A 113,311-nucleotide genomic window follows, 5' to 3' on the forward strand; every position below is an offset into this window, starting at 1 on the left:
TCTGGACTCTGGGGTGGTCAGTCCATCGTTCAGCTTCTTTGTTTGATGTGTCCGTCTCCTTTTCTCAGTGAGGTTCTTCTTGAACAGCTACACATCCTTTCAGACCCACAGCGCTGAGTCGTCTTCTCACAGTGGAAGGATGGACAGAAACACCTGTGGATGTTTTCAGATCTGAAGCAGCTTGATTTTCTCCTCTCTCTCAGAGATGAAAGCTTTCAGTGCTGTTTATCTGATGGGGGCAGTTTTGGTGGTCTAGTAGGTCCTCCAGGTGGTTGTTAGGAGCCCCATTTTCTGTGGAGCTTTGAATCAGTTTTTGAAAGTGGTGTTTTTCCACTTGTTTTCCTTTGACTTTCTCATTCCTTATGCAAGTGGATTATCTTATAATTAATCTCCTCACAAATGGTGGCCTCTGACTTCTGGACAGAACTGTACTTATTTTGGCTTTGTCTTGTTTTGTGTGTATCTCTATTTTGTATGTATGCTATATAGCTTATAGCTCCAAATCTTAGATCAAACCATAAAACCCACGTAAGCGAGAATAAGAGTGAAGTAGCCTGAAGGAGTTCCAGTTTAGTTTGGCCTGAAGCCCGACAGCTGTGCTGAGTTACTGCTGGACCATTACTGTAAGACCAAATTACTCCAGCAGCTGCGGCAGCCAAGCGTTTGCGTGCTGAGTGGAGATTACAAATGAGGAAAGACATAAAACTGACCACACATTGACTTCCTCTACACTCACACACTGCAGAGAGACATGCACCCACACACACGGCACTGTGCAAAAGTCAAAGACCCCCCTCATTTATTCAATTTCCAGTAAAAACAGCCATTAAGTAGAGGTTATTCATTTTTCAGGAGATATTTCCTAAGAGATTGGATACTAGATAATCTACTTGCATACGAAAATTGATGATTAAAACCTCCAGAGAAAATGAGACTCCTAACAACCACCTGGAGGACCTGGTAGACACCAACACTGCCCCCATCAGATAAACAGCACTTAAAGCTTTCATCTCTGAGAGAGAGGAGAAAATCAAGCTGCTTCAGATCTGAAAACATCCACAGGTGTTTCTGTCCATCCTTCCACTGTGAGAAGACGACTCAGCGCTGTGGGTCTGAAAGGATGTGTAGCTGATCAAGAAGAACCTCACTGAGAAAAGGAGACAGACACATCAAACAAAGAAGCTGAACAATGGACTGACCTCCCCAGAGTCCAGACCTCAACACCACTGAATGTGTTTGATCACTTCAGAAAATGATCAACCAACTTAGACTGAACTTTGGAGGTGTGTCGGCAGATTTACTTGAGGAACTGTAAGTAGGTCTCCTGAAAAGAATGGAAGCTGGAATAAACGTGATGAGTGACTCAAATACTGAAACATTCATATTATATTTAGCTCTTCAGACTTCTGGGTAATTTTCTGTTACATATGTGTTTCTGCTTTTTCTCTGATGCTGAAAATGAATAACTTGTGCTTAATGACTGTTTTGACTGGAAACTAAATGAATGAATGGGGGTCTCTGACTTCTGTACAGTGCTGTATACGAGCAAAACACACATATTCACATAAAAACATATGTATACACTCCAACACACACTCACTCTCGCTACACTTGGGCCAGACAAAAAAAGGCACAGTCACTCCCGTCCACACACACACAGCACTGTAATACGGTCTCATGTAAAGACGTTACAGAGCTGTAGTTTATGACTGTTTATATAAACTGAGGAGCTCTGAGCCTGTTTTGCTAATGACACACACACACACACACACACACACACACACACACACACACACCGAAAAGGTCATGGTGAATCAGCACAGTCACATCACACCATAATGTATTTGATCACACATCAAATACATCTCGAACAAGTCTTTCTATTTAAGTACCTTCTTTAATCACAGTAACACCACCGTCTTCTAAGGCTGAACGATTTGGGGAAACTATCTAAGTGTAATCTTTCTGACTAATATTAAACTACAATATCTTATTTTCTATGAATTACGGTTTAGGCCTGTTTGGTTTGGTTTAAGCCAACAAGACCACTTTTCTGGCTTGATGCTTGACCCCTGAATGGAATATGCCCATAGATATACGTACCTCAATGCCGCGTTGGGTCCAGTCAGGCACGTCAACAGCGCCGCCATTTTGGGGAGGTCAACATCGCTGCTGGACTGCATTCAGTACCATTACAGAGCAGCAGTTTGATAAAGATACTGTCCGAAATTACACTATTTCAAGAATATCACTCTCAGAAAGAGGGATAGGATTATATAACGGAGGGAACACAGCGATCCACCCTCATGTCTGTGTGATGCGTATTGTTTGTGTGATGTTTATGTAGATATGGCCGTGTGGTTAATGAGGCACAGAGAACCTGTTGATGTGATTGTTTTTCTTCTGGTTTTATATTTAGTTTATTTCATTTAATAGTCTATTCAGGGGATCTTAATTTATGTAGTAGTTATTTATTTACAGTGATGGTTAATGATTTGTAGCGTAAGTTATAGTATTCCTTAATCCGTGTAGATATTCATAATAGATGAATAATAATAATAATAGATTAACGTTAGAACCTTCATACATGAACCTGAAGTCAGCTTCTTATTTGCCAGCATCTTGAACAAATTTTCCCGTTCCACCTTAAGTGGTGCAGCAGTCACTTTCTGGTGCCTGAAGCTGCATCATTTAAGGTGGGACAGGAAAACCTGAACAAGAAGCTGGCGGATAGGAAGCCAACTTCAGCTTCGTCCTTCTTACTGTGTTTTGGGGTGTTTATTTTATTTTTATGTGTATTAAGACTAGAAGTGATTCACACATTGATGGATCTGCTGATGTGTCTGATTGTGTTTCTCACGCTAAACTCAGTTTTTAAGGTCAGGTTCAGACTGAATACTTTGTTGCTGGTCCAGTCGGCTAATTATCACAATCAGTTACTAAAAATATAAAAGCTACCGAGAGCAGATCCGTGCAGCCTGGATTAATCTGTGTCTGAGGATTATAGCTAAACAGATTTGGTGAAAATCGGTTGAGTAATAAGGAAGTTGTGGCTGATTTAATCCTGAGACTCTTCGTCTCTCACTACAAGTGAATTTGTTCACAGGCGGATCTTGACCTCTCCAAAATGGTGGACGCGCAGACGTATCGCCTCAATAGAGAACAGCAGACAACGCAGCATCTAGGTGTGTGTATCTATGAGTGAGCCAAACTGTCTGTTAATTGTGGTTGTGATGTCACAACACATGGAGGTTTGGTGGGATCTGATTGGTCTAACTATCTACAGGCAGTTCACAAGCTCTGTGTTATTAGGTTAACTTTCCCCATGTGAACCTTAAGACAACGTTTTTAAAAATGTAGGCTATAGTTTATATTATTAAAGCACCGAAAAGGGTTCTTCTACTGTTACGATGGAGGGCTTGTCAGCAGAACCCTTTTTGGTGCTATATAGAACACATATGTGCTGTATACAACACACTCTCCACATTCTTAAAAAAGATGGTTCTTCAAGGGATTTTTAGTAAAGAAAATGGTTCTATATAGAACCATGAACACTCAAAGAACCCTTGCATGATTCTTCGCATCATGAAATGATTCTTGAGACTGATGGAGAATATGCCTTTCTGAAAATGGTTATATATAGCACCCAAAAGGGTTCTTCTGCTGTTATGATGTCAAGCTTGTAACAATAGAAGAACCCTTTTGGGTGCTTTATAGAACCCTCTAAATAGAATCATGGATATCACATTCATGCATGAAGAACCCTTTCATGATGCAGAGAACTTTTTAATCATGCACAGGGTTCTTTGAGCGTTCATGGTTCTATTTAGAACCATTTTCTTTAGTAAAGAACTCTTGAAGAACGAAAGTGCATCAATCTGAAGAACCCTTTCGTGATGCAAAGATCCCTTTAATCATGCCAAAGCGTTCTTGGTTCTATATAGAAACATTTTCTTTATTAAAGAACCCTTAAAGAACCAGCTTTTTTTAAGAGTGCCTCAACCTGTTCGTGATACAGTGACCCCTTTATTCATGCAAAGGCTTCTTTGAGTGTTCACGGTTCCTTATAGAACCATTTTCTTTACTAAAGAACCCTTGAGGGACCATCTTTTTTAAGTGTGTACAGCGCAAATAATTATTTGCTACTTCATAGATTTACAAGAAATAGTAGTTCCACCTTAATGTCAACACGTCTGTAAGAAACTAGTGATGGGATGAGTTTATTACTTATAATAACTTTTGTGCAGATCTGCATGGTTTTGCAGAGAGGTGTATGAAGTGAACTTAGTACTGAGAAATCCTTGTTAGCAAAAATGTAAAGGATTATAAAATGAAAATCAATTAAAAATTCTAATTTCACTTTTAGATCCGATTATCACACATATGACCCCAAAATACAACCAGAAACATAAAAAAAAAGAATCCCTTCAGACGTTAGGAACGTTTTTTCCTTATTCTTTGAAGTTGTCAGCGTTTTCTACGTCAGTGATGAACTGTGACCATCATTTTATTCTGATTTATAGCTTCTTCTCACCGGACTGTGGGTGGCAGTAGGTGGAGTGCTGGTTGCACTGGCACGGCTGACAGCCTTTACTGCTGAAGTGGAAGAATCCCGGGTGGCAGTCGTCACACTTGGGTCCATACACTCCTGTCTTACACACACACGTCCCCGAACTGAGAGAGAGACAGTGAGAGAGAGAGAGAGAGAGAGAGAGACAGAGAGAGAGAGAGAGAGAGGACAGTCAAAATCAGCTGAATAAATATACTTCACTGGGTAGTGGGGCAGCTCCACACTAACCTTCCTTAAGAATCAAATAAAATCTTTCATTATAATGAAGCAGTCCGTCTGTCTGTCTGTCTGCCCTGCGATGGACTGGCGACCTGTCCAGGGTGTATCCTGCCTTCCGCCCAATGACAGCTGGGATAGGCTCCAGCACCCCACCGTGACCCAGAAGGTTAAGCGGTTTAGATGATGTATGTATGTATGTATAATGAAGCAAAGTAAATTAACAGTTCACACAAACTGAAGCGATGACCAAGTGTATCCGATCATCCTCTGTACTTCTTCCATTTGTTATAGCGCGCTACATTTGTTATAACACACCACTACAGCCTCTACACTGGGGACCTTCAACTACACACACACCCAGCCAGCTTCACACGCCTCACCACATATTCACGAATTCTCAATAAGTTCGCAAATCATTGATTGTGTTTACATGCACTTGAAAATCCAATAACTGCAGAAAATCTGATTTTGTCAGTAATCCAATCACCACGTTTATATGCACTTGAGTAATGAGATCATGTGAAATCAGGCAGTAATCAGATTTCTGCTCTGCAACCAGCCAATAAACTCACAGAAGAAGACGTGAAGTAAACGTAATGTAAAACTCAAACTTCATGCCGCGACTTTTTTTTAAAACATCGCATCACTTTACCTAAAATATGAACAAACATCATCTAGAAAATGAAGAATATTTAAATCCTTCATTTCGTCAAGCATGTAGTTGGTTTCAGAGTCAACGCTGCTCGCTTATTTCCGGTACCGCAGTCTGTTTTCGCACAAGCGAGTAAGAGCTCACATGCACTGAGAAATCTGATTACTGAGCTAAAATCCATCTCTCCTTGTCGGATTTCTTAATCGGATTTCTAGATTGGAGTATGGTGTTTACATGACCATTTGAAAAATCGGATAACTGCAGAAATCTGATTATGATTAGATTATTGAGTGCATGCAATACCTAAATGCCGCCTTGGGCTCAGCCAGGCAAGTCAATGGCGCTGCAATTTTGGGGTGGTCAACAACACTGCTGGACTGCATTCAATACTATTACAGATCTTAATTTATGTAGTTATTTATTTACATTGATGATTAATGATTTGTAGCTCGGTAAGCATAGCATTTCTTAATCCGTGTAGATATTCATAATAGATCCATGTTAGCACCTTCTTACACTAACCTGAAATTAGCTTCTTATTCGCCAGCTTTTTGTTTCAATTTTCCCATTCCACCTTAAATAGTGCATCAGCCAGCATCTTGTTCAAATTTTTCCCGTTCCACCTTAAATGGTGCAGCTTGAGGCACCAGACAGTGACAGCTGCTCCATTTAAGGTGGAACGGGAAAACTCGAACAAGAAGCTGGCGATTAGGAAGCCAACTTTAGCTTCATCCTTCTTACTGTGTTTTGGGTGTTTATTTTATTTTTATGTGTATTAAGATTAGAAGTGATTCACACATTGATGGATTTGCTAAAGTGTCTGATTGTGTTTCTATTCACACTAAACTCAGTTTTTAAGGTCAGGTGCAGACTGAATACTTTCCTGCTGGTCCGGACGGCTAATTATCATGATCAGTTATCAAAGAAATAAAAGCTACCGAGAGCAGATCCGTGCAGCCTAGCATTCCTTAATTCATGTAGATATTCATAATAGATTAACGTTAGCACCTTTTTACACAAACCTGTGCAGCCCGGATTAATCTGTGTCTGAGGATTATAACAAAATGAATTTGGTGAAAATCGGTTGAGTAATAAGGAAGTTGTGGCTGATTTAATCCTGAGACTCTTCGCCTCTCAATACAAGTGAATTTGTTCACAAGCGGATCTTGACCTCTCCAACATGGCGGACGTGTAGACGTGTCGCCTCAGATAGAGAACAACAGACAGCGCGGCGTCTAGGTATGTATATATCTATGATGTAACAACCATTTTGATTCATTTTTCTGCAGCTAGATGTTCAAACCTGATGGGTAGACACGCTTCACTCACTCACCATAGCCTCAGTAAATCAGTTTCGACTGATATCACGGCCCTAAAACACGGACATAAACGGAAATACAACACTCGGTTCAAAAGAATGATCCATTCGCTGTCTGACAGCAGTATTATCGTCCAATCAGCAGCTAGTGTTGATCAGAAAGACTAACAGCTGTTCTGTTTCACTCCACACAAAAACAAGTGTTTTACTTTAGTACTTCCGACACACTAAACCCCACAAACACACCCCAACACACTCAAACTGTCATCCCTCCCGACATCCTCACACAGACAGACAGTGTGCGTATGTGGGTCAGTCTTGGTCCAGACAGCTAACCGCCCTGCTTTACACCGCAGACATACGCGCTTCAGAGCCGTCTAGACCTCTCATCTCTAATTCAACCCTTCCTGTACAGTTCATCACACGTGTTCAACACGAGGAGCCACAGCTCCAAACCTCATCTGGAGACACTCAGACGGAGAGCTTTTCTCTGTTCCTCTTCTGCTCCACATGTTCAGAGTGAGGCTCTAAGACTGTAACACACTCAACAGCAACTACATTAGCATTAATAACAGCTGTATGCTTCTGTATAACATGCCATTTACACTGAATAGCTCAATACTAAAGCGTGATGGGTACTGAAAGCAGGGATGGGCTGTAAGTGTGATACATGGATTTGGTATATTTACATAACTCCTTAACCTGCAGGCTTATTATTCAGATATTAACATTAAAAATGATTATTCAGTATCTAATATTAATTATTCAGCATCGAATGTAAATTATTCAGTATTGAATATAAATAAATTATTTAGTATCTTCTACAAATTACTTAGAAATCACAACGAATTGTTCAGTATCAACTATGACTTATTCATTACTTATTTTTCAGTATTTTCTATGAAATATTCAGTAACAACTATGAATTATTCATTATTTATTATTCAGTATTTACTATTAATTATTCATGCCCTAGTATGTATTATTCAGTATCTACTTTGACTTATTCATTATTTATTATTCAGTATATCCTATTCATTATTCAGTATCTACTATGAATTATTCAGTAACTACTATGTATTATTCAGTATCTACAACAAATTATTCAGTATCTACTTTGAATTATTCAGTATTTACTATGTATTATTCAGTATTTACTATAAATTATTCAGTATCTACCTTGAATTATTTAGTATCTACTATGTATTATTCAGTATCTACTATAAATTATTCAGTATCTACTTTGAATTATTCAGTATCTACTATGTATTATTCAGTATCTACAACAAATTATTCAGTATCTACTTTGAATTATTCAGTATTTACTATGTATTATTCAGTATCTACTATAAATTATTCAGTATCTACTTTGAATTATTCAGTATCTACTATGTATTATTCAGTATCTACTATAAATTATTCAGTATCTACTTTGAATTATTCAGTATCTACTATGTATTATTCAGTATCTACTATAAATTATTCAGTATCTACTATGAATTATCTATTATTCATCCATCCATCCATCCATCCATCATCTAAACCGCTTATCCTTCTGGGTCGCGGTGGGGTGCTGGAGCCTATCCCAGCTGTCATCGGGCGGAAGGCAGGATACACCCTGGACAGGTCGCCAGTCCATCGCAGGGCAGACAAACAGACATATACATCCACACACACTCACACCTAGGGGCAATTTAGCATGTCCAATCAGCCTGACTGCATGTCTTTGGACTGTGGGAGGAAACCGGAGTACCCGGAGGAAACCCACGCAGACACGGGGAGAACAGGCAAACTCCACACAGAAATGACCCTGGTCACCCGGCCGGGAATCGAACCCAGGCCCTTCTTGCTGTGAGGCGACAGCGCTACCCACTGCGCCACCATGCCGCCATGTATTATTCAGTATTTACTAAATTTTTTTTAGTATTTTCTACAAATTACTCAGTAATCACAACAAATTATCCAGTATTTACTATTAAATATTCACTATTTATTATTCAGTATTTACTATGAATTATTCAATGTCTACTACTAATTATTAATGTCTACTATGAATTATTCAGAAAGCTTATTGAATTATTCAGTATCTGTTGCAAATCCTCATGCACTGTTTTACAGTAAAGAGGTCAAGCGACGTGAAAGCAACTTAACAGAGGTTTTGCTTTTCGTTCTGACACTTTTGTCACTGTGGAAAAGTAATGTGCCCTGTGTTTCACTGTTTTCACGGTTATGACTGCATTTCAGTGAAGTGAATTTGTTTAAGGTACACAGTGGAAAGCAATATAGTGGTGCATTCACTACACTTGAAGATGGACTGTATTCAATTCTGCCATGAATTCAGCATTTCGTTTGTAAAATCCTCATGCTTGCCTTTCAGTGAAGCGTTCAAGCGACATGAAAACAATACAGGGTTTGTATTAGTGACTGCTTTTCAATTTGCCACGAATTCCTCTCCATAAAGTACTACATCACTCATTCTTTCTGATGATCGTGGAAAAGGTAGGCAGTTCCTTTGAAATACTTTACTATTCAGATTTTTTGTATTTTTGAAGTTACTGAAAGGTTTTTTTTTCTGCCTAATGGTGCAAATATGCAAATATATGTGCGTGCTAAGTCAGTAAGTGTTTCACCCTTTCGTTATCAACAAAATATATGAATGTATTTATATTTATATTAATGTATTATTGTATTTTTGTAGACCTGACACTGTAATTTATCACAGTATATGATATATTTTGGTTGTAGTGTTTTTATCTCGCTACATTAAAACTGTGTGAATCTCGCATTTCATATCAAAACAGCCTACAGTGTGATGTACTATGGGGGGAGGGGGTGTGAAGGGGAGCCATAAATTCCGACAAGGTCGTGTTCTCCTGTCTCCCTCCAGCTGCGAGTCATCAGCCCAGCTGCTGAGTCTCCTGCTACTAACAACACTGACGCATGCAGAAAGGTCCAGTGCAGTCAGGCTGATCAGTCATTAACAGGGAAACGAGTGCGTATTAATGTCTGATGTAATGAATACAGAGTCAGATCACCTTCCTGAGAGGACACAGCACGATGGGCGCACACAAACACACAGAATGAACAGCACACGAGTCTGGAGCTGTAAATGCTGGGCTGAAGGTTACATTTTATGAGGTGTAGTGTTTTTTTTTCACAGTCCAGGCCTGGGAGAGACCCCAGTTTTTGCTTCCAGCTCCAAAAACACCACTGACCAATGCTCAGATACTGGGTTCAGATGTGTTTGGTGCCTGGATACAGCTTAACACCTTAAATAGCTGGGCCCACCAGCAGGCCTGAAGTTTTATTACACACTTCCATAACCTAAGAATAGCTCAGCCAGTTTGCACTTAAGTCCCTGTAGTTACTGGATAATAAGCTTTAGTATGTAATAAGCCTGGGATTATAAGCGGTTAAGCACGAGCATGAGGGGTCTCCAAAGGCCTGAGATGGGAAACACTGGGCTATAATTGGGTGTTTATGCATGTGGGTATATAAGGGGTTAACTGATTACCAGCTCAGCCAATAATCAGATCCGATTTTTAGTGTTTTATCATTTTTACGATGATTATTATTAGCTTTCAAACTAGGTTTCTTGCTGATAAAGGCTCTTCTGTATTGTGTGTGCTGGGATTGCACAGACTAGTCAACTAATCCACTGCTTTCAGACAAAACTGCACATTTAGGGTACAAACGCTGTCACTGTGATGGTGCTGTCAAGGGTACGTCTTCAGTACCCTGTCCTGACTCAAAGCTCTTTATTTTATATTTCTACTTAAAAACTGTAAGTTATGAAAAGACACAAATGTGCATCTTTCCCCTGGGAAAGTGAAGAAATTGTACCTTTACAACCTATTTAAGGTACACGAATGGACCTTAAAGTGGAACTGTAAAAGTGGAGATGTAAACAGAGTCATTCAGAGTGGTTTGGTGTGAAACGCTCTGTTCTAGAGAAACTTACAGAGTCAGAATTGTTCACAGTGGTGGTGATAGGAACCAGACATCCACCTCTAACAGCTCCTTCACCGAACTATTACATGAAATGGTTATAAATACACTGCTTGATACCTGAGACATTGTTTTGCGATGGCTTCATTATTTGCTTTTAACTATGTATTAAAGCCATTCATGGTGGAGGGGTACATGTAGGAAGGATACGAGGCAAAACAGTCCCCAAAGAAAACCTGTTTTCAGATTTATCACTATTTTACCACCATCAACACTACATATAAAAGCTCAGAAGGCAGATGTAGGTTCAGTGGTGGTTTTAGATAGTCAATAAAATGTCTATATTTGTGTTGTAGACATAGTGAGCCTTGGTTCCTATCACCACCACTGTAAAGAAAACTTCTGTAACAAACTCTCAAAGTCACAATGTTTACATCTTAATCATTTCATCATGCAAAACGTTTGGAAAATCACTGGAATTTTGGAATTTTGCTTTAAGGACAATGTTGTACGTTTGAGGGTACATTTACACTGTTTGTACCTGGGGGGCCTTAAATTTTCCCAGACAGTGCACTTCTTTCTGACAGTGTAGGGGGCGCTGTGGGCAGCAGTCCATTAATCGAGGACTGGGCCTGAGTTCAGTGATGAAATACAGCAGCAGACAAAAACAGTACTTTCTTGAATAAGACGGTTCTTCAAGGGTTCTTTAGTAAAGACAGTGGCTCTATATAGAACCATGAACACTCAAATAACAATTTGCATGCTTGAAGGGTTCTTCGCATCTGGTTCTTCAGATTGATGGAGAATGTGTTGTACATGATCCTATACAGAACCCTACTGAAAAGGGCTCTGTATAGCACCGAAAAGTGTTCTGCTAATTTTAACATTGTCAAGCTTGTAACAGTAGAAGAACCCTATACAGAACCATGTACAACACTTTCTTCATCAGTCTGAAGAACCATTTCACCATGCAAACAATCATTTAAGCATGAAGTGGTTCTATATAGAACTCATGGCTCTAAATACAAACATTCCCTTTACTAAAGAACCCTTAAAGAACCATCTTTTTCAAGACCATAGTGAACAAACAGGAGGAGAGGCCAAAAACCGGTTCTTCTGCTAAAAACAAAGCCCAAAATACTGGATTAGGACAGTGAGAAGCAGAAAATACCAACTTCTCAGACTGAACTTTGACTCTGGGGTGGTCAGTCCATTGCTCAGCCTCTTGTCTATCAGGTCTTTCAGGGGGTTTTTGTGTTTGATTACTTTAGAAAATGATCAACCAGCTTCTAAGACTGAACTTTGGAGGTGTGTCTGCAGATTTACTTGAGGAACTGAAAGTGAGTCTCTTGGAAAGAATGGAAGCTGTAATGATGGTGAAGAGAGACACAATAAATACTGAAAAATATTATATTTAGTTGTTGAGGTTCTGTGTAATTTGCTGTTAAGTATGTTTTCTGCTTTTTTTCCTGAAACTGAAAAATGTATAACTTGTACTTAATGACTGTTTTGACTGGAAATGAAATAAGTGAAGGGTCTCTGACTTTTGCACAGTACTATATATGCATGTGCATGTGGGTGTATGTGTATGTGGCATACGTGTGTGTGTGTGAGTGTGATTAATGATAGAGGTGGGCTGAGCAGACTCGGGGGACTGACTACTCACTCCCTGATAGGATTCCAGCCAACCCTGGAGAAACATCCAAAAACAACCCACACAGCAGCAGCTTAGAGAAAGAGAAGAGAGAATAAAGGGATGAGGTTGGAAAGAAGGGGATGTGCTGATGAGAGGGAGGGGCTTTCATGAAATAAAGCATGCCAATTTATTTCTGGGGTGCTTCATTCTCTTTGATTTGATAAGCTGCCTCATAAAATATGTATGATACACAGAAGCAAACACGGCCATTAAGCACAAGCTATTCATTTTTCAGCTTCAGGCGAAAAAGTAAAAAGCATATTTAACAGAAAATCACACAGAAGCCTCAACAACTAAATATAATATGAATTTTCATTGCATTTTATCTTCATTCCAGCTTCCATTCTTTTCAGGAGACTCACTTTCAGTTCCTCCAGTAAATCTGCAGACACGCCTCCAAAGTTCAGTCTAAGAAGCTGGTTGATCATTTTCTGAAGTAATCAAACACATTCAGTGATGTTGAGGTCTGGACTCTGGGGTGGTCAGTCCATTGTTCAGCTTCTTTGTTTGATGTGTCCGTCTCCTTTTCTCAGTGAGGTTCTTCTTGACAGCTACACATCCTTTCAGACCCACAGCGCTGAGTCGTCTTCTCACAGTGGAAGGATGGACAGAAACACCTGTGGATGTTTTCAGATCTGAAGCAGCTTGATTTTCTCCTCTCTCTCAGAGATGAGAGCTTGAAGTGCTGTTTATCTGATGGGGGCAGTTTTGGTGTCGACCAGGTCTTCCAGATGGTTGTTAGGAGCCCCATTTTCTTTCAATCTTCTATCTATTTAAGCCCTTTAACAAGCCAAGGCCCAAAGTTTTATTACACACTTCTATAATGTAAGAATAGCTCAGCCAGTTTGCATTGAAGTGCCTGTGGATACTGAATAATAAGACTTTAAGAGATTTTAAGGGTTACCTTTGTCAGTTTTGGAAAGTTTGACTTTCTCCTGCCTTATAAAAGTGGATTATCTTCTAATCTCCTCAGAAATATCTCTTGAAAAATGAATATGTTGTACTTAATGGTTACATTGACTAAAAATAAGGGTGGTCTACACACACGTACACATACACAGGCATACATACATTCAAATATATCCACTATGAAAGATCCAGCTGTGAAGAAAAGGACACTCAGCTTTTATACACTAAATACACTGAGACACAAACACACCACACAACATGAATTATACATTACTGACCTACTGCAGGGAGGGAGAGAGAGAGAGGGAGAGAGGGAGAGAGAGAGAGAGAGAGAGAGAGAGAGAGAGAGGAGAGAGAGAGAGAGAGAGAGAGAGAGAGAGAGAGAGAGAGAAACAGATAGCAATAGAGAATGTACATATGGGGGAGAGTGACCATAGACAGGGAGGGAGAGAAAGAGCAAGAAAGTGAGAAAAAGTGAAAGAAATAGAGAGAAAGAGAAGAGAAAAGGATAGACAGAGAGACAGCATTACAGAATGTATATATGGTGGGAGGGAGTGACCATAAAAAGAGAGAGAGAGAGAAAAGGAGGAAGAAGAAGAGGAAGAAAGTGAGAGAAAGAAAATAGAGATAGAGAGACGGATAGAGAGTGAGTGAATGGCAAGAAATAGAGAGGTATAAAGAAACAGAGGTGGGGAAGGAGAGAGAGAGAGAGAGACAGAGAGGGTAGAAAGAGAGAAAGAGAGAGAGAGAGAGAGAGAGACAAAGAGAGAGACAGTAAGAGAAAGAAAGAGAGAGGGGTAAGAAAGAGAAAGAGAGAAAAAGAAAGAGAAAGAGAGAAACCGACAGCAATAGAGAATGTATATACGGGGGGGAGAGTGACCATAGAAAGAGACGGGAGAGAGAGAAAGAGGTAAAAGGTGAGAGAAAGAAAAAGAAATAGAGAGAGAGAGAAAAAAAGAAGAAAAAACGAGAGATAGAGAGACAGATAGAGAGAGTGAATGGCAAGAAATAGAGAAAGAAATAGAGGTGGGGGTGCAGAGAGAAAGAGAGACAGAGAGAGAGAGAGAGAGAGAGAGAGAGAGTCTACATTAGTATTGAAACTGCTGCACTCTTCCATTCACAGAAAGAGGGAGCTCCTCCGTGCTGGGCGGTCTGCGGGGGATTACTGAGAGCATTAGCACTGATGTGTGAGCGTGAGTGTGTGTGTGTGTGTGTGTGTGTGTGTGTGTGTGTGTGTGTGTGTTAGTGCGCACAGGCGTGTGTGGGCGCATGTATATGTGGATGTGTGCAGGCCGATAGTCAGGTTACCATGGTGACAGCTCAGGAGCACAGAGCATGCTGGGGAATGAGAGTGAGGTGTGACATACGACCTGTCATCGAGAGAGAGACCGAAGGAGAGAGAGAGAAAGAGACCGAAGGAGACAGAGAGAGAGAGAGAGAGAGAGAAAGGCGGGGGGGTAAAATCACAGCTCTATTGCCAGACAGGCAATTTCTACTTTACACAAAAAGGGAGACACCAGCGCCCCCCCCCCCAAAAAAAAACAGTCATCGCTTTAGGCACATGAATAGTGTGGGGTGTTTCACACCAACACAGTGTCTGGACTATCAAGGTCAGATAATGATCAATTTATCTCTCACAACCACCCCGGCCCAACATCACACTCATTAATAACACTGAACTCTCTCTCTCTCTCTCTCCCTCTCTCTCTCGCCCTGCATTCATTTCAGTTCAGCAGGTTTTACTAGCACAACCATATTACTTATAGTTCTGCCATACAGCATCACTCTAATAACCAGAACCAGGGGTGGAAAACACTTAAAGGACCATATCCTACACTTTTCTTACATTTTCTTGCATTTTCCTCTTTATCCCTTTCTCTCAATTAGCCTGTTTTTGTTGCTGTCCCTTTAAGACTGGTGTATGTAAATGATATGATAATCTGAACATGCTGATTTGCTACTGTGACCTCTGCTTTAAAAAGCAGTCTAGACTGAAACACTCCTTATAACTTCATCAGGAATGGGCGGGGCTAAGCTGCTGTAGGCTGAATAGGTGGATACATGTTCCTGGGTCATTCTCCATCTGGAGGGGAAGCCATGTCAACAAAGGTTCCAGGGCTTAAAAAGATGCTTAAAATATCAGGCACAGCTCCAAAAGTCAGTATGTACATTTAAACTGTTGACCTAAGATTAAATAACACTTTTCCCTTATGATTCTCTGATTTTCTCTGATGTTTCATAGTCGCTCTTCATCTGTTAAACAGCACGTCACAAAACCAATTTTTAACACATGAGAAACTTTTTTAATATAAAACAATATTTTTAGAGGTTTTTTTTCGGAATTTGTATCAAACAGATTCCTGTTTACTTTTTATATCATTAATCTTAAATACATTTTAAAAATGATTTATTAAAAAAAACATTTTCAGCAGAGATGTTTGGTCACTGGTGTTATCAGGACTCTTATATTACATTTTAACACAGTATTTTCAGCTCTATTAAACTGCTTCTTTGGGTCGAGGCTCATCAGAGAGGAAGCGTCTCAAGGCATGAGAAGGCGAGTCACACTCGCTCACTATATTTCATTAATTATTAATAATTTTGTTTATCAGGCAGCTCAGAACTTCTATGTGTCACTGGTGTTTTGTGCTTTAGTGGCTGGGTAACTAAAATGTTGTCAAAATAATGCTGCATATCATTTTTATTACTGATTTTAAATACACAAGGTCACCTGACCAACAATGAGTCAGCCAGTTTACAAAATCCTCAGTTTGAACCAGAATGTCACTGGAGTCACCGTCACTGGTGTTACACCATATTCATACAATACCAGTGACTGTAAAATATGTTTGAATTAAGCTCTCCTTTTGGCATATATGATAATAGGAGATGTTAATGGACATATTAAGATTATTTAGTTTTGGGATGAAAGAAATATTTTTAAAACTGTATCCATCTGAATTCTCACTCCAAATGGAGAACGACCCTCCTATATCTATTCAAACAGGTATATATTGTCCTATTGATAAACAAGCATGTGCAATAAAATATTATATGTTTCATATGTGTTTGAAATACCAGCTGAAACACATCACTCGTTGTTTCACATTCAGTATTCAAAGTGCGAGGACTCCATATAAGCAACAGTGAATGACGTTTGGACACAGAAGACTGTGCTGCTTCTGAACGCTGAGTAGCGTGAAGCTCAATATGACACTGTCAGAAATCCCCCCGTCTTCTCCAAAAAGCCCCCCGCTAATGCCCCCACACCAAAATATTTAACAACACAAACCCCTCACTCAGCAGAGAGTCAAAAGGCCGCACTGATAAAGACCAAGCAAACTGGACACTATTCAATGCTGCCCATAATACAGCCCCTGTCCCATCTGGCGCACAAAAGACCACCAGGCCAAAATGCCTGGCAGCATTTCTGCATGGATAAGAGGGAGAAACTATGCGATGATTTTGTTTCCCTTAGATGACTGAACAGAAAAGATAGCTACATAATAAAACACAGGCACATCCTTCAGTGTACTATTCCATTTTATAGGAAGGGGGCTATAATGCTACCCTTTACATGTTTTAACAGCAAACAACTGGACAATTACATTCATAGTCATGCGTTTGTAGACGCTCTTATCCAGAGAAACTTGAATGCATAGGATGTAGGTAAATGTATAGTTAGGAGTCTTGGCCAAGGCCTCTTCGGCTTTGTTCACACAGCAGGTAAAAGTGGCCCAAATCTGATCTTTTTCTCCATAAGTGACACAGATGTGTGTCTGTATGTCAGTGTGAACAGATAAACACACTGAATCTGACATTTTTAATTCTGATTTGAGATGCTTTCATATGTGGAACTGAAATCCGATACGTATCTAAATGCGGCAATGCGACTCAGTCTGAACAGCCAGATCGGAACTCATGCGGCTTTCACGTCAATCCAACTCGACAATTGTCAGAACTTTGTGCTGCTGAGATCATAAACATTTGAGGTGATGTTTCTGTACAAAAAATTAGAAGAGACTCATCCAAACCGCTCAGTGGTCAAAGAGATTTCTAAAGAAATGGCCGAACGCAGCCGCAGGAGAGCGAGAAGTGACCGCGCCTTTTTACGACGAGCTGGAACACATTCTGGGTGATGAGCCATTGATGGCTCCTGTGATGCTGGTGAAGATGAAACTGATCCTCTGGGAGCGACTGGCGTTCGTTGGCAGTTGTGATTGTTTACAAAAAAATCAGATTTGGTGAGAATATCAGATTTGGGCCAGTGAACCAGCAGTGAACGTACCAGTTAATGTAGCCTTATTGGTGTGCTGTGGTGTGCTTGCCTTGGTGGGGAATCAAACCCCTGCCCGTCTGCTGCATGGAATACCCACTACACTATACTAGGGTTTCTCAACCTGTAGTCCGCGGACCACCAGTGGGCCGTAAAGCACCCTGTACTCATAGTGGGCCCGCAAATTTTTTAAACTACAAACTCATTGCAATAGCAATGGGCACAAAAGCTGCTTAGGTACACATGAGAGAGGGAGCGAACATACCAGAGGTTGCTAGAAACAGACGAAGCCAGCTAGCTTATACCAGTAGGGATAATACTAATGGTTATTACTATTATTATTATTATTGCTATTTTTATTACTAGTTGTAATAGTAATAATATAACATCAACATCAAGTTATGTATTCTATTTGTGTTAATTTGCATTTATTCTAATAATATATGGCTTTTGTTACACTTATTGCCAAGACACACACACACACACACACACACACACACACACACCAATCAGGCATAACATTATGACCACCTCCTTGTTTCTACCCTCATTGTCCATTTTATCAGCTCCACTTACTATATAGGTGCACTTTGTAGTTCTACAGTTACAGACTGTAGTCCATCTGTTTCTCTGCATACTTTGTTAGCCCCCTTTTACCTTGTTCTTCAGTGGTTAGGACCCCCATGGACCCTCACAGAGCAGGTACTATTTGGATGGTGGATCATTCTCAGAATGGACAATGAGTGTAGAAACAAGGAGGTGATCATAATGTTATGCCTGATCGGTGTGTGTACATAAACCATCTTGGCAATAAGTGTAAAAATGCCTTATATCATTAGAATAAATGCAAATAAACACAAACACAGTACAAAGTAAGACAATAAGAACTTCTTGGTTTAAAAAAAATAGCTGACATCTTGTGAGTCTGAAGAACGAAGAGCTGCCTCGAGGAGAGGTTTGGAAATGGTTAAACAAACACTGACATACATAAAATCACTATTACTGTATTATTGTTAGTGTTTTTCTGGGCAAATAAACAACACTTGCGTGATAAATGCCATGTGGCCAATGGCGTTCCAGCAAAACTAGTCTTGGTCATTTAAGCAAATATAATTTTGTTCAACATTTCATAAAGTAACATAAAGAACTTCATTAAAGTTTACCGACAGTTAGATAAGCGTCCAAAGACTTTTCAGGTATGGTATGCTAGCATAACTCCATGCTAACGTGTTTGCCGCCTGTGTGTGTGTGTGTGTGTGTGTGCGCTTCATGAATGTTTCAACAAGCCCGAGGCGGATCAGCTGCATGCTAACTAGGTCAGTGTTACACAACGACTGGAGCCCTGTCTCTCTCTCTCTCCCTCTCTCTTTCTCTCTCAGTTGCCATGGTGATGCGTGCCTCATCCTCCTCCCCTGATCCTGTACAGCCATGACAACCGTGGAATCAGGAAGTGTCCTTCTGGCTGGCTGATGGACGGTAAAGCGTTAGGTAAGCTTCTCTACAGCAGGAAGAGGAACATCACTCCCACTGAAATCACACAAAACCCATTCAGCAGAAAAATATATAAAATTAATCTCATACGCACTCCTACACAGCCTTCGCATAACGAGGAGGAAGCCGTTAAAAACGTTCAGAAAGACAAACTGAGCTGTGGACGAATCTAAAATGACCGAAGCAGCTGTAAAACATCGAGTATGAAGTTAATAAAATGTCCATGGAGAATGAAGATCGAATAATACTAGCATCCAAAATGATTTCCTTATGAAATTCATATTCAAACTGCAGCTCTAATTCCAGAATGCCTTAAAGGTGGTGAGTTTCAAGGCAGACTGATTACTGTAAATGGATCATTTCAGTATGTTATTTATCATCATAATAATGACAGGTCTGGTGTGTTTATTCTGATACGGGGCATTGAGTATAAAGCGAGTGAGTGACGGCAGCCAGCAGAGCGTATGAAGAGCTCTTATATAACTCTGACTCTTCCTGGTAGGTTACTGCAGTAATGACACAGTAATACAGTGGAAGCAGGACAGTGAAAGAATTCTCACTCTCGGCTTCTCTTTCAGTCACTTGTAGCATTTAAAACACAAAAGACGAGAGAGAGAGAGAGAGAGAGAGAGAGAGAGAGAGAGAGAGAGAGAGAGAGGAATGACAATTTACCTCCCACACATCAGGACAGTTTCATTTCTTTAGAACTCAATCCAACATAAACACACACATACACACACAACCATCACAACCATCACAAGCATCACACATCGCCGCCGTCATATCAACATTTGTATATATATCACAAATGCACTGACCATGAAGCTTAACGACTGATTCTGATTTCTTTATAGCCGACAGCAAATTTAGTGGCTGATTTTTATGAGCCTTTTTTTAAATACATATATATATATATATACACACATACATATGATAGTAAGTCTATATATTATATATATAGTAGTAAGTCATATATATATATATATATATATATATATATATATATATATATATATCACTGTTGTCAGAAGAAACCTTGTATCTCCAAAATGGTAACTTTACAGGAGAAGGAAAAAACCTACTTTACTTTTAATGTAAGTCAATGGAACCAGACTTCTTTCAGGTTCATTTTGGGCTGTTTCTTTTCATCCATTCATCATGAAATTTACAAACAATGTAAAGAGCAACAGGTATTTTCAAATTCTGTCAAAAACTGAAAAATGGCAAAAATGGAGATTTTCTTCCGACAGAAGCGATATATATGTATATAATCTTTTGCAATGTGTGAAAATGGCCAAAATTTGTATTTGTTAAAAAAAAACATTAATTTGTTATTTTGTTATTATATTTTTTCAGTTGTATGTAGTTTTAACAAAGCTTACAGATACTATAACTAAATATACATGAACTGAATGAACGGTACTGACTTTTGTGTTTTGCATTGTACTTTACATTAACCGTGCACGTACGCAGTAAGACCCTCACACACAATGTATTTCAAATAAACAGGATATCAAATCATAACTGCATTTTCACAGAGTATCAATACCTACAGCACTTGCCTTTGTCATGTTAAAGGCTGATAATGAAAATTAAGTTGCTGGAATACAAATTCATTTTAGTGTTTGGAATGTATTTTGGCATATTCACATACTTCAAATATATAAAAAAACATGTCCATATATGTTTTTTTACATATGGGAAAACCTAATTATATAATAAATATGTATATAAATTAAATAACCACAAATAATATAAATCAAACAAAGCACTACACTGTCAGTAGGAGGTGACTGGCTGTTTAACACAATGAGACAATGAATAATCATGTTACAACATTGTGGTTCAGCTGTAGCAGCAGAAGTGTTCAAATACAGCAGAAGTGAACTTCCCTGCCTCACCTTATTTAAATCATAAAACCACCCAATTCTGATCCTTTTTTACCTTACATTACATTTACACCCTGCACCAAAAAATGGGCCAGGGCCAAAATGACAAAACATTAAGCTTTTAATGGTGTTAACATCAAATCATTAACCAAATTCAGTAAATTAGTAGTGTGTAAACTTGCAGACAGTCCTTTACAGAAAGAAGAGTCAGTATTGATCCACTCAGCACTGACGGCTTCAAACAGCTGAAAAACATTGCCGAACTAGTCCGTGTTTAATGTGAGACCAAATATTCTCTACAGGGTTTAAATCTGGACTCTAACCAGCCAGAACCACCGGTAAAATCCAGTATATTTTGGGCTTGGCCTACTTTTTGCACGAGAGTGTATATATGTATTCTGTCCTATCGCTGGCTTTGTGGAATGTAGATACTCTATAATAAAGCAAGGCAAACGAAAGTTATCCGTCGTTTAAAGTTGTTTGGTTTTCTTTCCGCAAAACAAACCGAATTCAAATGTAACTAAAATAAATCAAATGAAATATCTCACAATATCATGATCTCCTTTTCTAAAAAAGACAGTAAAGTGAGTTAGAGTCTGACAGGTGGTGCATTCTAGCTTTAGGAGTTAGTGAATCATTGGTTAGCGTTTCCCTGCAGAGATCTTAAAGGCGCTCAGCAGGACTCAAGTCTCAGCAGGGGGGATTTAGCCTATTAGATAAACTGAACTTCCTCAGACACTCACTGAGCTTTTAAAGTGTTTATGAATAACTAATAACTGATCTAAAGTCTAACCCATACTTAGAGTATATTAAAGCAGTAGTAGTAATATGATCAACCTATAACATAATCTAATGATATGAGGGTGTAATAATGCACCAACGCTGTTATAGCAAAACATCTTTGCCATCTTTTGCATTTTTCTTCATAGAAAAACAGTTTGTGTGGTATGTTTCTCTGCATACTTTGTTAGCCCCCTTTTACCCTGTTCTTCAGTGGTCAGGACCCCCATGGACCCTCACAGAGCAGGTACTATTTGGGTGGTGGATCATTCTCAGCACTGCAGTAACACTGATGTGGTGGTGGTGTGTTAGTGTGTGTTGCGCTGGTCTGAGTGGATCAGACACAGCAGTGCTGCTGGAGTTTTTAAACACCTCAGTGTCGCTGCTGGACTCAGAATGGTCCACCAACCAAAAATATCCAGCCAACAGCGTCCAGTGGGCAAAGTCCTGTGACCACTGATGAAGGACTAGAGGATGACCAACACAAACTGTGCAGCAGCAGATGAGCTATCGTCTCTGACTTTACATCTACAAGGTGGACTGACAAGGTAGGAGTGCCTAATAGAGTGGACAGTGGTTTAAAAACTCCAGCAGCACTGCTGTGTCTGATCCACTCAGACCAGCGCAACACACACTAACACACCACCACCAAGTCAGTGTTACTGCAGTGCTGAGAATGATCCACCACCCAAATAGTACCTGCTCTGTGAGGGTCCATGGGGGTCCTGACCACTGAAGAACAGGGTAAAAGGGGGCTAACAAAGTATGCAGAGAAACAGATGGACTACAGTCTGTAACTGTAGAACTACAAAGTGCACCTATATAGTAAGTGGAGCTGATAAAATGGACAGTGAGCGTAGAAACAAGGAGGTGGTCATAATGTTATGCCTGATCAGTGTATACTCATACTAACGGTTAGGTTTGGGTACATTTTACGAGTTTTTGTGATGTGTTTGAGTTTAGATTCACCATGTGAACAAAAAAAAAGGATGTCAATATTGCTGAATATACTCAACCACTGATATACTGACTGGACCCCATTAGAAATGGACCCAATACTTGGTAGCCACTTTCTGCAGACCTCCTAGTAGCCCACTCCACCACAATAATGGAAATCGACTTATGTATTTTTAGCTACTTTCAGTCAAATAAAATATTTTTTACTGAAACTTTGCTACCAGATTAACTAGGACACTGTCTCTCTATATGTGAAATGTTGTGACTGTGTTGAGCTGCTAGCGAGCAACGAGGGGGGATAAGAACCCCCTGCTGTGAAAATATTTCACACTCACACCTGTTCACAAAGACCCCCGTGCCGAGATAAAACTGACAACTGCAGCTCTTTGTTGTCAAACAAAAAAACAAAAGCATTTAAACATAATAAAAGCCCTAAAAATGTTGACCTGCTTATGAAAATCACCCAAAAATCTGCCTGTCCTAAGTTAAATATGGAACCTTGACGTAAACTAGGAATCGATCGCAATGATGTGACCCCATCAAAGCCAATTAATTAGCGCTAATGTACCAAAACACGGCAGGATCACTGCGGCCTGCTGCTGCTTCCTGAGCTCTCTTAATCTGGACGCTGCACCCTGTGACCCCTTAAAGTGTCTCTCAATCAACAGACACATTCCCAAACACTCTACTCCATCACACAGCACAATAAACGAGAACCAGCTCTAAACTGCCTCAGCGGTGGAGGTTAAACACGCCACGTGTTCCCGAATAAAACCCCCAGAAATCACTTCAGGAATTCTCGGATTTCAGTCATTCCCCACTCGGATGTGGAATTAGTGTAGCGGGTGGCAGAGGGAGCAAAGCAGAGCTAATCTGTGTTAATTGGAAAGATCACTCGCTCTGTGTGTGTGTGTGTGTGTGTGTGTGTGTGTGTGTGTGTGTCTGACAGATAGGTAGGTTCAGACAGTCTAAGTAGGATCACATTAGGACGCAGACGTAATGGAATTTACCTCCATTAAATACAAATAAATGAAAAAAAATAATATGTAGAATTAAAAATCAGAACTTGCTTTTGGATTACTGATTTCTGAAATGGAAAGAATCTCAAACAACAAGATAACAGGGATGTACATATGTACTCGAGTACAGTTCAAAGCGCCAGTACTCAAATACTGAGATCACTATTCGGGAATTCGTCGCATTTCACCACGACGATGACGAAGAAAATTACAGACCAACAATTCAGAAGGCAGATTTTGTGCTTTGACAGAACTGAAAGTTCTGCTTATATCTGTTTGTAAGCATGTTACTGTAACGAAACCGGCTTTATTGTTTGTGAGGTTTGCCTAAACTCAATATCGGTGAACAGGAGACGGTCAAATCCAGAAAGATCAAAATACAAAGAAGGACAAACATATGAAACAAACCCAGGCAACCAGATCCAAAAGAGCACAGAATCCAAGAAAAGGTCAGAATATCACAAAAGGCGATCAGAAAAAAAACGATCAGTAGTTCTCACAGGAAAAAACATTGCCTGGCAAGGAAACTAGTCTAAAAGCCAACTAACTACCTCTAGTCATGTGACAACAAGAACAGGTGAACCAGATTAGTATTCGGCAGAGTGAGTGCTGTGGAGGGTCAGCAGGTACGTGATCTCCCACACAATTCTGGAGGATGGAGTTCACAGAAGCACTGGAGCTGGAGGGATGCATAACAGCTACGTTGTGCTTTGCTACTCCGAGTGCCTTAATGTTTAAAGTGTTTATGAATAACTAATAACTGATCTAAAGTCTAACCCATACTTATAGAGTATATTAAAGCAGTAGCAGTCTGATCAACCTATAACACAATCTAATGATATGAGGGTGTAATAATGCACCAATGCTGTTATAGCAAAACATCTTTGCAGTTTAGGTCGAATCAGTTCTCTTCATAGGAAAACAGTTTGTGTGGTATGACAATCAAAATATCGCAGTGGCCTCATACTAAAGGTTAGGTTTGGAGACATTTTATGTGGTGTTTTGTGTTTAGAGTCACCAATTCGGCCTGTACTGATGTCATGCAGTTAATCGGGGTAACTTGTATTGACCTTGTCGATTGACCTTGTATGTGACAACAAAAACAGGTGAACCAGATTGGTATTCGGGAGAGTGAGATGACTGGAGTGCTGTGGAGGGTCAGCAGGCACATGATCTCCCAGAGGATTCTGGGAGATGGAGTTCATAGAAGCATTAGAGCTGACGGGATGCGTGACAGTTACATTGTACTTTGCCACTCCGAGCGCCTTAACGTTGGCATGAAACACTGTTAATTAGGCTTGTCTGAAACCCTTAAAACAGATTTCTCTGACAAACAAGCTACCATGATTAGGAAAAAACCTCGACGAGACGACGAGACTTCCTTGACATCCAGTGCTACCAATTAGCTGTAATTTGAGCTTTCTGGCTCCTCTGTTGTCTCTGCCAACACGAAAACCTGTTCATTTCCCTCGGCTGTTTTTAATGAATAAACCATGTTTAAAAATGTTTTCCTCTGCGTGCTGCTAAATTTTTGTGCAACATTGACATTTATAGTTGATAATAATGTAGCGATACCCGGTCCGTTAAAACAGGCCTGGACTGGACATCAGGACATCCCAATTCGATTGTGTTTTTTTAAGCACTTCCTCCATCAACACACAGTTGAGCAGACTACATTACCCACAGTGCTCCTCACCTGTCACAGTGTGGGCTGACGGCGCCGAATGAATCGCAGCCGCAGGGCAGGCAGCCGTCCGTGCCGTTAGTGAAGTGGTCTTCTTCACACTCCTCACACTGCAGCCCCGTGTAGCCCACCATGCACACACACTGGCCCGTGTCACGGTCACACTCGTCTGGGTCTAAAGCCCCCTCGGCACTGCAGTTACACACCAGCTCTGTGGAGGAAAGAGAGAGACTGCAAGGGTTAGAGATGTCCAGTTTCCACCACGTCCACTATGTCCGTTTGTCCAAATACAGATGTAGCACAGCAGCGCTGTTAAAGCGATAGTTTGGGGAAAAGTCTTCCTATTACCCAGGAGTTAAACTTGGGGGAGCCTGTTGGAATAAATATATGGAGTTCTCAACACTTATACTGCAAAAATAAGATGTGAAACTAAAATAGCTTAATTAAATCAATACATTTATTAGGTTTGATGTTTTAAGTGTTCCTTGTTTGTCAGTTTTGGCATCAAAATTATACTTGATTGATTCATTTTTGACAATGAAGAAAGTCACACTAAAGCATGTAAAATACATAGAGAATGCATGTACAGGTTGGTATAGTGTAGTGGGTATCACCTCTACCTTCTACACTGTAGCCCAGGGTTCAGTGCCCCACCTGGGCAAGCACTCTACACTATACCAATAAGAGTCCTTGGGCAAGACTCCTAACACTACCTTCACCTACCTGTGTAAAATGATCACATTGTAAGTCGCTCTAGATAAAAGCATCTGCCAAATGCCATAAATGTAAAAAGCAAAATGAGCTGTATAAACCAAAATGCCACCCATCTGATGCCAAGAACTCTTCCGGTTTCAGTGAGCTGTATGCTAACACACTTTCAATATGAAGTCCAAATAGCCATCACTGCCAGTGAAACAGGGCATTATTAGGCTGGAAAATAAAACTAGTTATTTGGTACATTCTTAAAAACACCATTCTTAGGAAACACAAAACGGCCTGGAATACCATAAAAAACAACTGTGGTGAATGAAGGAATAATTCAGATCAAGGTCAGATCAAGAACACCTGCCAGGAAGAGTCAATAATCAAGAAGAGACTTCATCAGATTAAATACAGAACCAGAAGATGTAAACCACTGATGAGCCTCACAGACAGGAAGATCATGTTAAAGTTTGCCAAAAACATAAAAAGCCTGTACAGTTTCTTCTGGACAGGTAAGACAAAGATCCACCTGTATCAGTATGATGGGAAGGGAAGAGTATGGAGAAGGGTTAGGAGGTACTTATGATGTGGGCATGTATGGCTGCCAATGGAACTCACTCGTTTGTATTTACTGACTATGTAACTGCTAACAAAAGCAGCAGGACGACATCTGAACTATATAGCACTATATTATCTGCTCAGATTCAACCAAATGCATGAAAATGGTTGTAATTCCTACACAGTTCACTCGATTTGGGTGTAAATGGACCCAAAATAAAGCTAAAAGTCCAATGGTGGACTCCTTGAGACCACCATTGGTTTCAAAACGCACTTCGTCATATTCTTCATAACTTTCATATTTCATAAGCTACATTCTAAAGGTGGGGGTCGTATGAGAGCTGTAACTGTCTTCTTTCCAGTCAAATAGATGGGTGATGTAATTTTAAACCCTTATAATAAAAGAAGCTGAACTCATTTTTTTTATACTGAAAGTCGACCCATTTTCCCACAAATCTGGGCTATAAACTATAAACAGATGGCGTCTCTTCAGTGATCTGCTCTGTAAAAATTATTTTTATAAAAAAACACAAAGAGCGTCTAAGATTTTTGGCTTTCAGCAGTAAATTGTAAGCATATAGCAATATGTGCATGATCATAAAACACAGGTTAATTTGAGGGGAGCTTTAACAAAAAATAAATAAATAAATAAAATAAAAATGTACATTTATTTCATGCAGTTACTGAATAATTTGCCTTACGATTTGGTCACGTAATTCAGATGGAAAAACCAAAATATACCCTGGTGACTAAGAGGTTAAACACTGTCAAAGGATGCCACCTTTGCCACAAGCCAGCTTGTGAAATTCCTGCCCTGCTAGATCTGCCCCAGACAACTGTAAGTGCAATTATTGTTCAATGGAAATGTCTAGGAGCAACAAAAACTTAGCGACAAAGTGGTAGACCTCACAAACTCACAGTGCAGGGCTGCCAAGTGCTGAAGCACGTAGCGCATGAAAATTGTTTATCTTCTGTTGTTTCACTCAGTACAGAACGCCAAGCTGCCTCTGGAAGCAATGGCAGCACAAGAACTGTGCAATATGAGCTTCATGAAATGGGTTTTCATGGCTGAACAGCTGCCCGCAAACCTAAGATCACTGTGCGCAATGCCAGGTGTCGGCTGGAAAAGCATGTCGCCACTGGACGCTTTAGCAGTGGAAACCTGCTTCACTATCTGGCAGCCTGTTGAATCTGGGGTTAGTGTCGGCATCACAATGTAAGTTTGAATCTAAATTTCAAATGGAGTAGACAAACCAGCTTCTCTGCCTGATCTGGACAGAATGGACGTTTTTTCCGAGACATTTGCTGTTTAAACAAACCCACAGTAGAAAGCAGTAAACTTTCTTTCACTTTTTAAGCTTTTGTTTTCTGGCATCACTCGACATTTCATACAAAGTGATGAGAAATAGTGAGAAACTGAGCAGATAATATAGTGCTATATAGTTCAGAAGTCGTCCTGCTGCTTTACCTGTTGTCATTTTCATTTTGTGTGTAAATTCCATGATGAATGGACCAACAGAAATGACCCAAAATTACTAGGAAAAAAAGTCTGGCTCCATTGACCTACATTAAAAGTAGAGTATGTTTTTTCCTTCTCCTGTAAAGTTACCATTTTAGAGATACAAGGTTTTTCCAGGCAACAATGAACAGCTTGTTTAATTCTAAGAGATAAAGAATGGTTTGAAAATGTTCACGTAAAAATGACCGAATTAGTCGATGCATAAATCCAAATAAATATTATAAGGGAAAAAAAAGAAAATGTAGGAAATGGGCTCTGCAGATACCACACGTTTGCACTACTATGTCTGTCTGTTGTTTTCTTTAGTAAAAAAGTTAGCCTGAAATTTAAAGGAGCTTGAGTCATGTTTTTTGCTGTAGGGTAGCCAGTATTTGAGTAGTTTGAGGCTGGAGATATTAGGCAATTCATTTCGTCTCCTCAGTAACACCAGACTGACCTCACACTGATCAATAGGCAGGAATTAGAGCAACGTAATTAAAGATAAAAGGAATCCCGGAAATTCTTTTTCGATTTGTGTACAGTTGCTATAGATTTGTGATTACGAACGCTTCAGCCGAACCTCATTCCGCTGTTTCGTGATGTTTCCGCTATCTTGCTGAAATGGAGCTTTTTTACATAGAATTATGCTCAGATCTGCTATTCCAGCCAGCTGCCTTTTCATTTTCTTGTGGAAACAAACACAATCTCTCTGCCAGGCTGTTGTCACGTTCCTCCCCTTCCACATACTGAAGAGTCTCTCCCTCTCGCAGTGAAATTTGTCATGTTAAATTAATGAGGTATCAAAGAAGCAGCAGGATTTCATTCAGCATGGCTAGCACAGATCAGCACGGCGGAGAGGAGGGACAGCGAGATGGAGAAGAGCCTAAATATGCAGTGAAAATTAACAAAAACAAAACGGAGGAACAGTAACATACACCCAAAATAAAGCTAAAAGCTGAAAGTGCATATTGAGCTCATATTCATTATCAATTTCAACTCCAATATGCTGCAGAGGACAGCTAAAATAACATTAACTTCACTGAAGTCCAAATATTTATGGACCTGACTGGAAACTGAGCTGTGTGCTACCGTTTGTCATTATTTCACTAAAGAAAACAACAGACAGAAATAGTAGTGCAAACGTGTGGTATCTGCAACGCCCATTTCCTACATTTTCTTTTTTCCCTTATGATATTTATTTGGATTTATGCATCAACTCATTCGCTCATTCTTACGTGATCATTTTCAAACCATTCTTTATCCCTTAGAATTAAACAAGCTGTTCATTGTTGCCTGAACAAAACCTTGTATCTCCAAAATGGTAACTTTACAGGAGAAGGAAAAAACATACTCTACTTTTAATGTAAGTCAATGGAACCAGACATTCTTTCCTAGTGATTTTGGGTCATTTCTGTTCATCCATTCATCATGAAATTTACACACAATGTAAAGAGCAACAGGTATTTTCAAATTATGTCAAAAACTGAAAAACGACAAAAATGGAGATTAAAGGTTTTGTTCCGACAGCAGCCTGGTTGTTGTTACTGTACGTTTAAGACTAATACATGTAAATGAGCTCTGTTCTGATTTGCTGCCCTGTATTGCGCCTGGTTCAGAAAGCAATCCAGACTTAAACACTAATAGCTCCAGTGTGAGCGGGCGGGGCTAAACTGCTGTAGGCCGAATAGGTGGATTACATACATACATACATACATCATCTAAACCGCTTATCCTTCTGGGTCGCGGTGGGGTGCTGGAGCCTATCCCAGCTGTCATTGGGCGGAAGGCAGGATACACCCTGGACAGGTCGCCAGTCCATCGCAGGGCAGACAGACTGACATACACATTCACACTCACACCTAGGGGCAATTAACCATGTCCAATTGGCCTGACTGCATGTTTTTGGACCATGGGAGGAAACCGGACGGCTCGGTGGCACAGTGGGTAGCGCTGTTGCCTCACAGCGAGAATGGCCTGGGTTCGATTCCCGGCCGGGCGCCCAGGGTCATTTCTGTGTGGAGTTTGCATGTTCTCCCCGTGTCTGCGTGGGTTTCCTCCAGGTGGATATATGTGAATGATTTTTTTGATGTCAAAAAGTTTTATGACAACATCACAAATCAAAAAAAAAAAACAGTTTAAGTTTCCAACTACAGACTGTATGGGCTAAATGGTACATATTTAAACTTTTAACGGTGTTTACATACTATGTAAAACTCAGTCAGTAAAAGTCCATGATATGGGCTCTTTAAAATAAAGGAAGTGTTATTTAGATTTGTTAAAGTTGTTATAAAACTGTTATAATCAACGTTATTAGCACATTTTCCATAGTGCATGTCCTGAAAGGTCACCTGAAAGTGAACCTGCTGAAGAGAAAACATGATTTGTATGCGCCAGACACACCTAGCAGCACACACAGAGCGTCTGAATAAACACCTCCTGGCCCTAAGGGGGGTCACAGAGGGACCCGCTAAGCTGCTTATAGCTTATGCACAAATACACACTCCCATGTAAATGAGGTTACTGTCTGAGAACTGGGCTCCTCCTCTAGATATGACAATAATAATAACACAAAAACATAGCAGAAGCATTATGATGTGTGTGATGTAGTGGGCAAAGCTTAGGTCAGTGTTGTTGTTGTCCTGGCATACTGTCCTACTGTAACGTATCATATAGTATCACAGGGTACTGAATAATATTGTATTGTATTGCACTGCATCAAAGCAAGCATGTTAGCTTGGGGCTAATAGATTACCTTGTGGCTATAGCATGTAAGATAGATCAGATGTGCTGCTAAGAAAGCTGTCTAAATGGGTCGCTAAACTCCACTGTGCCATTCTAAAGTCTGTAATATTCTACATTTTAATATTTATGTATGTTTTAATAATCTGAAAAATGAAACATTAACAAATGGCACATTTTCAGGAAGGCCTGTTTAACTTTCAAACTGTCTATAAATATTACTGCATGACCAGAGAGGCATAAAAAGCAGTGCAAGTGACGTAAAAGCATGTCTCTTTTGTGCCGTCTGCGCATTTCAAAATAAAAAATGACCAGAAAGCTTAGTTCAATTACATTGTCACCAAATAAGTGAACAGAGTGAACAATTTCCAAGCCATCATTCAACAAATGTCAAACCATCCATCTGACAACTGCGAAACATCGAACAGTGCTGCTAACTAGAGGTGAGAGGCCCTGGTTAGCATTAGCTTAGCTAGCACAATAACAGCTCTGGCACTGAAGGCACAGAAAGGCTAAATTAAACCTGCAATGCTAGCTTAACTGCTGTCCTGCTGAATCAAGTGTAGTTGATAAATACTGTCTGACAGAGCAAGACTGTTCTGTGGTGTTTGGGGTTTTGGCTGAGCTAACAGTAGCTGAGTTAGGAGGCCAAAGTGCCAAACACCTCAGCACAGACTTGGTTCTAGCTTCTGGTGTTTGGCTGAAACAAGTTCAAACTAATGTCTGAGAGAGTAAAAGTGGAGTGACTGGTGTTGGAGTGACAGAAAGCTGGAAGAGAACCTGTTCTGTGGTGTTTGGGACTGTAGTGTTTTGGCTAAGCTAGCGAGAGCTTAGCTAGCAGGCCAAATGTGCCACACAGCACAGCACAGGCTCGGTTCCAGCTAACTGAAGCTAAAATTAGAGGATATCTGAGAGCGCCAAAGTCGAGTGACTGGTGTTAGACTAAAAGCTGAATGTGTTCAGTGGTGAGCTTAGCTCTACACCTTCTTTGTGTCTTTAACATGCTTAGTTTTCAGGGTTTTTCCTGAGCCGGTTTATGAGGAGCCTGGCCTCTTCCTATTTCCCTCATAATATCAAAAACATGACTGCAAAACGCCAGAGGGCGCCGACGAGCGATTCCTCAATGAATGGGGGTAAATGGAGCTAAACAGCTAAAAACGAAAAGTTAAAATAGTTTCTAATCACACATCCAGAACTTTCCTTTCATCCTTTCATCCGTAGAAGGATGTATTTCACTAAAAAAAACAAAGAAAAGTTACCTGTATTTTTCCTTTTTTCTATTGTAAACAGGTTTTGGGTAGTAACATTATGGCTACTGAGTGCTGATTGGTTGGTGAGCAGAGCAGCTCACTAGCTGTTCATACTCAGACATCATGAACATATATGAGGCGCCATTTTAAACACCTATAACTCGAGTTTAAAAGCTCTTAAAAATATAACAGCAGTGTTAAAATGTTTTATGCTGCTCTGTGTTCAGAATATGATTGTATTTTTTTATCTTTAAAATGTTTAAGCATTTATAAACTACAAAATGAATGGGTTATGTCGTAACCCATTCATTTTGAACTCGCTCGGGAGCGCCCTCTAGCGTTTGAGAAATCCGGAAAAGACATTACAGAGCGATAATTCTCCTCTCTACAAGTTCTCCGCGTTTTCCTGGCTCTGATTTTTCCTCTTTTTCTATGTATCAGTGTCATGTATCGGTGAGCTCCCACCCCACCGATCAGTGACCCCTCGAAAATATAAACACATACTTTTAAAATACAGTTTTTAAATACTGCAGTATACTGTATTTTCATTATATGGCTCAAGTCTAATCGAGACACTACCATAGTGTTTCGAATCAAATTATGAATCGTGAATCGTTGCACCTCCAGTATGACAGCACTAGTTATGCCCAGTGCTACAGGATGTGCTATTCACATGTGACTTTACACAAAAAGAAAAACAAGGTGCTTCATCAAACCGCAGGTGAGGAGCAACCAAAAATCAGAAAAGGCATTTTTTAGGTAAAAAGGTACAACCCTCACTCTATCACTGCACACCCTGCACATGGGCCAAAGCATCCTATGTTCAGCTGAACGTTGTTATGTGATGGAGTGAGTGCTGCACGTTCTTCCCAGTAGGCATTTTTACTGATGATTTTATGTGAGAGTGAGTCTGACCTATATATTCACAGCTGTGCTTTGAATGGTGTGATTCACCCCCCGTACTCTTTACTCTCCGTGTTTGTGTACACTCCTTCACTTATCTCCCTGATCTGATGAACAGATGGGGGTGCTCACCTTCTCATGCAAACAAAGGATTTTTGGAACATGTTCAGTGTTTCCCCTAGATTTGCTTTAAGGCCGGGTGGTAGATCCTTCGAAACTACCAGAGGTGATGTGCGTATGTGGTGCCATTAAGCTCAAACAGGGCTGGAGTAGTGTTATGATGTAAAATTATTGCAGTGAATTTAATATAAATGTGAGTATTGTACATGTAAGTTTTACATTCGCTGTGCATTTGTAGAATTGTGATTGATTAGGAACTTCATTTAGCCAGTTTATTTATATCATAAGAATAGAAGTGAGTGTTTTATAGCTGGCTCAAAGAATAATTTGCATACATTTCTATAGGGATGTATAAAAGACCGTAAATCATTTTTAAAGCAGCACTAATTACTGGGAATAAATATGAAGTTGATCTGTAATCACTTGGCAAGAAAAAGGTGTAGCGAATAGGATGATTTGAAAAAAGTAATTTTCATAATTTCAAATTTCATAATTAGATACTTGCAGAAGTCAGAGGATGTGTTTACTTAATTCCCAGCAAAAACAGATGTGAAGTTATGCAGCTTGCTGTACAATACTAGCTTGCTGTGCAATACGATGTGGTGCAATATGTTATGATACAATATGACACGTTACAGCTCAACACAGTACAATATGATATGACACAATATGATATGTTGCAATGATCCGATACGTTACGACACAATACGATTCATTACGATGATACAATTTGTTACATTACAGCACAATATGATACAAAAGAAAACATTACGACCCAATACGATGGGTTACGACACAAAACGATACAATATAATAAGATATTTTATGACACAATACAATAAAATACAATACAATACAACACAATGCGATGCAGTGTATTGTTACACCTGTAATGACTTAATTACTGCTAAATTGAGATTAATTAGACCTCACATAAGGTAAGAAATAGCATTCCAGCATATGTTACATATTAATCAAGATTAAAATTCGTTTAGGTTATCATATGCTTAGAAGTATTGGGGCTCATTTTCTCCTGAGCTCTGCTATTGTGCATTTAGTTCCATTTAATTGTATTCCTGGGAAAATAACTAAAATTAAAAAAATCTCTATAAAGAAAGATTTGTTAATATTGGTATTTTGTTGTTTTTGTTATTAATCTGAAGGAAAAGAGGTCTGAATTGAGGCTGTGAACAGGCTGGATATTTCCTTAGCTGTTTATAGTTGAAACCTGAAGTGGCACTGGATAGTAGAGCAGCCCCTATTTTGCATATTGGGGCTTGTTTCTCTTGACAACACTCATTGTTGATATTAAAATAGAAACATCTGAAAGTAAAATGGTCATGTAAGTTGATTTTCTTAGACAAATAAATTAATTTATTAGAGTTTGTTTCCTCCAGTAGTAATGCTGAACCACTGCACATTTGGCTACTGGACGTGCAATATTCCACTTCCATATGAAACCTCCTCAACTGTCCAGCAGAAGTTATGAGTTTGGACATCTGGAACGCCCTTTAAAGGCTCCCCAGGCTGGTAATAAAAGCAGGCTTAGTCTGAGTCCATGCTTAAGACTTTTACTGTCATTGTCTCCAGATTATGGCCTCATCCAATAGGAACAATAGCTGGTTCAGGTCAGGGGTCACGGTGGAGTTCAGCTGTACTGGTGAACGTGGCCTCTTTTGGGGCTGCTCCAAATCTGAGACAGTGAAGATCAGCTACCGTTTACGCGGAGCATGTTAAAGGAGTAGTCCAGCGTATTTCAACCTAATCACGGTTGGCTCGTTTCTATGATACGGTTGATTATCAAACACAATGATTAACGTGTTTCCGTGTACAAAGACAAAAAAGAAGAAAATGATGACTCAAAACATTTCTATAATAGAAGTAAATGGGCAGCTTCAGCGCCTGTACACTCGCTTCTATTATAATGACTTCTGAGTTAAAGGGGAATTCTACCAAATTAAAAAATTCTGCATAATTCAGTGTTTGGGATGTAAACAAAGTCATTTGCAAGAGTTTGGTGTGAAATGGTTCATTGTAGAGACTCTTCTTTACTCTTTTCTTTACAGTGGTGATGATAGGAACCTGGTGTCGCAATGTCAACAACACAAATATAGACATTTTATTTATTATCCAAAACCACCAGTGAACCTACACGAGTCTTCTGACGTTTTATATGTAATGTTGATGATGGTAACATAGTGGAAAATCAGAAAAACATAAGTTCACCACCAATCACCACCAATGTGAACAATTCTGCCTCTAAGCTTCTCTAAAACAGAGCATTTCACACCAAACCACTCTGAATGACTTCACAACTTAACAATTGAATTATGCAGAATTGTAATTCCCCTTTAATGGGGTTTCTATTCATTTCTATTAATCAACTAAATCCTACAGATGTGTCAGGTTGAAATTGCTCTAGTATTACTTTAAAGTCGCCTCTGAGCAGCTGATCAGGTTACAAAGGACAATACCACCTACTTCTGTTAGGAGCTCCACCAATGGGGTTGAGGACGTTGTGCCTTTAGTATCACAGTGACAACAGCTTTACAAACATTTGCAATAATCAAACATTATTTTATCTTCTTTTCTCTTATAAGCCTCCATTTCCTTCCTTAGTGATCTCTGGTTTCACTGTATCAACCTTTTTGTGTTTTTTAAGCTACTTTGTCTGCACTGAGTATTAAAATGTAACCGAATTGCATGAATTAAGTGTGTTGTTATTATTATTATTATTATTATTATTATTATTATTATTATTATTATGGCTGTTATTGTTATTATTATTGTTGTTATTACACAATGATAATCAGTTAACAATGTCCTACGCTAGAACCCAGAAACCTGTGGATGAACTCGAAGGAATACTCCAGCATTTCACAACCTAACCTTTATTTCTAGCTGCTTCAGCATCTGCCCATTGACTTCTATAGTAACTGTGCTTTGAGTCATTGTGTTTTCTGTCTTTTCACTAAGCGCAGAGGAACATGGTTAAGGCAATCAACCCTACGCTACAGACGGGGCAGATAGAGATTAGATCGACAAACACCTTTAAAGGAGAATCCCACCAATATTTCCAAATTTCTAAATGATGTAAAGTCATTCAGAGGGGCCTGAAGAACTGTTTATATTCTGGAGCCATAATTGTTCACAGAGGTGATGATAGAAACCAACATTTGAAGATGCTGAGACATTGTTTACAATACTTATGTGAGACAGTTTTTGGCCTAAAATGTCTTTTTAAAACATGTTCATGGTGGAGGGGTCATCATCATCATCATCATCATCAGTACATGTAAAAGCTCAGAAGACACATGTAGGCTCACTGGTGGTTTTGGATAGTAAAGAAAATGGCTATGTTTGTGTTGTAGTCATGGCGACTCCTGGTTCCTGTCACCACCACTGTAAAGACATCTGAACCATTTCACACCAAACCACTCTGAAGGATTGAAAGCACTCCTCAACGATTGAATTCTAGAGCAATTTTGGAAACTCGGTGGAATTCCCCTTTAAGTGGTGCAGCCTGCAGGTCATGAATTAGAAATAAATACAACCCGGCGATGGGACAGTGACAGGTTCATTAGCAGCACGGGCACGCTTTAGGCCAAAGTGAATAAAGACCTCCAGCAGGAGCCCAAACCTGAGAAACGTAATTGCTTCGTGATATAATCTACAGGTTATTTAGCCTATAAGGAATTTCAATTGGTGGGGAATTTCCTCAGGGTAGGCCAAACAAGGTGAATCCATTTACTACAGATGTCAAACCTACATCTAAGGAGAAACAGGCCTGATGGAAGCTAATATGAAGTGGCTGTTTTACTGGGTCATGAAAAGGCTACCAGAACAACAATGTAGTATCCATTAGTAACACATACAGTATACAGGCTGTAGGCCTGTGGGGGAATCTAGATGGATGATGATGATGATGATGATGATGGGGTGCAATGTCAATGAAAGGCTCTGCTCGTGCTGGTGGCATAATAAAAGCCACCTCATATTATGACTGTCAGGTCTAGCACAGGCCTGCCATTGTCCTAGCTGTGCAAAACGAGATGATGCATCCATCACAATACAAACGAGGAGATGCTGCTGGTGTGATGATTTGCGCTGGACATGCATGCAGACTCACCTTGGCCATTCTCCATGGCATGTGGCTGAGCTCTATCAGACATCAGGCTCTGCCCTGCCTTCTGACGCCCCAACGCCCCAGGGGTGGTGGGGTCTGTGGTGGGGAGCTCGATGGTGGTCACCCGGGAGGAGAAGGTGGCTGTGGCCGGGGTCAGTGGAGGCAGGGTGGGGGTGAAGCCTGGATTTGGTCCAGTGGCCGCTGCCTCGGACAAACCCAGGCACACAAACACGAGAACCGGGACAAACATGGTTGGGACGAGATCTCAACAAAGCTCCTCAGACCGGGGCTTCTCCAATCACCATCTGCCCTCCGATGTCCATCGAGGAGGTTTTCCTCCAGAAATCCAGCCGCTTTCAGCAGTTACTCCACCATGGTCAGGAGAAAAAAAAATAGCCCCCTTTTTCTCAATGGCTGTAAATCCACCGCAAGGTGCTCGATCCACCGCGACCAGGCGTCACAACAATACGCATTAAACAGGCAGCGGATCTGGCCAATCAGAGCGCAGGGAGGGCTCAACGCTGCAGCGCGTTTTCTCATCGCTGACGCCGCTGATTGGTCGGCAGACGATGCAGAGCGTAGCGCTGTGGATTCTTCTAATACACGAATTTAAATGCCTGCTTATGTTCTTTACTGCACAATTTTGAATTAAACAATGCTTCATTATAGCAGTGCTTCGTAATATAGGTGGCATATTTGCATTCGGAGGTTTGTAGTAGCTAAAATATGTGGGTTTAGATGTGTAACATTTCAGATTAGACTGAAACTGGTTCAAGTGGAGTATTATGGAAAAAACAGCGCTAAATCTAAACTTGTAATACTCAAATTTAGCACATTTTATCCTGTACATGTTTATATAAGGTTATAGTCTGATTGAGAGAATGCATCCTCAAGTAGCATTTGGAGTTGCATGATCTTTTCCTTTGACAAGCAATTTGGGCTGATTTTTTGTTTTATTTTGTTTATTTATTTATTTATTTGCATTATTAGGGGAGGACTGTACCTTAAATATCGCTTTTCGTTTAAATGGTTCATATATACAAACCTGTATTTGGTATATATGCACAGGATATAAAATAAAATGGATTGAATTTTTTTTAAACTGTGGTTTTGTAGGTGATGATTTAAGAGTGGGCTAAAGCTGGATGTTGTAACTGTTCTAAGTGGGTGTTTTAGTGGTTGTGGTTGTCACCCCGTGGTTTGAAAAGGCTTCAATAGAGCTGTTGGGTTTTGATAGTATTCAGGAATTTAGCGCCATCTGCTGGTCGGCTAATGTACCTACTGTACAATGCGTTGCATAGGCCAACCTCTGTTAGCAAGGGTACTACTAATAAAACATAAACATTATAATCATACCACTGACTTAATTCCCAGTTTCCCAGTCCTTATCCAGGAGTTCTCTTGCATTTTAATGTCTTCGTCCTTAAAACACAGCATTTTAACTCATGACTAAGCCCTTAGGTTTAGTATGCTAGGTCTCATACCTAGCTCCACTTTAAACATTGACAAGTAAAGCTGTCAAGAAATTTAGGTAATGTATTATTTACTTTGTATATTGCAATTTTACAGTGAATTCCTGAGTAAAGAATTCAGTTCAAAGCCCATCTCTGAACATGGAGGAGCCTGTTAGCCTGCTAGCTGTCTGCTGAGCTAGATAGCGTAGCTCTAGCTCTTAAGAAATATCCTGAAAGCCCCAAAAACCAGTGTGTTTAGTATGATTTTGGACCATTTGCTTCTATGTGTGATGTATACAAGTAACCTAAAGATCAAGGATTATTCCATAAACATCATAAATGTTTTAACAATGTTGCACATTAATGCGGAAGCACTATAAAACTGCAACCCTAGTACACTAGCTGGTTTATGGTGATCTGTTGCTGGTTTAGCTGGTCACCCAGCATGGTCACATTGGTTGCCCAGCATACCAGCATCCAATCCACAACACATCATCATATCATATCATATCATATCATAAAAAAGTAGAAACATATATCTTCAAAATAGTACCTTTACAGGATGAGGCAAAAGCATTTTCAACTCTTAGTGTACATTGATGTATTTTTTTTTATTCCAGTTCATTTTGGAGCATTTCTTTTGGCCCATTTATGATAAAATTTTCACTCAATTGATTTTTTTTATTATTTTTAATATGAAATGAGTGATGGTGATAGGAACCAGAGGTCTCCATATCCACAGTGCAAATAAAGCAACTATATTTTAGCCATTTTATTCACTATCCAAAGCCACCAGTTAACCTACACATGTCTTCTGAGTTTTTATATGTAAAGTTGATGATGGTAAAATAGTCATAAATCTGATAAATAAGTTTTCTATAGGGATATTTGGTCTTAGAACATCCTTCATGTATCCCTCCACAATGACTGGATTAAAATACATAGGTTAAAATACATTCATGATGAAATTGTCACACGGTTTAACAGACAGCTGCTGTGTTCAAATGATAAAAAAATTAATAATAAAAATTTTAAAAATAGAGATACGTCTTTTCTTGGACAGCGACAGCCATGCTGGTCCATGCAGGTTTTTCCAGCAGTGAAGAGGTCATAGGTGTGTGTTTATTAAGTGTTTTAACTGCTTTGTCAGATTTTACAACCACAACATCATAGAAATGAAGGTTTGGAGCAGAAGACTACAATAAAAATGCTAAAATGTGACGTCTGGAGCAGGATGAGAAACGCTGGCCTGAAAGGAGACGGCATGAAGCATTCAGAGCTGTTTTCTACTAAATCTGAAATAATAAACATCTGCTGGAGTCTAAATGCTCTGATTCCTTTTGTTTCCTGCAGGAACTGCTAGTAACCCTGATTTGCATCTGGTAATTGTGGGTAAACCCAGATTGACCGGATTCATCACTGTGGTTATCTGGCCTACACTGTCTTGGTGTGTTTGACCACTAGGGGGCGAGGCAGTGACTCCTCATGTCCTTGTTCATACTGCTGGGAAGAGAAGGCTCATAGACCACTGTAGTCGTGCGTCATTCTGTAGTCCTCATTATGCCCATATTAGGAACTCCGGGTCTGAGCTCCATTTCTCTTTTGGAAAAAATTATTTTTCGAAAAATCGCCTCTATCGCCCCCCTGTGTTAAATAAAAATGTTCAGAACCCGACACGTTTTGTCCTGTGAAACATTTTTCTCCCGAATACCACTGGATCCTCTGAATTACGAGGTTGTTAAGGAGCTATAATACTAATATTGCTACATGTGAGCTAAAGCTACTGCGCATCAATTTGATGTCACTAAGCTACACTAAACTAAGACGGGTGTGTCGGTGCTCTGATGAGCTGCGCTACCTTATTGAAATGTTCTACTGTAGCTCTTACTTACAGATATACCCGTAAATAAAACCTCTAGGTGGGATATTTTGATAGACTAAAACTCCTTATCAAAAACTCTAAACTAAACTACGAGGCTGAATTCAGCTTCTTTTGTCGCAGCTTCTTGTTTGAATGTTCCCTTTCCACCTTAAATGGTGCAGCAGCTGTGACTAGCTATCACAAACATCAGCAAACGAGACAAAATACTGACCTGTCGGTTCTGTGAAACAGCAAAAATAAGTAAATGTTACTCTGTTAAGTGAAAATAGAGAAAAGTCCTCATATCAGGCCTTTCAACCCTCCATGAAGATGAAGTCAGCTTCTTTATCGCCGGCTGCTTGTTCGAATTTCCCCATTCCACCTTAAATGGCGCAGCAGTTCAGAACATGACTGCTGCACCACTTAAGGTGGAGCGGGAAAAGTTGAACAAAAACCTGCCGAATGTCCTGAGAAAATGTCCTCAGATAAATGTTACCGGCATTAAAATAATACTTAGGATATTCTGAGAACTGAAATCAGTTTATCAGGGGTGATAACCTGATTAAGGAGGCTGCCAGTCTAATGACGTGAATTCAGTGCGCAGTAGCTTTCGCTCACATGTAGCAATATTCATTTCAACTCTTTAACAACCTTGTAATTCAGAGGATCCAGTGGTATTTAGGAGAAGAATGTTCTCAGGACGAAACGTATCGGGTTCTGAACATTTTTATTGAACACAGGGGGCGCTAGAGGCCATTTTTCAAAAACCCTGTTCATTCTGGCCATAGAGAAATGGAGTTTAGACCCGGAGTTCCTAATATGGGCATAAGAGCATGGCGCCGACTACAAAATGACGACACGACTACAGTGGTCTATTTCTGATGGATTGGTCAGCTGAATTCTCTTGTAGCTGTAAAGTTTATTTCATATCTTCTCACTGTTTTTATGCTCTTGCTTTGCTTAAAAGTTCTTTCTCATAGTTGAAACGTTCAGCTCCTCAGGGAAACATATAGGACTCAGTGACTCTTCTAAATAGGCCATAGTGCCCGGCTCATTAAACAGTCTAGAACCAGTTAAATGTTTCATACCCCTGTAGTGTGATGAATTATGCAGAATGTGAACTGTAACAGGATCAGGGCCCTGCAGCACTGCGGTGTAGACCAGCTCTAGAGTCAACAAGTACACATGACTGACAAGCAAGGCCATGTGCAAACACTCTGAGACATTACAAACCCACTCCGACTGGCTTTTTATGCTTTTGGCATAAAGAAAATATGAACATATATCACGTTATGCATGTAGGCAAATCAGCATGATGAAGAGACAAGCACTGACCAAGCAGCAGAGCACAGCGTGGCTCTGTTTCAAGTATATCTGTGTACTAGAGAGTTTAGTGTGTAGAATTCAGGATGTTTGGATGCTGGTATGCTGGTCAATCAACGTGACCATGCTGGGTGACCAGCTACACCAGCACCAGATCAGTATAAACCACACTCTCAAAAGTGATGGTTCTTCAATTAGGGGTTCTTTAGTAAAGAAAATGGTTCTATGAACACTCACAGAGCCAGTTGTATGATTAAGAGTTCTTTGTATCATGAAAGAGTTCTTCAAATTGATGGAGAATATGCTGTAGATGGTTCTATATAGGACCATTTTCTTTATTAAAGAACCCTTGAATAACTGTCTTGTTAAAGTGTGCAGCTGAATTTGATCTGAATTTATTTTAGCCTAATGTGAAATGCCATCAGATGTGGTCCTGTGCTGTTTTTTCAGCACAACAAACGAATTCTGTATTAATGAGCCACATTGTTAAAAACGTTTCTGATTTAGGTTCCTTGCATGGCATCAAACATAGAAGCAAATGGTCCCAAAATCACACTAAACATACTGGTTTTTGGGGCTGTCTGCATGTTTCCTTAACAGCTAGAGCTACGCTAACCGGCTAAGCAGACAGCTAGCAGGTTAATGGGCTCCTCCATGTTCAGAGTTGGGCTTTGAACTGAATTCTGAACTTAGGGATTCACTGTAAAATTGCCAAATACAAAGTAAATAATACATTAACTACATTTAATTGAAGGCTTTACTTGTCAATGTTTTGACAATTCTGTTTATTGAGTATGAAAGAAGGAAAAGGCTTACAAAGCTGAGACAAGATACATGCACAGATTTTGTTGGATATTCCCAAGCCCAAATCCCCCAAACCAACTAAACCCATACCAGCCACCCCCCCACCCAAATCCACCCACGTCCACCCAATTCCACCCCGTCACCTGTGTCACCACATCAGACAACACTGAGTGTCAAATGAGTAAATAAATGGAAAATACACATACACGTATACATACCCACATGTATACCTACATAATATATATACAGAAATATATTCACAATTATATATTAACAGGAGAAAAGAAAAAAATAAATAAATATATATATATATATATATACACATGTACATATACATATATATATACATACATACATACATACAATAAATAATAATAGTTAAAAATAATAATAATAAAAATAAATGAATAATTTAATAATAAAAAAATAATAATAATTAAAAAAAAAAAATGAGATTAACAATTAAATTAATTACTGTGATATACTGGGAATGTCAAACTGCTTGAACTCAGAGAAGAAGGAGAAAAGGGGCCCCAAACGCGAAGAAAATGACGTGTGTCGCCTTTAAGTGTGTGTCTAATTTTTTAAAGAAATGAGGCAACATCTTTAAGCCAGCATTCAAATGAAGGTGGAGTGGGACTTTTCCACTGAATAAAAATTCGACGTCTAGCTAAAAGGGTGCAAAAAGCAAGGACATCAGAATATGCAGCTGACATAGTAGAATCTTTGGGCGATAAACCAAACAGAGCGACTAGTGGACAAGGTTCAATTTTTGAATCAAGAATGAAGGAGAAGCAACGAAACACAGACTGCCAAAAGGATTTTAAAGCAGGGCAAAACCAAAACATATGAGACAAGGTAGCTGGAGCTTGAGAACATCGATCACAAAGATCATCCAAATCCGGGTTAAGTTTAGCAAGTTTAACCTTTGTCCAGTGAGTTCGATGAACCAACTTCAACTGAATAAGACTATGTTTAGCACAGATTGAAGAGCTATGGATACGGCGAATTATCTTGTCCCAATCATTTTCCTCAAAAGTGAACTGTAGTTCTTTTTCCCATTGCTGTTTAATAACAGTACCAAGGGTAGGGCCTAAAGAGAATATGAGGTTATATAATTTAGAAATAATGCTTCTGGCATTAGCATCTATTTCCTTGTCAATGTTTAAGGTGGAGCTACATAGCCAGTACGAGACCTAACATACTAAACCTCCAGAGTTCAAATCTGGTATTTTTAAGGAGAAAGACACTAAAGTGCAAGAGAACTGAGGCTTTTAATGGGAAAGTCCACAAATTTTTCAAAATTTCTCCATAACTCAGTGATTAAGATATAAACAAAGTCATTCAGAATGTGAAATAATTCCTTTGTAGAGCAACTTACCAACACCACTCTTTACAGTGGGGGTGATGGGAACCAGAGGTCCCAATGTCTACAATGCAAATATAGCCGTTTTATTTACCTTTCAAAACCACCAGTGAACCTACACGTGTCTGAGTCTTTAACATAATGTTGATGATGGTAAATTCTGAAAATAACAAGTTTCTTTGGGGACTATTTGGCCTTACAACAACACCCTTCATGTATCCCTCCACCATGATTGGATTAAAATACATTGATTAAAATACATTGATGATTTTCACACAGTGTATAAAGCAGCCGCTGTGTTTAAATGATTAAAAAAAAGAGTAATAATAAAAATGAAAAAATAAAGATACGTCTTTTTTTGGACAGAGACAGCCGTGCTGGTCTATGCAGGTTTTTCCAGCAGTGAAGCGGTCATAGGTGTATATTTATTAAGTATTTTAACAGCTTCGAACAAGTTTCAATCAGATTTTACAACCAGAGCATTTTAGAAATTATGGTTTGGAGCAGAAGACTCCACCATGATTAGGTTAAAATACATTTTAGACCAAAACTCTGTCACAGAACTGCCCTAAAATCAGAGGCTCAGGCGTCAGGCAAGGCATTCACAAGCATTTCATGAAGTAACTTTCTGTGTATGAGCTTTTAGAGGTGGACGTCTGGTTCCTATCACCACCACTGTGAGCAATTCTAACTCTGCAAGTTTCTCTAGAACTGAGCATTTCACACCAAACCACTCTGAACCACTTTGCTTTAATTATGCAGACATTTTGTTCCCCTTTAATAGAAGTTTGCTGCAGTAACAGTCTCTGCTCTTCTGGGAAGGCTTTACACTAGAAGTTGGAACATTGCCGTGAGGATTTGGTTGCATTCAGCCGCAAGAGCCTTAGTGAGGTCAGGTACTGATGTTGGATGGTCGTTTCTGGACACTCCAGCTCGTATCAAAGGTATTGGATGGAGCTCCATCACTCCATAGAATGCGGCTTCGCTGCTCCAGACATACCGACTAGCGGATTTTCACTAGTGTGCACTAGATAGTGTACAAGTGTGCAGCCCTATTGGAACTCACCCTGTAACTGGCAAGCAGTGAGGCGACTCCGTTGCCACGCCTCTCCTAAGCTTCGACCAATCAGCGGAGGCCGTGGCCGCCGCGTCGTCACGCTGAATGTGGTGACGTGGTGAAGTTGGTTAGCAAATACAAGCGACACAGCGACGAGTAAATGGGAAATACGGGGATTTACGTCTGACCGAGCGGTTTGAAATAAACCGAATTTGACGGAAGATGGATGTTAGATGTGTTTCTGTTGGTCGGAGCTGAAGGTAAAGGGTTTCTGTCGCTGTGTGTCCGAAACGGGGATCCTAGCTGAGGGCTATCAGGGCGCTAGCTTCAGGCTCAGCTAGCGTTAGCTTAGCTGACCAGCTGATGGCCTGACGACCTTTATAATCCGGCTGATCGACCTGACAGCGTCGTATTTATGTGTGGTTTCAGTCATTAAACTGTGCGCGATCATGTGAGCAGAACATTAAACTTAATTTTATATCAATACAGCAGCAGTTAGCATCATTACGCTGGACTGGAACAGCATTGTGAGCTGGGGCTGGGCGAGATGGCAAAACTATTATATCACGATACTTCAACACATTTTACCGCTCGATATAAACAACACGATATTTAGTCTGTCTGAGATTTAATAAGCTGTAACAGTCAAAATAGAACCTGTTACGCCGTATAAAAGATACTGTAATAATAATAGTGATAATTTTGACCGGGCAAAATGACAGTATATATTGTTTATGGCGAAAAACTGTATGAAAATACAGTCCAAAATGCCTTTCTGAGTGTATTGTCGATATATCGCTGTCAACATCAGTGTCAATCTGTTGCGTTTATGTGCACAACGTCTAACCGAGTCAATCTGATGGATTTTACGTAGAAAGCTTGTGATTCAGATCGAAGCTGGCTGGTGTCAAGTCAACTAACCATTACAGTGGTCATTCTATAAGTCCTGAAGTTCAAGTTAGGGGAGTAACAGTAGTAGGATGGCAGAAAGTTGCTCTTTAGGCCAGAGTAACTGTTAGTGCTGTCATGATACTGGATTTCCAACTTTAATACTGTACTGTGAAAAGTATCGACGTTTGATACAATTTTTGATACTTTATGAAGGTGGGATCTCCTGTAACTGTCAGTTTTAAAAAAATTAAAGTCAACTATAGATTGCTCTCGGTTAACCGTGCTTACAAAATCACCAGAATATTTCAGGTTAGCTTCACGTTAGAGCAGGGGGGAACTAAAAACACTAAAAGGGCCATTTTGAAAAAGCTCACCAAATCAGTGGGCCAGAGAACGACTACGTTTTGTTTCATTTTTAATTAACATTTTGCCATAAACCTTGAAATATTACATAAATACTTGAAATATTCAAAATGTAAACGTCCCCAGGAGCTCAGTCTTTTAAACCTACCTGTTTGCCTAAACTAGAGCACCAGGCATCCTTTCCTTGCTGCAAGTTCATTAAGGCTTGGGCTCAATTTCTAAGCAGCTGAGATGACGTTAAGTGTTTATATTGGCTGAACTGCAGCTGAAATGCAGCTAGTGTGTTTGGTGGTATGACTGGTGTGAAACTGTGTAGAATTGAGGTGTAACTGCTGTCCCATAGACTGTTGTTGAGGTAGAAGAGTCGGTGTGCAGTGCACGCTGGGGGCTGTAGTGCGTTGCATTGTGAAACGGGCTAATATTAATAGAAAATTAAGGTACTTTTCCGGGCCACATAGAATTATGCCTTGTGTTAGAGCTTCAGAAACGCCTGGTGGCCCATTTACATGAGCTTCTGAATGTTGATTACAATGAGATTCGAATACAGTTGCAAAACTCTAGACATACGCTGTCTTAGCATAGCCATGATTAATGTAGAAACCTTTCGATTCATATGATATGATGTGGATGGTGTCGATCCTATGGACAATGAGTGTTGGTATTGTTGTATGTATTGGCTGATCAGCCATAATCAGCCATTTATAAGTCATTTACGTTTACAGCATTTAGCAGACGCTCTTATCCAGAGTGACTTACAAGAAGTGCTTTGTTGTCTGTCTAGAGAAAGTGTCTTTGCCTGTTACAAATAGATTAGAGAGAAAGCCAGTCCTGAGCTCAGGCACTGCTAGAAACAGAAGTCCGTGTTGATACCTGGAGAAAAAGGAACAGAGTTAAACACAGCGCAGTGCAATATCATACATTTCAATAAGTGCAGTACAGTACATTACAATGAATAGTCAAGGTTGCATGACTGAAGTCAAGATTGACCGGTCGAGACTGCGACTATAGGAAATGATCATAAAATGTGCCACAGCACAACAAAACGTTAGTATCCTCTTTTTTTTAAACAGTTAACCCCGTAAGGAAAACTCCACATGAATCATTTATGGTGGTTGAGATGTAAACAGACTCATTCAGAGAGGTTTGGTGTGAAATGCTGATTGTAGAGACTCTGATTTCTTTACAGTGGTGGTGATAGGAACCAGGGGTCGCCATGACTACAACACAGATATAGCCATTTTATTTACTATCCAAAACCACCAGTGAACCTACACGAGTCTTCTGAGTTTTTACGTCAAATGGTTATGATGGAAAAGTTCTGAAATTCCGAAATTAGTTTTCCTTAGGGACTATTTTGCCTTACGACGCCCTGCAGGTACCCATCCCGCCACTAATGTGTTTAAAAAAGGCTGTAGGTGTATGTTATAACTTTCTGTGAGCAAGAGTTAAGATGCTTTAAAAGGGGAATTCCATCAATATTTAAAAAACTCTGCATGGTTAAATTTCTAATATGTAAACAAAGTCAGAGTGGTTTGATATAAAATGTGCTGTTCTAAAGAAACCTAAGCAATCAGAATTATTCACAGTGGTGGTGATAGGAACCAGATGTCTGAAGCATTTAATGCCACTGAAAGCTCCCTCACAGAGAGCTATTACAAAAAGCAGTTACAGTTATGGTTCCTGATAACTGAGGTGCTGTTTTATGATAAGAAAAAGAAGTAAGTAAGGAGAACTGAAGGCACAGTGTTCACTCTCTCTGTCCTAATGCTTTGTTTTTTTATATGTAATATCTTTCAGAGTAAAATCTACAGGCAGCCAGACAGCGATGAGACAGCTGCGTCCTGCATGTGAAGACTGTTCAGCATTAAGAGCATCTTAAAGCACGCTGAGCCACAGGAGGCGGCTGGAAGGAACTGCTTTGCACGCTGTCGGGATGTTTGCGAAGCTGAAGAAGAAGATAGCGGAGGAGGCGGCCACGGGCCCTCGCTCCGGCCGCATGCCCCGCTCCATGAGCAAAGAGTCCATCACGTCTGTGGGAGCGGACTCTGGGGACGACTTCGTGAGTGCAGCTCCTCCTTCTCTTCCCCTCTCTCTCTCTCTCTCTCTCTCTCTCTCTTTCTGTCTCGTCCTCTCTCGGTCACACAAATGTCTCTCTTTCTCACCCTCACTTACACTCCCGCACATTTCATACACACAGTCACTATTGAACTGTCTGTTGTCACATGCTTTGTTCTTCAAGTGCTTCATAATTGCACTTGCCTGTTTCCTTTTGAATGCCTTTAAAGGGGAACTCCACCAGTTTTTCTAGATTTGTCCATGATTAAATGGTTAAGATGTAAGCAAAGCCATTCGGAGTGGTTTGATGTCAACTGCTCCGTTCTAGTAAAACTTATCGACTCATTTTCTTTACAGTGGCGGTGATAGGAACCAGACATCTGACGAGTTGAATGAAATGGTTGTGATTATGCCCGCTGATTCCTATCGCTACCACTGAATTAAGATTGTTTTTCAATACATAAAAACCCTCAAATGTTGGTAGTAGACGGTAGTAGATGGTGAGAAGGATTAGGTAAAATACAAGAAATATGTAGGAAATAAGCCCTTTAAACAAGTCACTTAAAAATAACCTAATATTAATGTGGGAATTGTGGGCTGGTGATGATATCTGATATTTTTATGTACAAATCTGAAGATCCTGAAACATAATTGTTTACGAATTGAAGAAATTTGGGCTAAATCCATCTGAATTTGCAGACTAGAGCTTCTAGAGTATAATAAATACATCAAGTAGTGGTTTGAAAAATTTGCCAAATCTAAACATTTAAACACGTTGCTGATATTTTATTTATAAGCAAATATCTACATAAAATCTATTGAGCATCCCTTATAGTAACCGAATAGGGTAATTCTGCTGATTTTGTGAAGTGATGACATTTTTTTTTTTCATTAAATGGTTGCAGGTGAGGGTCTAGCCTGTAGGCTCACAAGTCTGTTCAGACAACTCAGGTGGAATGGATCTACTCTTCAGAGGCTTTTGCACAAGCTTAAAGCAAAGTTAAAGCAAAAGGGCAACAAACCAAGCATTAAAAAGTCATGTAAATGGTCATCAGTTCTACCTTTCACACAAATTTTTATGCTGTTAATATCATTTGTAATGAGAAACCTTGTATTAAATTCAAAAGGAATGCAAAATAGAAGCATTTTCACCAGTGCTCTCAGACTTTTGGACCCCACTGTAAATGTCTGCATGTGTATAGCTCGATAGAGAGGTAGGTCGATAGGTATATTTTTGTGCGTTATACTGTTTTCTAGTTACTTTTGTGAAATGCATGTAAGGCATTGTAAAGAATAGTATTTAGTGTTTAACAGAAAACTGATGTTCCCCATCATTCTACCATTGTCAATAGTTTTACTTTTATACAAAAACAAAACTAGCTATCTTTGCACTGTAGTGACTCCTGCTTCCTGTCACTAACATTGAATACATAAAGAAATGTAAAGAAAGTCAAGATGCTGAGTTTCTCTAGAAGGTCTGTTGTCCTTTAAAAATTTGTTGATTGCTTCTCTACAAGCAGATTATGCTGAATTTTGTAAACATGGATGGAATTCCCCTTTAGCACCTAACCTCACGAATACCATGAGTTCACAAAATGTTGAACTCTCAAACAAGTTCTGAACTCCATTAGAGGGTGATTTTTTATTTATTTATTATTTTTTTTATGATTTCCTCACAGAACTGTTAAAAAGGTATTATTGCTGCTCCATGGACTGAATTTCACAAGTTTATCAGCATATCAACTGATTTTATCAGCCAAGTGTGTACAGCCGTATGCAAAACACCACCAAATTAAACATTTTCTACTATGTTGCTGTCGGAACAAACCTTGTAATTGTGTATTAAAACTTTCAGTGTGTTCCCCATAGAGGATGTGTTAACTTGCTTACACTTAGAAAAATCAACAAAACATATAATTTGACCAGATGTGCCCAAACTTTTGTCTACAGCTGTGTGTGACAGATCTTCAGAGAAAGTAGTGATACAGTGGATTACAGCATCCTGTGTTGCGCAGTAGAAAGTGAAGTGCATCATGTTTGCCCAGCACTTGTTTACTAAGAGCTCCACCCAGCTGGAGGAATGAGTGCAGTATGACGAGCATCCAGAAGGCCACTTCTCTTTATCAGCAAACCTGTGCAACCTGATGCTTTTCTGGATTGTAGAGCGCTCCCACACGCAGGACTGGCCTCACTGAATAATTGAAGCTGGATGGAGATCACACAGGTGTATCAGTAGCAGGTCTGAACTGAAGCTTGACAGATGCCCTTAGGCTGCACTGATTGCTTATTGTAGCTTGTAATGCAGTTACAAGCTCTAATTCTTTACTATAAAAGCAATTAAATGTGCACAGTTTTGCCTTTTACCCCAGATACAGTCAGTCAGTCTAGACATGTTCAGTGTCTGAAGTTTGCTTCAGTAGTTTTACTCTGGAGCGATGAAGGTAATGCAGCTAACAATTAATGGAAGCCTATCGCCTACCAATTAGCATCATACCTAAAGCATCAGGCACATGTTTCAGGTTGTTAAGTAACATCAAATAGACTTGCTAATGTGCTCTGTCATATAAAAACAAGCATACAGAATTACAGATGCACTATTCACTCTTCACATATTCATACTAACCTATTATCTTGATAGGCTTCTCCCAGTAGTCATTGAGTGCGTTTACACACGCTCAGTAATCTGATCATAATCGGATTTATGCAGTCTGATTATTCAATCGGTCATGTAAACAGCACACTCTGATTTCTTAGATCAGAGTAAGGTCTAGAAACCTGATAAAGAGGCTGGATTTTAGCTCAGTAATCAGATTTCTCAGTGCATGTGAACTCTTACTCTGATTTCTTTCGGATTTCTCAGTCTGAGCATGTGCGAAAACAGACGGCGGTACCAGAAATAAGCAAGCAGAGTCGCGAGACGCAGCAAAACACTTTTGGAGCGGCGCTGAAACCAAATACATGCTTGACGAAATAAAGGATTGAAATATTCTTCATCTTCTAGGTGATGTACGTTCATATTTTCAGGTAAAGTGGCGCAAAAAAAAAAGCTGCAGCATTAAGTTTTACGTTACATTACGTTTACGTCACGCCTTCTTCTGTGAGTTTATTGGCTGGTTGCAAAGCAGATATCTGATTACTGTCTGACTCACGTAGACCCAGAGTTTCCCCATTGTCTGATTACTCAAGAGCATGTAAATGCATTGATCAGATTACTGACAAAATCTGATGTTCTGCAGTTATCAGATAATTAAGTGCAGTAGTCACAGGTTTTCATAGATCTGTTTCTCATTGTTACTCAAATAGGCTTCTAACAGCAGTGACTGGTTTGCATTGGTGAATTTATATTCTGGTTTCTTTTTCTCTTTTTCTCTTTTTCTCTCTACATGTTGCTCTTGATGTGTTATTGTTCTGCCGTTCTCTGTTGACCAGAGGAGGATGGGTTCCCCTTTTGAGTCTTGGTTCCTCTTGAGGTTTCTTCCTCTTGCTCTTAGGGAGTTTTTCCTGCCACTGTGGCCCGTGATGACGCTCACTGGTGCTTGGGTCAGGATTTTCTACAAAGCTGCTTTGTGACAACGCCTGCTGTAAAAAGTGCAATATAAATACATTTTGACTTGATGTTGACTTAGTTCAGGGTTTACTTTGGTTGATAAAAATGGTTCTTATTAAAAAGTGAAGGGACATCCTGGAATAATAAGTTATTTTTTCAAATAAAACCAGTTTAGATGCTTAAGTAAACCTTCAGAAATCAATTATGCCACAATAAAACTTTTTGGTCTTACTGCCCACTAACAGGTAACAGTATCTAATACTGTCAGTAGAGGAGCTGATTTTTCACCTGCTGCTTTTTCAGTTTCTTTCCTAAGTTAAACTGCATTCAAAACATTTTCTTTCATGAATTTCGATGGGCCAGATATGGCAGTATCTGTCTTTGTGTGCTGTAATAACATCCTAACGTGTTTCTTGTTTGTGTTATCAGGCGTCGGACGGCAGCAGCTCCAGAGACGACCTCTCCTCTCAGATTCTGCGCAGGAACGATCAGATCCGAAAGCTGGAGGCCAAACTCTCAGGTATCTCCCACAGCTTTACACATCATACACACCAACTGAATACAGTGTTAACCCTTAGAAGTGTAGAGTTAGTACTGTTCTTTCACTTTACTACATAAATGTATTACTGTAATCAGGTAAATTATTATGTTTATGTATTACAGGTGCATTTAACTTATTTCTGTATCGGCAGGTTAAAGTCTACAGAGCTCTTTCACAGATTTCATTTTAATCAATATCAAAACTGTTCTGGTACAAAATTGTAAATTGTTTTTCTTTCTGTAGAACAACTCATTTATAAAAGTTGTGTGTGAAAGTTTCCTCGGTCAACTTGCATATTTTGTTGATTATCTAAGAGAAAATAACTTAACGCATCCTCTGCAGAGAACACACTTCTGCACAATTAAATACACATTTATAGATTAGTTGCTGAATTTAACATATTGGAAACAAATTGGTCTGTCCAAAAATTAAGGTACATTTTATATTTTTTGTTTTATTTTTTTCCCAATATGTTAAACTCAGCAAATAAATATAAATTGTGGACTAAAAATTGTACAAAAATGCCATATTTAAGTGTGTTTTCTGCAGAGGAGGTGTTCACTTACTTTCACTTACAAAAGCAACCAAAAATGTCATTTGATTTGATTAGACCGCATGAATAACAGTAACTTTACATCAAATTCAGTTTATAATTGAATATCTTATTGTTAGGAGCAAATTTGTGGTATTGAAGTTTTATCAACAGAATTTTTAACACAAAAATAACTAAAACCTGATTTCGTGAACAACCAGTGTGAAATATTTCATTCAAAATTCTACTGTGCTTTTGTTATGTGGGTAAAACTTTGACTTCTAAGGGTTAATAAAAGAGCACACTAGATCCACAACCTGTCAATAATTTTAGTTTAGTACAGATTAAGGTATGAAATAACGTTTGTACTGTTAAATCTGCAGGATTATTGTTATTATAATTAATGCAATTCAGAACTTTTCATCATTTTTTTTTTTCCAAAATCCGTTTTGTATAAACATTTCATGATAAATAGATGACTATAAAAGGTCCAGAATTACTTTGCATAAAACTCTATGTTAATGTATTTTAACTGACAATGTAATGTACGTTACATTTTATCCTCCTATAAAATAACCATATTGTAAAGGAAAGGTTTTTTATATGTAGACCAACAGTGTTTTTTCCAATGCTCATAACTAATTAAAGAGAAAGTGAGGAGTTCTGTCATGTGACTTCCCTGTCCCATCCTGAAACAGCCCAACAGAGGCTGTAAAGGAAAAATGAGTTTAACAGGGCTCCTATTACACCTGATTTGAGTCTAGAACGGTCCCAGAGCCAATGTAGAGCAGATTTAGCAGGACAGGATGAGTGTCTGTGGTTAGTAGAGGCTGAAGTGAAGGCAGCATGATTTTCTCATCTCAGAAAATCATTCTGATTCTCCCTCCATTTTAGGGATGCACCGATTCAGACTCTCTCCTGATTTCGATATCTCTGATAGTAGGACTGTTAAAGGGGCACTCTGACCAAAATAAATGAAAATAAATGTAACCATCTGTTGTAAACATGCTTACTTGGCTTCTGTAGCAGAACCTCAATAGTCTTGAGAGATTTTCTGGTTTTAAGAGTAGAGAGACTCCCTTCTGGTGATGTAGCTTGAAGGTAGGAGGAGCTTTTGAGAAGCTAAGGTTCTGTTCACGCAGCAGGTAAAAGTGCCCCAATCTGATTTTCTCACCAAATCCAATTTTTTTGTGTGGCTGTTCACAGTATCTTTTAAATGTGATCTGTATGCGACATCAGTCTGAACAGATCAGCTCCTAAACCGACCCACATGTGTAAAAGAACGAAGCTTCAGGTTGCTCCACGCGGCTCATCCAGAAGTAAACAGTCATGACTGCCAACGAACGCCAGTCGCTACCGGAGGTTCAGCTTCGTCTTCACCAGCATCACAGGAGCCATCATGAAGCTTCACTGACTGACAGCTGGGCTCATGACCCAGAATGTGTTCCAGCTCGCCGTAAAAAGACTGCGGTCACTTCTCTGGTTCGTCTCCTCGGATTCTTTAAACGTTCAGGCTTTTAACTGTTCTTCGGAAATCTCTTCAAACATGGAGGGTTTTGGATACGTCTCTTCTAATTTTTTAGTACAGAAACATCAGCCCAAATGTTTATGACCTCAGCAGCGTGAAATTTTGACGAATGTCGAGTTGGATTGACGTAAAAGTCGCATGAATTCCGATCTGTCTGTTCAGACTGAGTCGCATTGCTGCACATTGGTTACGTATCGGATTTCAGTACCACATATGAAAGCATCTCAGATCAGAAAATGTCAGATTCAATGTGTTTCTCGCTGTTCACACTGAAATACGGACACACATCTGTGTCACATATGAAGAAAAAGATCAGATTTGGGGCACTTTTACCTGCTGTGTGAACAAAGCCAGAGGGAAGCCAAATGACTGCCTTACTGCTAGGAAGCCAAATATCACGTCTGTATTTGTAAGTCTCCTCATCAGTGGTACATCTTTATTGTTTCTTTATTGCTGAGGGGGGATCCCTACTGGTTGTGTGACATACTTACCATATTTGACATGCTGGGTATTGTAGTGAGAGAACTACATACAAAACTGTATAATGTGTCAAACCGAAAGATGCAGGAAGCTGCAGTGCTGTGCTGTAGAAAACAACATTACATGACAAATTACATATTAAATGCTATTTTTTTGTGTTTTGTAACAGCAAAATACATCAACATAAATATCTAGTACCATACTAAAAATGACAGCTAAGAAACATCATCAAATGTGGATCGGTTGCGTCTGACAGTCATGATATTTGCTACATTGAATAATCTGATACCGATCGAGAGTATTGTATCGGTGCATCACTCCATTTACTTCTCTTCTCAACCATTTTTATCCCTTTGTTTTCTCCACTTGTTTTTTGTCCTCTCCCCCCCTCCTTCCTACCTGTGGACCCACATCCTCTTTTACCTCTCCCTGCGGTGTGCGTGTACATACCCATACCTCAACACTAGACTACGCTGAACAGCTTCGGCTAATGCAGAAGACCAAGGACAAGCTTGAGATTGCATTAGAGAAGCATCAGGATTGTACGTACCGTTCTTTTCCTCCCCTCTCCTTCTCCCTCGCTCCTTCTCTCTTCTTTGCATTTGTTTGTCTGCTGCTTATGTTCACGCCTCAGCCCCTCCCCCCCTACATATACACCTGGTCTGTGGTCAGTCTTGCTACTGTTTAATTGATGATTTATTAGTACTTTATTAATTACTAATTCTGCCTTGGCCTAGCTCTGGATAAGAATGTCTGGTAAATGCATACATGTGTATATACTTACCACCAGTTGTTCACAGTGGTGGTGTTAGGAACCAGATTTCTGAGGAGTTTAAAGCCTCTAAAAGCTCCCTCACAGAAGGTTATTACATGAACTGCTTATGAATACACTGCATGATGCCTGAGACATTGTTTTATGACAGTTTTGAGAAGATTTTGGGCTCTTGTAATACAGAACAATGCTGTTGTAATACATGCAGAATGTGGTTTGACATTGTCATGCTGAAATAATCAAGGCCTTCTCTGAAGAAGACGTTGTCTGGATGGCAGCATATGTTGCCAAAACATGTATATATCGTTCAGCATTAATGGTGCCTTCACTGATGTGCACGTCACCCATGCCATGTGCACTAATGCCCCCCTATACCATCATGAATACTGACTTTTGAACTGTGCGCTGATAACACGCCGAGTGGTCTTTAGTCCAGAGGACACAGCGTCCATGATTTCCAAAAAGAATTTCAAATGTTGATGTTATTCACAGAGTGGTGAACCCCTCATCATCTTCACAGCCTCTCTGGGATGCTCATTTACACCCAATCATGTTACTCACCTGTTGTCAGTCAACCACCAGGTGTTTTTTTAGCATTGCACAACTTTACCAGCCTTTTGTTGCCCCCATCCCAACTTTTTTGGAACTTGTTGTTGGCATCAAATTCAAAATATATATTTTTCAACAAACAATAAAATTTCTCAGTTTCAACATTTGATATCTTGTTTTTGTACTATTTTCACTGAAATATAGAGGTTAAATCATTTGCACATCATTTTGCATCAGCATTTTGTTTTTTGTTTACATTTTGCACAGCATCCCAACTTTTTTGGAAATGTGGTTGTGTTTTGAAATGTGTGATAAGTGCAGGGTGGCAGACAAAAATAGTCCCCAAACAAGAAACTTTTTTTTTTTTTTCAGATTTCCCGCTATTTTATTATTATTTTCGTTATATATAAAAACTTAGAAGGCACTTGTTGGTTCACTGGTGGTTTTGGATAGTAAATAAAATGGCTATGTTTGTGTTGTAGACATTGTGAGCCCTGGTTCCTATCACCACCACTGTAAAGAAATCAGTCAGTAAATTTCTCGACAGCGACCCATTTCACACCAAACCACTCTGAATGACTTTGTTAACTTCTAAATGATTAAATTACACAGAAATTTAGAAAAATCAGTGAAGTTCCCCTTTAACAACTCAAAACAGTTTGAGGCAAGTATATACTGATTTAGGCTTGCACTTTGCGATAGGCTAATTTGTGCTAATTGGCTGCCTTGGAGCTCTGATGCAAAACTGTAGCACAGCAAACTTTAAACATCAAACATGTCTTGGTTCATCGACTCCATCAGTGATGAGGAGAAGATTGTATAAATTGGACTTTCCAGCAAAGTATTTCTTTAAAAGGCTAATTCAATAGGCACATGTGAGGGTTGGCTGGCTTAAAGGCAGCAAGGCTCCTGCTGTGTTTATATTCTGAGTGTGAGCAGGTGCGGTCGGCCCATATATGAAGGTATCTATGCTGAAAATCATGAATACAGATAATTTAAGTGCGTGGATTAACACAAGGCTTTCTCTAATAACTTTGCAAAAGTTGTTATCAGGAATATAAAAGGTTTCACGATGAATACATATATATATATATATATATATATATATATATATATATATATATATATATATATATATATATATACATATATATGCATGTTGTACTAACAAACTCCCACTAACGCTCCCAGGTTCCTGCTAAGATGAATGTATTTGTCTTTAAAATATCGCTCTGCCCTTTTTCAGCAGCTTGTTCATTATATCCAATATATACACTTCTGTTATCATGCTTTTATTTTGGAGAAGAAAGTGTGTCTTTTGTGGCACATTCTGTCAGGGCCCGTCTTAAAATCCTTCCCTTTTCCTTTTTTCTGCACTGTTTTTTTCTGTTGTCAACTTGCATCATCAAGAAAACCCTTTTATGTTTATTTTATGAAATGCATAACAAAAAGTTGCAGTTTTTCAGAAGTTTTCTGATGGATGTAATCAACCTAAGGGTGCCGTTTCGTAATCTTTATATTTCCTTGCTTTGTGAAATCAGCTAACCTCTACGGGTGGGGAAACATCGATACAGCATTTTATCACGATATTTTGTATTACAGTATTGTATCAATACAAGATGCCAAGTATAAAGTATTTTATATAAATTGCAAATAGAAATGAATTTTTTTTGGTACTAAAATAATACAATCGATTGCTTTTTCAGTCCACTAGATGGTGCTGAGATTTTTCTGGTGAGGTCAGTAGAGGTGACAGTCAGCGGAGGGTCAAAGGACATGGATATGACACGTGCTGTTGCAATGAGTGTTGTATGAAAATAAAATACTCTGGGGAAATACTACGAGCATGAGGGCTCACCTCACACGCCACCATTCAGAGACAACCGGCAAACAAGGCTGAAATTGGCTTCCCATTCAAATTTTCCCATTCCACCTTAAACGGTGCAGCAGTGCTGCAAAGTCTCTAGCAGTCACCCATAACCACAGTTTCACAGGGATAAAAGAGAGCTTCTTCTTTGAGTTTTCAGCTTCTTATTCGCCAGCTTATTGTGTCCCATTCCACCTTAAATGGTGCACTACATTCTGCTGCCTCCAGTGCCAGAAAATAACTGCTGCACCAGTTAAGGTGGAATGGTTAAATTCAAAGAAGAAGCTGTTCAAATAAACAAATGAGAAGCTGATTTTGGGCTGCGTTCACATTACCAGGTTGAAGTGGCACAAATCAGATTGTTTTGGCCCTAATGTGACTCGGATCTGATGTTTTCAAATCCACCTGAGCCACTTTCATATGTGGTCCTAGATTGGATACGTATCCAATTCATGGCCATGCGACCTTAATGTGACACTCAGATCGGAATTCATGAGCTTTTTCTCCACTGCGCGTGCGCCATCATTCAGCGTTACCATGGCAACAGCTGGGAACAGAAGTTAAAGCCTGTAAACGGTGGAAAAGCAGCTCATCTCACCTTTTTCTCCTTCGTCTCGCTCTAATAATGAAGCTGAGAGCTGATCAGAGTTAATTATCTTCAGCGAAGCCCGTTCTGCTCGTTAGTTTGTGCTGATGATGCACGTGATTCATTCACAGACCTTACTGAGTAGGATGAGCTCATGAGGGTCATTCCAGGACGCCGGTTCGTCACATTAATGACAGATTTGAGTCACTTACCTAAACGAGTGTGAACCATCGTGTCAGATCGGATTTGAGCAGAAAATCAGATTTGAGCAATTAGGCTTGTAATGTGAACGTAGTCTTGGTTTGTTGATGGGAAAGTATAATGTTAATTCAGCTCCACCCAAAAATCAGCGTTCCAGGTCTGAGTGAGCTAAGAAAATAGCGTAATCCGTCACCTACTTCATGTGCGAAGGCCTGCGTCCATACAGTGTTGTGCAAAACGAAGGTTTTTGTTACATACTCAAGACACAGGAACCCAGGTGTGGGTTTTACCCACACAGCCGTACCCAGGCTCTGCAGAGAAGTGAAGCTTAAACTTCAGGAATCTTTCAGTACAGCAGAAAGGACTGCATTAACCTGAACATCAAGGGCAGTGGACTCCTACATGACTATCACAGCGAGTTATCTCACTGAGGACTGAAAACTGCTGCCTCACACTCTCCAAACTAGAGCAGTACACTAAAGTTACACCAGGGCAAACATTGCAGACCTCCTGCAAAATGTAGCACCAGAATGGGAGACTGCCGACAAAAACCTGGTGGTTGTATCTGCAGTTGAAAAGCAGTAATAAATCGCAGTGTGTTTAAAATCGCGTATTGTGGCTTGAGTATGGTGATAATATCGTATCTTGGGCCTTTTGCGATTCCCACCCCCACTAACCACTAAATGCTGCTTTCTTTTTTTTTTACCTCAGTTTTTCAGTCTTGGATTTTCTCAAAGCCTCTGAAACTGTAACCCTTAAACTCTGTGAGCCTGTCATGTCTTTTTGTTCTGGCTTTTTTTTAGCATCTATGCGGAAGTTGCAGGAGCAGAATGAGTCCTTCCAGGCCAACAGAGCCAAGATGGCAGAAGGCATGGCTTTAGCATTGGAGAAGAAAGATCAGGTGAGTTTTAAGGAGAATGTGCTGATTTGGGTTAAGGGACTAGATGTTGCAGCGTGACCCTGAAGTTATACTCTTTTTCTTGTTTGTTTTGCAGGAATGGATGGAGAAGATGGCAGCTTTAGAGCAGGTAAGGAAAAGTCTATTTTATTACTGTAGTTATTGTTTTTCAGGGGCCATGTACAGAACCTAGTCTCAACTGAGAAAAGATGCTTTGTGCCAGAATTAGCTAACCAGCTCATTTTTATTTGCACTCACTGGGAAGTTATTAATGATTAGTGAAATCAGCACATAATAGGGGTGGGAATGTTTAGGCACCTCACGATTCGATTCGATTACGATTCAGAGGCTGCGATGCCATTATAAACGAATATCGCTTCCTCTTGATGCATCTTTTTTTCTATACAGGATTTCTTTTTTCTCACTGTGTGAGACTTGGTACTTTTTAAAGCAAAGTATTTGTAATGATCCGTAATGAATTTACTTCCAATATCTTTTATTAATAAATCAAACGGGAGTGATGAGGCAAGTGAACTGGAAGGCTTTCATTCACTCTTCTTGTTTGGAGACGCTGCTGCCACTCATCTGCTATAAAATACGCTGTTACGGTGAAATAAGATCCAGAGGCAGTGGATGTCCACGCAGCACATGTTACAGCTGTCCCATCCGTGTTTTTTTGATTTTGTAACTTCGGTTTTGGTCTCGTTGTAGAGAGTGTGGGGGGATCACTGTGCCAGTAAAATATCTTCGAGACGGGACGCTGAATCTCAGCTCCAAAGTGTGCAACATAGTGCGAAAGCCCCGGTTCTGAGAACTGGCGTGCAGACTGCTGGTCACATTGCAGCGCAGTCTCGTCTAGCTAGTAGCTTACAAAAAGGCAAAGAGAGAGATTTGAGACGAACATTTGGAGACCAGTGGACTCATTCGCATTTGTAAGCAGCGCAGTTGGTTTCCTGGAATGTTAAACCTGCAATGAGAGGCTGTCAAACAGGAAAAAGTTGCAATGATGAAGTCAATTTCTCTTTTGAATTTCGAATTGCAGTAACTATTCATTTGACCCATCGTTCATGTAGCCATTTTCAAACCTCTCCTTATAGCTGCCTGGTAATATTTGTACTTATCACCCAAAGCCTGTTCAATAAAATGAGGTGTGCTGATGATGAAATTGAAAAAAATCCATGTGATAGGTTGTTGGTAGCACTGAGAAGAAATCCAGAGCCACGCTCTGTTCGTGTTCTTCAAATATCATTGGTTACTTTCTTGAAAACTTCTTGATACTGAAAAAATCTTGTTACTTTTTCTTGTATTTATGTGTATCTGCATTTATTATTAATTGATTATAACATTGTTTTTTTCTTTCTCTCTCTCTCTCTCTCTCTCTCTCTCTCTCTCTCTCTCTCTCTCTCTCTCTCAGGAGAAAGCCTCATTAGAAGCTCGTCTGGGGCAGAGTTTGAGTCTGTTCCAGAAGAGGGATGAACAGGATGAACTTGAAGGTTTCCAGCTGCAGGAACTGGCCAAAGTCAAACACATGGTGAGAGATTACAGTGTAAACAGACATACTCGACGTTGCAGTGCATCATGCACCGTATTAGCATGAGACAGCCTTTCTAAAGCTTTCATACACTCCCCGTCCACTTCATCAGAAACCTTGTCCTTGTAGCTGGTGTACAGTTAGAGATTGTAGCCCATCTTTGTTTGTGTTAGTCATCCTCTAGTCAGTATCACTGCTGTGCTGAGACATTTTGTGTGTCTTGGTTCTACAGAATTCTAATAATAATTTTTAAGCGACTTCAAGAAAGAAAGCTCAGTTATTTGAGTGTGGACGCATGCAGAGCACAATCCACACCCCCTACCCACCCACTTTACGCTGATAGCGTTCCACGAAGGGCACTGTGTCGCAAACGTTTTTTCAAATTGATAGTGTATTGAAATTATTACGTACATATCAATAGTTGTTTTTCATTGGGTTCTTACAGAGCACTAAAATAATCATGTCAGGGATGCGGCAGTCATGAATTTTTTGTGGCCTATTCCAATTTCTTTTCATCTAAATTTGCCGATAGCGGATTTCTTTGTCCTGTTATTAGTAGCCTTTTTTTTTTTTACCTGAAGCTCACTCACATTTTCATCAGTTTCATCAGTTTCAAGTCCTTTTTGCTCTTTAAAGAGCCAAACTGGCATTTTAAATGACAAATCAGTTGCCTGTTCATATAATATGAACCATAGAAATTGCTACATTACAAATACGGCTGTATGAGTTTATTGTGTGTTTAGCAGAATGAGTGATGTATAATTATGCTACGACATTGTGATACAAGTGTAGCAGCAGCAATCAAATGCAACATGAGTGAACTCACCTGCCTCACATCATGTCCCTCGTAAAACTGCAACACAGATCGGTCAAAATCAAAATAATAAATTACCCAATTTCAGGTTTTGGAGCAAAAATCTGCTGATTCTGATTGTAAACCCTAATTAATGTAAATAGGTCCATATCCTTCATATACTGATTATTCTCCTGATTCTCCTGCAGCTGCTGAGGAAGGAGGAACAGTTGAGTCTGCGTGAGCGTGAACTGAAGCAGAGAGGAGAGGAGCTCAACACGGCCCGTCTGACGCTGACTCAAACCCAGGACAAACTCTACGAGCTGGGAGAGGAGCACGAAGAAATGAGCAGGATCAACTCTCAGCTACGGGCTCAGAGGTACCTGCAGCTCTCTACACTGTCAGTAATCAGCATTCGGGTTGAGCATCGTTTGTCGATCCCTTTTTGGAATCTGGAACCAAATTATTTATCGTGTTTTCATTCCGATTTATTTAATATGAAGACAAATAATCCAAACGTGGACCTAATGGTTTATATGTTATTTATCATTCAGGTTTTCAGTTAAAATACTTGTTTTCCTTATCAAAAGTTGCTTGAAACGCCATGATTAGTTTTTACTCCACCAAACAGAATTAGTTGGGAATTTTCTATGATTAAGAATATCAGTGGAGGTAAAAGGGACCAGGTGCATTTTTTTTTCTTTTTTTTTAAGTAAAAATCTGGTGCGCTCCAGATAATATCAGGTGATCACCCAGTACTATCAAGTGAGCACCAGATACTATGTGTTGAGCACTTGATACTCTCGGGTAAAAACAGTACACATCCTTTCAGGGGCTCCGTACTAAACAATAGTCATGTTGTAAATAAATAAAAGTAAATAATTATCTGTTGAAGTAAATATAGTATAAATATGACTGTCTTTCCAGAGCGCTAGTAAGTGTAACTCTCTCTGACAGAGACGAGTTGCTGAGTGAGAGGGAGGAGGTGGAGAAGAAGATGTCCGACATGGAGGCCAGAGAGCAGGAGCTTCAGCAGCTCATCCAGCAGGTGTCCGAGGACTTCCAGAAGGTAGACACACAGCTTTACACATGCTCAGGGATGTGATAGTAAATTATAATGATTTATAATTACATTCAATAAAGCAGCTCTCATTTTACCGAAATAAAGTCATTTTCAAATGTAAAAATCTAAAAATTAAAAGATATTTGACGTCTATATTCCACAGCTGTGTAAATAGGTCCTCTAGCCACATCTGTTCTCTTCAGAATCATACCAGAATAATTGTGTATAATTTTGAAATTTCATGATGCGTTGAATTCCTAGACAATCAAGATGAATCAACAGAAATTAGGGGTGTGACGATAAATGCAATTTTCAGTTGTCTGGAGTTAAATTTTCAATATTTTATGTGTCAAAAATGTCTTGATTCTACAGACCTCTCATTACACGCTGCACAGATTGGTTCAGCCAAGATAAATAAAAGATCTTCAATAGCTTTCATAACTTTTTTGACGCCCGCCGTGTCTCCCTCTGACAAAACTCCAGCAATTACAAGAATTTGAAATCTCCTCAGGAAAAAGGAAAGTGCCTAATTTTAAGCGTGGGTGTGTGCAGAGCATAAGCCCCACCCACTTTACTTGGATAGGATGAACCACATGCAGGTTGAGGTACATATTGCAGGGCTTTGTACTGTAAAAACAGATTGTTTGCTCATCATAGAGAGTTCAGTTTATCTCTTTATTTTTGTATTAGAATCAGCTGTCTTTAATGTAGAAACACGAAAAAAAATCTAAAGTGTATCTCTGTGTTGTGATGTTTCAGGCTCAGAGTGATGCGAGATCTTTACAGAAGTCGTTGGAATCTCTGCAGGCTGAACACAGTGAACTAAAACTCCAGCATGAACAGCATAAGAACAAGGTACAAACATACACACTGCTCTACCATTACTATACGAAAAGTCACTGGACAAGATACCTAACGTTGCTTATGCCGTTGCCGTAAACTTCTCTTAAACTTTTTGAACTTCAAATGTGAACTATAGAGTGTATTGTATTAAAATGCAGAAAAGTACATTTATCAGGAATACACAAACGTTTTGGCCGACGGTGTCCAAATCTAACACTAACAGATCATTTGAATGAATATAAAAAAGGAGAAACTGTGACTAAAAATGCTGATTGTTTCCTTCACTGTTATACGCTGGTCAGCGCAGACTCATTCAAACAGTTAAAGCAGCAGCAGAGGAAAAATAAACAACCGTATGGAACTATTTCACAATTTCTATGAGGGTCTTTAGACAAGAGATTTATAATCACTGTTCATGTTGAGTATCAAAAGGAGGTGCAACACCCCAGAACTTCTCCACTGCAGGTTTGATTCCATCTGAAAACACGACATCCTGCACGATACGCAGAATACAGCAAAACAACTGGAGCAAAAGTTGAAAAAAAAAAAATTGTATAATTAAAAATATCGAAATATATAATAATAATGCTGTTGTCATTAGAATAAAGTAAACTTTGAATAGTTTATTGTCACATATTGTGTCCAGGATTGATTACAGCATTTCAGCTCGTAGCTGCTGAGAGACTAGGCTTATACTTTGGTTTGTCATAGCACAGTGATGTCATCCTGAATTTGAATATGAGTGCTAATGGAGTCGTGTGATTGGTCAGGCGGCGGTGACGGAGGAAGAGCGAGAGCGGATGTTGGCTGGTCTGCAGGAGAAAGCTCTCTCTCTGGAGCGGAGACTGGAGGCCAACCTCTCTCAGGATGAACATCTACAGGAGCTGCTTAAGGAGGTAAAAACACGTTATACACAGATATTCTAATGCACTGATGATGGGCTTACTTCAGGATTTGTCCACTCTTAGTCCATCTTGATTCATTTAATTGTTCTACATGTTTTTTTAAGCTGTTTGCACTTGGTGTGTTGTATGTCTTGATGCACCTCAGCTGTAATGAATACGCTCTGTTTATTGTGGAGAAGTAACATTACTGAGTCAGGAGAATTAAAACAGGCTGCTGTCGTTGCCCTGTAAAGCCTGCGTTAATAATTTTAAAGTTAAAGGCAACTAACTTACATGGTGTAGCTTCAAAGTCATTGTGAATTCAATTCAGTCCTTCAGCTCTAGATATACTGAATGTTATTGTAAAATACTAGTGGTTTTAAATAATGTAAAATATTAATATTTGTTAATGATTTATTGCAGAGTTATCTATTTTTCAAAATTGTTTATTGTTTTAGCTGGGGATGTGAAGTTTGGCAGATTATTTCAACCGACCAACACACCTAAAATCACAAATCTGCCCCATAAAAGCATCAAACACAGCATTACTTTATATATAAACAAAGCTTTAGGCTTCATTAAGTGAAAAAAAACACAGCCAAAAACAGCAATTTAATGTAGTCTACTTTCCTTTACCACATATTAGCCCAACCTCTTATTGACCAGGGTATATTTTGATTTGTCCATCTGAATTTACATGGCCAAATTATAAGGCAAATTATTCAGTAACTGCATGAAATAAATGTAAATTTTTATTTTATTTATTAGTTTATTTTAAAAGCTCCCCTCAAATTAACAGAATGTGTTTTATGATCACACATATTGCTATATGCTTACAATTTACTGCTGAAAGCCAAAAATCTTAGACGGTCTTTGTATTTTTTTAATAAAAATAATTGTTACAGAGCAGATCACTGAAGAGACGCCATCTGTTTATAGTTTATAGCCCAGATTTGTGGGAAAATGGGTCGACTTTCAGTAGACAAAAAAATGTGAGTTCAGCTTCTTTTATTATAAGGGTTTAAAATTACATCACCCATCTATTTGACTGGAAAGAAGACAGTTACAGCTCTCATACGACCCCCACCTTCTGAATGTAGCTTATGAAATATGAAAGTTATGAAGAATATGACAAAGTACGTTTTGGAACCACCGGTGGTCTCAAGGAGTTGAAAAGGTTAATGAACATATGGCTAGACCAGGGTTATCTTATAGTTCATATGAATAGTTGAAATGATAATCTAGTCGGTATTTCACAGCTTTTAATCATTTTTTTGTTATGGGACCAACTACATAGGCTAATAGACACAATTTTAAGCTGCACTCAACAGAAGCAACAAGACATTCATAAAAGAGAGGGTGAATATCGTAGTTGCGATGGTGCTGTACTGCATTTACTGTGGTTTAATCGCGGCTGCATCCCTTAATCAGCGGCTCTGGTTAAAATTGTGAGTCAAGATTCGGGCATCGACTCCAAAAACCCAGAGTTGTGCATCACTAAGTTGCGCTCGTGTCCTCATGTGTACAATTCAAAAATGGTTCTCAAGTTGATTGAAAAACCCACTTACACAAATATCAGTTGTTTACCAGAACTTTTTAACCAGAAGCTTTGGTCAAACTGTTGGTCAGTTAATCATTAACATCCCTAGTTCCAGCCCTACTGGCACGTGATATGCCAGTACTGCTAATAATGAATTAAAGCCAGTAAGGATTGTGCAAATTAATCTTTAAAATATTTTCTATACAGCTACACCAAGACAAAAACATAAGCTTGCGTAAGTTATGATCACGTAACGTGTTGGTATGTGTCTGTGTATAGAAATCTGCACTGGAGCAGAGGTTAGAGGAGGCGAGGAGTGAGCTGCTGGAGGAACGAACCAATCACACTACAGCAGTGAGCTCTCTGGAGGCACAGGTACCCTACCAGCATCTACTAATATACAGGGAGATTCACTTGAAAGAGGCCCCGAATATTCTGTAATAACTCTCTCTAGGACGAAGCAATCTGAACGAAACAACATGCAATGTGCTCCTCACTATATGGAGCTTCAACAAGCCGGGATGCCCCTGCGTCGAAGCGATGAGGTAGGCGCCGGACAGCCGTCGCAACGTTTAGCCTCCATTTGCAACTTCCGAGTGCACACCCCCGTACCCCTTCACTCAGTCATTCGACTTCTCATCAGGATGGTGGTGTACAGTATACAGTATGCAAGGAGCATGCAAACGATTACACATACGTCAAAGTATGTAGCGTATTTTTTGGTCCAGATTGATTCCTCCTAACGGGACTTGCAACAGAATATTCAGGGGCCTCTTTCGAGTGAATCTCCCTGTATTTATGCACTAAATTAATTTATTGGAATGATGGTTTGCCCAGATTTACACATTTCCCCCTAGCTGATCAGTGAAGTTTCCTTCTTTAATTGCTAATTGGTGGAGGGTAAGCTTTCATTAGCTTCCAGTAGCTCCATTGTTGAACTATAAAAATATGTCCAGGACATATTTAGTGTCTGAGATGTTCTATTTTTAGTTAAGCACTGGAGCTACAACCACCCCCCATCACTTTTTCTTTCTGGGATGTTTTTTGACTCGCCTGTTGTTTGGTGTGTGGCAGATTTCCAGACTGAACACTAATGTGTCTGAGCTCCAGACGCTGCTGAGACACAAAGACGAGTCGTCCAGATCCTACAGAGAGAGAACAGACTCGCAGGTGAGAGCTCAGAGGGTGATTCTCTGCCGAAATCATCTTCAAACAGGCTTCCCACTTTACCCCCCGTAACACAGAGGAGAGTGTCTGTTCTTATACTGTTGTGTGTTTTGGCTCAGATTGCTGATCTGGAGCAGAGACTGACGGACTCCGGCGAGAAGCTGAAGAGTTTGGAGCAGCAGTTGGCGGAGAGTGAAACCCAAAATGAGAAACTGGTACGTAGAGCTGAACCACTCTGGTGTAATGATTTAGATCAGGGGTTCCCAACCTTTTGCAGCTCACAGCTCACATAAACGACCACAAAAGCTTCCGCCATCCACAAAAAGATCTTACTGGTCTTTTTTATGACTCATCTAATGAGATAGCTGAGCTTGTTTGGCAGCTGCTGAGTGCTGGATGTCAGGCGGAAGAGAGAAAAGCTGCAAATGGAGTTCTGGCTCAGTTTGACTGGTTTAGCTATGTATTTAGTATGTTCTTCAAGTGATGATGTAAATTGTTGGGTTTTAAAGCTTCATTTAAAAACAGCACAGAGCACTATTAGCTCGTGTTCAGTTCTCACACTTGTGAAGCCCAGCACATGCTACTCACTGCTGTATTCTCCTCGTTTCGGTTTATGCTTGGTAACATTTGAAAGATCCTTTTAACCATTTATCCATGGTGGATGAGTTGCTTACAACTGAAAAGTGAAACGTTTTACATCAACTTGCACTGAAAATATAAATGTAACTAGCTAGTATCTTGCCAGAACAGTCAATACGCTCGATATAAATATGCTCTTTTTAGTTTTACATACAATCAACATTTGCCATATTTAAAAACATGTTTGGTTAATATCTGTATCGTACAAATTTGGCAGCCGATGGCCCACTAGCAGTACCACCACGGCCCACTGGGGGGCCGCAGCCCACAGGTTAAAAACAACTGTTGTAGATGCAGCATTGAAAAATGAAAAAGAAGGTTCAGAACTGTGTACTGAAATTTTAAATGCCCTCTTCCAGGCTTCTCTCGTTTAACGTCCTTCACGGAAAAATGCTGTCATTGGTCACAGTTCAGCGTCTAAGTGCAGCCTATCAGAGTAAAGTGGACAGGAGGGGTCAGGTTTATACTGTGCATCCACTCTGAAATGACTGGGCTATTTTTCCTTGTTGATTATTATATTTGTGGACTGGCATGTCAGGCACCGAAAAAGTTCTGTTTGAGAGCTTAAGAAAATCATTAAAGCTCAATTTTAGAAGAAATTGATTGTCGTGCAAACAGAACTTTGGTTAGCAGTGGCAAAGAGCAAGGTGGCTCCCATCATGCTGGTTTTAGCATCACTTAAAGTGTCGCTGTTGAAGCCTTACCTGATTAACCTGTTGATTTGTCGTTTGATGTTCTAGCTTTGATCCACATAGTTACCTTTTGCTCTTTGCTCCTGCAGCAGGTGCAGTGGTTGGAGGAGAGAGAGAGGTTACAGCAGCAGGTGAGCACTCAGAGACAGAGAGGCCTGGAGAAAACCGCTAAACTGGAGGAGGAGATGCTGACGCTGCAGCGAGCGAGAGAGACGGAGAACAGCGCTCACCAGGACCGCATGGTGTGTGGGGTTTTCTGTGGTTGTTTTTTTTTCATGCGCTTCCAAGACAAAAATACTACTGACTTTATAGTGAAACCAGAGAAAAAAGATTCTTACATACAGAACCAACAAAATACTCCAGACTTCTTTGCAGAACCAGAAAAAAAAAAAACTGTATAAATCCTCTCTCTCTGTCTCTCTCTCTCTGTCTCTCTCTCTCTCTCTCTCTCTCTCTCTCTCTCTCCCTCTCTCTCCGTGTATGTAGCGGTTGCTGGAAACAGAGAAGGACTTCCTGCTGAAGAGTAAAGCTGAGATGGAGAGCACTGTGGAGAAACTCTCAGCAGAGCTCCAGCAATCCAAAGTGAGTTTCATTCACATGTCCAGAATTATGGCTGGGCGATCCTGCGAAAATATCATATATTTCTCTAAGATGTTTTCACACGACATGATCTCTACCACCAAGTTTAGACTTTCCGAAGTTTGATGAGTTACCAGTAGTACCGGGACACTGGTCGAAATTCGTCTTCACGTAGAAGTTTTGTCATAACTGTTATATGAGACAAATGACTTATTTTGATTAATGACAATATTTGAAGCTAAAATTGGCTTTTATTCACTTTTCCTGTTCCACCTTAAACAGTGCAGTAGTTACTATCAGGTGCCTGTACAGGTCTTCAGCCTCAGAAATTAAGACGTAAAGCAGCGTTAAGCATCATTTTGACAGTAGTGTTAAAAAGCAATGTTTAAATAGGTTTGTCTGTATATTGTTCAGTTTTCTTTTTACCGTTTTGCATTTTAAATAATATTTCTTTTTTTTTTTTGGTTGTTAAAATGCCACTTAATGAAGTAAATAAAAATAATAAAATAAAAAGCCACTTTTCAACTACAAAAATAGGTTTACTTAAGCTAATATTTATGGTTTCATTTAGAAAAAAAACATACTGTGATCATTTCTGATGGTTTCAGTATAAATCATATCATTATACTATGATAGAAGCAGCGCATTTGTAGGGCCACATTTTTTGCCAGCAATTCTTCCATCAGTGCAGCCTTATTATATTGTAGGGCTCTTCTGAGCCTCTTCTAAAAGCAAAATACTGCTGATCACAGTTTTAGTACTCTTGATAACCAAAGCTCAAACAAGCTCATTTTACCATTATTCTCCATGATGGTATTATGTTGTCATATCACCCACACTGTTCATTCACACCTCTTCATTTAAGTGGTTCTGCAACACCTAATTCCACGTGTTGTTTGTGTCTGTATTTCAGGCCGAGTTGAGTAGCAGACAGACGGTGAGTGTGGAGATCGCTAAAGCTTTGGAAGAAACACGGAAGCAGAGAGAGGAGCTCCAGCAACAGGTGCGTCATTTCAGTAGCTGGTAGAGAGTTAAACGTCTGACCCTGATTAGATTCTGTTAACGTTCTTTTGGAATTGACTCAATTCATCATTCAGCGCTGTTCAATTCAGTTTTTTGTTTTTTTGTTTTTTTTTTCTGGTAAATCTTTTTATTTTTTGAATGAACATGCAACCAAACAAGTGTAGAACAATAAAGGGAGAAAAATAAGTAAATAAAAAAAATATATGGATCAATTATTAACACAGTTCTAGTATGAATGAGAATATTCTGTATAACTCAGAAAGAAGGGAGGGGGGGGAAAGGACAGAAGAAATGGTGCACATTTAGCGGGGATCAGATAGCCTTTCAGTTAGATGTCGGTGGATGAAGTCAATGTTCTGGTACAGCTATAAATCTTACTCAGGCAAAGCTTTTTCACACTGGTAAAAAAAAAGGGTTTATTATTCTTGTATATTTCTCAAATATTCTTAAAACACTCAAATGTAATGTCTAAAATAATACTAATAGTAACTTTAATAATACCATCAATTTTATTTATACCATTCAGAGTCCCCATAAAGCAAAATAAGACCGTAAACGATAAAAAGCCCAAGATAAATATTACAATATAAGAAAAAAACACTCATAGAAAACACATACTCAACGTATTTTATTGAATATTATTTTTACATTTTTATTTATTCCAAAATAAATAAAAAAAAATATTCCAAAATCAGTGCAGTCGAAAAGACACCTTCGGATGCACTTTTGCGCTGCTAATATTTGGCCATTATTTGGACATTTATCCGAGGTCAGGGGTCTGCAGTCCCATTCAAAGCCACCGTACAGTATCATATGGTCTCCGTTCTGACTGACGTGATTCAGTTCATCTTAACTATTAGGCTTGTTATGAGTCACATCTGTCACTAAAGGGAAAGTAATGGGTCGGCAATGAATATTCAGTACAATTTGATGATAATTATGCAAAAACTTCTTCTATCAGTGCAACAGGAAACGGCGAGTCACCATCTAAAGAGAGTGGGATAATCTGTCTGCACATCACACAAAAAACGGCAGTTTATGATTAGCCTTCTTTCATGTCGGCCAAATGGTCCTTCCCTGTCAAAGCTGTGGTGGAATCTCACCGGTAGTCAGTGTTTGGGCTGTTGAGACTCCTACCTGCCGGTTTTAGAGCTCTAATCTGAGGCGATGAAGATGAGACTGAAGCTGGCTTTCCTGTTCTTCAGCTTCTTATTCATATATTTTTCTTCCACCTTAAATGGTGCAGCTGTTGTATAGTGACGCCTGCACCATTTAAGGTAAAACAGAAAATTTGGATAAGAAACTGGTGAATAAGAAGTTCAGCTTTGTGCGATAATGTCTGTTTTCATCACTTGGTACAGTCCAAATGCTTTTCCTGCTGTTGTGGCTCGACCACTCAAAACTGCACTTACTTAATAAAGGAATAAGGCAGGGCAAGCTTATTTATACAGCACCTTTCATTCACTGCTGTCATTCAAAGTGCTTTACAAACAGTCGTTTAAAAAAGGAAAGGAGAAAATAAAAGCATGATTAAAACATTATTAGAACAATAGATTTAAAAGAGAAAATCATTAAGTTAAAAATCAAATTAAAAGTTAAATTAGGATAATAAAGTGTCGTCACAGAGGAAAAAGGGTCTAGAAACGCTAACCGTGTTAAAACTGAGCTGAAAGCTGCTCAAATAGAAACGTTTTGAGCCTGGATTTAAAGTGTCGGGGCTCTTCTAATGCTCTCTGTCACGTGGTTCCATTTTAAATGCAGCATAGTAGTTAAACACTGTTTCTCCATGTTTAGTCTCTTTAAATGAGAATGTTCTGCCTAGCAAGCTGAGTTTAGCACATGAGCAGTTTGCAGATTTTGATCACTCAGAATCTAGAACATGATCACTCCTTCTCTCACAGACAAGAGCTGATCTTAAAGCTCTTCAGTTTTTAAGACAATATAGATGAAAAAGCTTCAGCAGTCTGGTCAGGGTTGCCAGATTTGGCAGGATCCCTAGGAATAAGAGATCATTATGTTGCAGGATTTAAAGTTTCATTAATAAACATTATACAACAGTTAGTTCCGGCCACGCAAGCTGATTGGTTCAGAAGCGTTCTAACCGTGCTGTTATTTCGCCATAACATCACGTTTTTTTAAGCAACGACTTTGACAGCTGTAGGAGACGCTCAAACCATTAAAACATTTTTACTTCTTACTTTGTCACAAATAGAAAATGGACACTTTTAAGATCACATTTGACCGACAGTCGATTTGGTCCGACTCTGAAGATGAGACTACGCTAAATTCCCAAACTGTCATCACCACTGAGCAGCTTTTCAGTCGGCAGCTGAGACAGAAGAACAGCTAAACAACCTGGAATCAGCCAGAAATGAACCCAACACCATTCGCCAAACAAAATGTGCTGTAAGATGCTTTACAGACTGGCTGGAACAAAACAACATTAATACTGATCTGGCAAAAAATGACAAAACTGAGCTAAACTTGATATTGCGGCAGTTTTATGGCTCAGTCTGATTTGGTCAGACTCTGAAGATCAGACTACACGTTTGGCGAATGGTATTGGGTTCATTTCTGGCTGATTCCAGGTTGTTTAGCTGTTCTTCTGTCACAGCTGCCGACTGAAAAGCTGCTCAGTGGTGATGACAGTTTGGGAATTTAGTGTAAGGAGCTGGAGAACGAACTGCCGGCTGTGCAGCGAGTGAGCTGAGTTCGTTACTCTGACGTAGCAACAAGCTGCTTGTTAAGGAACTATAATTTGGCGGAAGGAACTGCTGACATTAAAACATATTAAACGCTGCGTTCACGACCCAGTTTATTAATTTATTACTTTATTTATTTAACTGTTGTATAAAAGCAATAGAACACTCAAGGAGTGTGTTATCAGGAATAACATCACAGCTGTGATGATCTACAATGACCAAATCACAGCCGTGATGTTATTTCGTGATAACACACCCTCTCGTTGCTTAAATGACAATAACAATAATAATAAAACTTTTAACAAAAATACTGATGAGATTTAATCATTAAAGTGAAACGTAGCTTTTTCTTACAATATTCTAGATAATATTCAATAGAATATTCAAAAATGAAAATATTCAACAGTTACAGCCCTAAAAAATCCAATAATGTGCTGTGGATGGATTGATATTGGGAACCGCTGCTGCTAATCATAGTGGGACTTCGTTTCCTCTGCGTCCGGCTTGTCCCGTCACACAGTAAACCCTGACCTGAGGGATACACAAGCTAAAACGACAGTGGTCCAGAATCAGGAATGAGGTTCGAGTTCCTGCTGTACGTTTATCTGCTGTGTCGTCTATCAAAAGCGATAGTTAACCCTGATTTGTCAACTTAGTATGTTGATCCTCTCTGATAGGTTGCTGAGATGTCGGAGTCTCTGCAGAGGGCGGAGCAGGAAGTGCGTCGGCTCACAGAGCAGGTGGGCATGAAAGAGGCGGAGCTTGGCAGTCTAAGAGAAGGTAAGACGTCAAAGATCATGTTTGGTGTAGGATGCAGTATGTGCGTGTGACTGAGCTGCGAGTCTGTGTCTGTGCTAGACCTGCAGACGGCCCGCTCCGGGCTCTCCTCGCTGCAGGCCGAGTATGAGGTTCTGCGTTTGGAGGCGGAGCAAAAAGAGCAGGAGAAGAACTCCCAGATCGAGTCACTGCAGCAGGAGCTCCTCACGCACTCGCAGCAGCATGACTCCTGCCAGTCGAAGGTCAGACAGAGAGAACAGCAGCACATGTTCACCTGCCATCTGTTCTCAGATTCGCTGCCTTTGTCTTCATTTGCATGTTTGTTGTAGGTGTTTGATTTGCAGAGTGAGGTGGAGAGTCTAACGGCCCAGCTGCAGGATGCAGAGGTGTGCGTGAGCGAACAGAATGGGGTCGTTGCCGTGGGCGATCTGGACCAGCTGCAGAAAGCTAACAAAGAGTTGGAGCAGCAACTTAGTGAGAAGAACAAGGTGAGGCACACATACTGAGGTTGGGTGGTATCCACGTTTTTTTCGCATCTTCAAAGTGCCTCCAGATATTACTGTTATAGATATAATAACGTGTAAGACAGTAATGCATAAAATACATAAAATTGATTGTGCTGCTTTTGTCCCACCTCATCATATATTTCAAAATCAAAAACCATCAAATAAAAAGTTCAGTTCACTTAAACAGTTATCTGACTCTGTCAATCCAAAAAAAATGACTATAGTTGTATCCACGATTTTGGACACCCCTGGTCATATTACACGTTTTGTTGATCCTCTAAGCAAAAATAAGTACACATTCAGAAAATGCACTTACATATGACAGTTTTCTGCTAATTTTAGTGTGCAGTTTCTATTTATACTTTACATAATGGGGGGAAAAAAGTAAAGCATATTATTTAAAATGTGCCATAACTTTTGCACAGGGCACATTTTATGTCTTTTTTCCAGTATGTTAAATTAGAAAATCAACAAAACATCATTTGACAAGGGGTGTTCAAACGTCTGCATATGACTGCATCTAACAGCGACTGATAAATGTTAAACAGTGCTGCTAACTGGGAGAGAGGAGCTGAGTAGCACTAGTGTAGCCACCATGCTGACACCACTGCTTACCACAAAACATGTATGATTCTGGCTAAGTAAAGCACCGACACACGTTCAGACGGTAGTGACTCAGATCTGAAGGAGTGAAGTCGAGCGGTTGGCGTTAGATAGAAAGATGAAATTAAACCAGTTCTGCAGTGTTTATATCTGAAGTCTACTAAGTAACTGTTAGCTTAGCTACAGACTCAGTCATTGCCATACATCGCTGTGCAGGTCCAGTTCCAACTTACTAAAATATGAATGGCTGGAATGTGTTTATTTGAGCGTTTACTAAATAGATGTGGCTCAGATGTTTGACCACATGATTGTTAGACATGCACAGATATAGGAATTGTGGCCCAGCGCTGATATCCGACATATTTAATGTCCATATCTGCCCATGCCGATACATAATCAATTCTAAAATATAGAAATTTGGAGTAGATCTACTGGAATTATGTTACAGAAAAATATAATATTTATTTCTGTTGGGTAAAAATGGCGTAAATGCTGATTTTTTTTTGCATAGTAGTTCAGCAACATCTAAACGTTCTGCTCTTCCAAAGGACAGTAAATACATCATCTGTTGGTCAAATCTTAATATCTGTTTAGGTTTTTTTTTTTTTTTAATGTGAATATCTGCCAGTACTGATATCATCACAGTCGTGCAAAATCCTTAATTTCTGGTGATTTTTACTTTTTTTGGCATAATTTAAAATCTCCAGTAACACTTTGCACATGTTAAACAGTACAAGCAAAACTGCCCCCCCCCATTGCAGTACGTCACTGGGCACGTGATCTGTGTCTGCCTGGAAGATAATCATGGATGCACATGGTTCCCCTAAGTTGGAAGAAGTGCACGACGATTTTGCGTATTTCGAGGCAGCAGCCTTTAGTACAGCACATGAAGAGACTGAACAGATAAACTGGCTTCCATGTAACGAGCGGATTTGCATGTTCTGTTCCATGCAGCAGCCGGACTAACCGGAGACGCATTTGACTACCAAGAGTAAAAGCATGTGGCAAAAATCAAGATACGATCCAGATACTTGTAACATGAAGTGACCAGGTGTAAACGGGGTCTGTTTTCTTCTTCTGTAAAGTTACCATTTTGGTGATGAAGTGTTTACTCAACAGCGACAATATAATTTCATTCATTGTGCATCCATCATCATTATTTGGAAATAATGATCAAACGTCATCGTTTTTAACCACCACAGTGCACTTTATTACTGTTATACTGCCCAGCCTTAAGACTCTCACACACACACACACACACACACACACACACAGAGCAGGTAAAAGTGGCCCAAATCTGATCTTTTTCTTCATATGTGACACAGATGTGTGTCTGTATGTCAGTGTGAAGAGAGAAACACACTGAATCTGACATTTTCAATTCCGAATTTAGACGCTTTCGTATGTGGTACTGAAATCCGATACGTATCCAATCTGCGGCAACGCGACTCAGTCTGAACAGCCTGAACGGCTGAACGAAGCCGGCGGAGACCGAGGCTGCAGTGCCAAAAAACGTTTAAAGAATAACGTGCCCTTATCAGATTTGGGCCACTTTTACCTGCTGTGTAAACGCAGCCTTAGAGACTTGAGCTTAGGAGTGAGTAGTGTGGTCATATTTATTGTTGTCTTGACAAATTATATGACTGTACAGTGTTTTGAGTGTATAGCTGATATTGTATTCATTGTATTTATTGTTATTTTTTATATTTTTTGACAGTATTTTTTAAATGTGACACCACTGGATCTTTTTTTGTTGTATCAAACATCAGAAGAACGAAATATCATGATTCATATCATGTATTGTAAAAATGTCTTGAAGTATTGTGATATTACATTTTTGCCATATCGTTCATCCCTGCTTGAGGTGCCAGTAGGAAGTCCCTGTAATCGTCTTCATTATGTTATGATTTGAACTTGGAAGCCTTTTTTTTCTTGCTCATTTTTGCACACTGTGGATCCTGAACTTTGGCTGTAATTGTTTCTTACAGACTATAAAACAGCTGCAGCAGAGACTGGCAGAACTGAAGAGGACCTTACAGAAAGAGCTGGTGGGTGTGTGAGCATTGGGGATGTAGGGACGCATCACTGTGTCATGGTGTTGATTATAGTAAATTGTAATAATATTGTTTCTTTTTTATTACTTGCCCAACGTTTTGTCCCAATTTAGCCATGTCCAATTCCTCCTCTTATCCTGGTTCCCCCATCACACAATGCTGCCCAACTAGGAGGGTGATAGCTAGCATGTGAATCAAATTGCAGTGAACTCTGAAATGTCATGATGTATTAAAACGTTCCCCAAAAAAGTCTTAAATTAATCACCCTGTTGTGAAATCAGAGCCCAGAGAGTGTGAAACAGCCTGCCACAGCAACCCCTCCCTTCCTCATCAAATCCTCGTTTGTTTGTTTGTGCAACAGAAGCTGAAGCCAGATGCTGACTCGGACAGTAAGGAGAAGCTTCCGGATGGACGGCAGGAGCGCTCGGCTGAAAAGCCAAGCTCAGAGACCCCCGCCCCAGCAGCCACGCCCACTCCAGCCCCCAGCTCTACACACACCGCCGGCCCTGGCCCGATCACTTCCCGCACGATGGTCACCAACAGCTCAGACCTGATGGACACGCGGGAGATCAACTTTAAGTACCTCAAACACGTGGTGCTCAAGTTCATGTCCTCCAGAGAGGCCGAGGTCAGAGACCCTCACTGTGTCCTACAATTGCTAACCTTAGGCTTAAAGGGGAATTCCACCAATTTTTCAAAATGTTTGCATAATTAAATGGTTAAGATGTAAACAGAGTCATTCAGAGTGGTTTGGTGTGAAACGCTCTGTTCTAGGGAAACTTACAGAGTCAGAATTGTTCACAGTGGTGGTGATAGGAACCAGACGTCCACCTCTAAAAGCTCCCTCACAGAAAGTTACTACGTGGAATCGTTAATCAGGGAAACATGGAATACACTGCCTGATGCCTGACATGGAATTTTTATCTTTTTTATTTTACCATCATCAGTATTACAAAACCAAAACTCAGAACACATGTAGGTTCACTGGTCATAAATAAACTGACTATATTTGTTTTTTAACAAATGTTAACAAACATGTTTCTTAACCATTAAACCATGAAGAAATTTTGAAAAATTGGTGTAACTCTCCTTTAAGATTACTTTTAATGTGTTGAGATATTGGGATTTTTTTCTTTCTCTCACTCTCGGCCTGACCCCTATTTTTCTCTCTCTCTCTCTCTCTCTCTCTGCCCCCCCTTCTGGCCCCCAGGCGTACCAACTGATTAAAGCAGTCTCAGTGCTTCTGCAGTTCACACGAGAAGAAGAAGACATGCTCAAGCAGACGCTGGAGTACAAGGTTTGTGTTCGCATTTGCACGTGTGCAGTATAAACAATATTCACTGCCTTTGAAGACCACCCCACCCCACCCCAGCCCACCACACACACACGTGCTGCGGAACTCCTCCGTGTTTAAGCTTGGAGCCCTGGAGGCCTGCAGCTCAGCGGCCGCGTGTTAACTAGGCCACTCTCGTCTATGTGGGTCAGGAGATGAAGCTGAATGCCCTGGATCAAAGCGTGAACCGTTAGCATAGCGTTCAGGAATAGCAGCATGCAGGTATTTTTAGCCTGCAGCAGCAGCAGCTGCATCCTCGAGCAGAAACACCCACCCTGCTGCATTTCACTCAGCCTTCTTCTGTTCTTCTTTAATCTCTCTGAAGTCAAGCACAACTTTTAAACCTGCGCGCATCTCATACTTAAAAGGGAATTTTTCCAAATTTTGGCATAATTAAATGCTTAAGATGCCTTTCAGGGTGGTTTGGTGCGAAATGCTGTGTTCTGGAGAAACTTGCAGATTAAGAATTGTTCACAGTGGTGGTGATAGGAACCAGACGTCTGAAGGGTTTAATGCCTCTAAAAGCTCCCTCAGAAAGCTGTTAAGCATAATGTTTACGAATATATCAGCTGAAGCCTGAGTCACTGTTTTATGACGGTTTTTAAAAGATTTTGGCCTTAAACATATTTTAAAATCCATTCACGGTGGAGACGTACATGCAGGGCATTGGGAGAGAAAATAGTGAGAAGAGTCTGACTACAGAGCGCAGAGCCTTAAATTTACACCTGCAGTTTCGCTCCAGCGGTCAGGCCAATGAAACTCATGCACAGCAGGACAGCGCGATTGTGCCATGTAAACAAAGTTGGGCGTTACGAGCGTCCCATTCGCATTTCAACCAGTGGCCGGTCTCCTCATCCATAACGTCTCTGATGTAAACAGCAACTGTTTGTGCTGCTTGTTTCTCCATGCATATTACCGTACAGGAAGAGAGATCGCTGCCTGTATACAAATCATCCACTGGAAACCAGTTAAACCATAAGCCGAAACACATTACAAAACCATCAGAACCCAGAAGAAACACTCAGTGGTTTCTGTGGCTTTTTTCAGCAGGGATACGTTCAAAAACTAAAGTTTGTTTTGGCCTAAATCTTCATATTATGCTCAGTTTAAACCTGCTTAAGGTAAAGTTTTATTCCTGCGTATGTGATGTAAGTGTACACATAAAGCCCTGTATTAAGGGTAAGTTAAATGAGCTGTATGTCTGCATGGCTTAACCCAGGACACATCAGCTGTAGTTCATGTAATATTTACCCTGTGAATCTCTACATGCGTTCAAACCTGTTTGTTTTGGCCTAAAGCTTAAAATAAATTCGCGCGGGGCTAACGTTGTGTCACAAATTTATTTGAAACCCACTTAAAACGACTGAAATGTTGATCAGCCTAAAAGTCGCTAAGAAAAACCAAAGCAATTGTCGGCGCATGCGCTGAATGCCACTGGTTTGAACCTGCTGGAGTGAAACTGCGGCTCTGCAGACAGATATTATTGAAAATAGGCCCAGAAGAATACTTGTCACTGTTTTGCCATCATCAGCATCACATATAAAACACAGACACATACAAGTTTTGGACAGTAAATAAAATGGCTTTATGTGTAGCAGCCTAGCTTTTGGGAGGTTTCTACTGTGTTGGCTTCCATAAAAATCATATCTCAAAAGTCATATCTGGCCTAATTCTGTCTGGTTCTGTTTGAGGTTGACTATTTGCGATGCGATTACATTACATGTAATTATTTAAGGTATTACATTTACATTGAACTTGCAGTTTGTTTTGACAGGTTGTTGTGTTTGTTTTGATATGGAATAAAAGATCCAAACAGGGAAAAAATAATTCAATTTCTACCTACAAACATAAATGTGGTTTGAAATAAAGGTTTAGAATCTGCAATATCTCCAGTTTGTTTCAGTGAACTGTAAGGACAGAAGTTTCAAGGCGTGTGGGCTGTTTTAGGGTTTAAACCAGAAGGCTTTGTGCTTTTGTTTCGCAGATGTCGTGGTTCGGCTCCAAGCCCTCCCCCAAAGGCATCATCCGGCCGTCCATCTCAGGAGCCCCGAGCAGTTGGAGCTGAGGCAGAGCGAGCGAGACGTCTCACTGTAGGCTTGGAGGAACGCCTGGAGGAACGCGGGCTGAAGACCACGTTCTTGCTGCTCCTGGGCTCTAGCGGTTCCTTTAAAGCTGATCTTTCTCTTCTGTGGACTGGACAACAGCTTCTGTCTGGGTTCTTGAGCTTTTCATGGCTGATGGGTTTGTCTATAAGGGACCAGCTTCATGCAGTGTTTGGGGAAAAGTCATGGAGCTGAATAATGATTACAGCCTTGGCTGATTGGAAATTAAGCCTGTGGGATTGTTAATCTCAGGATTGTTCCTCGGCCTTTGGTCAAAACCAAATTTGACCATTGCGTACGTGGAGGTCCCTGAAAGTAGAAGATTGTGGTGCGAATGGGTGCTGGCTGTCTGGTTACCACCATCACTCTCAGCTCGAGAAAATACCGTTAAATAATTTTGTAATAAGAATAGAGCTTTTCTTCGCTGTATTCGCAGAGAATGGACTCTGTGGTCAGGCAGCAGCAGCAGTGTGTACGCCACTTTGTACCAGAGCGCACGTGCAAACAAGATGGCTTTTTTACATGGACCATCAACGGAGAACTCGTTTCAGTGAAATATCATTGCTATAGACTCCCATTTTAAAGCTGCATCTTACCTTTACCTGCCTTGTGTATGTGTAAATTACGATTAAGTACATTCCATACGTCTATTTATATATGAAACTGTAAATACTGAATGAAAGGTTTATAAAATCATACTTTTTCCTTTTCCCGGCTGTATTTAGAGCTTTTTCTTTTCTATTCTACATCTATGGGACTGTCCGAATGATTGAATGGACATGTATTGGAGTATTTATGCGTGTAATGAGCATGCATGTATGCCTTATACTGAACTCTTCAGTCGTATTACTGAAATGAAGAATCACATTAATTTGAAGTAATTTGGGCTTGTTTTAAAAACAGTATGTATACTGGATATTTATTTTTCTCTTATTTGTTGTAAAATTTCAGCCAGACGTTAAAGTTATTGTTAAAAATAATGCCAATTCACGAAAAACAGTCCAAAAGCTGATGTTGCCGACAACGAATGAAAGTGAAATAGCTGCTAATTTGGCAGTTATGCAAATGCGGCCATGCTAATTGGTGGATAATGGCTTCCATTTGTTGTTGGCCATGTTAGCATGATTTGGTCAAGCTGTTACCTTTAACACAGAGAAGAAAAGACTAAAGTAGCCATCAGAGTTAAACTGGGAATAAATCTATTGCTTTTAATAGACATCTTTGATTTAGGGTCACAACAACATTGAGAATCCACTGCTGTTGTTTCTTCATTCAGTTTGATCATAAATGACATGATTTTTTTTGTTTTTAACCTCATTAGATGGAATTATTTACCAGCCTTATAGCAGCACTGTTATCTTCTAAAGGGTGACGTTGTCTGTTTTGCTTGTGCTGACATGAAATTCATGAGCAGATGCTCGTTTGCACTGACAGGATCATGATCATTTCTGACCGTCTCATTCTGGTTTGTGATACTGTAGCAATCACAGCAATCAAAACATCATCCCGCAGCGTCCACTGCTTCAGTGAGAAACCACTACATGTTTGATTCTGAATGGTATGTCAAGAATATCAAGACTTGAATAAATTATCTTTGATTTTGCTGGCAGTTCTGTGCTTTACTGTAAATTTGACTGCATGGTTTCATTTGCGCAGTCAGTCAGTCAGTAGGTACAGTCGGGGTGGCGGAGCGGCCATATAGTCACACAGGAAAGGCAGATGACGTTGTTTTAGTCGTCTCTAATGTTTACAGTAAATACTCTACCATAAATTCACACTTACATACAGCAGCTTTCAGTCTAAAGTCTTAAACCCCTCGCATTGGATGTATGTTTCTGATGGTCTTAATTCTTGTTGCTTATGTTTATGATTTCTAAGGCAGGTATGAATAGTGAAGTCATTGTTTATGTATGTTGAAGTGCATTCGGGGCAGGTAGAGGAGAGGAGATCAACTAATGACCTTTTCTTTTTAATTGTGGTTTACTATTTTAAAATAATGGCTTACACTAAAACAATGTTTTTGAAATGTAGTAACTCATTATTGTGACATAGAATGTCAAAATTACGAATCAATCTTGAGAAGCCAACATTTTAAGAAAATAATTTTTTTTTTTAAACAGCATTTCAAGAAACTATTTTTGACAAATCAAAATTTGGAGAAAGCAAGTTATTTTGAGAAGACTAGTCAATTTTTTTAGAAAATATATCTATGAGATCAAAAATTTGAGAGCATCATTTTGAGAAAGAATTGAGAAAATATCTTTTTGAGAAATGAAGATTTTGAGAAAATATATCTTTTGGAGAAATGTAAAATTTGGAGAGAATATTTTTTTGAGACCAAAAATTTGAGAGAATATCTTTTGGAGAAATCAACATTTTTAGAAAATATCTTTTTGTGAAATCAAAATTGAGAACATATTTTGAGAAATATACAATTTTTGAGAAAACATTTAGAAAAATTTTGAGCAAAGTCCAACAAAATTTAAGGAAAGTCATTATCTTAACACAATCAATGGCTTGTTTTCTCAATATTTTATTTTGTGATAGTATTTTAAAAAGTCGTTTTTATGATGAATCAAATTTTCAGCATACTGCTGTCAGAACCCAAGAAGACCAAAGGCCTGGGAGGAATCGCCTTCCATGTATGTTTAAATTTATTCCCAAAAGAATCACTTAAATGAAACATTTTACTGAAACATTTGGTCAATGCATAATTCCATATGTATTATTTCATCATTTTGATGTACTGTAATATTCTTCTGGTTCCACTTCACTATTTTTAGCCGTTTGCGGTACAAAAGGAGGCGAGTTTTTAATTTACACCTTTCGTATGTACTTGTCTGAAGAGACGGTTAATAGGAAACATCTGCTTAGCAAACAATGACTGGGGGTGGGTGAGTTTAATAAGCCATGAAAAGCCTGAATTCCTGCAAAACATTAACAGAGGCACGAAAAACAGATTTATGATCTTTATTGCACCAGGCACTTCACAATAACCCCTTCAACCCACCCACACTGAGAAACCGCAACTCCACTGCAATGCTATATATTAAACATCATCCTTTTTTTGTACAAAAGAAAAACTGATTCGGAATTAAAGAATTAAAGAAATGAGAAATATTCATCTGGCAGCGCCGGCCGGTCACTTTCACAGTCTGGACGCCGAGAAACGGCTGTTCAAAGCTAACGGTGATGCTCCTCTTCTGTTCACAGATAAACCAAAACACCTAAAACCTTCACTTAGCAATCAATAAGGAGACGCATCAGATCTTTCTTAGAACTCCAGGAGGTAAATTAATGAAGCAATAATTTATATTACATACAAACACATTTCCCCATAGGAAAGCAGTTGTTTTGGGATAAAATAAACCGTCCACCATGGTTCTCTCCTCTCTTATTCGTAGAGATTTGGTTGATGAGAGCTGCGACAAAGGAAGCTGTCCACATTTAGGAGGAAAACGATGACCCCGTGGCTCTCGTGTTTTTTTTTCTCTTTGCTTTAGCTGCGCTTTTTAAACCGACTTCCTTGCTGTCAGCACTCGCACTATGGAGCCCAAACCCCCGACAGCAAAAGCCTGAAACAGAACGAGAGAGAATTATTTATAAACTCATGACGTGTCTGGGAATAGCAGAGAAGTGCAGTTGGCACAGAGGCATAATAGACGGAATAATATCAGGAATTATTATACAGAGTGGAACCGCTGACTGAACGAGTCTAGATACAGTTGTTCGTTTCCAACTGTACACAAAAATGAACCAAATTAGACGATTATTGGGCAATAAAACTAACAGTAATTATTAAATCCAGCATTTTCAATATTAATATGATGTGGTGCTGTGCAATATATCATCTATACCAGGGTTTGTCAGCATGCAGCCCTTTTACTGCCCTGTTGCAGCTCCGGAGCTGCATGCGGCCCTTTTACTGCCCTGTTGCGGCTCCGGAGCGGCATGCGGCCCTTTTACTGCCCTGTTGCGGCCCCGGAGCTGCATGTGGCCCTTTTACTGCCCTGTTGCGGCTCCGGAGCTGCATGTGGTCCTTTTACTGCCCTGTTGTGGCTCCGGAGCTGCATGCAGCCCTTTTCCTGCCCTGTTGCGGCTCCGGAGCTGCATGCGGCCCTTTTACTGCCCTGTTGCGGCCCCGGAGCTGCATGTGGCCCTTTTACTGCCCTGTTGCGGCTCCGGAGCTGCATGCGGCCCTTTTCCTGCCCTGTTGCGGCTCCGGAGCTGCATGCGGCCCTTTTACTGCCCTGTTGCGGCCCCGGAGCTGCATGTGGCCCTTTTACTGCCCTGTTGCGGCTCCGGAGCTGCATGCGGCCCTTTTCCTGCCCTGTTGCGGCTCCGGAGCTGCATGCGGTCCTTTTCCTGCCCTGTTGCGGCTCCAGAGCTGCATGCGGCCCTTTTCCTGCCCTGTTGTGGCTCCACAACAGAATCAGATTTGTAGGCAAGAATAAAATAATCCTTTACAGTAAAATAAAGCTCTGCTGATCGTTCAACACAGTTTAACAATAAATGGTCTTAAACGCTGGAGTTAATGAAGAACTGCTAATTCACACTTTAACCCTGAAGGTTGGTGCGCAGACTACTGGTCATCATAGCAACACAGACAACTCGCCTAGCTAGTAGCTAATGAAAAGGCAAAGAGAAAGATTTAAGACGAAAATCAATAATTTGGAGATGAATGAACTTAGAGGTGGGCTGATAAATTATACTGCAACAGATGGGCTACAGTCTCTAACTATAAACCTGCGAAGTATATGTTAAGTGTTCCTGATAAACTGGCCAGTGAGTGTAGGTACAAGGTAGGTGTGCTTAATAAACTGGACACATATTGTATACTGTGAAAAGCGCTTTGGCCATACTGTTCAGCCCTAAACTGAATAAATAAGAGGTCTGGACGAGTAGGGCCTCACCTTTTCGTGCCACTGCAGCAGAATGGCGCTGCTGTTGTCTGAGGGCTTCTCGAAGCCTCTGTAGATGTACTTCATCAGCAGGTCCACCCCGTTCCTGTCCAGTGACTTCACAGCTGGCTCGATGTCACTGCTCTTAAAGGAGGTCAACACCCGCAACACCACAGCCTGCGCCCGCTCCTGAGACAGAGAGAAACAAAGAAATAGGGGAAAGAGAGAGAGAGGCAACACATTATATTCTCACTGTTAACATTTATGAGATCAAGTCAAAATGCCATAAATTCTCACAAGCACTAGTGATCACCGTAGGACATTCCGGTCCACCTTTAAAGAAAACGTGCAGGTTTATTAGGGCTGTAAAAATGCTTCAGTGCATCGAGAGGAATCGGTCTGAAAATGGCAGTTCAACCGCATCAGTTTTACCAATTCTAATTATTTATAATAACATTTACAATGTGTTTTTCTGTATTGCATTACTGTATAAATAGTTCCTAAAGTCACTTAGCAAATCAAAGATAAAATGAGATTTTTTTGATGCACTGAATCGCTGTCTAAAGAACCATAACTGAATTTGGACATGATGAGATCAGAGTTTTTAACCCCTAGTAATTATTCTGGTGAGTAAAGTCCAAACCTCTTACCTTCACTGCTGGGTTTTTGGAGTTGATTGGCGGGTTCCTCAGAGCGATGTGGAACGCGGTCATCATCTCTCCTGTGCATTAGGGCTAGTTAAGGAAAACAGGTCTACCAGCAGACATCACTGAGACTATTGGGACAGGTCTGACTGATATATCGTCTGGCCAATAAACACACTCATACAAAAGCTCTACAGAAGGAAGTTGCACCTATGTTGCATATCCATATAATAATTCATTCAGGAATGTGACACTATTTCAAAAACAACCACACATACTACCCACCACTAAGCAAAGTCTTGATTGAGTTCAGAACTGTTACTGGTCACCCAATTTAAGTTTTAGGGTTATTTAAAAGTGGCATGTTTCATATGGATATGAATGCAGTGGCTTATTTTACATGCATATTATTATACTGTACGTTTCTACAGTTTAATTTTTTTTTAAAAATGTGACTTTTGAGAACGAGTAACCGTATCAATCAGTAAAGCACTGCTGAAATGAGTCTGTTTAAGGAGAATTCTGCCTAATTAAACGGTTAAGATATAAACAAAGGTATTCCAAGCAGTCTGGTGTGAAACTTAATTGTTCACAGTGGTGGTGATAGGAACCAGACGTCTGAAGAGTTTAGTGCCTCTGAAAGCTCCCTCACATAAAATTCTTACACATAACTGTTATAATACACTGTCTGATGTATGAGACACTGTTTTATGACAGTTTTGAGAAGATTCTGGCCTAAAATACATTTTTTTTTTTAAATATATTAAAGGCGGAGAGGTACATGCAGGTAAAATAGTCCCCAAAGAAAACATATTTTTTACCATCATCAATCTTACACATAAAAACTCAGAAGACGTGTATAGCTTCACTGGAGGTTTTGGATATTGAATAAAACATTTATATATGTAATATTTGTGTTGTAGAAATCAGGACCCCTGGTTCCTATGACTGGTTCTGAATTATGCAGGAGTTTGGGGAAATCGGTGGAATTACCCTTTAAACAGCAGCCAAAATCATTGCTCACCAAAACCCGTACCAACCTAAAACTGGTATAAGTTGCACAATCCTTTTGATTTAGCTGCCCATTTGCAAATTAGACCACTAAATACACGGACCAGGAGACATTAAGAACCACTGTCCTCCTATAGTGCTTGTAACATTCACACAGAAGCTCCTCAGCTTTGAAAAGACACGACGAAGCACTTTCGGATCTGTCCTTGTGGGTCTGATTGCTCTTTTATAAAGAAACCGTAACCCTCAGCAAGGCCTGTTGCCCAGGAGCATCAGTAGGTACATCTATTTGTAAATAAGAGCTAATGTACTGTATGCTCCCAATATGTATCCATGTATTCACTATAAGGAATTCCGTCTATACGTGCAGCCCTAAACCACATAAACCTTTCCTGAAGGGCAATAAAACAGTGTTTTGAAACAGTGGCTCAAAGACTAAAGGAACAAAGGTTGACCACTAAACATACATTCAAAACTCGGACTATGTGTGCAGGTGTCGCTCCTGGTGGCAGCAAAAGAGCCACAGACGGATCACGAACAGTTAGTGCAACAGTGATACAGTGAGAGAGCCAGATGTCAGCACTCTAAACTCCTTCACATCTTTCTCTCTCACTCTCTCTCTCTCTTTCTGCAGCCCTGCTCATGTCCCAGAAACGCCACACACCAGTCACCATCGACACTGACCTGATTCGACAAAGACGAGCACAAAGTAAAACAGCAGGGCTCCTTCTCTAGTTCAGCTTCACAAGCAGCTCCATTTACTCAAAACTTCAAGTCAAGAAAAATGCAGTTATGCTTTGAGTATTTTCAAATTATTATACCAATCAGGCATAACATTATGACCACCTCCTTGTTTCTATGCTCACTGTCCATTTTATCAGCTCCACTTACTATATAGGTGCACTTTGTAGTTCTACAGTTACAGACTGTAGTCCATCTGTTTCTCTGATACTTTGTTAGCCCCCTTTTACCCTGTTCTTCAGTGCTCAGGACCCCCATGGACCCTCACAGAGCAGGTCCTATTTGGATGGTGGATCATTCTCAGCACTGCAGTGAGACTGACGTGGTGGTGGTGTGTTAGTGTGTGTTGTGCTGGTCTGAGTGGATCAGACACAGCAGTGCTGCTGGAGTTTTTAAACACCTCAGTGTCGCTGCTGGACTGAGAATAGTCCACCAACCAAAAATATCCAGCCAACAGTGTCCTGTGGGCAGCGTCCTGTGACCACTGATGAAGGACTAGAGGATGACCAACAAAAACTGTGCAGCAGCAGATGAGCTATCGTCTCTGACTTTACATCTACAAGGTGGACTGACAAGGTAGGAGTGTCTAATAGAGTGGACAGTGAGTGGACACAGTGTTAAAAAACTCCAGCAGCACTGCTGTGTCTGATCCACTCGCACCAGCACAACACGCACTAACACACCACCACCACGTCAGTGTTACTGCAGTGCTGAGAATGATCCACCACCCAAATAGTACCTGCTCTGTGAGGGTCCATGGGGGTCCTGACCACTGAAGAACAGGGTAAAAGGGGGCTAACAAAGTATCAGAGAAACAGATGGACTACAGTCTGTAACTGTAGAACTACAAAGTGCACCTATGTAGTAAGTGGAGCTGATAAAATGGACAATGAGCGTCGAAACAAGGAGGTGGTCAGAACGTTATGCCTGATTGGTGTATACTTTCATACTGAGGAAATGAATCTACTTACATATTGGGAATTAACATTTAGTTTCAATTCCTCTGCCATTCTCTAAGTGGCTTGATACTTAAAGGGGAATTCCACCAATTTTTCAAAGTTTCAACATAATTCAGTGGTCGAGATGTAAATAGTCATTCAGAGTGGTTTGGTGTGAAATGATTGATTGTAGAGACTCAATGTCTTTACAGTGGTGGTGATGGGAACCAGGCGTCGTCACGTCTACAACACGAATATAGCCATTTTATTTACTATCAAAACCACCAGTGAACCTTCACGAGTCTTCTGAACTTTATATGGAATATTGATGGTGAAATCAAAACTATCATAAAACAGTGTCTCAGGCATCAGGCCGTGAATTCATACCCACTTCATGTAGTAACTTTCTGTGAGGGAGCTTTTAGAGGTGGACGCCTGGTTCCTATCACCACCACTGTAAACAATTCTACCTCTGTAAGGTTCTCTATGACTTTGTTTACATCGTTTAACCTCTGTAACTCTGTGGAACAACTAGTGCTCTAAGATTTTTGGCTTTCAGCAGTAAATTGTAAGCATATGGCATTAGGTTTATTATCATAAATCATTGGCTTTTACCAAAAAAAAACACCAACACTTTACATTTATTTCATGCGGTTACTGAATAATTTGCCTTAGGATTTGAGCATGTAAATTCAGATGGAAAAACCGAAATATACCCTGGAGAATAACTGGCTATTTATACAGAAAAATTGGTGGAATTCCCCTTCAAGTTGTTGTTTGAGCTGCTACATTTTTGCATCTACTCAAGATGTTTTTTGGAAACTTACATTTATGTCTACCTGAGTCATTATTACACTGAAGTAACAATGCTTTCATTGGCGTGTGGGTTTAGGACACTCTATCCACCTCTGACGAATAGAGTAGCTGAACAGGAACTGGACTATGCTGTCGAGGCAAGAAAGCAAGATGTCCTTTATCCTCCTGTGTCACCTGTCAACATTACAACCTCCTGACCTGTCGAAACACTCACTGGTCGGACCTGTGCTACCCAGCCCTGCTCCTGCAGCCGCCTGCACTTCAGTTTCATGTTTTTTCTTAGAAATTCTGTGCCAAAAAGGAAGAGAACATGAAACTATGCAGGTAAGAAAACATGAAACTATGCAGGTCGTGCTGCAGGAAACAGAGTCAAAGCATACCAAAGTCACAGTTTAAGGCATGATTACAAAAAAAACAAGTTCAACCAAGACGTGCACAATGACTCGCCACCACTGTGTCAAATACGAACTGCATTAAAGGGGAATTCCACCAGCTTTTCTAAATTTCTGTACAATTCAGTGGTTGAGAGAAACTTGCTGACGGATCTCTTTACAGCGGTGCTGATGGGAACCAGGGGTCACCATGACTACAACACAAATATAGCCATTTTATTTACTATCCAAAACCACCAGTGAGCCTACACGTCTTTTGAGTATTTATATGTAATGAAGTTGATAGTAAAACAGTGATAAATCTGAAAAAATAAGTTTTCTTTAAGCACTATTTTGCCTCACAACACGCTGCATGCACCTCTTCACCATAAAAATACATCGAAGACATTTTTACTTTCAAATATTTTCTGCAAAACTATCGTAAAATAACGTCTCAGACGTCCAGCAGTGAATTCAAAACCATTTCATGTAATAACTTTGTGAAGGAGCTTTTAGAGGTGGATGTGTGGTTCCTATCACCACCACTATAAACAGTTCTGACTCTGTAAGTTTGTCTAGAACAGAGAATTCCACACCAAACCACTCTGAACAATCTGTCTACATATTAGCGATGAAGTCCCCCTTTAGGGCTGAAGAAAGAAGTAAAACCAAGCATGATTTTCCGCTTCCACTACAAACTGCACTAATGTTCAACTAGTATGTATAACATTCACAAAAGTGTGATTACCCCCTTTTTTCTCTGTAGAAAACATATTTTCACTTACAAAATCAATGCGTCACATGACCAGTGGCGCCAAAACTTTTGCACATGACCATAGTATGCAAGGTGCATGTATAAGACCACTCACAATACTACACTCTTAAAAACAGATGGTTCTTCAAGGGTTCTTTAGCGAAGGGAGTAAAAGGGGACGTTTCCCGCTTAAATGGTTCTCTGTGTGGTGAAATGGTTCCTCAGATTGATGGAGAATGTGCTGTATATGGTCCTATATAGAACCATTTTCAAAAAGGTTCTAGAACTGCTCTATTTACTAAAGAACTCAAAGAACTTTAAGAATGTCTTACTACTAACAACAACAACAATAATAATAATAATAATAATAATAATAATAATATTAATAATAATAATAACACTACATGTAACTGCTACATACAAAAACATGGTTCCTCATGTGTTCTTTACTAAAAGGAATGGTTCTACTGTACAGAACCTTTTTAAAAAGCTTCTTCATAGCACCAAAATGGTTCTTCTTATATTGTTACTAGCTTGACATCGTAACAATAGTACAAGCCTTTTTGCCGCAATACAGAAAGATCCTCAAAAGCCATCAATCTGAAGAACCGTTTAAGCAGAAAATGGTTCTATATAGAACTCATTATTTTAAACAGAACCATCTTTTTTAAGCTGCTACACCATTTAATTATTAGTTAGTAGTACAAACACAAGGTTCTTCATGGGCTCTTTACCTCTTTACTAAAAGGAACGGTTCTACTTTATTAAATTTTTTACATTTTTTCTAAACAGCACCAAAAGGGTTCTTCTTATATTGTTCCAATATAAGATTCTTGTATTGTTTTTGCTGCTGTATAGAACCATTTTTTAAATATACAAAACATTCTCAGCCAATCTGAAGAACCATATAAACATGAAATGGTTCTATATAGAACTCATAATGCTAAACAGAACCACTCCCTTTACTAAAAACCCTTGAAGAACCATCTTTAAGCTGCTACACCTTTTAACTATTAGTTAGTAGTACAAACAGATGGTTCTTCACAGGCTCTTTACTACAAGGAACGGTTCTACTGTATAAAACATTTTTAAATGGTTCTAAACAGCACCAATACAGGTTCTTCTTATATTGTTACAATATAAGATTCTTGTATTGTTTTTGCTGCTGTATAGAACCATTTTTACAAATATACAAAACATTACGAATCTGAAGAACCATTTAAGCAGAAAATGGTTCTATATAGAACGCATTATTTTAAACAGAACCATCTTTTTTGAGCTGCTACACCATTTAACTATTAGTAGTACAAACACATGGTTCTTCATGGGTTCTTTACTAAAAGGAACGGTTCTACTATATAAATTATTTTTTAAAGGTTCTAAATAGCACCAATAGGGTTCTTCTTATGGTGTTACAAGCTTGACATCGTAACAGCAGAACCCTTTTTGCTGCAAAACAACCATTTTTAAAAAATGTATACAAAACGTTCTCCATCGATCTGAAGAACCTTTTAAGCATGAAATGGTTCTGCATAGAACTCCTGATTCTAAACAGAACCATCTTTTTAGGAGTGTAAGTAGTGTAAGTAGTGAACTCAGCTCCTCGTTCGAATCTCCCCGTTCCACCTTAAATGGTGCAGCGGTTACATTCAGGCGCTTCTTGTTCTAACTTCGCCGTTCCACCTTAAATGGTTCAGTCACTCCGAATGAGAAGCGGAGCTGAGCTGCGAGTCTCCTCGCGGTGAGGAGGGCAGTGCGGTGCGGGGAGGGGAGGCAGGATATCTCCGGAGCAGCGCGTCCACCTCGGCTCCGTCCGGGCCCTGCTGCTCCGCCGCTTCGTCCTGCTCGTCCACGAACCGGTTCTCGTCATACTCGTCGATGTCGAGCCCGCGGAACCGCGACGGCAGTGTGTTCCTCGCCATCGGAACCAGGGGCGCGCGCACGAACTCACACAGGCGCGCAAGGCACGCGCGCGCGGTGACAGTTAGCTACGGCGTGCGTGGAATTCCCGCGATGCTGTGACTGAGTGGGGTGGAACGTCGAACGTTCTGATATTCAAAACGCCCGAACGTTCCAGCGCGCTGACGTCCCAACGGTCCTTGCGTTCTAATATTCGGACACTGGAACGTTCCGATGTTCTAATGTTCTATATAGTGGATTCAAAATGACCAGTTTTTTTCCCGCCAGATCGCCCAAAACAAACTCAGCTAACCAGCGAGAGCGCGCGCCCAGTTACCCGTCACCTGTCCGTGAGCGCGAGCATGTCCACGCGCCGCCGCCGCCGCCGCCGCAGAGCGGACCGGAGGAAAACACTCGCATACAAATCTGACTGGAGTGGAAGCGGAATGACGACACGGCGTTTCCGGTTTCCCTGTGACGCAACGCTGGTTGCTGCGGAGACGCCTAACATTAAATTAAAACCGAAATAAAAAACAAATACAGCACAATAATAATATAATCTTACTAAAGTGTTAAAAATCCCAAAATAGTAGATTTTACGTCCAAAAACATTATAAATATTGTGCCCCTCCGAGCCTGTATGTACGCAGCCCCGCTGGTGACGTCCTGTATAAATAAAAAATAATGCGTGGCCATGACTTAGTAAGGCGTGGGAATGAGATGATTAAGTCGTGGCCACGACTTAGTAAAGCATGGGAACAAGATCCTAATGCGTGGCCATGACTTGATAAGCCATGATCTCATTCCCACACCGTACAAGTCATGGCCACGACTTAATCATCTCATTCCCACGCGTTAAGAAGGCGTGGCCACGCATCATTTTTATTTATACAGGATGTCACCAGCGGGGCTCCGTATGATTCGTATGTTACTAAAATTATTTTGTATTAGCAACATAGAAAGAAAGTACGGAGCGCCGCTGGTGACGTCCTGTATAAATAAAAATAATGCAACTTAGTAGGCCGTGATCTCATTCCCACGCCTTGTGGCCACGCATTATTTTTATTTATACAGGATGTCACCAGCGGGGCTCCGTAAAGAAAGTGAGATAAAAGAGCTAAACAAGATTTTTAAAAAGCTTATAAAGCCATTCTGAATTGAAAAACTAATAATAATTTCAAAGGGGGGGAGGGGGCAAAATAGGTGTAATACGGTTGCTACGGAGACGCCTAATATTAAATTACAACTGAAATAGAAAAATACAAATATATTACAAATAATAATATAATCTTACTAAAGTGTTAATAATCCCAAAATCTTAGATTTTACCTCCAAAAATATTATAAATATTGTGCCCCTCCGAGCCTGTATGTGATTCATATGTTACTAAAATTATTGTGTATTAGCTGCATAGAAAGAGAGTGAGATAAAAGAGCTAAAAAAAGATTTTAAAAAAGCTAATAAAGCCGTTCTGAATGGAAAAACTAATAATAGTTTCAAAAGAGGGGGGGCGGTGCGAAAATAGGTGTAATACGTGCTCTATCCTGTAGGGGGCAGCAGAACTCTTCAGTCTTCAGTTCAAAACAGCCAAAAAACAGAACTCGTGTGAACTTACATAAACAACTGGTGTTAAAATTGGGACTGTATGTGAAGTAATGAATACTGTAATGAAGTATTACATCAAGTCAAACATTTTTATGCCAGTTCACAGACGATGGACGCATTTTTTAAACTTGGGTCAAACAAATTTTGCTAGCATTGTTTAAAATTCAGAAATTCAGTCCATCTATATATTTTTGGTATTAATCTATTATACTACACATAACATTCTGTGAAAACATAGAGATGATTTAGCAGCTTACAGACCTAATCAACGCAATAAAAACAACATGACTTGAGGTCTGAATCTTTATGATTAATCAGCTTAATTCTCTGCCAAGAGTGAATAACAATAACAATTGGGAGTATGGAAGCGAAAACAGTGCACTGATACCCCATCTATCAACAATATGCTTCACAGTCCAGCAAGTGGTTCCATTTACTCACTTCTATGTACTGTAATGGCGTAATACTTTAGTATTTTCAAATCATAATACTCATTCTTTTACTCAAGCCTACTAGTAAAAAAAGAAATCTAGTTTTTTACTTTTTACAGTTCCATTTTAGTCTTTAACATTTAGCTGCTAGTTCTCTTATTTCAGGTTTACACAGATCAGGCATAACATTATGACCACCTCCTTGTTTCTACGCTCATTGTCCATTTTATCAGCTCCACTTACTATATAGGTGCACTTTGTAGTTCTACAGTTACAGACTGTAGTCCATCTGTTTCTCTGCATACTTTGTTAGACCCCTTTTACCCTGTTCTTCAGTGCTCAGGACCCCCATGGACCCTCACAGAGCAGGTACTCTTTGGGTGGTGGATCATTCTCAGCACTGCAGTGAGACTGACGTGGTGATGGTGTGTTAGTGTGTGTTGTGCTGGTATGAGTGGATCAGACACAGCAGTGCTGCTGGAGTTTTTAAACACTGTGTCCACTCACTGTCCACTCTATTAGACACTCCTACCTTGTCGGTCCACCTTGTAGATGTAAAGTCAGAGACGATAGCTCATCTGCTGCTGCACAGTTTGTGTTGGTCATCCTCTAGTCCTTCATCAGTGGTCACAGGACGCTGTTGGCTGGATATTTTTGGTTGGTGGACTATTCTCAGTCCAGCAGTGACACTGAGGTGTTTAAAAACTCCAGCAGCACTGCTGTGTCTGATCCACTCAGACCAGCGCAACACACACTAACACACCACCACCACGTCAGTGTTACTGCAGTGCTGAGAATGATCCACCACCCAAATAGTACCTGCTCTGTGAGGGTCCATGGGGGTCCTGACCACTGAAGAACAGGGTAAAAGGGGGCTAACAAAGTACACAGAGAAACAGATGGACTACAGTCTGTAACTGTAGAACTACAAAGTGCACCTATATAGTAAGTGGAGCTGATAAAATGGACAATGAGCGTAGAAACAAGGAGGTGGTCATAATGTTATGCCTGATCTGTGTAAGTTCATTCTGTTGTGCTGGTTGGCTCTAGGGCTACTTTACTGTTGCTCCCACCTCTTTTCTTGTAGCTTCAGCACTTTATCTGATACCAAAACGATCCATAAAGAGAAGAATAGAGCATAACAAAATCAGCTGATGCTGATTGATGCTGAATGTACTAAGAAAGTCTCTTGCAGTTCTTTTACTCAGTTTTTGAGTAGTTACTCCTACTTTGTCATGTAATCAAATATTATGGCATCTGTCACAATAATTACATGACACTGTTATATAACTGAACAGAATTGTCATGACAACTCATGACATCATAAGACAGCTGCCATGGCATTATGGCATGGTTATTTCAATGTTATGTATACTGTAAAAAATGACAGGTCAGCTCAAATTCAAATGATATAGTAACTGATCACGTGGCTTTTCTTGAGTTGACTCAACTTGAGGACACCAGAGTTCAAACAACTCAAACTTCTTAGTTGAGTCTAATTATCCCAGCTACTGTTTCTAGGTCTTCATCTCAGTTAGACAAACAAAACTGAATTTGTGTTTTTTTGTGTTTCTCCACTTGCTAGCGCTCCTTCTATCATACTCTCCCATCTGGCATATTTTCCTCTTGGGCTTCTGAATATGACAGCTGTGGTATTACTGGGATTGAAACTCACAACCTCCTGATATCAGGATGCATCATTAGAAAGTCAAAACAACACATATTTTCTCCAGTGTATTAAATATTAATGGACGCAAAATCTGAGTTGCTTCATGTGTTCCTGAGTGGTGCAGTGTACAAAGCCGTCACTCCAACAGGAGGTTGTGAGCTTGAGCCCCAACGATGCCATAGCCATCTGTACGTTGGAGGAAAAATGTCTAGCAGGGTTTTTCCTCTATTTAGCATAACTGAGATGCAGAACTAAAAAATTAAGAGAACATTTGACACAACTAAAAAGTTTGAGCTGTGTGTCCTCAAGTTGAGTCAACTCAAGAAAGGCCATGTAATCAGTTACTATATCATTTCGACTTAAGCTGACCTCTCATATTTAACAGGGCTCAAGTGTTATCGATATTTTCCTGACACAAGGTTGTCTTGACACTTTCTCAGTTCAGTGACATACTGCTGATAATAAGACATTCGCTCTGTGGTCAAACAAATGTGGACTCTCCTCCTTATTATTGAGTTTAGATGTTTCAGCCACATCTATTGCTAACAGGTGGATAAAATCAAGCACATAGCCTTGCAGTCTCAATAGACAAACACTGGCAGTAGGATAGGTCACACTGAAGAGCTCAGTGACTGTAAACTTGTCACTGTCAAGTATAGCGTCAGTGGTAAAGTTTGGTGGAGGAGGGATAATGGGCTGGGGCTGTTTTTCAGGGTGGGGGCCCCTGAGTTCCAGTGAAAGGTGATGTTAATGCTACAGCAAACAAAGACGTTTTAGATAATTGTATCGCTGTTGTCAGAAGAAAACCTTGTATCTCCAAAATGCCAACTTTACAGGAGAAGGAAAAAAACATACTTTACTTTTAATGTAAGTCAATGGAACCAGACGTTTTTCCACGTCATTCTGGGTCATTTCTCTTAGTCCATTCATCATGAAATTTACATACTACGTAAAGGACAACAGGCATTATCAATTTCTGTCAAAAACAGAACATGACAAAAATGGAGATACAAGGTTTTATTCCGACAACAGCGATATGCTTCCAACTTTGTGGCAGCGGTTTGGGGAAGAGCCTTTCCTGTTCCAGCATGACTGAGCTCCTAAAAAGACATAATTTGAGAAGTTTGGTGTGGAGGAGCTCCAGTGGCCTGTACAGAGCCCTGACCTCAACCCCACTGAACGCCGTTGGGATGAACCGGAACATCAATCGAGAGCCAGGCCCTCTCGTCCAACATCAAGGGACACAAATGGCTACAAAGCAGGGCAGTTGTGGGCTAGAGGTTAACGAACCAGCCTTGTGACCAGGAGGTCGCCTGTTTGATCCCCTGAGCTGACAGGACGTGGCACCTAAGGCACTTAACCCTGGGTGCTGTGTCTGTCCACCGCTCTGGGTGAGTGTGCTCACTGCCCCCTAGTGTGTAAGTGGGTTAAATGTGGCAGTTGTGGGCTTAATAAAAGATAACTTAAATTTCCAGAAGAGTGGAGGCTGTTACAGCCACAAAGGGGGGGGCAACTCTATATTAATGCTCATGGCTTTGGAATGAGATGTTCAACCAGCTTATCGTTGCTGTCCACTGAAAAACAAATACCTCCAAAATAGTAACTTTACAGGAGAGGGCAAAAATGTTCTTTATTTCAATGTAAGTTAATGGAAAAAGTTTTTATTCTAAGCAATTTTGGAGCATTTCTATCGGTCCAATCATCATGAAATTTTCACACAATATAAAGGTCAGCTGCTGAGCTCAAATAATGCAGAAAAATAAAAATCGCAAAAAATGTAGATACATGTTTTACATTGGGCAGCGACGTTATGTAGGTGTGATGGTCAAGTGTCCGTATACATTCGGTCATACAGTGTAGTGTAGAAGTGTCAGTGAATTGTAATGTGACCTGTTCCTCTCCTGTTTCTCTTAACTCCTGTTAGCTGTGTTACTGCAGAGTAGTGTCTGCATTAATGCGACTCTCAGTGCATCGGTACCCTTTCAGTATCGGCACCATTAGCAACTAATAAACACTATCTTTGTTTTGCCTGGAATGCCAAGTCCTTTTTCCACAGCATCTATTCCGGGCCTTTGTTTAGATCACTGAGAGCATTTGACCTGGAATATTCCCAAAGCTTCTTCGCCCTTTTTGCCATGACCACAAGTGCTCACTATTTCTGCACTCCACTAAGTATACGTGTGAGAGCTGGACTCCATCTACGCTCATCATCTGAGCCCAGGCCTTTGTTCCTGCCTCGTAGCCCCCCCGGCTGCCGGCCTGATAACGGTCATGTGTGTGTCCAGGCATTATCGCCGGCCAGCTTACATCCTCTTTCTCATTTTGCCAGAGCAACACAAATATTTACCCTGACCATGAGCTGGAGGAGACGGGCCCTGTGTGTCCAGCCCCGGGGGCATTCCACTGAACCCTCCTGCACTTTTCGAGATTGTTTACTTTCATCTTTGTCTTGGCATTGACTGCATGAGCTTTATATGAATCCTATTCTCGAGTACAGCTATCCCTTTGGATGCCTCTACATATGGGGTGATGGAATGAAGCCAGTGCTTAACCCACATTCTCTTTATGAAAGTATGAACTTTGCTGTTTGCATATTTCTTGTATTAAAGGGGAATTCCACCAACTTTTCTAAATTTGCATAATTCAGTGGCTGAGATGTAAACAGAGTCATTCAGAGTGGTTTGATGTGAAGCAGTCCACTGTAGAGAAACTTACAGACTCTTCTTTACAGTGGTGGTGATGGGAACCAGGCATCACCATGTCTACAACACAAATATAGCCATTTTATTTACTATACAAAAAACAGTGAATCTACACGAGTCTTCAGAGTTTTTATATGCAGTGATGATGATGGTAAAATAGTGGAAAAGCGTAAATGTTCATGTAGGTTTCTGTTGGTTGCCATGATGAGCTAATATGGATCTTTCTTCTGAATTGGTTCTAAGTCAAAGTTCAAAATCCATTACAGACTTTTATCTGACTTGGACTTTGGACTAAAATCTTTTTTGTTTTAAGTAACTTATTTATGTTTATTTTGTTAAAACAAATGATTTAACTTTCCATTTTGTCACTACCAATACAGTGATAACACTACCAGATGTTTCAGTAGTGACTGTTCCAGTAGAGACAATTTTGAACTTTGAACAGCTGCACACACATCACAAAATCATCATGTTTATCATTAAAGCACAAAAGGTTGACCAAATTGCAGAAAATCTGTGTTTCGGTAGTGACAATTCTTAATGTTCCACACTGATTTTCAGACTTTGGGACACGTTTACTTTAAAACAGTGGGATCTAACTGCTCACCATGTGGCCATGAGGGACAGGGATGCAGCCTCACTTCCTGCTCTAAAATGCAGGGGTGGGGCTAAAATAAAGCTCCACCCACGGACTAAAACTCTGCGTTTCTGTGGTGACATGAAAATGTAAGACAGCATTTTTTTGAATAAAGTTTCTTTTTATTTAAAAATTTAACTCATGATAAATCAAAAACATTCAACTTCACTTCTTTATTAGAAATCAAAAAGATAAAAAAGGGGTCAGTGTTTGGGGCAGACACCCCCCAGTAGAAAGAACCCAATAAATGAATTTTGTATATATTGAACTTAATCTCAATTGATGTCTTTAAATAGATAATAATTTAACACTTGTTAAAATCTCTCTCTCTCTCTCTCTCTCTCTCTCTCTCTCTCTCTATATATATATATATATATATATATATATATATATATATATATGTGAGAGAATCTTTTTGGTTTCACAAGTCAAGCAGATCAAATGTCCCGTACTCAGAGCAGCCGACTTCTGTCCTCGTGTTTAAGTGATGTAACTTCCAAGTGAGATCAGTGATACCTGGCCAGTTCTTGGATGCCAGTCAGGAAAAACTAAACTAAATCTGTGTGAGAAACTGCACGTTTATTTCTGCTGAGGCTTGGAGCAGCAGTCAGTTGATCTCTGAGAACTGAAAGGCAACCCACTGCTGCTTTTAAAGGCACTGAGGTTGGAAAGATGTAGGGGACAGCGAAAGAGGGCTCTGCCCCAGAAATGTAACAACAGAATGACTCCCCTCTTGACCTAAACTCTCTTGTCAGACAATGTTTCTATTTTTCTGTCAAAACAAAAATACTACCTGAATGCATAATTTATAGAACTGTGTATAAAACTACTACATTTTGATATTTCCAAAGCCTGAGATAAGCAATCCTAGCAGGAATGGCTATAAAATATGGTTGGAGTTGGTTGGCCCTCTGATTTCAGAGTTGGGGCAGGTTGGCACATTATTAACCAACTTCAAATATTTTCTGACATTCATTGCATCCATTGTGTAGCTGAGATCTTAAGCTTTTAATTGCTGATAGTTGGGTAATCCCAACATATGGTATACTTTGGATATAATTCATTTTAATGAAAACCATGCCAACAAACCCCACTCCCCCTACAGCAAACAGGCCAGACCATGCCAAAGACTTTCAAGAGACTCAGACAAATCTCTTTTTTCTTAAAGGACCCACATCGAGGAAAAGTTACTTTCTTTGGAATAGTTTGATGTAGCAGGCAAACATGGTAAATGAACGTCTATACTCAAACCAGCACATTTACTTATACACTATATGGCCAAAAGTATGTGGACACCTGACCATTACACCTATATGAGCTTGGGGTGTGAGCTGTGTTCTTGACTTGTTGACCAACCAGAGGCTGTGTTCCTGACTTGTCGACCAACCAGAGGCTGTGTTCCTGACTTGTCGACCAACCAGAGGCTGTGTTCCTGAGTGGTCGACCCACTAGAGGCTGTGTTCCTTACTCATCGGCCAACCAGAGGCTGTGTTCCTGACTCGTTGATGAACCAGAGGCTGTGTTCCTGACTGGTCCACCAACCAGAGGCTGTGTTCTTGACTTGTCGACCAACCAGGGGCTATATTCCTGACTTGTTGACCAACCAGAGGCTTTGTTCCTGACTCGTCAGCCAACCAGAGGCTATGTTCCTGACTTGTTGACCAACCAGAGGCTGTGTTCCTGACTCGTCGGCCAACCAGAGGCTATGAAAGTAAGTCTCTAGCATGCAGTGTTTCTGAGATTTATTCTTTTATGTCTAACGTCCTTTGTGACATCATCGACCTGTGAGGGTTGATTCTAAAATGACTATAAACTCATGTTAAAATAGCTGTTTTTTGGTCCAAGTGCAAACGTCATAAGTGGACAAAAAGTGAAATACAGAGAAAATGTATGATTATGGGCCCTTTAAAGAGAAGGAGTAAGAACATCTGCAACCACTGGCTTTCCCATATAATTCAGCCAAGTTGCTCTTGAGGGAGAGCGCAAGTGTTTTAAGAGCAAAGTCGCCTGAGCCTCTTTGTGCATCATTTAGTTCCAGTCAGACACACCTGTCTCTGTGCGTTTCCTCATAATATTCCTCATTTGTGTGCAGTGGGCAGGAACAGACCCTCTACACAGCCCACGGCCTTCAAACCGCCGCTCCATCACACCTGTTAGCATGCAGCTCACACACACTCTTGGTCTCTTGGGGACCCCGAGGGCCCCACACAAAGGTCTTAGTGGTTTTCATTTTACAAGCAGGAGCCCCCCACTCTGAGCTCATTATTTTGGGGCAGGGACCTGTTATTGTTCTGGCTTCCATTTTTGAGACGTTTCCTTTCGTTTCTATGCTCTCGGGCAGTTCCTTCATGCTTTTTATGGCTCTTTTGTCCAAGCTGACTCTGGTGGTCCACGTCTTGGCGCGGTGGGGCTGGGGGGTACGGAGCGTTCTGAGGCGATAGCCAAAAGAGGTCCCATAAAACGATGGCAGCATATGGAGTAAGGGGGAAGAGTGCGTGTGCGTAAATGGGGAAGGGAACAATATAACTGGCGTGGGGTGAGTTATCCTCCTCGGGCTGTTGGTTTCTGAGCGCTGGTCCAGCGAACATGAAGTCCTAACACCAGATTTCAGCTTCTTAGGTGGAGCTTTCTCCCGTTTCTCCAGTACCTGATGATGTTGCATTGCTGTGAAAGGGCGGTTATTTTCTATAGAGGTTTGTGGTAGTTTGTTTTTGTGAGTCTTTATCGGTTCCTTATGGTCAGAACTGCTCTGCAGGACGGTCATCTCCAAATCTGGCTCCAGCTCACTGCTACCTTTGATGTTATCTACAGTGTCATCTGCCCCACTGCTTTCTCTGCATCCCTGCTGTCTATTTTCTTCCGCAGCGCTATGTTCCTTAGTGATGTCAAGCTGTTTAACATCCTCTATATAGTCATTATGCCTGACATCCTCTCTAATGTCATGTTGTTCGTTCTCCTCACCCTCAATTATGTCGCCCTGGGTGACCTCACGCTGTCTTTTGTCCTCTGCGAGTTCATCTTTCTTGTTTCGTGTTCCTTCACCTTCTGTAACAGCCCGAGGAGTGCCGTCTTCTGTAATATTAGGCCGTCCGTTGTCCATAGTGAAGTCGCCCTGGTCATTTTTTTCCTCGAGTTCACGTTTTCTGTCGCATTCTTCATTCCTGGCATTGTTCTCATGTTGAACTCTCTCTTTATTCTCGTTCCATCTTTCAATCATGATTTCCTGCCGTACTTTGTCTTCTGTGAAGTCATGTTGGCTCGTATCTCTTGCATTGTCCTGCTGTTTGTCCATTTTGGGGTCCAGTCTGGTGTTGAGAGAGAGAGAGAGAAAATGTGTTCACAAATTAACCACAAAAATGGTTTGGATTAAAGGTTTTAAAATGGCAACTTGTGCCGTTCTAAATTGTTGCATGTTGTTGTGAAATCACATTGATCTGTTGAGCAAAAAAAACAACAAAAAAAAACACGTTCACAAATAAACCGCCAAAATGGTTCGGGTCAGTGCTGTTAATGGACTATTTAACTCGTGCCCTTTTAAAACGATTGTTCAAAATAAACTCCTTGCCAGAAAACTTAATGGGAATGTGCACTTTAATTTGTTCGTGCATTCAACACACAGTTTTCCCAGAGAGACAAAAGACTCGGAACATGTATCACTTTCAAAAAAGCAGAACGAGCGAAGTGAGCGGCCTCAGATGTCTGAAGCTCTCATAAATGGCCATTAATATCTCGAGGCAGAAGAGAAATCCCCGCCCTCCGCTACCCCACCCCAGAGACCCGGGCCTGGAGCCTCGAGTTATGCTCGTCTGGAAGCAGAGCAAAAAACTGCACATACCAACTGGGACTAATATCTACTGCATGACCTAACACTACATCACAGCTGCTGCTGAGACACTGCAGTGTCAGAAGGCATGAGGATAAGTGACTTGCGCTGTTAGGGAGGGAGGATAGCACTGATTACCTTTTCAACCTGATAATGAATGATACGAAAGCTACTATCCTAATACCAATGCTAAATATTTTAAAGGTGCACATTAACCGCTTTACATTCCAGGCATATTTCATACTAAGGCTTATAATTCAGTAACTCCAGGGACTTCAGTACAAACTAATGGAGCTTTTTTTAGGTTATAGAAGTGTGTAATAAAACTTTGTCCTGCAAAAAATGATATCTTGTCAAGTGAAATGATCAAAAATCTAGTCAATATGTCTAATATTTTTCATTTTGAGATGGTTGTGCACTTATAAGATTATCTAGCTCATTTCTAGACATTATTTACTTGTTTTATGTCATAAGTAAAATTATCTCACTACACTAGCAGATCATTTTGCTGGTTTCAAGCACATTTCACGGTGGCGCAGTGGGTAGCATTGTTGCCTCACAGCGAGAATGGCCTGGGTTCAATTCCCAGCTGGGTGACCAGGGTCCTTTCTGTGTGGGGTTTGCCTGCTCTCCCCGTGTCTGCGTGGGTTTCCTCCGCAGTCCAAAAACATGCAGTTAAGCTAATTGGACACGCTAAGTTGCCCCTAGGTGTGAATGTGTATGTCGTCTGCCCTGTGATGGGCTGGCAATGACAGTTGGGATAGGCTCCAGCGACCCAGAAGGATAAGCGGTTTAGATGATGTAAGTAAATATTGTGTAGAAATATGTTAAATAATATCAAATTATGCTTACAACAATCTCAACAGGAAAGATATAGGCTTTATCAACTATATTTAAGATAATTATACTTAACAAGATAAATGTTTTTGCAGTGTGGGCCCACTGGCGGTCCCATGGCTTGAGAAGGGGTTAAATGAAAAATAACATGATTTTATACCACATGCATTATGCAAATACATCTTACAGCCATTGGGAATCCTTGCGGTGTCATCCAATCCTGGCTGCAGGCCCAGCAACTAAAGTTAGCTTTAGTGTAACTCTCACCTCAGTTGTTTCTTTATTCATTAAAAATAAACAGTTAAATCATTTCTTTTACTCTTTTTACCATTTAGGGTCATAGAAAAGACCCTAAACTGAAGTAAGGTATCTAGATCGCCAGGTAGCTACCTTAACTTTAGCTTTCAGCTTGTTTTCCTTGTCATTTTGGTCATTTGAGAAATCTAGTCTCTCCATTGTAATGAAGATTTGAGACAGTTACTGTTATACAATTATATAGTTGCAGGAAGATAGCTGTCCTAGGAGTAACGTTAGCCATAAAGCTTCCTACTGTGATTGTCAGCTGGAAAAAAAATGGAAAAAGGTCGCCCCCAAAAATCCCACCCAACGCTGTGGAAGTTCTTCAAAATTTATCCCCATCTTCAAGATGTATCATCAGAAGGGGGTCCAGCTGGTCTTTAAACCATGAAATTGCACTCAAGAGGCTACTACAGCACCACTGTAGGAGGTAAACAGACATGTTTACAACAAATGTAGTGCTGGTTGTATTTTTCATTTTGGTCAGAGCATCGCTTTTAAAGCAAGGCCCAGTGATTGTACAATAGGAACACTGGAACAAGGAGCAACAACAATGGAACAACTTCCCTAACTGTGGTAAAATCACTGTTACATGGTTTATTGCTTTTATAAAATAACAAAATTCAACATCATTAATTTTAACTTATTGCAATTAATAGCTTTGGTTGCCAAGCAACATAACATCCCTGATAGCAAAGAGATGGTGGGCCGCTGTTGGCCAACTAATAGCCTTTTGCTCAGCGTTTTCTGGGCAGCCCACCGGTGGTTATACAGAGTAATGGACAAAATTCCACTTATCATCGCTCTTATTTTCCGCTCACAGTCCTGTTTAGTTATTTTTCCTTTTTTTCCATTTTTTAGTCATACTTTGTAAATTAGTTTAGTAAATAATTTTAATCTAGCTCAGTGTCAACATTTTCTATATTGTAATTTTTTTCTTTCAGTTGTTTGTAATTTTTGTCAGTTTATTATTATTTTTTTTTGAATAAAAGGCTGTGTGCATTTAAAATCTGTTTAAGGACATTAAAAATTAAAACGAGTTATTAGAGCTTGTATGTAGGACAATAATCTGGGTGGTCCGAGGGTGGACCAGCAGTGGCAGACAGTAAGTGGGGTGCCGACCTTATCAAGCCAGCAGATGCTTGCTATTTGGGCAGCACATGTTTTATTAACTACAGAATTCAGTTGTCATATGTGAGTAAATAAAGTATTTCACAGTAATTTTGAAGGTGGCTCTGTTATATTATAACATCCATTTTAAAAATGTGTGTGCCTAATATGGTAAAACTGTGCTCCTCTAGAAATAACAGATGTTTCACATAATTATGGGTAATGTAGTCATTTTTTCCACTTTTCCAGCATCTAGTTTACAATCAGTTTCACTAAATAAATCTATTGAAAATACTAGATAAAGAAAACGCTTGGTATCAATGTTTTTCAGTGAGGATTCTGAAAAGAAAAGAGCAAGATCTGAGGTATAAATACTTCAGTTAACTAAGCTGTAGTCTGAGCTGAAAGTCTGAGCTGATCTGATCTGGTTTTGATTATGTTTGGGTGAATTAAGCCTCATTACATTCCTGCAAAATGGCATCAGTTTAGTTTGCTTATCCTACAAAGTTAATAAAATATAGCTTATTAAGTTATACTGCAATCACCTTATCAGCTGATCGGTTCTAGTGCGCCTCAGCGTAAACCGGAACACACCTGCTCCCATCAAAACACCCTCATATGTGGGTTTTATTTGGAATAAACAAACAAAAGTGTGTCACAGACATGGCCTCAGTATCACTGTCGTCTCCTGGGTGATGTAGTTGTGTCAGCGTTAACATTATCCCGGCCAGCTGGGCGCTGGACAGTGTGCTGTTGGGGTGGGTTTTTGGGGGAGTTGTGATGAGATGTCACTGAATATCCCCTCTGGAGCACTGAGGCTGTCCCACAGTGTGATGTGGCGACAAGCTTTCTTACTTGTTTTTCATTCAAGACGGTAGAAATGTAAATAATAATATGAGTGATTAATGAAATATGAGTGGAAGTCAGTTTACGTTTTCCTATGTTTTGTCAAAAGTGTACAAATGTCATGATTTTAGTGAAGCTGGAGGTCTTTTAACACTGTTTGCAGCAGGTATTTAGATTAGTATGCTAGCTAGCTCCATCAGCCTTTTGTTCCAACTGGCCAGTCTGCTAACGAGCTAACTTAGCTTGGATTGTTTGTGCCCTGTAGTTGATGTAGCTCTGTCAGCATCAGCGATATCCTGGCCAGCTGGGCTCTGGACAGTGTGGGGTTGGGGAGGGTGGCAAGGAGAATAATCAAAGAGAAGTCAGCTGAATGTCTCTACTGGAGCACTCCAACAATGCAACATGACAACAAGCTTTCTTAATGTTTTTTTTTCTTTTTTCTTTGTAATATAATATAATAATTATAAGTGGAAGTAGCCTATCAGGTCAATGGATGATGTTTTTCCATTCCTGCTATTGTGCAGAAAAAAATCTAAAAAATTATGTACCAAAAAAAAAATTGGAAGTTTTTTTTTTATGGTACATCGGAGTTTTTGTTGATGAGCATGCTAGCTAGCACCAACAGGTCAGAACCATGAACACTCAAGAACCCTCTGATTAACAAAGAACGTATGATTAAAGGGTTCTTTGCATGGTGAAATAGTTCTTCAGATTGATGGAAACTAATACGCTGTAGATGGCTCTATATAGAACTCTATATATATACTCTATATAGAAACAATGTCAGGCTTGTAACAGTAGAAGAACCCTTTTTGGTGCTATTTAGAACCCTCTTCAAAAAGATTCTATATACAGGGAGATCCATTCGAAAGAGGCCCCGAATATTCTGTAATAACTCTCTCTAGGATGAAGCAATCTGAACGAAACAACATGCAATGTGCTCCTCAGTATATGGAGCTTCAAGCAAGCCGGGATGCCCCTGTGTCGGAGCATTGAGGTCGGCAACGGACAGCCGTCACAGCGTTTAACCTCCGTTTGCAACTTCCGGGTGCACACCCCCGTACCCCTTCATGTGTCTGGCAGAAAACAGAGATCACTTCCAGCATTGTATGTAATGCAATCGATTATACATACATCAAGGTATGTAGCCTATTTTTTTGGGTCAGATTGCTTCATCCTAACGGGAGCTAAAACAGAATATTCAGGGCCTCTTTCGAGTGAATCTCCCTGTAGAATCATACACAGCACATTTTCCATCAATCTGAAGAATCTATACAGAACCATTTTCTTTACTGAAGAACACTTAAAGAAGCATCTTTTTAAGGTGTGTGGATTTCTGCACTGATTAACAAAGTCCTTATAGCAGGGGTGTCAAACTCAACCACTAAAAGGGGCCATATTAAAAAATCTCAGCGAATCTGTGGGCCAGATGTGTTTTTATTTCATTTTTACTTCACGTTTTGCCATGACCCTGAACAGGCCATGGTTTGTTCATTCAAAATATGCCAAAACTGCAACAGCAAAATAGGCACTGAATACTTTTTTAAATAATAATTCTAAATAAAAATAAATTGTTTTAGGTATGTTTTTACAACCACTTATTTGCTTGAATTACACACCAGGCATCTTTTCTTTCTATGTAACTGCTGGCCCATAGTTTGTTGTTGGGCGAGGGGGCCAGAACACACACTATGTTACAGAGCATGCTGGGGACTGTAGTGCAGCTCAGGGTGAAACGGGCTAACCGGAATAGAAAATTTAAAAAAATTTGCAGGCTGAATAGGACTGTGTCACGGGCCTGACTTGGCCCATGGGCTTCATGTTTGACACTTGGGCCTTATAGGAAAGTCTGTTCACTTGGCGGCCATTTTTGCAACGCCGCCGGGCAGTTATTTCCAGCCATACAAGACCAGACTGTCCTCTATTTGAATGCAGAGAGACTTAAATACTCATAACTGAAGGTCAAATTACTGTTTAAAAACACATTAGAAATCACCGACGAAAAACTTCATAAATAGTTTGTAAAGTTTGGCTCAATAACACACTAAAAATGTGTTTTTCCGGCTTGTTCTGGCTATTGCTATCACAGACCTCCACAACGAGGAGCTTTGCCTGCTAGCGCCACAATGTCGTTGACCCTCCTCTGCTTATGGCATAACCAGCAAGCTGATTGGCTCTTTTCTTGAAGGGCGGGACTTTCTCCACAAGCAGACTCCATTTTAAGCGTCAAGAGCGTACCCATTTATATTTCAACCAGTGACTGGTCTCCTCATTTCTCTACTACTAATAAATGTGGTCTGATCATGTGGTCTGATCTAAGTCACAATTATAGACGAACACAGTCTAACTAAACTAATAACACAAACAGTTGTACTTTTATTCTTATATCTTTTATTGAGCACATTCAGTAAACATCCACAGTGCTGGCTAGAAAAATGATGTGAACCCAAGAACTTCATAACCTGTAAATCCCCCTTTAGCAGCAATCACCTCCACTAAACGTCTCCTGCAGCCAAAGTAAGATTTGCACAAGTTTGAACCATTCCTCTCTGAAACTGAACTGTTTTTCAGTTCATCAGTATTTCTGGGATGCTGTGGTTGCACAGCCCTCTTCACGTCATACCACAGCATCTCAGTGGGGTTAAGGTCAGAACTTGGCCATTCCAGAAGACAAATCTTTTTCAGTCATTCGTTAGTTGATTTACTTGTTTGCTTTGGGTCATTGTCTTGTTGCATCACCCAACATCTCTTCAGCTTGTGGTCATGTGCTGCCCTTACATCCTCCTGTAAAATGTTGATATATCTTTGAATTCATTGCTCCCTCAATGATTGCAAGGGGTCCAGGCCCGGAGGCAGCAAAGCAGCCCCAAACCATGATGCTCCCTCCACAATGCTCCACATTTGGGGTAAGGTTTTGGTGTTGGTGTCCAGTGTCCTTTTTCCTCCAAACATAGCGCTGTGCACTTGGGCTACAAAAGTTCAACTTTTGTCTCATTTGTCCACAGAACATTTTCCCAGAAGCACGGTGGAACAGCCAGGTGGTCTTGGGCAAATGACACAGGCTGCAGTGTTTGTTTTTGGGCAGCAGTTTTGGGCGAAAGCTTCCTTCGTGGTGTCCTTCCACTAACATCAGTGGTTTTCTAGGGTTTTGCAGTTTGTAGAGTCTTCTGTAGGTCTTCTGCTTTTACCACTGGGTTCTTTCTCACCTCTTTTAGGATTGTGCTCTTGGAATGATCTTTACAGGATGCTTACTCCTAAGGAGAGTAGCAACAGTTGTGTCTTCAGCAGTGCTCTTGTAGCCTTTTCCAGCTTCATGCGTCTCTATAACCCATCTTCTGAAAGTGGTTTGCATCAAGGCTTGGTTAACACTAACCTTTCTTAAAAAAGAACAGATTTGAGCAATCAGACCTTGCGTGCTGCCTTGACTTAATGGGCAAAAACACTTGTGAAACCCACACTTCTAAACACCTGAAACATCTTTTGCCAATTAGCTCTTGGGAAAGTCAATAACTCCAAAGGTTCACTTAGCACTGTGGATGTTTCGCCAATGTGTCCAATAAAAGACATGAAAAGTACATCTGCTTGCGTGATATTAGTTTAGTTAGATTGTGTTTGTCTATAATTGTGACTTAAATAACGATCAGTCCACATTTTATTAGTGATCAATACAGAAATCCAGGTTATTCCAAAGAGTTCATCTACTTTTCCTTGCAACTGTAATTTGGCTTAGGCAGTTTGTGTTGGGCTGCCCCTGTAGTTGATGTAGTTGTGTCAGCGTCAGCTTCAACCAAGCCAGGTGGACGCTGGTCTGGTTTCTGATGAGAACTAAATTGGAAGTCCTCACCGAAGCACTGAGGCAGTTCACCACTGTGACAGCAAGCTTCTTGATCTTTCGTATTCAAGTAAACGTAAGTAGAAACAGACTATAAGCAACAACATTGATGTTTTGGTGCTTTTGTCATGAAATATCACACACTTAGTTCTGCCGGTAGTCCTTTTACACTCGCTTAGCACATCAAAGGTAGTTGTAGATTTATCACATAGATATCCATATGTAGAAGCCACGTTGTCTGTTGTTCTCTATCTGAGGCGATACGTCTGCGCGTCCGCCATGTTGGAGAGGTCAAGATCCGCTTGTGAACAAATTCACTCGTATTGAGAGGCGAAGAGTCTCAGGATTAAATCAGCCACAACTTCCTTATTACTCAACCGATTTTCACCAAATCTGTTTAGTTATAAACCTCAGACACAGATTAACCTGGGCTGCATGGAGCTGCTCTCGGTAGCTTTCATATCTTTAATAACTGATCGTGCTAATTAGCCGTCCAGACCAGCAGGAAAATATTCAGTCTGCACCTGACGTTAAAGACTGAGTTTAGTGTGAATAGAAACACAATCAGACACATCAGCAAATCCATCAATGTGTGAATCACTTCTAATCTTAATACACATAAAAATAAAATAAACACCCCAAAACACAGTAAGAAGGATGAAGCTAAAGTCGGCTTCCAATTCGCCAGCTTCTTGTTCGAGTTTTCCCGTTCCACCTTAAATGGAGCAGCTGTCACTTTCTGGTGCCTGAAGCTGCACCATTTAAGGTGGAATGGGAAAATTCGAACAAGAAGCTGGCTGAGGCAACATTTAAGGTGGAATGGGAAAATTCGAACAACGTGCTGTCTGATGCACCATTTAAGGTGGAAAGGGAAAATTAAAAAAAGATGCTGGCAAATAAGAAGCTAACTTCAGGTTTGTGAAGAAAGTGCTGACGCTAATCTATTACGAATATCTACACAGATTAAGGGACACTATAATTACCGAGCTACAAAGTACTAACACATCACTGTAAATAAATAACTACTACATAAATTAAGATCCCCTGAATAGACTATTACATGAAACAAACTAAATATAAAACCAGAGGAAAAACAATCACATCAACAGGTTCTCTGTGCCTCATTGACCACACGGCCATATCTACACATAAACATCACACAAACATGAGCGTGGATTGCTGTGTTCCCTCCGTTATATAATCCTATCCCACTTTCTGAGTATGATATTCTTGAAATAGTGTAATTTTGGACAGAATCTTTCTTAAACTGCCGCTCTGTAATGGTACTGAATGCAGTCCAGCAGCGATGTTGACCTCCCCAAAATGATGGCATCGTTGACATGCCTGGCTGGACCCAACGCGGCATCTAGGTATGCATATCTATGATTTATCACCTCAGGCTGCTGTTTTAAATGGCCAGCTAACCAGCGAGCTAATATATTAGCTTAGCCCATTTGTGCTAGGCTGCTCCTGGGTGTTGTAGTTGTGTCAGCGTTAACATTATCCCAGCCAGCTGGACGCTGGACAGTGTGCTATTGCGGTGGGATTTGGGGGGCCTGTGGAAATGTCATTGAATATCCCCACAGCAGCACTGGGGGAGTTCTCAGGGTGCCATGTGTTTCCCCCCCACCCAAACAAACATGCCAGCTGCCCCTTAACCATGACAAGTCCCAGCCGTCATCAGTTCCACTGTGACATTTGGATACTGTACAGCTTCACTGTGGAACTGAGCACGACTGCTTACACAAAGAATAAAATCCTGCTTATTTATGTCCCTCTGATTATTTGATTCTCTAGAAAATGACAGACTTCTATTTGGAAAATGCTCGGCCTTCCCCGAATTCTATTACAGCGTTTCTGTTTGTCCTGGCGATCTAGTTACTTTAATGGACGCTGCTCATTAAATATTATGTTACTGAGAGAAGAAATGGGTTTGACATGGCTTTGTTGCTAATTTTGGTACACTATAGTAATGATCTCTCGTGAAGGAGCCACTTTTCCCAACTTTTACGGTCTCTGTAATTTGTCTTGACAATCAAAACACAATAGGAATTACATCATATTCACTCATACAATCCTTACTTTAAAAAAAAGACTGTTTACGTTTTTTAAATCTCTTTTTTTACCTCTTGTTCTCCGCTGTTTTGTGTGCTGTATCCGTCAGTTGATAGCTGGGCAGGTAGAGGTGTAGAACAGGAGTTCCTCTCGAGGTGGAATCTGGGCTGTCAAGCTGACCGTGTTCACCCTCACTCGTTCTCCACACCAGCCTGCAACTTGGAGTTTCTCCAGAGAGGTAGACATCCATGTCAATCACAGAGAACAATGTCCTATCTGAGGCCTATACAGATATGGGCTAATACTTAGCTCTGTATAGTCATTACTGCAAGTCTGTGGATGGTAATTTACTTTTTTTGTCTTACTAGTGTTCAAATGTTATTTTAGTTATGCTGAGGGTCAGTTTGATACTCTAGTGATTAAAAAAGTCAATTTAGGTTCAAATGGCTACATAGAGAGTTGCCTACGTAGGTAGTAGGAAACAAGGCAGCTCACTATGCATTAAAGGGCCCATATCATGGAAAATAAAATTGTCCTTCTGTTTTTAAAGTGTAGTGATTTAACATGTAAACATTGTTAAAT

At 40.1% G+C, this 113,311-nt stretch overlaps 3 protein-coding genes across 4 annotated transcripts in view; 1 reads left to right on the top strand and 2 right to left on the bottom strand.

Moving 5' to 3' along the window:
- Window positions 1-38,405, bottom strand: part of si:ch211-158d24.2 (multiple epidermal growth factor-like domains protein 9) — a 58,808-nt gene extending 20,403 nt beyond the window's left edge. The window contains exons 1-3 of the mRNA XM_036578242.1: window positions 37,308-38,405; window positions 25,421-25,619; window positions 4,535-4,674 (exon numbers count right to left, since the gene is read on the bottom strand). Of these exons, the coding sequence (XP_036434135.1) occupies window positions 4,535-4,674; window positions 25,421-25,619; window positions 37,308-37,554 (586 nt within the window). The 5' untranslated portion in view covers window positions 37,555-38,405. The remainder of the gene's footprint in view (window positions 1-4,534; window positions 4,675-25,420; window positions 25,620-37,307) is intronic.
- A 6,877-nt stretch (window positions 38,406-45,282) lies between these two features.
- On the top strand, window positions 45,283-82,419 carry golga1 (golgin A1). 2 transcript variants are annotated; one of them, XM_036578243.1, is made up of 24 exons: window positions 45,283-45,429; window positions 48,221-48,482; window positions 52,455-52,545; window positions 55,574-55,648; window positions 59,885-59,982; window positions 60,077-60,109; window positions 61,394-61,510; window positions 62,513-62,682; window positions 63,231-63,372; window positions 64,126-64,221; window positions 64,980-65,105; window positions 66,913-67,008; window positions 67,708-67,803; window positions 67,920-68,015; window positions 69,221-69,373; window positions 69,618-69,713; window positions 70,624-70,713; window positions 74,113-74,215; window positions 74,294-74,454; window positions 74,542-74,700; window positions 77,310-77,369; window positions 77,737-78,003; window positions 78,586-78,672; window positions 80,693-82,419. In XM_036578243.1, exons 2-24 carry the CDS (start codon window positions 48,357-48,359, stop codon window positions 80,771-80,773), a joined length of 2,619 nt encoding a protein of 872 aa, XP_036434136.1. In that variant the 5' UTR covers window positions 45,283-45,429; window positions 48,221-48,356; the 3' UTR covers window positions 80,774-82,419. The 2 variants fall into 2 exon arrangements, with proteins under 2 accessions (XP_036434136.1, XP_036434138.1); XM_036578245.1 differs by having other exon boundaries at window positions 63,261-63,372.
- Window positions 82,420-83,764: 1,345 nt separating this feature from the next.
- Window positions 83,765-93,312, bottom strand: arpc5la (actin related protein 2/3 complex, subunit 5-like, a). The gene is made up of 4 exons (XM_036578246.1): window positions 92,769-93,312; window positions 86,362-86,434; window positions 85,724-85,900; window positions 83,765-84,385 (listed from the first exon to the last, which is right to left on the bottom strand). The coding sequence occupies exons 1-4, from the start codon at window positions 92,906-92,908 to the stop codon at window positions 84,323-84,325; spliced, it is 453 nt and encodes a 150-aa protein (XP_036434139.1). The 5' UTR covers window positions 92,909-93,312; the 3' UTR covers window positions 83,765-84,322.
- Between the last annotated feature and the right edge of the window lie 19,999 nt (window positions 93,313-113,311).

This window comes from Colossoma macropomum, unplaced genomic scaffold (genome assembly GCF_904425465.1).
Source record: "Colossoma macropomum unplaced genomic scaffold, Colossoma_macropomum, whole genome shotgun sequence".
Lineage (NCBI taxonomy): Eukaryota > Metazoa > Chordata > Actinopteri > Characiformes > Serrasalmidae > Colossoma > Colossoma macropomum.

What these genes read in the sequence shown, in the direction of transcription:
- golga1 (XM_036578243.1), top strand. Translation starts at nt 48,357, where the DNA reads ATGTTTGCGAAGCTGAAGAAGAAGATAGCGGAGGAGGCGGCCACGGGC. An exon ending in TACAGGAGCTGCTTAAGGAG is followed by an intron (nt 65,106 to 66,912) that starts GTAAAAACACGT and finishes GTCTGTGTATAG; the next exon opens with AAATCTGCACTGGAGCAGAG. An exon ending in GAGAGAGAACAGACTCGCAG is followed by an intron (nt 67,804 to 67,919) that starts GTGAGAGCTCAG and finishes GTTTTGGCTCAG; the next exon opens with ATTGCTGATCTGGAGCAGAG.
- arpc5la (XM_036578246.1), bottom strand. Translation starts at nt 92,908, where the DNA reads ATGGCGAGGAACACACTGCCGTCGCGGTTCCGCGGGCTCGACATCGAC. An exon ending in CCAAAAACCCAGCAGTGAAG is followed by an intron (nt 85,901 to 86,361) that starts GTAAGAGGTTTG and finishes TCTCTGTCTCAG; the next exon opens with GAGCGGGCGCAGGCTGTGGT. An exon ending in TGCTGCAGTGGCACGAAAAG is followed by an intron (nt 84,386 to 85,723) that starts GTGAGGCCCTAC and finishes GTTCTGTTTCAG; the next exon opens with GCTTTTGCTGTCGGGGGTTT.